The sequence below is a fragment of the Melitaea cinxia genome, chromosome 16, assembly GCF_905220565.1.
Source record: "Melitaea cinxia chromosome 16, ilMelCinx1.1, whole genome shotgun sequence".
NCBI classification, from domain to species: Eukaryota; Metazoa; Arthropoda; class Insecta; order Lepidoptera; family Nymphalidae; genus Melitaea; species Melitaea cinxia.
The window spans coordinates 6,331,410-6,475,588 of record NC_059409.1 but is presented as its reverse complement, the minus strand read 5'-3'; the positions used below and the strand labels follow the sequence as shown (position 1 = coordinate 6,475,588).

The 144,179-nt window shown below is 33.4% G+C and overlaps 2 protein-coding genes and 1 long non-coding RNA gene across 3 annotated transcripts; 1 reads left to right on the top strand and 2 right to left on the bottom strand.

Moving 5' to 3' along the window:
* Positions 1-50,694: 50,694 nt before the first annotated feature.
* LOC123661236 lies at positions 50,695-52,171 on the bottom strand. Its single transcript, XM_045596223.1, has 2 exons — positions 50,972-52,171; positions 50,695-50,754 (listed from the first exon to the last, which is right to left on the bottom strand). Exons 1-2 carry the CDS (start codon positions 52,169-52,171, stop codon positions 50,695-50,697), a joined length of 1,260 nt encoding a protein of 419 aa, XP_045452179.1.
* A 1,821-nt stretch (positions 52,172-53,992) lies between these two features.
* Positions 53,993-55,026, top strand: LOC123661041. The gene is made up of 2 exons (XR_006744277.1): positions 53,993-54,504; positions 54,575-55,026. It is a non-coding gene; the product is annotated as an uncharacterized LOC123661041 (long non-coding RNA).
* A 24,763-nt stretch (positions 55,027-79,789) lies between these two features.
* LOC123661235 (fasciclin-2) lies at positions 79,790-114,854 on the bottom strand. Its single transcript, XM_045596222.1, has 18 exons — positions 114,770-114,854; positions 114,255-114,491; positions 91,066-91,234; positions 89,023-89,183; positions 88,780-88,904; positions 88,556-88,696; positions 88,333-88,467; positions 87,943-88,250; positions 87,729-87,850; positions 87,203-87,353; positions 86,740-86,932; positions 86,336-86,610; positions 86,118-86,265; positions 85,496-85,688; positions 82,032-82,227; positions 81,398-81,463; positions 80,245-80,265; positions 79,790-79,962 (listed from the first exon to the last, which is right to left on the bottom strand). The coding sequence occupies exons 1-18, from the start codon at positions 114,852-114,854 to the stop codon at positions 79,833-79,835; spliced, it is 2,856 nt and encodes a 951-aa protein (XP_045452178.1). The 3' UTR covers positions 79,790-79,832.
* Positions 114,855-144,179: the final 29,325 nt, after the last annotated feature.

Genomic DNA, 144,179 nt, shown 5'->3' with positions numbered 1-144,179 from the left:
GGTGAGAAGGTGTCTAAATAATGTATCTTTAGAAATCAATTCCCTTTTGGAGTTAAAACGGGGGATGGTAGGTTGACTCACTCATCACGAAATCTCCGAAACTATAACAGCTTCAAACTTAAAATTTGACAGGTAGGTTTCTTATAAGGCGAAAACATCTGCTAAGAATGGATTTTATGAAACTCGACCCCTAAGGGGGTAATGTATGCTCAATAGATGATAAAAAGGTGTCCAAATAATGTATCTTTAGAAATCAACTACCTTTTGGGGTTTAAACGGGGGATGGTAGGTTGACTCACTCATCACAAAATCTCCGAAACTATAACAGCTATAAACTTGAAATGTGGCAGGTAGGTTCCTTATAAGACGTAGACATCCGCTACGAACGGATTTTACGGATTTGAAGGGATAAAACGGGGGTTGGAAGTTTGTATGAAAGTCCTATGTTTTTAAAGTAAGAGACTTGAAATTTAAAATGTATGCTCTATAGATGGTGAGGAGGTGTCCAAATAATGCATCGTAATCTTTATATATAAAAGAGAAAGATCACTGACTCACTCATCACGAGAACTCAAAAATCGCTGGATGGTCCATCCATCCAGGATGGAAAAAGATGAAATTTGGCAGCGAGGTAGATTATAGTTAGTAGACGTCCGCTAAGAATGGATTTTGCGATATTCCATCGCTAAGGGGGTTTAATTGGGGTTGATAGTTTGTATGAAACATATACAGCAGGGTCGGTTTAAAGTAAAATAACCGCGTTTGCAACCCTATGTGTTCAATAAACATTTATATTGATCGCTTATAAGTAGTACAAAAAATTTTTTTTACAATATTTAACCTTTACGTTACTAAAATGCTTTTTTATTTACCCCTGTCGCCACGGAGTCACGGAGAAACGTACGTTACGCTATTCCGTGCCATATATTTACTTAGAACCATATTAAAAACTAAATTGCATGCAGTATATTTTAAACATATTTACACTACAATACTATATCATAACTCCATTATGTACGACGCGACGCGCGCTTCACGGGGACGTAGTCGCGGGCAACAGTTAGAGTATTATAAAAGAAAGTCCCCAAAAATGTATGTGATCGATTCCCTCAAAATCTACTGAACGGATTTTCATGCGGTTTCACCAATGGGGAGAGGGCTTCAAGAAGAAGGTTTACGGAACGGATAAGCCGATTTTGACGAGATTTTCACTGGAAGTTTACCGGGAAAACGTTTTGACACACTGATTTCAACGCGGGCGAAGCCGCGGGCTCAGCTAGTATATATATATACGTAATTCAATAATTGATGTCCATATAATACCTTATTCTCATATAAACTTCAATAGAATACGAACTTCAATAGTATGTCATAAGATAAACGTTGCTTTGCCATATATATCATTAACCCCCGTAATACCGCCCCCCTTATAAGTTAGGGGTATGAAAAATAATGTTGGCCGATTCTCAGACCTAACCGATATACACACAAAATTTCATAAAAATCTGTCCAGCCGTTTCGGAGAGGTATTGTTACTAACATTGTAACATAAGAATTTTTATATATAAGAATAACATTTTAGGATAAACGTAATTCAAACTTCAGCCAGCATCACGATCAATCAGAATAAGAAAAAGTCTAACTTATATCAGATGAAATAGGAAACCAGTCGACGCGTCGCAAACTTTCCCCTAATAAAATTAGTTATGTAGAAACTTCTAGAAGAAAGTAGGGAACCGCTATCCAAATTAACGACGAAAGTTATGTGCGAATAAATGCTTTCCTGTAGGAAATGTGTGTCTTATAAAAAAAACTTTTTCAGAATAGAATAATATGTTAAAATTTACACGTGACACGTGAGGGTAGCACAGCATATAATTGAGTGAATTATTGAATTAACATAATGAGTTAAACTTTGAATAAGTTTCGGTAATTACAGCTTTGTTACTTTATGCTTTCAATTTATTTGACTCATAATTAAAGTATTCATGCTACTTTTAGTATTGTTTTTTTTTATATTTAGAAAGAAAACCGCTACTTGTATTAAAATACGTATGTTAGTTTTCAACAGTACCAATAAGGCGTGTCATAGGTTCATATATTTTTTACTCCCTAACAGGTAAGCTTTGTTTGTTTTTAGTTAATCAGAAAAACAAATAGTTACCATCAACCTTTTGTATCTGTTACGCTCAAAGATCGAAAACGCTCATTGAGCGGAAAAATAGCTCACAACGCGATGTGGTCACAGTAAAACATCCACATAGCGAAATTCGTGTTATGGCTCTAATGAAAACGCGCACGATGCGTTGTGGCAATCAAAGAAAGACCAAATAGCGAATTTCGTGTCGTGGCTTACATGCTATTCGATCTCAACGCGTTGTGGCAATGAAGAAAAGCCATGACGCGTTCTGAGCATTCATTGTGTTAACCATATCACGATACAGGAGCTCACAAGTGCTTAGACTGTCATGAATATGTACACGTTATCTGCGGAGAAAGCAATGAGAACGAAGGATTTGGAGCAAATGTAACTTGTAAGCTCTGTTTCAGAAAAAATAGCATAAACGTTGAAAGAGAATGTGCTAAATTAGGTCTGCAGGAACAGGCAAACAAAATGGTTTCATTGTCTAATTTGAAATTTCCCTGTGTTGAAATTGGTACTAACGTTTTAGTTAGAGTTCCTGAAGTTGATAGAGGACGTGCAGCACCCAGGAATGTTATGTGTGTTGTTATGAGCATTAATCCATCAGGTCCTCTACCAGTTAGGAAACAAGGAAGGTACACTCGATAGACTTTATGCACGTAATGAATTTACACTTTCTGAAAACAACTTTATTAACATTTGTGATTTGCCCTCAACTTCATCGTTAACACTTCGCTCAGCATCTATGTTAGCGTCTGGAAGTAAGCAAGGGTTTATAATGTGCCACTACAAAAGATACTGTATTGATAAAAAGTGCAAGTGTCGCTCCAAGAATATAAAATGCAACTCAAAATGCCACAGTAATAGTTCATGTAAAAATAAATAGTAATCAAATACTTATTTTTAACCGACTTCCAAAAAAGGAGGAGGTTCTCAATTCGACTGTATTTTTTTTTTTTTATGTATGTTACATCAAACTTTTGACTGGGTGGAGCGATTTCGACAAATTTTCTTTTAATCGAAAGGTGGTGTGTGCCAATTGGTCCCATTTAAATTTATTTGAGATCTAACAACTACTTTTCGAGCTATATCTAATAATGCGTTTTTACTTGACGCTTTTTTCGTCGACCTACGTTGTATTATACCACATAACTTTCTACTGGATGTACCGACTTTGATAATTCTTTTTTTTTTGTTGGAAAGGAAATATCCCAAGTTTAGTACCATGATAAGGAAACCAGGATCTGATGATGGGATCCCAGATAAATTGATGGAAATTCTTGAAAATCCGCAATAACTTTTTACTGGGTGTACCGATTTTAATAATTCTTTTTTTGTTGGAAAGAAGATATCCCTAGTTTAGTACCATGATAAGGAAATCAGGATCTGATGACGGGATCTCAGAGAAATCGAGGGAACGTCTTGAAAATCAGCAATAACTTTTTACTGGGTGTACCGATTTTAATAATTTTTAATTTAATCGAAAGCTGATGTTTGTCATGTGGTCACATATAAATCTTATTGAGATCTGATAACTACTTTTTGAGTAATCTTTGATAACGCGCAGCTACTTGACTATTTTTAGTCGATCTACGTTGTATTACTCGTCGATGTAATTGAAGTCGGTTTTTTTTTCGTTTGCGAGCAAACACAATTATTCACAATTATAGTTATTTCTAATATAGGTACATTGTTGTTGATTATTGGTGATCAATAAGCATTTGTGTTAAATATTTTTATTTCTTGAAAGAATTTTAATTGTCATGAAAAAATTAAAACCCTTATCATTTTATGTGAATTATGAGTAATTTACAAATGATATGAAAATTTTTTGTTCAGTGATTTATTACTTAATACATTGATTTTTTTAAATATAAAGTAATCTCAATAAATAATAAATATCGTTTCATTTTAATTTATATAATTATATATTTAATATATTTGTTAATGAGAAACACGTTATGCCGTGATTTTATAAAATGAAAAATATTTCTTAAGGACATCTACCAAAACGTTTCTAGCCTAGGCCTAGTAGGATCTATATTGGAAAGTAGTGTGCGTTGTAATCAAATAGTATTCCATACGCGTCATGGCTTTTCTTCATTGCCACAACGCGCTGAGATCGAATAGCATGTAAGCCACGACACGAATTTCGCTATTTGGTCTTTCTTTGATTGCCACAACGCGTCGTGCGCGTTTTCATTAGAGCCATAACACGAATTTCGCTGTGTTGATGTTTTACTGTGACCACATCGCGTTGTGAGCTATTTTTCCGCTCAATGAGCGTTTTCGATCTTTGAGCGTAACATATCCACAAAATCTACTTTTGACAAATTCATGTCATTTTCACTCTGAAAATTATACTTGCATTAAAGTTGTCTTAACAACATATAAACTCTATACTACAGATTCTAATATTTCTATAAATATTAATTATTGTTTACTTATATTTGCATTTTTCTTTGTCAAAAAACGATTTTGTTTTGTTGTACGTTTAATATTAATTTGTAACAGTGATAGCTACTACTACGAGTATCTACAAAATATTTTTAGCTTTTCCTATCATCTGAATAGTGATTTTGAAAAAGATTCATGACATATGTTGTTATATATATTTAAATAATACCTTAACAAAGCACTCGATTTTAAAAGCTTTTATTTAACCTGCAATGTATGTAAGAATGTGTGTATGTATGTTTATTTGTTAAGGTAGAATCTTGCAACTCAATTTTGAAGCATATATCTTTAACCGATTGATCTGAATTTTTGTATACTCATTTAGTTTAAATGACAATGCATGTTTAATTATGTGACGTCATTCTAAATTTAGTATGGCATCCACACGCAAGATAATGGAATAGCTCTTTTAATGCACTCTTACAATATGGGTATCTAAGAAAAGAACTTGCTAAAAATAACTCACAATATGAAGTAACGTCACTCTAAATCAAATATGGCAGACTTGTAAAGATGATGAATTAAGTTTTTTATGCTCTCCTACAATATGAAAATCAAAGAAAACGATTTGCTGAAAATACCAAATAGAAACTGTGCGAAACTGTAACTAAAAAGTAAAAAATAAATAAACAATAAAAATAAAAAACTTAAAAAAAAAACACTCTTGTACGTAGCAACAAAGTTTTTTGATATCTTTATCGATTTAATTATTTTGATTTACTATTAATTTACTAGCTCTCTAAGAGCATGATTCATTAGTGGTTGATAATATTTATCTCGCACATAAGATATTGATATATTTTATCGGCATGAGAACATTTTGTCCGATTAGGTTCTAGTTTAATTGATTTTTTGATGTATAAATAATAACTGTTTGTTTCTAACATTAATTTTTTTATCAGTGGGATACGATTATCCATCAGATATATTTACCAGCATCCAGTGAAACAAGTTTTAAGAGTGTGTGCTATTTTTCTAATAATGCTATTCATTCAAGCGTTAAAATATACGAAGCAAATCTTGGAATCATATTCGAGCCAAAGCCGTAGAAATATTTTTAGAATGATTTCCCGTGTATAAATTCTATTTGTCAATATTTTATTTCCGCTTACCTATTTCCTAACATTTCTAAATCGGAGATGTTTTAAATCGGTTTTCTCGAATATTTGAAACGTTGAAGTGTTTTTAATATCAATTATGATTAAAATTTTCTAAACACGCAGAGCTATTTCTTATAACACGTGGTTCAATAAGTCCCGAGACTAAGTACTAAAAAAAGGTCTTTTTTATAAAATTAATTTTTATTCATCAACATAGTCTCCTCCAAGAGCCATACAGTCCCTCCAACGCTTTTCTAACTTTTCTATCCCATGTGTGTAGAACGATTTGTCTTTGGCTTCAAAATAAGCCTCCGTTGCTGCGATAACTTCACTATTTGAGTCAAATTTCTTACCCTGAAGCATTTTTTTGAGGTCTGCAAACAGCCAGTAATCGCTGGGGGCCAAGTCTGGCGAATAAGGGGGATGAGGAAGCAATTCGAAGCCCAATTCGTTAATTTTGGCCATCGTTTTCACGGACTTGTGACAAGGCGCGTTGTCCTGGTGAAACACCACTTTCTTTTTGTTCATGTGAGGCCGTTTATCCGCAATTTCGTACTTCAATCGCTCCAATAAGCACATGTCATAGTCACTATTTATATTTTGCCCCTTTTCAAGGTAGTCGATGAAAAGTATTCCATGCGCATCCCAAAATATAGACGCCATAACCTTACCGGTCGATTTCTGAGTCTTTGGACGCTTCGGGCGGCTTTCACCAGCCGCTCTCCACTCCGCTGCCTGCCGATTGGATTCCGGGGTGAAATGGTATATCCAGGTTTCATCCATTGTAACATACCGACGTAAAAATCCTTTTTATTATGATTCATCAGCGCCAAATATCGCTCTGAATCATTGATACGTTGTTCCTTTTGATTAGTTGTAAGCAAACGCGGCACCCACTTAGAAAAAAGCTTTTTCATGGCCAAATTTTTATGTGAAATAGTGAAAACACTACCAGCTGAAATCTTCACTATTTCGGCTATCTCTCGCACTTTTACCTTCCGATCTTCCAATACGATTTTGAGGACTTGGTTAATATTTTGTTGAGTCACTGCTTCATTTGGACGACCTGAGCGTTCCCCATCATTGGTGTCCATGCGACCGCGTTTGAAGTCGGCATACCACCGACAAATGGTTGCTTTAGAGGGAGCTGATCCTACATAACATTTTATAAGCCATTGCTGTGCTTCAATGGTATTTTTTCCCATTAAAAAACAATGTTTTATCAACACGCGAAACTCGTTTTTTTCCATTGTATCGAAATTACAACCGTAGCGTCACTTAAATGTTTCAAAATCAATAATTTTATTGTTCCATTTTTAAAAATTTGACACATATTCTTGTATTGATAGCCAGTACTTTTTAAAAATCAAAAGAGTTTTTAATATATGCGCCATTTCCAGGTTAGTCTCGGGACTTATTGAACGATCTAGTAATCCGTGCATAACGGACAATAATAAATCAGAATAAATAAATAAAAAAACTTTAAAGAAAACAAGTATTTATTTAAAAGCGCTAAAAAGAACAAAATAAACCTTTTAAACTTTTAATATCAACATATGAAGTCAATACACAATTTATATGATATAAAAGCTTGTCGAGAGATTTAAGTACTTAATTAGTTTGAAAATTTTAAAAATTAAAATCAATCAGACTAACGTATTTAATTTCCTTCTTTATCTACATAGGTAAATCTAAAACGAATATGATATGACTTCTTAATGGAAAAGAAAAAAAATCTTAATTGATATAAATGTTTTCTGCGTAAATAACTTTTTTATCTTAAAACCGACTACCGAACGGATGAAAGCATAAGTTGCAATACGATTTTACCACAGTTACGTATGTATGTCTCCGGTTTTTTTACATCACTTATTCCAAAACTATTTTAAATTTAAAAAATTAGAACAGGATCAGTCCGAATTTGAACCAAAAACTTGATACAGATGCAAAATTTATTCGTTAATAATAAATAATGGTGTTTGCAGGCAAACGAAGAAAAATCGACTTCAATTATATCGACAAGTAATAGAACGTAAGTAGACGAAAAAATAGTCAAGTAATACGCATTATCAAAGATTACTCCAAAAGTTGTAATAAGGTCTCGATAAAATTTAAAATTTACATTACATGATAAACAACGGCTTTCGATTAAATTAAAAATCATCAAAATCGGTACACCCAGTTTAAAGTTATGCGGATTTTCGAGAGTTTCCCTAGATTTCTCTGGGATCCCATCATCAGATCCTGGTTTCCTTATCATGGTACCAAACTAGAGATATCTTCTTTCCAACAAAAAAAGAATAATCAAAATCGGTTCATAAAAGACGGAGTTATCCCCGAACATACATAAAAATATATATATATGTACGGTCGAATTGAGTAACCTCCTCCTTTTTTTGAAGTCGGTTAAAAAACAAATGAATAAGATATAATCATCATTTCAGCCTATTGCAGTCCACTGCTGGACATAGGCCTCCACAAGTTCGCGCCAAAAGGCAAATCGCCGCGATAGATATAAGATATAATAAATATGTACTTAAAAGATCTAGCTATATTTTAAAGCTATTTAGATAATGTTTTGAATGCGTAACCCGTTTGTTCGATTCCCGAAGGAAATTACTGCTCTAAAAGTAATCTAGTGCATCTGCAACGTAATAGTTGCGCATGGACCGTTACGTATTTCGCTTCGCGAATTTCTATGCAAATTTAATTCACTAGTTTTTACTTACCTCCGCGTTTTTATTTTCAAAGTTTAATACTTTATATTTTAACGCTTGCCTTCTTACAGTATTAACCATGTTGCAACTGCATTCCCTTCCTATTGTTTACGTATTCAATTTACTTAAAATAAATCAAAGACTAAATGAGTCTAACGCTTTAGATTAACCTGAGCTAAGTAAAATCAGCTTGTAATCTCCTACAGTTGGGCAAAGGCTTCTTCTTCCATGTAGATATATAAAGGTCAAGGGTCGGAGTTTATTCAACCACATTTTTACTGCGGCTAAGCGGATAATTTTCTTTCAACATGCAACGATCGTTTTCAGAAATGTGTACTCCTAGACGTGGTGGGAAGACCCATAAGGGCATACAAATAGGCCAGACACAAATATTTACATTAATACAAATATATGCACTGATCGGTAATGGAAACCACGAACGTCAGTGTTTTGATGACTACGCGCGTTACTGCGCCAGAACGAGTGTCAACGATTGGTTCACTTAATGAAAGTGTAACTCTTAACGATGATTGATTGAATAAAAATGAGAATATTTCCCTATAGCGGAGGTGCGCTGTGGCAACACAAAATTGCTTTTAGATTAAAAGCAACGAATGATCGCACTGAATGACGCCTGACAGTTCTCTCAAGGGATCTACCGTCACAAACTCATTTTTCTGCTATATCAATATTGACTCATGGGATTTTAACGAGTTCTTGCATAATAATAAATCGATATTTACTCTAGTACATATACTTATTACTGCAAAAGAATGTGTTCATTCAAGGTGGTTTAATGTACAGTTTTAATTGACAATTTTGCTACTAAAAGATAACAAAATATAATTGACATTCCACACATTTTCACCTGCATTTATGTTTATTGTTTAGCTCTAATATATCTTGATATAATGTTTATAACCTTTTTAGTTTTTCTAAATAAACAATTTTAAAATGAAAAAAAAGTTACATAGGCACATCCATATGATATTTACGCACTGAAACGATCAACAATTTTATTACTTTGTGATTAATTACATTTATTTACTTAAATATAAAAGTGTCCTTAGAGTAGTACTTTAACAAGGATTGTTTGTAAACAAATTGGATTTGAAGAAAAATCGTAAACAAAAATATTTTAATACTCGTCCATCGATGTCCCCTCTAGATATACTTGATTGTAAGCCATTATAAGTCCACGCATGCACAAAATCCTCTCTTAATCCACAATTGATTGAGAAAATCACCAGCAATAAATAACTATTATATTAAAAACGAATACTTTAAAATTTTATGAAAAGTCATTTTTCATTAATTCCAACTAAAGTTACTATATCTTTTAATTGTCAAAGTTTAGAAGACAGAAAATTTAATTCGTAACCTTTGTCCGAAACGGTCTATCTTTCGTATAACTAATATTAATCGCTTTATTACTGGTTGGTTGAGCTCAACTGTTGCCACTTATCTCAGAGGGGAGATGCCACAGATGCTCTCGTATTATTACCACCTTCACCAGCAATAGGAGCGCGCAAATTGATAATCAATTCTTCTACAAAACCAACATCTGCTGCTAAATCACGTGTCTCTTGATTTTTTCATGTGTGCGTTACGATTTTGCGTATCACTTCATATTTTGAAAATTTATTTATTTAATATTAAACTTCATTTTCCATCATAATGAGAATGAACCATAAAATTACGAAATATTTTTAGAACTTAAACTCTAATGTTTATGTATGAAATAAAACACATACATAATGTAAATATTAAATCATTAAAATCGATAAAAAAAGTTAATGTTTAATACGATCAACTGAACGTTTTTCGACATTTATTTATTTTATTTATTCATTTATTTATTTATTTATTTATTTATTTATTTACAGAAGAAAAAAAAGATACAATTTATGTGATAAACAGTGCAGCAAAAACAATGAATAGTTTAACAGTGCACTGTGTTTCTAAAGTAATAATACTAAAGTACATACGATATTATATACTAACATAAAAATATGATATAAAGCTATACAAATATAGATTATTATAAATGTGAATATAATTGGAGAGAAACAAAAAATAACATTAAGTGGTTAAAAAAAAGTAATAATCATAATAAAAATAATAAATGCGGTCATGTTAATCTCCTTCTTTAAGTTGGTCTAAAAAGAATTTTTTAAATATGTTTTTATAGTTATATTTTTGAATTTTTTTTTTTTTAAATTCGATGGCAGATTATTTATTAAGAAAGGAATAATATATTCAAGCGTACGCTTTCCATAAAAATTACTATGCCTAGGTATTTTTAATGTGTGATTTGTAATATTTCTTGTTAGTTTATAGTGACTCATTTTTATTTGAATGTTTGAATTAAAATATTGTTCTATTAATAATGTATATTTTATTTTAGTGTGTATTGGCATTACTTTGCAGCAGTTAAATAATTTCAAGGCGTTGTTTTTGTATTTATTTCTTATGTATATTGGTACAATTGTTTTTAAGATTCGTAATTGGAGATGATAGATTCTATCGAGATGTGATTTAAATGTAAGACCGTAGGTGCTTAGTCCATAAGATATAATAGATTCACCTAAAGATTTATAAAACATTAATGAATGTGAATGTGAATGGAATTTTGGGTTTAATTATGGTTAATTTGGCTAAAAGGGCACGTAATTTGTTACAAACATTGTTTATATGTTCCTTCCAATTGAGGTTAGTATCTATAGTAATACCAAGGTAACGCTGAGTTTTAACAAAGTCAATGTGGTTACAGTTGCAGGTACCAGTATATGAATTATGAAAACATTGATGGCTATGTGCAGTGATTTGTATATACCCAGAGAATCTATTTTGCGTTGAGCTTATATAGATGGCTTTTGTTTTTTCTCTATTTATTACTAGGCCAACATCATGGGACCATTTTGAAAGTTGGTCAAAATCATATTGAATTTTTTTAATTGCTTGTTTTATATCATGATGGGCCGACAGAAGACATGTATCATCCGCATATTGATACATTTCACAGGTTTTTACAACGTTTTTAAGATCGTTAACATATGTTAAGTAATGAAGGGGTCCTAAAACTGAACCTCTTAATTTCGAACGCCTGAAGTCAGTTTTTTTAACAGAAAATGTCATTACGTCCTTGCCCCGATGAAAATATATGTGCCCATATACCGAGTGCGAACAGAAATTTCGAATCACCGTGCCTCGGAGAGCACGTTAAGCTGTAGGTCCCGGTTATTATCATGTACACCTGATAGCGATCGTTACTCATAGTAGGGAATATATCCGCCAACCCGCATTGGAGCAGCGTGGTGGATTAAGCTCTGATCCTTCTCCTACATGGGGACAGAGGCATATGCCCAGTAGTGGGATATTACAGGCTGAAGCGTGATATACCTTTATAATGATATATAACACTTACACGTAAATATAAAAATTATAAGGAAAAAATAATTTTAATAAAAGTAAAAACTAAATGCGTGTAATGCAAAATTAGCTATTTTTGATTAATGTCACTTTTCTATTTAACCGCCGAGTTTCATTTTAACGTTATAAATCGTCACAGTGTTAACCATTTATTTTATTGACAGAAAAATCTCGTTTTCCGATCAATGTAGTTTTTGTAATTCAAACTTAATTAATCACTTCATTGTGTTGCTTTCGTTCTAGAGTAGTCGATTAGAACTATCGTCTACGTAAAATATTGGAATCTTGCCAATCGGTTCTTTGTCGGGGAAAAGAAATGTCTGGTTTTGGAACTACGATGTCTAATCTTGCCTTTACATTTCTATACGGGTTTAAAGAAAGTATTCTTAAAAAGAACTGTGAATCAAATGTATTCCAGAACTTTTTAATAATAGTTTAACAATATAATATTGGTATTAAAACACTTTATTAAAAAAACTCAATATTTTATGCTCTAGTATCAGTTATGTATAAACATTATACACAGCTTGTGTGTCTGAAATAAAGTTGATTTCATTTAATTTCACTCAAGTCGAATTACACTTTGACGACGTGTTGCGCAGTGGAAAATTTGGGTCCATATCGGATCAAAAATCTTTAACTCCTTTAATTTTAAAGATAGAGCGTTTAAATTTATCACTACTATAAAACATTATGTAAAGATTCATAATCTACTTATGCTCTTTATGTACCAGCTATATAATATATATCTAATCTATATGTGTAGCTAATAATATATCGAGGACATATCCGAGTATGAGACAAGTGAAATTTTTTGTAACTTATTACGGGATTTTTGGCCGTTTTCGAAAAGTTATAGTATCGAATTGGTAGCACTGCGACGTGGCTTAATACTAAATATCTGTAAATTAAAAGATGATGGTATAAAGTAAAATATATTAACACAAATTTCTTATTTTCAATTATTTTATTAGATGACAAAGATTGTTGAACTGTGCTTAATTGATTCGATATTCCTTCCTGTGAAAACGGCAGAACTGAACGCAAAAATTCATGATTAACTTCAACTCACAAGCCATCTTTATTTTTGTGTTTTGTTTAAAGGGATGCGTGCAAAATATGGTCTAGGCCATATTCATTTGCTAAAACAGTATTATTATTTCTTTATTTTCTCGATTTAGAAGAGTTTCAATATGACGAGAATCATCATTATGAGAAACGCTTTTTAAACGGTACAGGGAATTTGACACGTTTTCGTATCTCGGAATGTTCACGGAATATTTGAAATTCCATCAGCTGGTGGTAGGTATTTGTTAAAAATAAGCCTTTGTTGCTTCTTTATAGTGTTTATAAAACGAGGGGATGAGAAGAATGCCTTTAAATATTAGTAATAATAAAGCATGTTATCTTTTGTTTTTCTTTGAAGTACGTTGACAGTACCGCAGTCGTTGTTTCGCCTTCTTTACCAGACATTATTGACCCACGTGCAGAAAGAACAGCTTAAAGTAGACATTTTAAATAATAAAATATTCGTGTTCTACGATTCTATCATTGAATTAGGTAGTGATGAAACACTATTTTCCAACAATTCCGTTTTTGAACAATTTCAGAAAATGTGTATTATTTTACAGAATATGATACGAAAATGATAAAAACGTAACAATAGTAGATATTTAACTGACAAATAAATAATTGATGTAGGAATACCACGAAAACGTAATTGATAGCGATTTTCGCTCTAAGAGTAGGTAATATTAGACTAGTTTTTTAAGAAGAAGAAGAAGAATAACGTTTTGTGAATAACAATCCCTACTAATATTATAAATGTGAATGTAAGTTTGATTCTTACGCTTTTACTCAAAAACTGCTTAACCGATTAGCATGAAACTTTGTACATATGTTTTTAGAGGTATTAGAAGTAACATAGATACTTTTTATTAAAAAAAATCAATGCGAGCGAAGCCGCGGGTAGAAGTTAGTTTAAAATAATGTATGTCAAGTTAATGTAAAAATTATATTGTAAAATCAAAGTATCAAAAAATATATAAAGCATAAAATTTCACACATTACTTATTTTGGAAAAATATTTAACCAAGCTTGTCGTATCAGTTACTCTCCTTGGGATCGATAATGGCATCTCGGGTAGGATATATCTCGTCGAGTCATAGCGAAAGATGATAATAAATCTCCTGCTCGATCGTAACTATTTATCTTACAAATATCAATTTAAGTTTAATGAATATCATGTCACGGTGACTATCATGGATATTGGAATCTCATGAGTGTAATTAAAGCAACAATAGATACTGCATCAGAGATCCCTTATCTATTAGAGTATTTGTCAGGTGTGACTAATGCTACTTTGAATATTTATGTACAATGACTCTCGACATATATCAATATTATTTTTGGTTACATGTTTGTCAGTTTTCATTTTAGGAATTTAATTAAATATTTGAAAAAAGTTCTTTTATTTTAAGTGTTAATCCTAGGATTATCTTTTTCTTTGTTTTCTCTTTTTTCATATGTAATTGTATCGTAATTTATTTTAATAATGTGTGGTGGGGTAGTATTTTGGCTGTTTTAATTTGTCTGACTTTGGTTTAATATACTAAGTAAATTATTTTGTTTTAACTCTCAGATCGAGGTTTATTCTTTCCCATATTGTTTCACCTGTTACAAATTGTAGTTGAATTTGATTTTTTAGTTTTTTATGCTTTGATAGGATAGTTAATGATCTTATATGGGTTAGTGACTAAATGACTAAGGTAAGGGGATGCATTTTCTCGGTTTAAGTGAACGTCCTTAAGACAAATTAAGAAAAAAAAAATGTCCTTATGTATTTCTTTTTAGTGGCATTTATTTAGATTTCATATTATTTATTATTTCTCCTTTTCTTGTAAACGTTTTAGTCTTATTTACGACTACAAATATTTTTAGACGGGCATAAAAGCTTGATGTAAATGGTATGTTATTTATCAAAGTATATTCTTTAGTCCCAAACTTCAGGATAACGTAAATAAGATCCAAAAGATGATAAAGGTAATAAGATAAATCTTTTATGTTATAATATTTTATCTCCTTTTTATCCAATATTATTTTATATATTTTTATTCAATGTTATTGTATATATTTCTTATACAAAGTTAATAAGTGTCTGTATATATATAATATAAAATTGAGTCGCTGAATGTGTTGCTAAGCGTAAAACTCGAGAACGGTTGGACCGATTTCGCTAATTCTTTTTTTAAAATATTCCTTAAAGTACGAGGATGGTTCTTACGGAGAGAAATATTCTAAAAAAAAATAATAATAAAATTAAAGAATCGACTGTTAGGCGATACGAAATTCGCCGGGTGAACTAGTTTGTCAATAAAAAAATCTAAGAAAAATCAGGACATAAAAGTGTTTCCAAAGAAAGATAGATACCTAGTCGCTAGAAAATTAATTACTTAATTGATTTATTAAGATTACAATTGCTTATTACGTAATAACTTACTTTAATTAAAAAATATACATAACATAATCAAATTTTATTTTGATTATCCTAAAAACACAAGCCTTTGTTTTTGAAGGTTCACTAAAGAGATTTTAGTTTGATTTAAATAAATCCTTTCAGATTACAAACTTCTTATTAATGAAGATTACACTAAAGAGCATGTGCGTCATTTAGTGGGATTAAGATTTAGAAATAGTCGATATTGGGTGATAGGATATTATTAAAACGTGATTTTATTTTTTTCTATTTTACAAGCTTCTACTGTCCCAAGTATTTTATTCCCGTATAATAATAAAATAAAAGGTCGTTTTTGTAGTACAAAATTTACATAAAACAAAGAATAATTGAAAGTTTTGTTCATTTCTATAGACAGCTCACGCTTGACTGAAATATATCATGTGCCAAAATTGTTTTTAAAACTTATTAAAGTTCTGGCTCTGTTTTGACAGTACATCCTGTGACTTTGGCTAACCTAGAGAGAAAAATTAAAAACTTTATATAAATCCTTATATTGCTTACAAGCCTTGTCTACAGCTTCAGCTTAAACGCCCACTTGCAAGTGCACTAAAACTGATTTTTAAATTATGTATCAATTTAATTGCATTAAAATCAAATAGTAATAAAGAAATAACGAACATTTAGTATAATAAATGGCATTTTAGTAAGATCGTTTTCTTTTCTTTTATAAAACAAATTTACTTATAGGAAAATAACAGCATTATTATTTAATTACTTTTCATTAAAATATATAACATCCACGAGCTCAAAATTGATCGTGCCTTTTGCTGAAACAATATTGTGCTTATCTTACAGGTGAATAATCAATCGAAATTATTTGTGTATACCATATAATTAAAAAACTGTAATTAAACATCAATTGCGATTAGCACTAGGAGGTCAGCAAACCCATGGAAGTTATTAATTCAGGGTGGTTGTCTCGCGACGGGAGAGGCGACGCGACGGCGCGCCTCTATGGCGAGACGAATGATGCATCCAACACCTTTTGGATACTTTCTGCCTTTCTCTGTTACAGGGTTTTTTTTAAAGAAGATGTCAACGTCAAAAGGCTTTGTGATATTCTGCCTTATCATTTTAAGGAGTTTTGTTTACACAGCACTGTACACAGTATTTTCAATAAATAAACCTCAATTCGTACTTTTAATTACGCTTAAAAGTTCTGCTGACATTTATTATTCATCACCAAAATCTATATCTTAATCTTAAAAAATGTCTTAATAATAAATACATAACGCAGCTTTAGCTATTTACATATTACTTAGTTTATTATGTGTAATGCACCTAATACGCATTTCCACATTATACGGAAATGAGTTCTAAATGGAGCATCCTACATTATGCACGGCATTCAAATTCCATTATCATATTCAATTTTCTCGTATTGCAGTCCGTCATGCGACATGAGAACTAAAAATATTTTAATCTTTTAAAATCTTACGTATATAATTAAAATATATATTTGCATTTAGAATAGTATTTCATGACATAAAAAAATCATATTAAATAGATTATCTAGTGCACAATAAAGAAAATTCTAATATCTTATATATAAAATTCTCGTGTCACAATGTTACTTACCATACTCCTCTGAAACGGCTGGACCGATTTTAAGGAAATTTTGTGTACATATCGGATAGGCCTGAAAATCGGCCAACATCTATGGATTAAAGGGATTATTATCAGGGATTAAAAGGGTTAATGAAATATATGGCAAAACAACGTTTGCGTGATCAGTTAGTAGACGTATAAATATCATTTTTAAAAGCATCATCCGATTTTCTCGTCTATTACTTAAATGAAGACATTTAGTAAAAAACAACGAAAAATGAAAAATTCGCTTACTCTTATTTACTCTAATGACTGACGAAACTTTTCAGAGGTAAAAAATAATTTCGCCGACGCCTCTTCCTATTATTATGCATACAACAAAAACGAGATACAAAGTTTTGGATGATTGGAATTGTTTAAAAATATTTCCCTTGCATTTTATTCTTATAAAACAACTTTAGATTTTCAAGCTACAAATTCTATAAAAAATAAAGGATCAATGAAACTTCGAAGCTATTAAACCTAAACAATATGACAATAATTATAACCAATTAATATAACAAATCATCTCAAAATGTGCGGGCATAAAATTCCAATTAATTAGATGATATGGTATTCAAGTACAGTTATATTTGTTTTAGGGTTTTAACTTTATATATAATACCATCATCATCTTCCTGCCCTTATCCCACTTATGTAGGGTCGGCACAATATGTTTTCCTCTTCCATTCCTCTCTATTATTCGTCACTTCTCTTATATAATACCAACTATTAGTATGTTCGATTGAATATAACACACATCTTATTTTTTTTTCTGTGGTTATCGGTATAAGTACAGTCCTCACTTTTAATATAAATTTAATTTCAAGCAGTAGATTGCAAGCCTAAATCATAATCTGTTTTTGAAAGCACATCCGTCGTTCAAATAGTAATTAATGAAAGGGGTAATTTTCAACTTCTACGTTTGATAATAAATCTTACATCAAGACATTCTCGCATGATAAAGATATTAGCAAAAATAATATTTTACAATATTTAACCAGGCTTAGGAGGTTCTCGCATCTAAAGCGCTGAGTACTTTATATTTAAGTTTAAAGCACTTAACATTTCTAATTGTAATTATAAGTGACAAATAAAACCGAGATGTCGCACACGTACTGACACGGTACGTTTCATCGGCGAGTACAGAATACTTTCTATCAATTTAATAAAAAGATTTACATTGATTTACATGACAAGATTACACTGAATAAATAAATAGTTATTACAGTTTTATGATCAGGGGAATAAAATACATATTACTTTAATATATATATATATATATATATATATATATATGCCTTTGAATTTATTTAGTTCATTCAGACACATGAAAAACAAAAGTGTTGCCAACCAATTGAATTAAAGAATTTTGTAACAAGCTTTAACGCATAATCGTTAAAGAGGTCTAAATAAATTAAACCAAATGTGAGCTTTCATCGAAAACTCTGATAAAACTTCTTTAGATATAGCAAAATAATGTATGGTATTATTTATATATTTTATTCCATTTTAATATACTATGCAAAACCGGAGCAGAGTACTATTTAACTGTAATAACGAGTTATTAATATTAACAAGTAAATAATTTCAAATCTAATTTATTATAAACAATCTTTTTTCTCTGTATTTTTAATCTGTATAGTACGGATTTCTCTTTTACTGTTAATATATAGTGAAATGTTTAGAAAGAATTTCCCATTTCTCCAGAATTATGTGACTCATTGCGGAAATTTTCTGATGTCATTCAGTCCGCCTTTTGTCTCTCTTCTTAAGCGTAAAGCATGAATCACCTATTATCTCCTATTTCGTACAAAAATATAAAATACGTTATTGTAGGTCTTCATACACATTACTGTAAATAACATATAAAAATGTAAATAAAAATTCATTATTTTTTTTTCCATCAAAACCAAATTTTAATTCTTTATTACCTAAATATGGAATATAAACTATTTTTAATTAAGTAATTGAATAAATGAAAAGTTAAGATAACTGTGCAGAAAAAAAAACTGAAAATGTAACAATGTATATGTTCATCTTTACGCCTTTGATAGTACACGAGACAAGACAATGTCTATCGAGTCAGTTAGTATCTACTCGTATATACATACAAAAAAAATTGACTGGAAGGTCTATTTGTAATATTAAAATAACCGCTTTTTACGAAGTGCATATGGATGTTATGATTATACCAAAATAACATTTTTTACAATTTTTGTCTGTCTGTGTCTGTTTGTTCCGGCTAATCTCTGGAACGGCTGGATGGATTTTGACGGGATTTTCACGGGATTTTCACTGACCAATAGCTGATATAATAAGGCGTGGCGTAGCTTAGGCTACTTTCATTTTAGAAATTTATTTATTTCATAACTCTGCGAACTGAACAATAACTGTTTTTTTAAGTTCCACGTGAAAGAAGTCGCTGCCACAGCTAGTTATAAATAAAAAAAGAAAAATTAATGTTCTATATTCCTAACGATGAAACGTTTTGATCCTAATTAGATTAGAAAATCAGACGGTGCAGAGAACGTCTCTGTTCAACTAACCGCTACGTCGCTACGTTACCTGAAAATCTATTTGCATCGCTTGGAGGATAATTTAGTTAGCAAATCTTGGTAAATTCATTGCGAATTTGATTTAGACTTTCTTGACATAATTTGTGACGATTTTAAGATTAAATGAACATTAGAATTAAATTTAAATGTGATTAAAAGTCTATCATAAATCAATCAAATTAGGTAAATGCAAAGGTAAAAATTGTATCGTTTACGTATGAAAAAAATAAAAAAAAGTACATCTATTGTCTATGTGGCTACGGCACTAAAGAATTTAGCCACCCCCTCTCTTCCCGTGGGTGTCGTAAGAGGCGACTAAGGGATAAAAGATTCCACAACCACCTTGGAACTTAAGAAGCCGACCGATGGCGGGATAACCATCCAACTGCTGGCTTTGAAATACACAGACCGAAGACGGGCAGCAGCGTCTTCGGTACGACAAAGCCAATACTGCGGTCACCAACCCGCCTGCCCAGCGTGGTGACTATGGGCAAAACACATGAGTTCACGTTATTTTTGGCGTAAACTTGTGGAGGCCTATGTCCAGCAGTGGACTGTATAGGCTGTAATGATTGTCTATGTATGAAGTGAATTTGAAATTAGGTACAATTAACTTTTGTTATTTTATCAACCTATAATATCTGAAATAGCTATATCTTTATTAAAATATTATAGTAGGTATCATGTCATTGAAGTGTTTTTAATGTTCCATATGTTTTTTTTTTAATAAATAAATAAATAATTTATAAATAAATGAATGTGCAATCTCCTCAATTTAAAAAGAGCTATAAGTTAGCTTTTTCAAATGTCTCCAACGAAGAAGAAAACATTTAATTAAACAGTCCTCCTAGCAATTATTTATACTATACCCTATATATTCCGAAAACAATGATTCATAAAAAAAATATCTCTTAGTAAGTTGCGATATGTAGGTTTAACTAACCGTATCGTTTCTAAATTACGAATTTGCAAATATACGTATCTTAATTTCTCTAGAGATATTTAAGCTTTCTTACGACATTCTTCGGCAGCGCTGGACACAAAATTGAGCATCGGGCAGAAGTTTTTCTGGGATTAAAAAACGTAACATTTTTGTTAAGATTTACTTATTTTAGTCTGTCTGTGTGTCTGTGTAATTTTTAAACTGTCAATTTAAACTAATTATTTTTATTAGTCAATGTTATATAATTCAATATAGTAGTCAAAGCTTCAAACTAAATATTCATCAATTTTAATCATGATTTGCTGATTAATGAATAAACTTCATTACTGGTATAAATTACATTTAAATTATATTGCAATATGCAAATAGTACCTAATATTAGCTTGTTTAGCGTGTAATTAGCAACCAGCGCTTGAGGTTGTCATCTGTTATAATTATCGCGACCATTTACACTCAGAGCGATGCTCGAAATAGCATATTATATGATGTACGGATACAATAAATGAACTTATTGTATCTATTGTTTCACAAGAAACCTAATAATATGTTCTTTAAAGTAAATTATTATAATAGTTATTATTATTTTCGGATACATTTGTGATAAAAAATGAATTATTAGTTAATTATAATTATTAGTACAGTATTACTAACGAAAACTGTATAATATACATTTATGCAAATTGCACTGTATAGCTTTTTTATTCTCTTTTTTTAACGAATTGAAAAAGTCCTTTAACAATCATACACCATAATTTTGTTCGGATAAGAATATTATAATTAATTTAGTTAAATACCCCTTTCTCACACCTTTCGGTGCAGTTAATTCGACTATTAAATAATTGTTCATATTTATAGTAAAACTAACGTTAGGTATAAAGCTACTCATAAAAAACACCAGTTACTTAAAAACAGAACTAACTATACATATGGCATAGCTACGTACGTGCGTAAATTGCAGTTTCCCGAGCCATAACCACCACTGATGAGGCAATAAACGTGGAGCACTGAAAAAATAAAAGCATTTCGTGATTGTAGTACCGAGGGACAGGGAAGTGCACGCGTCCCCTTCATTTTGAACCAACATCTGACCAGTGTACTTCCAACGTGGGAGTGATGGATTGAGCTAAAATGTTTTTTTCTCAATATTAAAAACTAGAAATCTAAACAAAATAAAGTAACAATGAAAAAGATAATAAATTACACAATGCGAGTATGGAGTTGTCTATGCAAAATTAGTAGCAAAATTATAAGTATTTTTTTTTTCTGTTCTTTAGACGATCTAGTTGTAAAATACTAAGTTGAATAGTCACTAGTTACAAATTTGTTTCTTGTACCTGAAAAGAAATCATACTACAAATATTTTGTATATACCTCTATAGTACTAAAAATATGTAGCTAATATTTTTATCACGTCAAGTTTTTTTTTTTTTTTTTTTTTAATATCCTTCATTATTTTTTTCCATTAAAAACGATCTTGGAAGATTGTATCGCTATTATTTCACAGTTATCGTGATAAGATGTTTTTAAATACTATAATTTGTTTAAAAGGCCCTCTAGATAGTGTAAATTAAGTTCTGATAAGGCTGAATGCATGCATGCATGCTTGCAAGTTCTGATAACTTTGCTATATTTGTGGTCAAAACATCTTGTAAAATAAGAAGCCGTTATCTCTGAAGCCGTAAAACGAAATTATTTCCAATATTTCTAATTCAAATAAATCCAATTAATGACTTGATTAATTCAACTTGTAATTTCCCACTGCCTGCACGTAGGCCTCTTTCTCAATGTAGAGAAGGATCTTAATCCACCAGGCTGCTCTACTGCGGGTTGGCGTTCCTTATTAAGAGTAATGATCGCTATCAAGTGTTTATGATAACAATCGGGACCGTCCGAGGCACGGCGGGAAAACTCCCGGGGACAGACACCCAGACCAGAAACAAATATTCGTACAAATACAAATATCCATCACGATGGAGAATCGAACCCGGAACATGCCGCTACATGATTTTCACTTGATAGAAATAAAATCTCATAGTATAATAAAATATCCAATTTATACAATCAATGGAGACAACACAACTTGAGTTCAGCTTTTACTTATTTGCGATCTTTCGTTAGGCTTAGGTTCAAGTGGTAGTAGGTAGTCAAGTGGCTCCAGGCTTCGAGCAAGATAAATATTCCTGCTGTGCTGTGCTGCTGTGTGGTTACGGCAGTAAAGAATGAAAAAATGAAAGCCACCCCCTCTCTTCCCGTGGGTGTCGTAAGACTAAAGGATAACACAGTTCCACTACTACCTTGGAACTTAAAAAGCTGGCGATGGTGGTATATCCATCCAACTGCTGGCTTTGAAATACACAGGCTAAAGGTCAGCAGCGACGGCTTCGGTGCGACAAAGCCAGCCCTGTGGTCACCAATTCGCCTGCCCAGCGTGGTGACTATGGACAAAACACATGAGTTCGTGCCATAGTGTTAAGCAGTGTATCTACAGCGGTAGTCTGCGATAGGTTAAAGTGAAGCGTGAGGTGATTTTTATTCAAACAAAAAAGAATTTGCAGTGTTTTTAAAGCATAAAATAAAAGTATATTTGTTTTGTTGTCGTTATATCCAATTTAAATGAACATACAACATTTTAGTAGCCCCAGGTGAATTTTAGACGGGCTTCATAAAAATATCTTTATATTTCATCAATATCGCACAATAACTACTGTTCTGACGTAGAAATGCGATTTCTGATATGGGCAGATATTCATATACGTATTAAGACAAATATAATAAGTTACTTTTAATTTGGTTGTATATTATCTTTTTGTTGGTTTCCACATCATACCTCGGAAAGCACGTAAAGCCGTCGGTCTTGGTTGTTATCATAGACACGTGACAGCGATTTTTGATCACTAATGTTTTGAAACTTATCAGTCAATTCGCAATAGGGCAGCAATGTACGCTAGATTAAGCTTTAACTCTTCTCTTATCCTTCGTGTCTGTAAAAAATCCATTTGCCCAGCCAGAGAGATAGATATCCCTTTTTTTACGTGGGGAAAATCCATCATCGATACCCATCGGCGCGGGGGCGCTGGAGGGTTATGTCAGATTCCTACTGACTAAAAACCACCACGTATGAGCAGTCGTCCGACTGGGTGGGGCGAGATGGGGTCACGCTTGCATTCGCCACCTCACCCCGGCTGTGAGATAGATATCCCTAAATCAAAGCCACTTCATGTCATAGGTTCAAACATATTCTATTTAAATATCCGTGGGATAGTTTTCTTTAGTTTTGTTTCGTTTGCTGTTCCTCGCACTTTTGTTATGCATGGATTTAGGGAGCAGAGATATAGCTTTTTTGAATGTATACACAACGCTTTTATGTTTTGAGATTAAAATAGTTGACCTAAAGCTAATACGGTATGAAATTGATTGAAAAATACTAACTGGCTTATTATACGTATATTATCAAAGTTGTAAACATGTCTATTTATTTCTGTATAGAAGGCTAGAATGTGTTCCTCTTTTTCTAACTCGAATCCAATATCATGATTGTATTTTCAAATGAGAGGGTAAGGGTGAAATAAATATATATCCCTTTTTTTCAATTCTTAAACAGATTAATGTCCGTTTCTGTTCAGAGAATCGACATTGTTCCTATCATACTAGTTAAAAATGAAAAATAAAGAAAAAAATACTCTTACTCTCTCCAACTCTTAAAATCATGTTTAAGTCAGGGAATATTTTACGCTGTATTGACAATGGGAGTAAAGTCAGCAACGCACTTGCGATTAACGACTAGCCAACTAACCTTTAGCCAGAACCTGCGTCTGTTTACCACTATTGTGCCTTAAAAAACCATATAACTCTCTTTTCTTTGGAAACAGTCTCACAAGAAACTATCAAGAAGCATGTCCGTTCCATATCAACAAAGGCTATTGGTAGCGATAGCCTCAGCCTCGACATGATTTTTCCTGTGTTGGAGGACATTGCACCTGTAATAACACACATTATTAACTTTTCACTTACATGCAATGTCTTTCCATCACTATGGAAGAAAGCCCTAGTCATACCCCTTCCTAAAACCGTCAATCCTACTAATCCTTCTCAATTTCGTCCTATTTCTATTCTTCCTCTACTCTCCAAAGTCCTAGAATCCGTCGTGCATAGTCAAATTTACAGCCATCTTTCCTCTCACAACCTCATATGTCCTTTTCAATCCGGTTTCCGTCCATCCCACAGCACTGTGGGAGCGCTGCTGAATGTTTCGGAGGATGTGCGGTGTGCGATGGATCAAACCAAGCTCACTGCCATGATTCTGCTGGACTTCAGCAGTGCCTTTAACTCTGTTGACTACGACATTCTTCTTGGTACCTTGCGAGCTGTTAATATTTCACCCACAGCTATTGATTGGTTTCACTCTTATCTTTCTGGACGCCAGCAGTGTGTGACTCTCGATGATAGCTCGTCGTATTGGATGGACCTCACTGCTGGCGTTCCACAAGGTGGCGTATTATCTCCTTTACTGTTTTCTGTCTTTATTAAGAATGTTTCCCGTGTTATCACTTCTCCCTTCCATCTGTATGCAGATGATCTACAAATATACCGACACTTCAGCTTGACGGAGTTGGATGAGGCTGTTGGAATTTTAAATAATGATCTTGCTGCTGTTCAGGTCTGGGCTGAGTCTTTTGGTCTGCTAGTAAATCCTGCAAAATCACAAGCCATCATTATTGGTAGCAGTCGGTTAAGAGGCAGACTTGACTGGGAGTTGGTACCTAAAATCTGTTACTCTGGGGTCCCAATCCCTTACTCTGATAAGGTTAGAAATTTGGGCCTTATTATGGACTGCAACCTGTCTTGGAAAGCTCACATTAACGAAATCAGCAAGAGAATACATTACTCGATTCACTCTCTCAAGCGTCTCCAGTATTTTTTTCCCTTCAAAACCAAATATATGCTCGCGCAATCCCTTCTACTACCTATCCTTGACTATGCCGATGTATGCTATCTGGATGTGACAGAGGAGCTGCTTAGAAAGTTGGAGCGACTTCAGAATCTCGCAGTACGCTTCATTTTTGGCTTGCGAAAGTTTGATCGTATTTCTCACATCCGTGCTCAGATCAAATGGCTCCCTATTCGCCTTCGCCGTGATATGCATATCCTATCTACTCTCTTTAATATCCTACGTGATCCAAACTCTCCTTCTTATCTTCGATCCCGTTTTCACTTCCTACCCTCTCCTAATCGTTCCAGGCGCCCTGGCATTACAACAAAGCTGGATGTACCAAAGTGCAATACAAAATTCAAACTTAATTCATTTACGGTACGCGCCTCTATACTGTGGAACAAACTCCCAGAAAGTATCCAAAAAAGTCCTTCCCTTGTCTCCTTCAAACGAAAATTAAAGGAGCACTTTATTTCTCAAGTCAATTTACAATCATAAGTATATAATTACCTTTCTATTATGTTATGTATTTGTATGTATTTATGTGTGTATGTATATATATATATGTATATGTATGTATGTATAAATGTAAGGTATGTATATATATGTATGATATGTCCGTGTGTATGTATTTATACTTATAAGTTTGTAATACATTACAGTTATTCAACTATTTTCTCAATATTGTTATTTCTTGCACTGTGTCCCCCGCTATATGACACTCTCTCTCATGACCATTGGTTGACTGGAAGAGATCTCTTCTAGGGATAAGTCCACCTTTGCCATCAACTATATATGTAATTTTCTGTATATTCTATTCTTAAGTGCAATAAAGTATATAAAGTATACATAAATACAAATATTTTTGGCATATATCGAAACTCGTGTAGGAAGAACTAGGTACTATAACGGAATGTAGTTGATATATAAAGTAAATATGTAAATCAATATAACTACATAGATAAAAGTAAAAAAAGAAATGAAATAAAAACAATGACTTTGTACTACAGCTCTTTATTAAATCAATTACGAGGAATCCGAATCAATCAATGAAAGGGTCTTCAATTAATTCAAAAATGTAAGTCGATTAAATTGAATCGACTGTCGCCTCTATCAGTATGCACGCTTTGTCGTAACAAATCAACGTTTCGACCGATATGTATTCTGTCCGCGTTCGAATCCCCACTATCAACCCTTTCTTCTAACAGTTCATTTCTTTCGAGGCCCTGATTTTATTTTACTCCCTGTAAACGCAATAAAAGATCAATAGGATGTCGTTAAATAAATGGTACCTACACATTTCATGATTGCAATATTGAAAATTTTATTGTACGTTTCTCATGCTATTCGTTTATTGTTACGAGTTAAATAAGTAAGGTATTTAATTACCCACTTCCATGTGCTATTACAAAAATTGGAAATTTCCTTGACTAAAGCATAAGTTAAAGCTAAAACGAAATTAAAAATAAATCAACCGTCATCTAAACTTTTAAATTATTAAATTTTATTTTGTTTTAGAAATTAATACCGTATACTAGTGAATCGCTACATAAAACATCGAAACAATAATCAGATCTCGAATATACTTACATAAATACATTCAGACAAAATTCATTAATGAAAACATTTGCAGTAAGCATAATAAGAGTCATATTGTTATGACAGACGGCGAAATGTGGTCGGTTCCTATTTCCCATTGTGACTGGTTGTCCGATTAATTATGAAGGTCCCATAGACACGGGGTCGATACGACCCTCCGTCAGATGCATTCATATGAATCCTCTAGCGAAACAAATAGGGTATACATTTTGGTTCCTGGATTTCGTACAGTAAATAGTTAATCGAAACCAATCAAATCTGATATTGTACTGTAAATTGAGCCAGACGTCAAGCGCGTTCAAAGCTGAATTATTAATATTAAAATGAAAGACGATGAATGCTGTTTATCATTATATTCAATAAATCTTAAAAATCTGTTGGCACATTATTTACTGTAAGTATTTTCATTTACCTACTTTGAATAGTAAAAATCATTTTAATAATTTACTTTTAAGAGGTCTCCTTAATTTCAGAAAAAAATTTAACTAATTTTACGACAGAAAGAGATTCGTATTTATAAATACAACAATAACAAAATAACATTAATTGAGTTTCAAATTTGATTAAAAATAAAGTGATTTACTTATTAGTAAAATCTTCTCACATTCAAAGTAGGCAGTAAATAATATTTCAACAATCTTTATAAAGACATTTTTACACCAACTTCAAGTAACTCTCTTCAAATTCGTAGTTCTTACTGTTAAACTGTTCTTGATAATATCCAAGGAATGAATACCCTCTGTTACAAGCGGGTCTTTATATAAGTTGAGTCAAATCAACAGCAAATTATCAAGATCAGTTTTTACAAAAATTAAAAAGCTAACGTTATTGACTATCTCAAGAAGCACTTTGGTTTGAAACGGAAGAAAGAAAATAAAAAATTAAAAAAATATTATCTAATTTATTTCTAAGAACTTCCATATACATAATTATCATATACCTCTCTACTGAACCTGTCCAAAAGATTTGGAATAAAGCTGCGATAGACAGTAGAAACAGGGATCAACATATGAATGATTCATTTCTCCGTTCAGTCATATTAATACCCGAAAAAGAAAGTTTTATTTTGTATAAATTTGTATGTGTTACATCTTTACATTTAAGAATTTCATTCATTTTTACAAATGCTAATGGCTCATTTTGAACCGTTATAAGCTGTTCCCATTTCGCTTCGAATTCCCATGGATAGATAGTAAGTACCATTGGTGTTCGTACGTAACTCACATCATATGCAAATTAAAATAAATATTTTTTGTGTGATACGGATTTTGAGACATAAATATTTAAAAAAAAATTGCACCACTAGACATCGTTATTTCAAATTTCAAATTAATAATTACTTTCAGATAAATATTTAAAATAATTATTCATTTTAAAATATTTAGTCATTTCAAAGCTTGAAAAAAAAAAATAAAGTATAATAAATCGTCTAACATTTTTCTTAAAACACATTAACATTCATAAAATTGTACAATATTTGAAATTTCTATATCTGCTTTTTTATAAATATATATATATATATATATGTTTATTTATTTATTTATGTATACATATATATATATATATATATATGTAAGTTGAGGGACAACTTCATCGTTTATGACGCGATTTTGATAATTCTTTTTTTGTTGGATAGGAGATATCCAAGAGTGGTACCGTGATAAGATAGCCTGATGATGAAATCCCAGAGAAATCGAGGGGAACCATCGAAAGTCGTAGTTTTTTGCGTTTGTTAATTTTTTCCTCTACTTACGTTGTATTACTTGTCTGTTATGAAATAACAAAATCCAGTTGTTACAAATAACTTTATTCACACTTGATATCTTCCACTTCACACAACTTACTTCAACTTTGCTATTACAACTTCTTTTTCGACTTCTAGTCTGTACCGTTGATATCAGAAGACTGCCCTTTTTAATAAGCCAACAACTATTTATAACCAACGACCGGAAACAAATGCTTTTGACAATCCGTATTTAAGAAATAAAAAGGCAGTCTTCTCAAATAATTATTTGCTTACAATAAGTATGAAAATATAAAATAAAATGTATAATACAAAATAAACTTGATTTTACAAACAATTCATTAAAAAGTAAACACAGATCCATAGCACCAAAAATAGTCAAAATCACTACTCATTGTAAAGATTTCTTTATAAAAAGTGTATAAAATATTTGAAATATTACAAAATCATTACATTTCGATGTAATTGAAGTCGTTTTTTTTTTCGTTTGCTAGCATACACAATTATAGAACAATTAGCAGCGTGGTGGATTGAGCTCTGATCATTCTCTACGTGGAAAATGAGGCCTATACCCAGGAGTGGGATGTTACATGCTGAATTCGTTATAGAACAAAAATTCGTAACGAGCATGTAGTTAAGTAGTTTACGTTTCGACGAATTCAATTTTCTTTCTTTTATCTCTTTGAGCCTATTTTTGTTTAATACCGGCTTTTGTTCTGTTAACTGGGGCTTATGAAATCGGTCATGACAGCGTTGCCAACGAAACAAATTGCAAAAGTTTCTGAACAGCCTTGTGAATCTTTTTATTTACAAGGTTTTAAAATATTTGCAATTTCTTCACAGACTTAGTTTAATTGTAATAACCTAAATAATCATTTTTTTAAATTTATTCGTAGAATAGTTTTTATCCTATAAACTTGCGGCGTGGTTAACATTTTGTTAAAACAAAGAAATATATTTATGTATATCATAAACATGATGGTCAAACTTTGAAAAATAGTCTGATACGAGTATTTTGCATGCCTTTTTTATCACTTTTACAATTTCATGAAAACAATTTACAACAGAAAAAGTGACAAAAGCTGTTATGAAATTAAATTGACACGCGCGATTTCAAGTGATCTCAAAATATTGGAGAGATCTCATAAGAGGAGATACGTGCTGCTAGCTTTATCTCTAACCCTTGCTGTATCACGCTGTATCAGCTTCCTGCTCCTGACGTAATGAATGTAACACGATGTACTTAAACGTTTTGTTAGTTGCCCTTTTACATTATTTTATAAGAGTCTCACAAACTGCTTTGCAAGTATTAAATGGCAAACACAAGCTTTGATAAATGACATTGTTGACAACTTCGAAACTATCTTTATAACAACAACTACGTAAAAAAGTAAAATTAAAAAACAAGTAACATTACTAACAACAAAAGAGACGTTTGGGAAATACGAATAATAAATGAAGTACGTTTCAACATTAATCTCCTGCCCGATTTGTTTATTACTCGCTTTTAATGGTAGAATAAAACGATTCGAATTAAAATAAACTGCCGATTCCTTAAAATACCTTCTTAAATTACAGCTAGAAAACGGAAAATTCTTGGACATTTCTCCGAGTCGGTCACGTCGAGAGAAATTGAATAAATCAACATTGAAGCAAGAAACGGCGTTTCGTTATAATTGTCACTCAATAAGGGTCAGACAGAGAGCGAAGCTAAATAATATGAACGATTCAACCGTAAATCCCGTGAAATATCGTTATGAGATAGTAGATTCAGCATGGGGGGGGGACAAACAGAAACACACAAAATATGTACAATAATAAGTTAACAAATAAAAGACACCACTAATAACGTTGTTGTTGTGATCGATAGTGATTACAGTTAAAAAACTATTTTTAAAACAAAAAAAAAATGTAATGTTATTTCACTATAAAATCCATTTTCAAATAAATGAATAACGGTTTCAAATGTTTGCCAGGCCTTTTCACTATGAATCACACTATACATAACTTCTTCAGAAACACATACATTTCTTCATGATTTATATACCAATATATACTCGTATATAAGGTACATGAGGTCATTACTTCCAGAGACATAAAGGCATCTCAGCACATATAAAAAAGACAAATTTAGCGTTTAAATTAATAATACATATATCTTAATTATAGTGTAATTTGTTGTCACATTACGTTTGTATGTAAAAATAATAATAAGGTGTAGGGTAAATTTAATAAAGACACCTCACAGTGATTCACGGTTAGTGCCTTCAAATTTCGATAGCTTATAGGGGCTAGCCCCTCGTAAACGTAGATTGGAAGAGATGACCAAATTTACTTAGACGCGACTACTCAGATGGCGTGGTTTCGGACACCAAGTAATGTTCCGCACATAACTGTCCTTTAAAGGATTTTTGTAGTATTGACCTGCAACAAATGTGCTTAGAAAGCGAATTCGTCACAATTACACGACGATTGTTTATTAATTCAATTTCGAGAAAAAAAATTAAAACTGGTCATATACCTATTTATTATAATTTCCGACTGGTTCAAAAATGAAATTAATGTTGCTCAATCCATTCTACACGATATTTTTATTTTTCAAAATATTGTAATGTTTTATGCAAAGAAGGGTTTATAACCGTTGTTTGCGTGACATTATAAAGTTAATATGTGGTAATATATTTAATGGGTGTTACAACGAAGTGAACTGATTTAAAAAAAAAAAAAAAAAAAAAAACTAGGATCGTAAGTATAATTTTCAAAATGTTAATAATTTCAGTAAGGATTAATTATAAGTTCACATCAGACATCGGTATAAAATATCAAAGAGATTTTCTTTGTTACTGTACTTTTTTCTAAGTTCGAGGGTATACACAAACACGGGAGATGAATCATAAGGCCCCCAATAGTTTACGATTGCTATGAATTTTATGGGCACTTCGCATTTCGTCCATTGCTTTTATCTTTTGTTTTATCTAAAACAATGGAATAAACATATTTATAAGCACACCTAATTTGGTAATATACATTTGTATTATAGATATGAAGTATAGTTTTTATGCACATTTACGATCAGAGATCTATTTAATTATATAAATAAAATAAAAATATTTTCATTTTTTACACTTTCAATTGATATAAATAATCATTTTTAAATTATATTACTTTGTAAATTAATACTTGATAAAATTTGTATAATTTTTTTGTATGATTAAATAACCATATTATTGACGACACATTAGCGCAGTATTCAAAGCATCTGACAGATGAAAAACATGTACAGGTTATATAGATGTTTACAATGATCTAGTCACTTGTGCTTGTGTACCTTCGATACTTGTTTTATATTTGTAATACATAATTGTGTTTGCTTGCAAACAACTAAAAACCGACTTCAATTACATCAACAAGTAACACAACGTAGGTAGACTTAAAAATAGTCAAGTAAATATGCGTTATCAAAGATTACACAAAAAGTAGACATCAGATATCGATCAAATTTAAATGGGACCACAAAATAAGCATCAGCTTTTGACTAAAATAAGAATCATTAAAATCGGTACACCCAGTGAAAATTTACGCGGTATAATACAATGTAAGTTGACGAAAAAATAGTCAATTAAATACGCTTTATTACATACAACTTAAAAATTACTTGTTAGATCGCAATTAAATTACACTACATTTTAATTAAAATAAAAATTACCGAAATCGGTCGACACAGTCAAAAGCTCTAAGGTAACATACATAAAAAAACAATCGAATCTCCTCCTTTTTTGAAAGTCGGTTAAAAATAGAAGGATTTGGGTTTTCTGAATGAGTTAGCGATAAGTACACAATCTGTAACTACTTTAATATATACATTACAATATATTTATTGTGTACAATAAGTAATAAATAAATAAAGTAATTAAATAACAACTGAAACGTAAAACGTGACAACGCCTCGTTTGTAACATGTAATCGCACACCGTAAAGTTTAGCGGTTTCAAACCCTTCGGAAGACGATAATCCCGGTAACGCTGGCTAAACGTAGACACAAAGGGTTCAGAAGGCTTAATTCCAATAAAACACAAAACGTGAACAGAATTACGATTTTCAGTATTTGTGTACGAGTGTGTGAGCTCATCTGTCATAAGCTGGAGGGAACGATTTACCATCATACTGTTTTGTTTATATCGTTTTAATGCAACGCCGAATAAATTATTTTTACTTAATATTCAATAATAACTCTTATTTTTTGAATAAAATTAAATTTAAACTAAATCGAAAAAAAAAATCTTCAACTAAAGTCAACACACTGAATTCACTAAAACATGATGTGTTCGTATCAAAAATAAATAAAAACACCTTGTTGTTGAACAGTTTGTATAAAATATAAAAAGTAAATATAGGTACTACTGCTCGAAACAAACTTGGTAAGCTTGTCTGAAAAGTTAAATGTGATTTAAAAATATACATGAAACAAATTTTGAATAAAAATGCAAAAAAAAGATTGTTAACTTGATTTCAACGATTAGATGCTGCATCGCGTTACAACGATATATTTAAAACAGTAATCTCGTTAGTACTAAAATATAGCACCTTAACAACGTTACGGATTTTACGGATAAAGTTTTATTTTTGTTTTCTCGAAAACCAAATCGAATTTGATTCTTAACTCAAAAAACATAAAGACCATAAAAGGTATTTTTAAAACTAAAATGTATATAAATGTAGCGATAATGAAATGCTGGCAACGCATACCCCCGTCGCTACGACCACGGAATATTGATATCCTGCAAATTTGAAAAGCCTCCACGACGACACGGCGGGGGAGAAGTTGGGTGTCAACGAAAATCGTGTACATTGTAAATAAGTGTTGTGACAATAACGTGTCTGTGGCGACTTTTTATTGAGTTACGTCGAATTTTTATTTTATTTTGCACTTTTGTAAATTTTCCTAACATCTTCGTAAAAAGTTACTATCTTTATTTATCTTTTTTCTCTTTCCTTGTATTCATAAAAGATTTATCATAGTGTAATAGCCTCAGTTTTTCATATTTAATGTTGTGATAATAAAACGATTTTTAATCTTTTTTTTATACATATAGGTACGTATGTACGTATAATCGGTATTTATTTATTTATTTTATTTAGGATAACTTACAAAACATACACTGATAAATATGATTTACAAACGTATTTTACAATATTTTGATGAGTGCTTTATTTACAAGTTGTCACAGCATGGTATATGTAAATTTTAAAAATTAAATTTAAAGCAAAGAAAAAAAGAAAAAATATATTTTATACACTTAAAAAAAAGGAAAACAATAACAAAATGATTATGCTTCAGCCTGTAATATCCCACTACTGGGATAAGCCTCTTTCCCCATGTAGGAGAAGGATCAGAGCTTAATCCACCACGCTGCTCCAATGCGGGTTGGCGGATATATTCCCTACTATGAGTAACGATCGCTATCAGGTGTACATGATAACAACCGGGATCGACAGCTTAACGTGCTCTCCGAGGCACGATGGGAAGACCCACACAAGGACTGCACAAACACCCAGACCACGGCAAACACCTGTATGGCCAATACAAATATCTGTCATGTGCGGGGATCGAACCCGCAACCGCCAGCGCAACAGGTACAATCCATGGCTGTGACTGTTGTGCCAACGCGGCGCCACAAAATAAAATGATTTGACGTAAAGAAAAAAAAAGAAGATTCAGAATATTCTGTAAATCAAGGGAGACTACAATCGGCTACCTACAAATAAATCCATATCAAATTTACAATATCAGTCAGAATTTATTCAAATTAATGTTTCGAAAATAATGTTTCTAAAATAATACGTTTAAAATTGCTGAGACCGGTATGCAAGATATCCAAGTCCTTATGGGTTTGAGACAAGAGGTTATAAGTACGTGTTATTCTGTTTACTGAAGAATGCTTTCCCAACTGGGTCTTAGTTTTGGGAATAAAAAATAATCTAATATGTTTTCTAGGCATTCTAACAGGAATATTAAAGAAAATTAAAGCAAGAAGCTGGGGACAATCGATTGCGTTGTTCAGGATTTTGTGTAGAAAAGTCACTTCCATTAATTGTCTCCGACCGGTAGTATCGCTCTCAACCTATTCGAGTAATCTTTCTTGTCAGAGATATTGCCAAAATTGAAAGAAAGGAATTTTCGTAATTTTCTTTGGATCCTTTCAACCCCATCAACGTGTACTTTGTAATGTGGTGACCAAACAATTGAATAGTATTCAAGTTTACTTCGGACGTAACTGTTGTAAAGAGTGATAACTACTGAGGTCTTACGAAATTCTTTTCCTCTTCTCCTTACAAAGCCGAGAGACTTTAAAGCTGCTTTAACGATATGGTCTAGGTGTTCCGTAAATTGCATTTTTGAATCTAAAATTACGCGGAGATCACGAATAGTGTCAACCTTTTCAATTGCAACATTAAATATTTTTAATCATTCTCTATAAAGTGCTTCTTCCTTATGAATTTTATGTGGAGGCATTTATTTATATTTAATTTCATGCTGTTATTTTCACGCCAGTTAACGAGAGAATCAATATCTTTTTGAAGAAGTAATACGTCAGATTGAGAACTAATCGTGCGAATTAGCTTCAGAGATCAGTATTATTATTTATTCACAAACATTTTGTATTCAGACTATGTCTGTTTATGTTTACAACTTACTAAAGATGTTGCTTCCTTTTTGTATAATTTCCGTTCGTGAATAAATGAAATTTAATCAAAAACGTAACAGATGTAACGATATTAAGCCGTACGTCGAATAATTAGCAAAATTCCCTCGATTAGGGTTTTGTACAAAAGTTAAAATTAATTAATAAACGGAGCAGCGCCAAATTTCATAATATGTTTTGAATTCAAATAACTTTAATATTTCTCTAATACTTTATCGCTATTTATTTTCATAATTAGCAAAATATAGGTAAAAAATACGTTTGATAGTTCACATAATAATTATTAAAGAGTTCAATTATGAATCAGTACAAATAAACAAATATAAATAAATGTATTTAACTAAATGGCTTAATTCACGACGAAATCCTAAGTTGGAGTCTAAAATATTTGCATAGTACATACAAACATTTGTCATGCCAAGTGATCAAATGAACAATCATTGGCGCAACCTTAATTGTGACTACCGTGCCTAGCCTTCTTCAAATAATTTATTTAGTTATATATATTATAAACGAAAAATGTATAAAAAAGAACTTCACTACACGTACAATTGTAAACTAGATAATCCTCTGTAACACGCCATTGACGTTTATAGTTACAACTCAGTTCCCATGAGTCGCGGGTTAACATTTTATAGCATAGCCTTCCTCTATAAATAGAATTTCTTGCGCAAATAGAATTTATAACAAACTCATCCTACCCGAAGATAGCATACAAACAAACAAAATCTTTAACTGACACCCTAACAATTTCAAAGCTTACCATTTTCCATCGTATTAAACTTTGTATGTAAGCCACACGATAAAATTAATGTTAGATTTTATCTGATAACTTTGCCAAACTCCCTAAAGTTTGTCTAATAACCTTTTAAATGATATTAAAAAGAGTATTGCCTCTCTATATCTTTGATATATGACAACATTCAAAATATATTTACAACAATAGTAACAGCATTATACATTGAACATAATATAAAATTCATCGACAAAAGCGGGGTAACGCAGAACCACGTCTAAGTTTCCACCAGGACGCAATAAAATGCATAAGGAATATTTATTGTTTTATCGCAATAAGATTTTTATAGTGTGCCTGATTTAGTGGCAAACGATTCAGGGCGGTTGCGGGATGTCCGCCATTTCCGATTTAACGCAACACTGAACACTACTGAATTTATACTTTAACTTTTAAGAATTACGACGGCTTTTTTATTTGTTAAAAATTTGCTAACTTTTTATAGTTAAGAGCCGTGTAAAAGTTTTGTCATTAAAAAGATAAATAGAATTTTAATTTCTTTCTATCGTTAAGCTCTGAACTTTCTACTGTAGAGAAGTACTTGAGCCTTGTTTATTATAGTTATATAATACTATGTTAATAATATAATTTTTCTTAAATAGTAAGACTTAGTAGTAGTTTGATACTACAGACAATTATTACTGGTCATTTATCACACAAATACTTATTTATACAAATAAATAAAATTGGAGTGTCTGTTTGTAATATTAAAATAACCACTTTTTACTAAATATATATAGCCATATGGATGAATACACGGTACATATACCAAAATAACAGTTTTTACATTTTTTGTCTATCTGTCTAATCTCTGAAACGGCTGGACCAATTTAGACGGGACTTTCACTGGCAGATAGCTGATGTAATAAGGAGCAACTTAGGCTGCTTTTTTGTTGAATTGCAAGCGGAGAAGTCACAGCTATTATATAATATAAAGAGATACCATAAACTGAATCAGCTTTAGATATGAGTTTCTATTGAAATATATGACAATATTTTGAAGATATATATGACTATCTATTTCCATATAATGCAAGGGAAAACATGTTGTATGAATTTTATAGAAAATATTAAAGTTATACGTTTGAAAAGTAATATTTATCGTTTATTTTAACAATCACTAAGCTATACGTCTACAATTACTTAACAGAAATTTTGTAATAAATATATCCAAAAGATTTTTTTGTTGGTAATTCTCAGAAGTGTTACTAATAATAGAAAATCTGGAAGATCTTTGTCGTTTGAAGAGGATCAGCTTCTGTTTGACAAAACAAAGTGATCAACAAAAGTCTCAGACACTGTGGTTCGCGCGTTGCCTGCGCTTTGTTGCGGTATCCGCGACTTCGAACTTGCAAACAATAAAATATATTACTGCTACATACGATACTAGATACTAGATCAAGTCTACGATTTGATTTAAAATACTTTTATAGTTATTTCAAAAACGGGCTTACCAAGTCATTGTGTATTTATTGCGTATCACGTGCGTCGTATATATCTACGGAATTTCTTTTATACCGGTTGGTAACCAAGATAGTACTTTTAGGCTCACCAAAAAAATGTTTGTCAGGTATTTTGATAACCAACAACAGATAACGATTTTATGAAAATTAGTCGTTTTACATATTTTATTCATTCATTACAGCCTATACAGTCCACTGCTGGACATAGGCCTCCACAAGTTTACGCCAAAAATAACGTGAACTCATGTGTTTTGTCCATAGTCACCACGCTGGGCAGGCGGGTTGGTGACCGCAGTACTGGCTTTGTCGCACCAAAGACGCTGCTGCCCGTCTTCGGCCTGTGTATTTCAAAGCCAGCAGTTGGATGGTTATCCCGCCATCGGTCGGCTTCTTAAGTTCCAAGGTGGTTGTGGAACCTTGTTATCCCTTAGTCGCCTCTTACGACACCCACGGGAAGAGAGGGGGTGGCTAAATTCTTTAGTGCCGTAGCCACACAGCACAGTTTTACATATAGAAATAATATAATAAGAATAATAGAAACAAAGTTATCGAACCGTTTCTTCTGTTTGAATAATAAAATAAATTTTAAGTAAAAAAATATAGACATAAACAAACGATAAAATTGAGATAGAGCATAGCAGGACAAAATCTGGAATAGTCCTTCTAAGGAGGTGCCTTAACCTTACAGATGGTCACAACTAAATAGTACCTCCCTCAAGTAGTGTTGGTTTCCTGTGGTGAGTAAAGCAGCCTGTGGTGCGCTTCTTGAGAGGGTCAGAGGTAGGGTCGGCAACGCTTTTGTGATGCTTCTGGTGTTGCAGACGTCTATAGTACCTACTCTATAGGCTACGTTAACCCTTATTATTATGTGGGCCGTAAGCTTGTTTGACAACCTAGTCATATGGAAAATAAAATACAATCGAACACAATATTACGACGTTAATATTCCAATCATAAAATTGTAACCTACTATGTGTATCTGTATTTGTAATGAAAATAGTAATTAATAAAATCGGCATTGCCTGTCGCTTATTCCTTAACTGGGTTTTTTTAAGGTTATTTATAAACAGTTTTTCGTTGTTTTTCTACTTTCTCGTGTTTATTTCAAATGTGTCGTGACAATATCATTCGAAATGTATTACATAGTCATTAACATTGAAAAGGTAGAAAGAATGGTTTAGCGATATTTATATTATTATCTGAAACGTATTTACATTTTTATTTATTGTAAAAGTAAAATTTTATAATCATAAATTAATAATAGTTTCTGAGATGTCATGGTCAAATGAAGGCTTTTTTTATTTTAAATTTAAATGTATTATTATAAAGGTCACACTAAGTGTTAATGATAAATAATTAAAAAATATTTTAGATTTTTTTAAAATAAATAATTGGATTTTATTTCATCATAACACATTTAGAGGGAATCTAGAAAAGCATGTCATTACTTTCAACATCAGTAAAACACTAAAAACCTGTACTTCAAAAATCCATTGTGAATACTTTATGAGAAAAAGTCGGGCTTGTAAACAAGGTTTGCGGTGTAAGCCTGAACTTTATTATTCCCTTAGCAATCGTTGCAAGGACCCTTGATGGACGTAAAATAAAATTGAAATATAAAACAAAATAATTCTGTAAGTAATACGCTTTCAACTATTGTATGCTTACTCGTCATTTATTGTTTTTTGTATTTATTTTTTAAAAAGGCTACCAAGACTTAATGAGTATTTATTTACGAAATTGTTTTTGATGTATAAAATTTTCTTTAGGTTATAGATGATTGATATAAGCCACGCGAAGTCCGATCTTAAGACAAAATTTCCAGAATTAGTTTTTTTTAAATGTATCTATTAAACAGGAATATACAAGCAGTTAGTATTTAAAAATTGTGATAAAGCTTGCATACTTACTAAATAAAATGCTTCATAGAACTCTATTATATCACAGAGATTATCAACATTAACTGTAAAGACTATTATTCATTTTTTAATATCATATCAAAAATCCGTTCCAACGGAGATCGAATCTGCATCTCATAATAAATGTAAGGGTAACAAAAAAATAAATAATAACTATTATTAATTGTTTAAATAATTATTAATTACTAATCTTGTAATTGTACATAGGTAAATATATAGAGTTCTAGACATAAGAAAATATATTATATTTCCCTGGTGGAATACACAAATAACCATGACAATAACAGTAGGTACAGATGTAAACTTACCGGTGTAATCTTGTCCCCTACAGAGTATAAAGGTATAAAAGTGCCCTGTGTTGTCACTAACATCAGCTGTTTGGGACGCGGTCGTTCACCTCTATAACAAAATTTATTCGGGAAACTTTCTGAGTTCGAATGTGTAAATAAAGTATGAATATGTTCTTTGAAAGATTTAACCCATTTTTACTTTATTTTAATAGTAAATATTTCTTTTTCTGTTCAATAGAAAAGTTAGTCTGCTATATTTTTAAGAAACATTTTTTTTTGTACTAAAAAGAATGATATATAGGTAAAATAAAATGTAACCTGAACTTCACGAAATAAAATTTGTATAGCGAGATTCTATTATCAGCAGTAAAACCATATAACAGGATGTTTAATTACATAAGTACATTCAAGCAGATGTTTCATAGCTTATAATTAAAATTTGATTAATTTGTAAAGAAACTTTTTCCTGAAAGTTGAAAAGCGTACTTAGCTTTTATTCGCTGTTTAAATTAATAAGAGCTTTAATAATAAAAAATTTATAACATTTTCGACTGCTGGATTTAAAAAACATATTACATTAAAAATTCACTTCGTGTATCATTTTTCGTCTTCTGTACCATATTTTAAAAATTTGTTGATGCCTCACTGTTGGTCAGAGTAGCTTTCTGCTAATCATGATAAGCCTAATTCCTACACCACTTTAGTATAGCACCAGAGTGGTTCAGAAACCGACTTGCGATCGTCTGCTGTCAATTAATGTATTCTTAATAATAATAATTAGCTTCTTAATAAATTAATTAAATAATAATAGGTAATTAGCTATTACCACACTAAAATGTACAACGTCAACCGTAAAATCCGAAAAAATAAATAAAAATTGCATTAGAAGTATTTTCTTGAAGCGTTTTACGTTTTAATAAAATAAATTACATATAAAATGAACTAATAATTAACAAAAGTCATTACCATTACGACAACCTTTGTTCCCGACAAACACCTGCCGGCCACATACGTAAGAAGATATTTATAAAAACAAAGGGCCCTAGGGTTCCTCTTGGGACAGAGGGTGTCGGCCCTCGCATCCCTAAATAAATACTCTATTACCGATAGATACCTCACTTTGACCTTTTAGATATACAGAGAGTTTTTTGAAGTCGTCGACGACCCCACTCGTGTCACCCGGATATGTATTTTATTCACAAGGAATAGCTAATTTAATGCAATTACAAAAAAAAAAAAATAACACAAAAGTCACTATATTTTTCGGCATAAAATGAGTTTTAATTTCGCTATCAGGTCTCTGTCATAAAAATCGGGACCGTCGTCGCTCCGAGGCATGATAGAGAGAATCTGTACACCGATACTAGAAAGTGCATAAGCTTATAGTTATTAGTGCTTGTAGTTTATTTTTTACAAACATCTGTCTCGATCGGAAATCGAACCTGCAACCGCCGAAAGAAAGGCTCAAATTGTTATGGAAGAACGATTTTTGTAAAATATTTATCAATTTAAAAATTGTATACTATTACATTGGTAACGAAATTATAACGATATATTGCAAATAAGTAGACACATTTAAATAATAAAGTAACTTTGTTTACCACTTCAAGTTTGTTTTAATTAATAATTCTCAGTTAAATACAGGTAATGTTTAATTAGAAATGCCAAATACCTCTTCTGTGTCGAACTAAAGTTGAAAAGTACTGCTGTTTCAAGAATCAATAGAACATACATTTAAATACAAGTATTTATTTAAAATTAAACATTATATATATTTACAATTCACAACTTAAGAACTAAATATTTACAGATAGTTTTGGTATAAATCATGTATATACTTATACATTTAAAATGTATATATAAAGCTTGTATACATCAAAAAAAAAACTTTAGATTGTTTTTAATAACATCTATTTGATTTACAATTATGGTATTATGACTATCGACTCGTCGTTCCTGTGGGCCTAGCCAGTGAGGTCGAGAGGGTGGCGCAGAGCTTAGGCAACTCTGCGTTTTCCTGAAGAGTATCCTAGGCGACACCAGAGTCTGTCTGACACTGTTTAAATCGTCTGCAATAGACGGACTAAAGCCAATGATGATGGTTTATGATTACTTTAAATAAAATTCTACAACTACCCCAATGCAAAATCTACAAAAAAAATTTTAAACCTCAATAATATTAAATAATATTTAATCGATTCCTGTATAAGTTGTAATTAGTATCTAGTTATTGTAGTCAAATGATTTGTATACAGTTCACAAATATCGACTATTCAAGATACACGTTTTTCAAGTTTATATCAGATCACTTTAATTTGGTGTTTGTTTATAAAGTCAACAATATCAAAAACGTTCAGCTATTAGGAGATAATTATGTAACTGAATAGTCAACACTACCTGAAGAAATCTTAAATGATAATCCAAAAAGTGCAATTTGTTCAATAAATGGTTTTCAGTATAGTAGTTATAGTAACACTGCGCAGCTGTTTAAAATTATATTTTGTTAAACAAAAAGGCAGAATCTTGTAGACATTATGCAAAGTAGATAATCTTCCCCAAAAGCTATAAATAAGGTTAATAAAAGCGCCGTTATATGAAATGAAATGAAGAACCTACAAAGAAAAGTAAAATATTTTTTTTTTACGTTTCATAGATGGAAATTTACTACGGAGATGATAACAGTCTCCATAACAAATCATGTCATTGTCCTACGCGGGTCCCCTCGAATTTTTCCACTTCATAAAATTAAATATGCGTTCGAAGAAAGATAGATAGAATGATTTTATTACGTTTATGAATTAAACTACGCATATCTTACTTTGAATTATGAAACATACATTTATATGGTATATTTTAGCTATATAATATTGAATTATTTTGTTTTACATTTTAAATATATTTGTGAATGAAATCCTAAGTAATTATCTGTTCTAAGGATAGTAACTTAGTGTCTGTTTTTTTATGTAACAGTCGGCAGATATAGATATTACATGATATGACATAGGTATAAAATTAATACAAATATGAATGTATATTATACCTATCTATACTCGGAGCAGGAATCGAACCTCCTAAACACTAAGCAGAATTACTGCAAACTGCACTAAAGGGCTAGTTAATCTTTTTATATTACGCAATATCTATTAAAAAACAATATAACTAAACATTTTAATGACGACGAAATTATAACATTTTGAAACTGCTACGAAGCGCCTGAACTCACTTTAAAGGCAACATCTTAACTATTAAACGCAAGTCGGAGTTTTCCATTAGGCGCTTTGTGTGTAGTCGACCACACTAATGATATCATCTTCTAATGCACAATGTCCCAACTTCCAGTGGCTTCCTGTTTAACGTAGTGGGGAATGTTGCTTTGTAAATTTAGTTTGCGATAATGCATATGTAGTCAAGACGCGCTAAAACTGTGTATAATAAAGTACTAACTCCCCTCCGGACTCAGCTGTTTGGTCGAGTCGAGAGTAAATGTCGCCATTTAGGTAGTGCTATAAACAATCACCAATGGTCGCTTACGAAACTTGGGAAGCTGATAAATATTGTTTTTTGAGTTATTCGTTAGGTGATTTGCGTATAATTACGTTTAAAAATCAATATTAAGATTTTAACAGCGGGAAGACCCAAATAGGACCAAACATGAAATTTTATTACTCAAAACACAGGAAAAAGGGTTTCTTGTTTTGATCTTTTGATTTTAACATATTCAGTGTTCACTTAAAATTACATATAAACTATAATTGTTTCATACTACATTACATATTTATTTATATCTAGTAAAAATTGTTCACACATGGTAGGCAAATAATAGAAATGGTAGTACTAGAATACTAGTTACTATACAATATGAGTGCCGGAGCAGCAAAGTGGCAACTTAGGAGTGCAATGACGGCCTGCGGTTTGACCCCATTTTCAAATACGCTCAAGTTCCGTCATTAGGGCTTTGAATGCTATAAGATCGTATGCTATAACGCCCTTTTACATCAATGTTACTTACTCTGATGTCACAATTATATTGATTTAAATGATTTTAGATCTTTTGTTTAAAATGTAGTATGACAGAAATCACTTGATTTCTCTTCATCTTCATCAATTCATCATCATCATCACTTCTTCTAGCTTTTGAGATAATACACTTTCAGCAGAATAAAATGTTTGATTTAATTACCTTACGACTAAAATATTACTGACACGAAAGTAACTGTTAGTCTGTCTATCTAACTGTCTGCTACCTTTTGAAAACAGTTTGAGACTTTGGAAAAGGCGTAAGATAATAATTTATTTCTACGAAATCGTTTCACAAAGAGCAAAAGAATAAGAACAAGAAAAAAAATTATGAGAAATTTATCATATAAGGGATGTAAATAGTAAATAAAATTTCCCGATTTAATATATATTTTTTTTTGTAAAAATTTTACTAACCATAAAATTTTGCTAATTTTCAGAGAAACTTAAAACTCTTACTAATTGTTATCAGTTATAGTAAAATGTAAACAATTTCCATTTATTTCATTTACGAACCGCATAACCTATATAGCTTAAACTTTTATCAATACAACGCTGCGTACCGCTGCGAGCTAATGAAACGTAATTGAATAATATACATGAAAATGTGATTCCATTTGAAACTATTGATATGTTAATTGAGTGGATAGGCTTATATATGCAAAAAATGGTAATTTTACTATCAATAAATTTGATACTTTATTTAAAAATAAGTTCATAATTTAAATAATTTCGAAAATACAGATTTCGAGATAAAAAAAAACGATATAATTATAAATCTCATTTTATTTTATTGTGATATAAATAAAAACGCTCAGGATTCTCTAGTTTCCTAGTACAAAGATAATGACTCCTCAGGGTGTTATAATTAAATTATAAACTTTTGTGACCGGGGTCGTAGCAGAAGGGTCAACTTACGCTTTAAGTAAATGCCGTATCGTAAAACTTTATTACGTGCCAAATAAAGGGGTTGTTGTTAACTTTTACATTTGTTTTGCCAGCGATAAGATCATAAATGTATTGTAACGAATTAATTAGCAGTAAGATTGTTTCTTTGGAAACCGTGGTAGGTACACTGTAATGTTGCAGTAAATATGCAAGTGCGAGTTTATTTGATTTTATTTTACCCTGTTTTAATATATTTTGTTTTTAAATGTTTTACCCTGTTTTAAATGTTTTTTATATTTACGAATATTGGTTTCATCAAAGTTTCTTTGCCGATCAGCATTTTTTTTTCAAAGTGTACCTACACTAAATTAACGTAGACTTTATTTGATAAATAAGAATGGAACAAAAAACCCGTCTTCAATACGTGCTTTTACGCACTATTTACTACAAAGTACTGTAATAACTTGTTATAATTGTAATAATAAAATTGATGTATTTTGGATTCAGGTCTCAGATGATAAAATATTTTTAATTCCACATTAAGAGCAATTTTATTATATCAGTAATTTTTAATTTTCTTTAACAACATCAATAAAAACAGAGGTAATAGAAATCGAAGGAATTCTAAAATCGCTATCTTCTACTAAATACCGAAAAACTTTTCGTACGTGACTCCGACAAATTTCTACCCGACTTTTGCAAGTTGTTTCATCTTAAATTCCTTTACATTCGCCTCGGGTTTTATGGCTGGTGAATATTATATATATATATATAAATCAGAATAATATATTTGAACTATGTAATAAAGAGTTATGAGAAAACCTTTCTAAAGAAAATCGTTTGATCTCCAATCTTGTAAATATTTTTTTACCACTATTTAAGAGGCATTTGATATAAATGATATTTTTACCTTTGACATTTCGCATGTCAAAATGCAATAAAGTTTTGACCATTTTAATTTTGATCCAATTTATTCTGAATATATTTCTTTAGCAATATTAGGTTCTCAACAACTACGCGTTGGCGCAACGGTCACAGCACTGGTATTTTGCTGTGGCACTGGCGGTTGCGGGCTCGATCCCCGCACATGGCAAATGTTTGTACTGGCCATACAGATGTTTGCTGTGGTCTGGGCATTTATGCTTGTATATTGTGTGGGTTTCCCGACACAGGAGATAATCCTAGTGAGGGCCGTTAAGTGTGAGGCATTTATTTATACCTCTTTATTAAGTTCATTTCACTATTGGTTGTCTTGTTGACTTTATTTACTTGACTTAATACTAAATATATTATACAGCATATTTATCTAACAATGTTAATTTCCAATGTTCACAGATGAGAAGGAAAGCAATATCTTAAATTGTAGTTCAAATTTGCTTTATGTATAAAACGAAATATTGTGAGGAAAATTGAACAGCTAATCGTGTAATCAATAATAATCGATTATTAATTAGTTAGACTGCATATAAATAAGTTTGGCTTAATCGAAGTTGAAAAAGCTACTATAGTCGACTTAATGACTTCTAACGGTAAGTAAAAGAAGAAAGAAAAGTCTTTATATATATTTCTATTTCAAGTTTCCTTTGATATATTTCGCTCATTTCATACTACAAATGTTTTTGGAAGGCAGTTTACTGTTAGCGTTGTGGCTTTTCATATGGTGTGTTCGAATACCATTTCACTTATAGACTAAATTCTTCATTACTTTTAAATGTTTGTAATTATTTTACTTAATCTATTTAAATTAGGGAATCGCCGAAAAACGCGCGTAACCGAGCAGCACTATATTGAATAATTCTTTTTTTTTGGGTTCGTTATGGTCAGGACAAGATTTTTGTAACAGGAAAATAAAAAGTAATCGGTATATTCGCGAAAAAAAACCGGTTTAGCTACTTTTAATATCAGATTACACACATATGACTCTAGAAAGTATGTATACATACATGCTATAATAACAATCTACTATATCGATGATATTATCCGTATACATGGAGCGTGGAATGATATTGTTAGGGGATTAGAGAGCGTGCCAGAGACCATTCGCACTATTGTGTAACGGTTAAACGCAGATTTTCCGCAAATTCGCAAGTCACTCCAGTCCACGCACATGTATTTAATTTTACGTTTCATCTTTGCTTTTAATTGTTTTTTTACTCTAATTTTTGTTATTAATTTAAATTTTGAAGTTGGAAACTAACTGGTTCGAAAGCAAAATACCTACGTTGAACTATTAAACTGGTAGCCTTTTCTTCTTTAAAGTTAAACTTAAAATAAACTATTGTGATACCAAAAACTTATATAATTTATAAATATTGTTCCGTTAAGTTGTATGTGGCTCATTAGTTCCCATTAAAAATTAAAAATTTTCGATGGGGCTATTTCTTTATTGCAACTGCTTGCATGATAATCAATGCTATACATAAAAATGAACTCGAAGAAATTAAGGAGTAGGTACGTTAAAAATGCTCTTACTGGGATTTTTGAAAAAAAAATCCAATGTATTAGTAAAGATTATGGGGTATAATAATTTAGATTACCATAACTGTCTACCAAATAATTTTTAATACAGTACAAAATTTAATAAAACTTTGGCAAGAGAAAATCGACATGTTATAAAATTGTAATACAATTTGTAAAGAAATATCAAGTAACATATAGTGCTTCAAATAAATAAAAATGTGAAGATTGCGTGTAAAATGCAACGAACACAGGAAATCCGATTGTAAAACATTGCAGCTTCTTAAAGATGCAGCACAGCGCACTGCACTGGTGTCGTAAGCCAAATAACACAAAACGACAACTTTGTTGGTACACTTGCCTTTATTATGTTGGCTCACGGTTGGCACCCTGCCTTTATCTACACGCGATCATGAAGTGCAGTATGAACATTTTGGTTGTTTTTTTATTTATACATAGATCTCAGTGACCTCATTTTTCTACTTGGAATAATTTATTTGATATAACATTACTTTACTGTACACACTATTTATTGCAAACATAAAAGATACAACAAAATACTATTCAAAGATATATTTAATTTATTTAGACGCGATAGCACAACGGTTACAGCATTAGATTGTGGCTGTTTTGCGCTAGCGGTCGCAGCCGAGTAGAATTTTCCGTCTTCCCTAGAAGGACCGGACCAGGCATGCCTGATCAGGACTAGATAAGGCATGTAACGCAGATGATTGGTTTGGACCTGATCAGGGTGATATGAGATTTCCTGATCGGGTCCAGATCAGGAAATCTCATCTCATCCTGATCAGCCGGTTCGGTCCGGTCCTTTTAATAATTGTGTTTGCTCGCAAACGAAAAAAAAAACCGACTTCAATTACATCGACAAGTAATACAACGTAGATCGACGAAAACTTAGTCAAGCAACTACGCGTTATCAAAGATTACTCAAAAAGTAGTTATCAGATCTCGATAAAATTTATATGTGACCACATGATAAACATCAGCTTTCGATTAAATTAAAAATTATCAAAATCGGTACACCCAGTAAAAAGTTATTACGGATTTTCAAGAGTTTCCCCCGATTTCTCTGGGATCCCATCATCAGATCCTGGTTTCCTTATCACGGTACCAAACTAGAGATATCCCCTTTCCAACAAAAAAAGAATTATCAAAATCGGTACATCCAGTAGAAAGTTATGCGGTATAATACAAAGTAGGTCGACGAAAAAAGCGTCAAGTAAAAACGCATTATTAGATATAACTCGAAAAGTAGTTGTTAGATCTCAAATAAATTTAAATGGGACCAATTGGCACACACCACCTTTCGATTAAAACAAAATTTGTCGAAATCGGTCTACCCGGTCAAAAGTTCTGATGTAACATACATAAAAAAAAAAAAAAAAAAAGAAAAAAAAATACAGTCGAATTGAGAACCTCCTCCTTTTTTGGAAGTCGGTTAAAAAACACGTATTCTTGAAAAAATTGTTTAACAAAAAAAGCGAATTGATATTATAAATATGTTACTTAACATAATTATTATTATTTATTTATTTATTTATTTATTCTTAATGTACACCAAAATACAGACACATATAAAGAAAGATACAATACAAGATGTACAAAGGCGATCTTATCGCTAAATAGCGATTTCTTCCAGATAACCTTTGGGAACTGGACACGATACAGTAGCAGCGGTTAGAAGTGTGCACAAATTAAGGAGGAAAAATCAATAATAAATAGATAAAAACTACGATATGATACTTACATAATTATTAAAGAAAAAAAAAAAAAAAAAAAAAACATATAAATAAGTAAATATTTTAGTGTATACTATATAAAATACATATACACGCACATAGACATACATACACACATACATACATACACATATAAAAATATATACATATATACACACACACACATAAATATATATATATATGTACACTTAAAGTAAACTACAAATCGCGACAGTTATGACTTAATGAGCGACATATAATGCTTTTTAAGGCGTTGCTTGAAGCAAGCTTGTGTTGGAGCTTGTTTTATTGAGAGCGGAAGAGAGTTCCACAGACGGGCAGCATTAACAGTAAATGAATTGGAGTAGAATGGGGAGGAATTTTCAGAAGCAAATTGGATTCAGATCTAAGGGACCGCTCATGGGAATCGCAAAGAAACGTAAACCGTTCTTTAAGGTAATGAGGGGCATTAGGATTAAAAAGAACACAGTAGAGTAGAGTAAGTACATGGGTATTCCTGCGAAGGCGAATTGGGAGCCACTTGAGTTTACTGCGAAAATCGGAGACGTGGTCATATTTGCGAAGACCAAATATGAACCTTATACAGAGATTTTGAAGGCGCTCAAGCTTATTTAGTTGCTCCTCTTTAAGATCCAGAAAACACGTATCTGCATAGTCAAGGATTGGTAAAAGTAGTGATTGTGCCAGCGCAATTTTGGTAGGCAAGGGAAGAAAGTACTGGAGTCGACGGAGTGAACCAACGGCTGCAAACAATTTCCGGCTTAGCTCAGTTAATTGAGGTGACCAAGAGAGATGACGATCGAAAGTTATTCCTAGATTTTTCACTTTATCACTGACGTTCAAAACAACTTTGTTGAAGAGTACAGGAGGTAAAAGTAACCAATCAATGCTACTGACTAGTTTTGGACTACCCACGATAATCACTTGAGACTTAGCAGGATTAACTTTTAACCCGTACGCGTTACTCCATGTAAAAATAAGGTCCAAGTCATTATTTAGTTGCTGGATACTCGTGGGTAGATCAGCCAGCTTAGAGTGAGTGTATATTTGAAGATCGTCTGCATACAGGTGATAGAGAGAAGATGAGTTGGTAGTTACTGAATTTATAAATAAAGAAAAAAGAAGAGGAGACAACACGCCACCTTGCGGTACGCCAGCAAATACGTTAGCCCAGTCAGAGAAAGTATCATGAACTTGCAAACGCTGCCGACGCCCATACAAGTAACTTTGAAACCAGTCAATTACTGGTGGAGATATGTTAAAGGAACCTAACACAGACAACAGTATATCGAAGTCCACAGTATTAAAGGCATTACTAAAATCAAGTAAAGCCAGAACCGTAAGTTTTCGATCGTCCATTGCGTGTCTGATGTCGTCAGAGATTTTGACAAGTGCTGTTACCGTGCTATGACCCCTCCGAAACCCGGATTGAAATGGATTTAGAAGATTGTTTAAGGAAAGAAATGATGTTAACTGTTGGTGAACAAGACGCTCTAGAACCTCGGACAAGAAAGGTAGGATAGATATTGGGCGGAAATCGGAGAAGTCAGATGGATTGGATTTCTTAGGTAAAGGAATAATATGGGCGTTTTTCCAACAGGAGGGAAAAGTACTAGATGCGAAGGAATAGTTGAAGATATGAGTTAAGGCAGGAACGATATAGTCAATGATAGGAAGGATCATTTTTCGGCTAATGGAGTCACAGCCCACAGCATTGGAGCTGACAGCAAGTACATGCTCTTTAACACCACACTCAGATAATTGACTAAAGTTAAAAGATGAAAACACAAAAGGAGTACGTAAGGCTGAAAGTTTGGTAATAGTATTAGATTTAGTGGTACTATCGATAGTACATGAGTTAGTAAAGTAACTGTTAAGGCCATTAATGTCAATAGAATTTGTAGGAATGGATTGCTTGAATTTGCCAACTCCGAGTGACTTGAGGAATTTCCATACCTTGGCACAGTCTGCTTCCTCGAGGACAGATTTATGGATATGGCGTCGTTGTGCGTCTCTACAAGCCATGTTGCAGCGATTTCGAACCTTCTTATACCTCTCCAAATTTTGTGAGTTCGGATCGGACTTGTACCTCGCTTTAGCCCTGTTTCTCTGCTCCTGCAAAGCTTTGATCTCGTCGGTCAGCCAAGGAGCAGGAAGATGCTTGATACGAACAGGGCGTATAGGGGCGTGAATATCGAATAATTTGATGAGAAGGGAATTGAAATTTGATATTTTTTCATCAACCCCAGACGCGTTAAATACCGTCGACCAATCAATCCCGGCAGCATCCTCACGAAGTCTGTCCAAATCCATGCCACCAAAATTACGCTGCAGAAGGATCCTTGACTTTGCTCTAGGGGGTTTTAATTTATATGAAAGAAATATGAGATCATGGTAGGAGAATGCGTTGGCTGAGGATTGACCATGCTTTTCCACATGGTCAGGTGAAGAAACAAGAATAAGGTCTAGGAGGGATGGAGCACAATTAGGAAGGTAGTGGGTAGCTTGCAAGGGTAGGATATGCATATTGACGGAATTAACAAGGGAGTAAAGACGTGAAGATCTCCCGTCGCGTTTAAGGAGGCAGGTATTAAAATCCCCCATCACCACCGTATGGCTATAAAGAGGCGTATACATTTCCAGAAGGTTTTCAAATGAAGCAAAATAATCGACAGTGAGTGATGGGTTATAATATACGCCCAAAAGCAACTTGGTATGTGAAAGAGTGATTTCGACAAAGAGATGATCAGGTCCATGTCCGTCACAGGATATTGAATTACTAATGATTGTATAAGGAATATAAGGACGAAGGTAAATGGCAACGCCTCCCCCTGGCCGACCCATACGATCACTTCGTATGAGATGAAATCCAGGGAGGGAGTAGGAAGTAGAATGCAAGCAAGGTTTGAGCCAAGATTCAGATACCAAGATCGCATGAACATTTGAACTTTGAAATGTAGATAATAAGTCAGGATAGTGAGCAGGAATACTTTGCGCATTAATATGTACTATGTTTAGGTTTTTAGATACGTCGCGAAAGTGTGATTCGAGATTATCACTAAGAGATGGTAAGCTGTGGAAACTAGAGTCATTACTGTGTACTTCGGTAGAGGAAGAAAAGGAGTGAAAAGAGTTGTCGCTGTCATTAATTGCCATTGACGATAAATAAAATAAATTAAAATATGTACAATTATAAAAATAAAATAAATTTTAAAATTAATAAATGATTAAATATATAATAAATTAATATAAGCATGTAAATAAAAGATTATAAGCATCTAAGGTACCGTGCAAACGCCCGCCAGCTATTGGAGAAAAAAATATATACACTTAGTACATAACAAGTGAAAGACGATGACAGATTTAATAAAGCAAAACCACATAATTAATAAAGATCGAGAGAAAAATCATAATAAAAATTGATAAATAAAATTATAATAATAAAAAAAAAAAAGAAAAAAGAAAAAGAAACAATAATTAAATAATGTAGTAAGTATTTAGTAGTATATGCACTGCCGAAGCGTAGCGTAGTGGAAAGGAACACATGATATGATTTCCGAATCACTGACACATCTGTCATTGTCAGTGTCGAACAACAACAGTAGTAAAATTAAGAAGCCTAAGAATATGAAACAAAACAAACACGAATTATAAATATACCGTAAAGTAAGGATGTAAATAGAATGAAGTTAAACAAATTTTGGTAAATCTTTAGTTAAGTGGGCTCCAATTTATGGGGTCCTGGGGGAAGAGGGGGTGAAGGGAGGGGGGAGGGTGGGTTTTTTACCCCCCTCGTAGTGTGCTTTTCGCGTAAACCCCGTGGTTTCGAAGATATCGTGTTTGAAGTTTTGAGGTTAACTTTACGTGATTCAGAGATATTACAATACCTTAGAGCTCCGCGTCTGACTCCACCTTAACTCCGGTGCTGCGGGAAGTGCACTCATATGCTCTGTTCACCAACTTTCACACTTTATTTTCGAACAAATTTACGTAAAAACGATCTCGATTGCAAGATCAACAAACGATACGAACTGACGTTTAACGACTAACAAATAGACACCGTTGACCAAAATAAGGCGTCACTTAGCATTTCCTTTAAAACACAAAGCTTTAGATTAGGAAAAACCGAATTTCGGGACCGTGGGGGGAAGGGGGGGGGGCGCTACCCTTGGTACCACTGTCACACCTCAGAACCCCATGGTTATGGAGATATCCATGGTTAAAGTTTTGAGGTTAGAAGAAGAATTTCGAAAGTTAGAGGAACGCTTGGCTCCGGCGCTGCGGGAAGTGCAGCCCTTCCGCCCTTGCGTGCGAAAGCACGCTCACTCATGCTCCGTTCCGCAGCGGAGGCTGGTCGCCTTCGGCGACCAGCCTCAGCCGCTCCTCTACGCATTCGTTCGCGCGCTTTCGCACGGCGGGCGAGGGCTGCCCTCCCTCCGCGCCTCCGCGGCACAAAAAAAACACTCTAGGGGTAGGACAGACCAAGACCACGTGGACAGTGGGGTGCTCCGATTCGGTTTTGGGTATTTTTCGAATTTCTAAACCTATATTCTAGCACGCAATGTTACTAATTTTATTAGAATATTATGTCTGACGCGTTATTTTGTTTAAAAGTGTCGATTTGTCAGTCGTTAAGCGTCAGTTCGTATCGTTTGTTGATCTTGCAATCGAGATCGTTTTTACGTAAATTTGTTCGAAAATAAAGTGTGAAAGTTGGTGAATGGAGCATATGAGTGCACTTCCCGCTGCACCGGAGTTAAGGTGGAGTCAGACACGGAGCTCTAAGGTATTGTAATATCTCTGAATCACGTAAAGTTAACCCCAAAACTTCAAACACGAAATCTTCGAAACCACGGGGTTTACGTGAAATGCACACTACGGGGGGCTAAAAACCCCACCCTCCCCACCTCCCTTTACCCCCCCACCCCCATTTCACCCCATAAATCGGAGCCCACTTAACTAACGAATGACCCAAATTTTTGTATACCGCCACAAGAAAATAAAGAACAATGCTGAAAGGTATACAATTAATAATAACAATAAAATATAACAAGGGGAAAATAGAAAAAAAAGTCTTAAGGTATTACTTTTGTTTTGCGATTCTTCTCGTGCGCGAGGCCGGTCTCTTTAGGTCGACAGTCTTGGTCGATGCGGTCTTCTCAAGCAACGGAGATTTCTGAGGTGTTGAGCAGGAGATGCCTTCAAGGTCTGAGAGGCACTCGGCTTTGTGACGTACACCATTCGCCGCAATAATATGTATGATGCCATCTCGAGTCCAGCAGTTGACTACTCCAAAGCGTTGTCTTGCCTCTAAGAAGACCTCATGACGAGACCTGGTCAAAAACTCGGACAGAGTAATCCCGGTACCCTTAAGCTTAGTCTTGGCAAACCATACCATATCGTGAACTGCGACATCCGTAAATTTGACAACAACCGGTCTGGGCTTTTTGTCTAAGGGACGACCTAGGCGGTAACATGTCTTAATGCTGGTACTTGCAAAATTTGTGAGATTGAGATGGTCCGCAGCAATGATAGTAATTTTAGTTGTTAAATTTTCAGATTTCTCTTCTGGGATGCCATGTATTAGGAGCATTTTGCGCCTGTTCCTCATTTCAAGGCGATCCAAGTCCTTAGCCAAAACCTCGACCTGCCGCTGTAAAGCATTCAATGCCGAAATAACAAATTCCTTGAATGAAGCGAACTGTGAAGCCAACGAAGATGTAGACTGTGGCGAGTGATTCTGCGTTCCCTTCTGCATATCCTTCTCAAATTCGTTCATTCTATTGTTGAACGACACAGCCAATGATGAAATTGAATCCTTGATGGAGTCCATTGTTAGTGGTATAGTGAAAATTCAATGTGGACAATATTAGCTGGCAGGTAGCACGGTATGATATTACATAAAATGCATTCAAAGTCCGACTAAATAAAGTTTATTAAATTATTTTCGATTTAAAATTAAGAGCACTATAAAAGTATGTGTTGACACTTTAACTTCTACCCGCCGAAAAGTTATTATGATATTTATTTCCGTTTATTTTTTTCAATGTATTATTTATGTATGTTTTTACTTTAGATATTAATTATTTTTATTTATTTTTATGTTATTAATTAATTATTACTATTTATTAAATTTTATTTATTAACTTCTAATAATTAACTACTATTTAACTATTTACTATTACTTACGACTACTCAACTGTGTAAAAATGGACTCCCTGCTAGACTGTCCTTATAACTGTATGTATACCAAAGGCGGTTAAAAACATTAATAGCGCGATTCAGGCTCAGTTCGCGTAATTTCTTTCAGGCTCTCCTGATCTGGACCGGACCGGGTCCTGATCCAGTATGCCTTACCATACTTGATTATATTTTACATCAGGCTATCCTAATCTGGACCGGACTGGGTCCTGATCCAGTATGCCTTACCATACTTGATTATATTTTACATCAGGCTATCCTGATCTGGACCGGACCGGGTCCTGATCCAGTATGCCTTACCATGCTTGATTATATTTTACATCAGGCTATCCTAATCTGGACCGGACCGGGTCCTGATCCAGTATGCCTTACTATACTTGATTATATTTTACATCAGGCTATCCTGATCTGGACCGGACCGGGTCCTGATCCAGTATGCCTTACCGTACTAGATTATATTTTACATCAGGCTATCCTTGTCTGGATCAGACCTGGTCCTGACAGAGCTTGCCTGATCTGGCATGCCTCATTCTATCCTAATCCGGTCCAGATACATGATCTGGTTAAGCCTGACCTTTTTTCTAGTCGGGAGGTTCGATCCCCGCACATGTCGTACAATTGTATTGGCCATACAGATGTTTGTCATGGTCTGAGTGTTTGTGCTTCTGTATTATGTGAGTTTCCGGATCCCCGACACAGGAGTAAATCCTAGCGAGGGCCATTGAGTGTGAAGTGCTTATTTATTTTTTAATTATTAATGTGTATAAATCTGCAAATGTGACCTTATCGCTTGTAAAAATCCATTCAAGACAACATTTATTGGATAAGTAATTTAAGAATTCCTGGGAGAAAGCGCAAACAAAAAGCGCAAAACAAATAGATACACTTCTGTACATATAATATTATACATAAATTAAATATGCATACACACATACAGTATTAAAATGTACATATTTAATACAAATATAAAATGCATACATTCTTTTTAATTAAAATTTAAAAAAATAAGTTTCATACTTTAATTGTATGTTTTCAAGTACCTATATAAAATATTATTAGATATTTTTTTAATATCATATCAAAAATCGACCGTTCCAGCGGGGATCGAACCTGCATCTCCGACTGACCATGTCGGTGCTCTAGCCAATTAAGCTATGGAACGACATACTCGCTAGAACTTACTATAGATGGCGCCACGGTCGCTTAGACCGAATATAAAATCATCATATCAAAAAAATTTCGATCTATTAAGTACATCTTACTGGAACCGTCGATTTTTGATATGATATTAAAAAATGTTTAGAATTTCCTAATGTGTGGGTAACACAAAAATAAAATTGTACAAATTATTAGACATATTATAAAAGTTTAGTAATAAAAGTTTTTTACATAAAATAAATAAATCGTTGTTATGAAGAATTTATCTTTTACCTATAATCCAACGTCTACGTAATAGTTTAACCGAATCCTTTATTTACTTCAGTAGTAAAATCATAACCGCATTATTTTGACATTGACAAACAAAAGCGACTCTTACAACTGAGGCTCTGACTTTGTTACTTTGAAGGGCTTATCAAAATCCAGATTTAACTAATCCTTTTGTTTGAAATTAATTAAATTTAATAGGAATTTATAGGTATAGTATTTATTATAATGTCTCAACTTTACAAAAGGATAAAATGAACTACATGTAGGGACAAATGTATTTATAAACCATTTAAATTTCTTGTTTGAAATAATAGTGTGCTTTAGATTCAAATATAATATGATATCAAGACAATCGATTGCAATTAGCAGTTCCGTAATTAATTTATTTAACTTTAAATTACGCAAAAATACAAATGTATACATATGCCCAGATTGTAATGTGGTCAAGTAAATCACAATAAAAAATATCCTTATAGTATTTATTATTGCGCGATAAACATAATAATCTACTCGTAATAGAGAAATAATTTGGTATCCACAGAGGTGCAGCGTACAGATTAACCTGCAACCCCTCTCTTACACGAAGAAAGATACCCATGCCATAGGACGTTACAAGTTATTATAACCAATCGAGACATTTTTCATTATTAATTAAATTTTAATAGTACGCCTATTGATAGTGACAAAAAGCACAAATGATTTTGTCAATTGCACGTGGGATGGAGAATATACGAAGGAGATTAGCGGTGAGTGAAACCAATACTGGAAATTAGTCGAGTTTCATGTCGGGAACGAATGCGATTCGAAAGTACTTTCGAATCAAACCCAATCTTTCATACCAGAACCATGCAATATTGTATTTCATAGATTAACGATGAATGGACGGTACCAACGAAAGTAGCCAATACGAAATATTTCAAGCGATAACAGCTAATACATCGTACAAACCAAACATTTTACTTCAATTCACAATAGTCACGCAAACAACATCTGTTCCGGCAAATATTCGAGTATTAGGTGAGATTTCGTCCATTACAGTCGGTAAAATCGGCTGACCATCTGCGCCTAAATGAGGGTTAACACGCCGGAAACGGTCACGCTTATTTTATAAACCTCAATTGAATGTTTGCCATCTTTGTATGATTAGATTGATTCAAATACATTCATCTAATAAGCCATTGCAAATAAATATTTAAATAAATTAAAAATATCTGATAGTTAAAAAATCACAAAAATAGGCCAAAAATCATAAATATTATAAACAGTTATTTTAAATTAATATAAATCATGCTATAAAACGATAAGTTCGTCATTTGTAATAATGATGGTAATTTGATATATTTTATTTTTGCATTTGATGTACAGTATAGGTACAATATACGGTGTGTGGTTACGGCAATAAAGAATATAGCCACCCCCTCTCTTTCCGTGGGTGGCGTAAGTGGCGACTAAGGAATAACAAAGTTCCACTACCACCTTGGAACTTATAAAGCCAACCGATGGCGGGATAACCATCCGTCAAACGGTGGCTTTGAAATACACAAGCCGAAGACGGACAGTCTTCGGTGCGGCAAAGCCAATCTTGCGGTCACCAACCCGCCTGCCCAGTATGGTGACTATGGGCAAAACACATGAGTTCACGCCATAATGTCTTGCGCGAACTTGGGGAGGCCTATTTCCAGCAGTGAGAAAAATTTAAGCATTTCTTTTATCATAATTATATTGAGTCTTCTTTTTCTCATGGACTGTCACACGTTAGCTAGATTTAAAATATAACATTTTTTCACAGTAAATATGCTACAAATATAATGCAGAGGGTATTTTGATTTTATAATTTGTGTAATTAAATGTTTTAATGTATTACAAATCCTACAAAAAAGGAAATTAAATATGCCATTGTACAAGTACATTTGTAATTTGCTAAGCCTCAGATTATAATGTTGTTCTCTCTTTTTCTTTTGTTTTTTATTTTAATATTAGAGAGTGAAATAAAAATTAACAACGAAAAGTAAATTAGTTCCAAAAGAAAAATAAATAATTTGTGAACAATTATTTTAGTCTTCAAAAGTTTTGACCTTAATTATGACTTTTAATTAGAAATCAACAGGGAGAAAGTGAGCTAATGTAAACTGTAACTTCAATAACAATGGCCGCTATCTATACCTTACCCTTGACTAGACTATCTGAAGCAATTATCTTTTTCTTCAACAACGATTCTTTGAATGACAATTAAAGATTAGTTATTTCAAAACTATCTACTACAAACAAAATTACTAGTCGGGCTTTATGTTCGATAATACGCGTAGTTTTCTACTGCGATTTTCTTAACTATAAGCACGAAATGTATTTTAATGTTAATGCAATGCTAACAGTTACAGGTTTTATCAGAGCTCATGACGAGCGGCTTGTGTAGAAGCAGCGTAGGTACTTGTGGTTATATGTCATTTGTTCTAATACATTTTCATACACTGGACTATTTTACTTCTAACTTGGCATATTGCAATAAAACTAGGAGTTCTGTTTACACAACATGTGTTCCACATCAAACGTCATTTTATATATCTATCTCGCGCTATCTATAACGCGAAGATAAGCTTAAAATGGATTAATGAAAACCCTTAATCAAAATGCATCAGCATGAAACAAGGGGTGGCCGGTTTTTGCTAAATATCCGTGACAATTACAGTAACGATATAATCCCGAGCCCCGTGTTTGTCTAACCCGATGCTTCGGGGTTCATGATAAACAAACATGTTCATATAATTAATTTAATAAGTTCCTTTTTTTGTACGTTCGTTGCCAGTAACAATCAACGTTTGTTTTAATTAATTGAGCTTAAATAAACTTGCTTTTAAATCGTCGTGTTGTTGTTTTCTGTATTAAATATTATGTTATTATTTTGTTACAATGCTAATTATTTTCAGCTAGAATAAATTACTGCACGTTTTTTAACACCGCATAAAAATATTCTATCCAAAGAAAAATCTGTAAAACGGGACTATAATAAGAGATAAGCAAATAGAATTTGTTACATAAAAATTACGCTTAATATTCGTTGGGTTCGCATGGTTAGGTTTCAATAATTCTCCTTTTTACAATATAAAAATGATTTATATACAAATACAGTTCAAAGAGCACCTAAGCGTGGCCATAATTTACAATAAATAATATTCTACGTGGAAAAGAATTATTTCCAATACGCAGTTATTTAATTGTATTCATCAGTTAGTAATACTTTTCCTTGACGTTGTTTAAGTGCTCACGAAAGGTAGCATGCAAGACGAGTCTATCAAAGTAGCTCTTTTATTTGAACGAAGTCAAATTTAAAAATGGGCTGGGAATATCTTTTCATGTGAAATGTGATCTATTAGACCTACAGAATAAGATATACAGACCATTTGAAGGAACATAACGTAGTTAAGAGTCAAACGCTCTGTATATAACTGTAGCATTTCAATTTTCTTAACCGGTACTCGTATTTTATCAATCATGGCGGTTCGGTTGGTACAAGATGGCGCCAAATCCCTCACATTCAATAAAGAGCAGAGCTCAGCTGTACAGAAAAAGTTTAATCTTTCTTGAGTGATGAGTGAAACACTCTCGTGTGACGGGTGATTTTGTCTAGATAATTATGAAGATTTTTTAATCTCGATCAATACAATAGTTGTAATTGTACTACAATGTACTTTACTTCAGAAAAAGCATTAATATTCTGCATATTACAATTTATTCAATAAGCAATTGTCGTAGAAAACGTTTGTCGTGACAAAATGTATTCTTATTAAATAATATTGGCATGTAAGTACATGTATACTGTTCTCTTACATGACTATGTATACAGTTATCATAACAAAGTAAAAGTAATGAGAACAATACAGTTTCACGCTTATTATTTAACATAGATATTATCAAAAAAAAAAAAAAAAAAAAACGACTTGCTAGACGAACTACCTAGACTACGTTTATTTACAACCAGGTGTGCCCGCGACTTCGTCCGCGTGGAATTAAACAAAAAAGTTTTTGTTCAGTTCTCAGAGTTATAAAATAAATAAATTTCTAAAATAAAGTAGCCTAAGTTACTCCTTACTACATCATCCACCAGTAAAAGTCCTGTTGAAATCGTTTATTTTAATATTACAAACAGACACTTCAATTTTATTTATTTGTATAGATAACGATTATAGATATATAACATAACGATTTAACGTTTATTATTTTTATTCTTTTACTTTGCAGTGTATTAAAGAATGCCTTGAAAATCCGTACATATTAGGAAAACTCCAATTGATCCGTCCAACTGATGTCATTAGCAGAAAAAGTGCTTTGGAGAAGAGATTCTGTTGTTATTTACAACTGCTACAAAATAATTTTTATAATACAATAAGTAAAATTCAGGTGTTTATAAAACTGTTCGGTTTCCTAGCCATAAATTAATTATAGTTTTCATCATTCCTGTAAGATTTCCCAACGGACTTTGCCTTTTATAACTTGCCATCAATTTGTCATAGACGAAGCGATAAATTTTTGATATCGGTTTCGCTACTGACCGCTATTTTATTATTGGAAATCTTTTATGCATTGATATGAATCGATATTCTTGGCAACGGGCTTTAGATTCTTTACATATTTATTTAATACAAGATGTCTCTTGCGTTTGTGCTCGTGATGATGTTGATATTAACTGTATAAAATTTAAGTTTTATAATAAAATGTTCGTTTCTTGCAAATAATGATTGAGTAGTTGCATAGTAATTTATTTACAGAGTTACTATAAAATTAAAATAATATTAAGTTTATATTTATTTAGTTTATATTTTGTCATATATTTTTTTCTTAGTGTAGCATATATTTTTAACCGACTTCCAAAAAAGGAGGAGGTTCTCAATTCGACTGTATTTTTTTTTTATGAATATATGTTACATCAGAACTTTTTCCCGGGTGGACCGATTTCGACAATTTTTTTTAATCGGAAGGTGGTGTGTGTCAATTGGTCCCATTTAAATTTATTTGAGATCTAACAACTACTTTTCGAGTTATATTTAATAATGCGTTTTTACTTTTTTTTTTTTTTTTTTTTTTTTATAACGATATATATCCACGGGCTTATAATGCCCGTGCTCTTGTTATTCCAATTATTTGTTTGTTACTCTCGATAACTTGGCACCTACATATGCAACTTAGAGACTAATTAAACTAAGCTTAGTATCACTAATCCTACGTGAGTCCACCGACCAAAATTTAAAGTTATGCTATCTTAATTTACTTATATATATAATTACTACTATTTATTATTACTTTTTCCTTTTCTTCACTTTTATCTTACAATTGTCCAGGGGTAGAAGCTGTGTACATTTCTTGAAATTTTTGTATTTATACTGTTATTTTTATTATCTAAGTTTATATTTACACTTATATGCTAGTTATCATATATGTACACTTATTTCCTAGTTACCTTATATATACACTTATGGCCTACTGGCCTACTTACAATATACACTTAGCCTAGGTTACTGTTAGTAAGTTTTTTTTTTTTTTTCATTTTTTGTTTCTTTTTTATATATATTCTTATATATTTATCACCATATATGTATTTTTTTTTAAATTAATATTATATAATTAATCTTAATTAATTTGTTACACATGTTAAGTATAAATAATTTGTACACGTTATGTTATATGTAATTAATCCTATTTAATTTAGTAATTATTATTTATATTTATATAATTAATCGTATTTAATTTAGCACTTAGTACTTATGTTTATATACACACTATTTATTTATTCAACAAGTGTCTTCACACGTCAATAGTTTTCAACATGTCGAGCACACTCTCAGTGACGGCGGCATCTCTGTGATGAATCGCCATCTTGAGACTGTGCTCGAGTATTTTCTTATCCGCGGTCTCCGCTGCCCTCGCCACAAAGCGACCAATTGCGTCGTCACGGTCGTCGGTGTAATAGACACAGGTGTTGGTGTGTCTAGTCACCGCGACTACAGCGTGCGAAACGCTGTCGTGGATCCTGAGCCTCCTCGCCTTCGTCTGGAGGACAATGACGTCCTCGTAGGTCTGGCCCTGCGCCTCGTGGATGGTTAAGACGCGCGATCCCTCCCCGGATCCGTATCCCTGGTCAGTCAGCAACCTCTTCTCCTCTTGCGTAAAGACCAGGTATAAGGTTCGGTCTCTTCTTGCAGGAATACGCGCGCCCGTGAGGCTCTCCACTCGCAAAGATCGGATCTTTGGGCTTGAGCTGTATACGTCTTTATAAACTTCGCTGATGGCAAGGGCTACGTCTTTGGGATTTCGATGCGTGCATGACAACTCGCACGAGATGGTTGTTATCCGGGTTGGTCTACAGTACCGCATTTCGAACAGGTTGTCCCTGTCGATGTACGGCAGCTGGTTTATGTCTCCGATAAGGACTACCTTCTGAGCTCCCGATAGTCGGGCGGCCATTACTATGGCTCCGAAGTGGTTCATGAGGGCCTCGTCCACCGTTAGGCGGTTGATTTTTGAGCCCTCGTTGAACCCATTAACTAGAACGGAGGCCATAGTGCGCACCTTTTGCTTGGCTTTGTTGCCGTAGCGGTGCGCCAGTTTTTCTTTTAAGTCTTTGGCCGCCTCGACTGTGGTCGTAATCACGACCTCCGTGTCCTCATCGAAGTCCCCGACTATGCGAGTTGTCTTGCCGCATCCCGGTACCCCGTTTATCCACTCCAGTGATGGTAGTCCCCAGGGCACGGTCGGTAAGCCGTCCCGGTCGCCCGAGATGGTTTTCGCCATCCGTAGCATCCGGTCCCCCAGCATTACTTTCGTGCATCTGGCCACTACCACCACTGGGTCCCCTTCAGGTGTTTCGAAGGCTTGTGGCTCCTCGTCATTCCCCTCCGACTCGACTGCGCTCACGAAGCTTGCTGTGCTGTTATATGCTGCCATATACCTACCCGACATCTTGCCCTTGAGTATTTGTCGGGTTTCACTGTTGTATATGGCCGCTTCGGCTTCCTCGAGTTCCACCTCCAGTAATCTTTGGTGATCGTACTGGTAGGCCTGCATGATCTTTTTGCAGGTGGCCAGGCTTACCTCGCGGTTTGCCTTTATTATCGCCAGGAACTCGATTAGGGCGTTCTCCGCATGTTGTAGCGGTGTGGAGGCAGGTCGAAGTCTCGGCGGTGTTACATGTCCCATGTCGGCCTTAGTACGAGCGGCCGGTGACGCCTCCGGGTGCCTCGGACTATTGTCTCTGGTGAACCTGCTCAGCGCCGCCGATTGCCGCTCACCCTGTCCAGCCTTTTTGGGAGAGAGGTGATGCGGGAGCTTGCCTGGTTTTGGGGAGATGGTTGCGTGGATAAAGGTCGCCAATGGCATCGAGCTCGGCTTAGGTTCAGGTGTGGCCTTTGCCTTAATTCGCTCTACCTTCTGGGTCTCGATCCGTTGTTGTAGGCGCTCCGAGCCGCAGAGCGTGGACTCGTCGTCGGCCGGAGATGCAGGAGGTGTTGGTGTTATGGATTTCGGTCTTAGATATCCGAGATCCTCCCCCCTGTCTTCGTAGACTATGACCTCACTGTACTTGGAGGCCATTAGGCAACCGTACCTATCAGATACGTCACCTCTATCATATCCGACCCTCATCGAATCCACGCTAATTCTTTTGGGGATTCCACCGGGGGTCTCGCTCAACCGGCGTAGCCACACACTAGACTGCGTAAAGGGGGACGTCTCTCCCCACTCGAACAGCACGATGGATTTGTTATTCAAACGCACCAGACGGTAGGTCGAGTCGCCCTTCTGTTCTTGCGATAGCGCTGTGATTTTAGTGCGCTTTATACTTGTCTTTTGCGTGCTACCCTTTAACAGTAAAGCGAGCCCCGGCGAAATCGCCAGCCGATCGCGTCCTTCGGAACGACAGAAACTTATTCCCATCCTTTCTACTTCGCTGTCCATGAACAGAGCCACGCATCTGGTTTTAATTCCCACTACTTCGCTTCCGTTCCCTTCGCTAAGCGAGGATTGTGTCATCCCGCTGTGGGTCGGTTGCGGAGGTGCGTTTTGGTCGGCTCTATTCCTGAACAGTTTCTGCAGCGAGGAGGGCATGATCTTTGTTATTTGACCCAGAAGGGTGCGGCCAGGAGAAATCCGCGGAGCCGTTGAGCTGTTTCTCTGAGTGGCTTGTTGGACACAGTTTTGTTGTGTTTGTAGTTGTGCGTTGTGTGTTTGGGTGTGTGTTGCGTGGACGACGGTGTTAGCGCTCTGCGTGGGTATTACAGCAGGTGGTGGAGCGGTCGTGCTGTTCCTTTTTGCGGCTATATTGACGGCCTTTCTCGCGAATGTGAGGAAGGCAGTTCTGTTTTTTTCACTCTCCAGGATGGTATGGAGCGATGTCTGCTCAAGTTTGATCTGGAGTTTGAGTTCTAGATCTAACCTATCCTTACTGAATCTCGGGCAGTCCAGTATAACATGCAGAACTGTCTCCTCACAATTCGGATCGCAGATACATGAAGGACTGTCAGTGAGGTGGAATCTGTGGAGATACGCCGCAAATCCTCCGTGGCCGGTCAGAATTTTTGTGTCGACAGCTGTTGGTGCCGATTTCCTTACCAGCCTGCAAGCGGTCTTTACATCCGGTAGGAATATTTTCGTGACCGAGCCCGTCTCCGAAGAATTATATCTTTCCTGCCACATCCTGACAGTCTCTTCCCTGATCTGCCTTCTGACATACGAGATGGGTACTCTGTCGTAGTCAGGTGCCGTCTTTTTTGTTAAGGCCGCCTTTTTGGCCAACCCGTCCGCTCTCTCATTGCCCGGTGTTCCAACATGGGCCCTCAACCAAAAGAACCGCACTGTCTTATTCTCCTCCCGGAGCTGTCTGATTCGACTCTTCATTTCCAGGGCCAGAGGGTGAGTCACTGAGGGGCTCCTCAGCAGATCTAAAGATGACCTCGAGTCGCTCAAGATGTTAATGGAGCATGACTTTGAGGTTTTTGCCATGTCCACGGCTCTGAAGAGTGCGTACATCTCCGATTGAAAGACAGTGTTGTGCGGCTCTAACCGGAAAGTAGAGTATCTTACTTCCCTGCCTTGGTCCCAGCATGTGAGGGCGGCTCCTACTTTACCCTCTATTTTGCTTCCGTCGGTAAAGATGAAAGGCCCGACGATGTTGTGTTCTTCAAGGACTTCGGGGTTCAGATTCTCTAAGCGCTCGTACTCTGTTGTCATGAGTAGGGAAGGGTGGGGATTTTGCATTGGTCCCACCCTGCGCTCTAGCTCTCTTCCCGGTGGAAGAAGATCCGTGCTGTGACCTTTTTTGGTTTTGAATAGTATGGCCGCCTCTCGGACGCGAAGGTCTAACGGGAGCAAGCCAGTGAGGACTAGTGCCGATGTCAGAGACACCGTTCTGTACGCCCTGCACATTTTTTGTGCAAATCCTCTCTGCAGTGAGTCTAGCTGCTTTCTTATCGACAGTTTTTCTGCTGCAGGGGACCATACGCTCGCTGCGTACAGAACGATGGGCTCTATCACCGCCACATATATGATCCGTACGATCTCCCCATTCAGACCCCAACTCACTCTCGCCGCGCGCGCGAGCTGTTTATAGATGTCCGCCGCTTTTTTACACACGGCGGATACGTGCGCGTTGAAAGTGAGCTTCGAGTCCAAAATGAGCCCCAGCAGTTTTATTTCATCTACAAGCCTCAGTCGAGTGCCGGACATATGGATTATGGGGGTGTCGTATTTGAGTTTTTTAGTGAGCACCATCGCGTTGGTTTTGTGCGCGGCGAAGCTCAGCTTGTTACGTATACCCCACTCTTGTACGGCCGCTAAGGTGGTTTCGGCTGAGGTCTGTAGGTTGCTGGTTTTTTGGCTGGAGAAAACGAGGACAACGTCGTCCGCAAAGGCCTGGCAGTATACCCCCATCGCGCTGATCTCTCTCAGAAGCGAATCCAGTATGAGGTTCCAGAAGGTCGGCCCGCCAATGGATCCTTGGACACAACCCTTCGTGGTCTCCTTTTCACTGGTCGCTCTGGCGTAATTTACGATGACCTTTCGGTCCTGGAGGTATGAGGCGACCATAGCGTATAGGTTTCTCGGGCAATGCTTGTCCACTAGCTGTTTTTTGAGAGCCGGCCACCATGCATTGTCGAAAGCGCCCTCTATGTCAAGCGATACCAGAAGTACTATCTTCTTGGACTTAATTTCCTGCCTGATATGCTCGACGAGATCGTAGAGGGCGTCTTCCGTTCCCCTCTGTGGCATGAATCCGTACTGGCTTCGGTGCAGCGTGGGGAAGAGTCTCCACTGAAGTCTACCTATAAGCATTTTCTCAACTGTCTTTCCTAGGATTGACAGGAGTCCTATAGGTCTATAGGACTTCGGGTGGGTGTAGTCCTCTTTGGCTGGTTTGCGGAGGATGCGTACGTGGGCGACTTTCCACAGCTTGGGGAAGTGGGACAGCGATAGGCATTTGTTCGCCAACGCTAGGAATAATTCCCTGTTGCAGTTTATTGCCGCCGCGCATATATCCGACGTTAACCCGTCTGGGCCTGGAGCTTTTTTGGGATTTTGGCTTAAAAGAACCTGTTCCAGCTCCGCGGCCGTAAACGGCGGGTCGTCATCGGACAGATCTTCTAACTCCGCGGGAGTTCTGCCTTCTACGGCCTCTCGGATCTGTTTGTGATGGGCGGTTTCGGTCTCTACAGAGTCATCAGGGTAGAACGTTTTTGCTAGGAGTTTTGCCGACTGTTCTGGTGACAGTGTTTCGCCTGATTCGTTCCTTAGCAATGCGTCCTCGTGTCTACGAGAGGTCTTCCTGATGACTCTGTAGATACCGTCCCACACGCTTTCGCGGTCCTGTGCCGTGCAGAACTCTTTCCAGCTCTGAGTGGCTGCTTTGTCTGCCGCTTGTTTATATTTTTCCTTGGCCCGTACGTATTCTTCGATGACGCCAGCCCTTCTGCAGGGTGCAGCATTTCTGATGCGACGTTTGGCTCTTAGTTGTTCCCTTTTCAGGGAATCTAGCTCTTCCGACCACCAGGGCGGTCGGGGGTCGCCTTTCCATGGTTTTATCTTCGGGATGGTACTCTCGCATGTGCGGTGAATAATCGCGACGTATTTTGCGATTATGCCATCGAGATCGTCCTTGTTCGAGACATTTCGGACGGCTTCCAGAGTGATGCTTTCTTCCGCGAGGCCGGTTGTTAGGGTAGCGGAGAAATCTGTCCATCGCGCCTTTTTGGTGTTGTATCTACGCGTCGAGATTGGGTCCAATGGTTTCAAGGGCCCCTCAGTGCGCAGACTAAAAGTAATGGCGTTGTGATCAGATGTGATCAGATTTCGTTCCACTCGCCAGGTTTCCAGTCTCGCGAGAAGAGATTGACTGGTTAGAGTCAGGTCTACGCAACTCGAGTATAGCCTGTCTCCTCTGTAAGTCTCGAATGTAGGAACTTCCCCGTTGTTATGAATGTGGAGGTCCATTTCGGTGATAAAACCATGGAGTTGTGCTCCGCGATGGTCTTCTGAGCTGCTGCCCCACCAGTGACTCCAGGCATTGACGTCACCGGCCACTATGTGATGGTGTGTGGGAAACTTCGTGGTAGCCGTTCTCACCTGTTTGAGATATGGTTCTATATCTTGGTCCCTTGGTTCGAAGTAGACGGACAGTATGCCAAGCTCGAGTCGGCCGGCCTTTACGAAGACGGCGGCCACGTTCTCGGTGACAATTTGGGGGTCATGAATGACTTCCACGTTGTCACCGAACACGATAATCGCCGCCTTTACTGGTTTCTGGCGGCCCAGGGTGCACTGGATGATCTTCGTGCCAGGGTATTGCCTCATTTCGCCCGTTCTTCCGGTATACGGTTCTTGTACTAGGGCGAAAGAGATCCCCTTTTTCTGGGCCACCTGAAGCAGTTCGCTCGTTGCCAACCTTGAGCGCTGCAGGTTTGCTTGTATAAAGCGCAAAGCGCATCCTGCACCGTCCGCCTTTCTGTTAGGGACCACGACTTTGGTTTCCGGGTCGCCCTTAGCAATATTGCACCCGTGATCTCGCTATGTTGTCCCATTTTATTCTCTCTGGGCACTCAGCGCTGTACGCGGTGTGTTCCAGGTCAGGACCGGATCTTTTAGCTCTGAGACAGTTTATACACTTGGGCAAGTCACTTTTCGCTTTCGAGGGACAGGTCGCCCCCGTGTGTTCTCCGGCGCAGTAGTTGCATGTGTTTTTGTCCTGTTTGCAAAGTGCCCTGGTATGTCCGAAGCCAAGGCACCTCATGCACTGGACGAGGGGGGACTGATCCTCGACCGTGCATCTACTGAATCCTACATAGATCTTGCCCTTGTCTATAAACTTTCCCCAGAGCGACGGGGAAAGCTCGATCACAGGGTGACATTCGTGGGGGTTTCGGGCGCGCTTCCTAAACCGCACCTTCATTTTAAGTGCCGCCTTGTCTACTCCTTCGAGGATATGACTATTTTGGGCCTTGATAAGGTCTACAATCTCCTCGTTGGTGTAATTTGACAGCACTCCCCGCACGCAGACCAGGGGGTCCTGGTTTGTGGGCTCCCGCACCGTCAGCTCTGTATTTTTCTGGACCTGGCCCCTGATTTTAGCCATGTCCTCTTTTGAGGCGCACCTCACCACGACTTTCTGGTCGCGAGCCTTACGGACCCTTTCCATCCTCGCCCCAGACTTCTTTAAGTCCAGCGAGTCTTTGACCTTGGTAAGCACTTGCTCGCTAGTCTCCTGCGGGTTTCGGGACGAAATGATGAGAGTGTGGTTGGGTCTTTGTTCCACACTCTCTGTTTTTAGTCGGGCTGCGGCATGGGCGTAGGTTGTCGGCGCCAAAGGAGCTAATTTTGTGACTCCTTCTTTAATAGTATTGAGGGTCTGCTTGACCTCCTGAACCGCCATCTCTGTCTCCAGTGTTGGTTTTTTTGGGGATGCGGTGGTCTTGCTAGAATCCCTCAGGGTGCGCAGCTCCGAGGACATGATCTCGACCTTTTCATTTAAAACTTCGAATAGGGGGGCCAGATCTTGTTGTGGGTTTGGCTGTGTACTAGATGGTTGTGTATTTATTGACTTTATGTGCTGCTTGATCTCATCCAGATGGGTTCTCCATGCCGTGTCCTTGTTTACCTGTGGGCGGCTTTCGTCGTCCAAGATCAGTGGGATGTCGTCAATTTTCGCAGTGAGGAGGGTCTTGGTATGAGTTAGTTCGTCTTTCAGCTTCTCTAGGCCACTTGAAAGCGATCCTATTTTATTCTCCACTGCCTTAAGTAACTCCTGGACTTTACTGTCCGTCTGCGAAGTCACTTCACTGCCGTTCCTGGTTGACGAGACCACCCTATGGAGCTCGCTCAGCTTTTCTTCTAATTTGACTTGCGTTTCCCAGATGTCGCGGATCCGCCGGAAAGGCTCCACCGTCTCGTACTCCAGCCAAGAGCGGACGGCTCGAGTCTCCCTCAACGTCTCCACCAAGTCTGTCTGAGTTTTTTGCATCCCTGAGAGGAGCGTCTTTTTGAGTTCAGTGAGCTCTTTAGCATGAGCTCTTTCGACCCGCACCAATTCTTGGGCATGACGGGCGCGCTCCTTCTCGAGGCTGCACTTGTGTCGGCTGCGCGAGTCCGAGAGCGACAGAACCGTCTCGTAGAGGCCCTGCAGACTCTCATAGGCGATCATTTTCACCCCACGCTTCATATTGCCGCTACTTTCTAAAGCTTCCTTGCCGCGTTGTAGGAGGTCGTTGGCCACACCCGTGACCATGTCCATTTCTACTCCTGTTCCTCTCTTTGGGGTGGTGTAGAGGAGGGAGGTCCTCCTGCTGTTTTCGGAGGCTACAGAGCCCGCCGAGGACGTCTCACCGTCCTCCAGATCTGACAATGGGGGCTCCGAGGCTGTGTCGGTGTGGACGACAGTGAATTCCGCTACATTTTTGGGTTTTTCGCTTGATGTCGACGGCAGCGGTGCGGCAGGTGTACTAGTTCCGGTTACGTTTGCAAGCTTTTTCAGTACTTTTTTACGAAGCGAGACCGATGATTTTGAAATCACCGATGACGCTTCGGTTGTCTTTTTGTTGATGTGTGAAGACATCTTTGCTTGCACTTATGTACTAAAGATATCTATACAACTAATAACTACTTTCAAAATATACAGCGATGATTACTTTTAAAACTAGATTTGATCAGTTGGACTCACGTGGCGAAAGGATGTGATGTGCCGATGATTCCGCAAGTGTCCCGTAGCTTTGTCGTTGCAGCTGTCTTATGCGTTTTTACTTGACGCTTTTTTCGTCGACCTACGTTGTATTATACCGCATAACTTTCTACTGGATATACCGATTTAGATTTTTTTTTGGTAGGAAGGGGATATTTTTATAGTTTAGTACCATGATAAGGAAACCAGGATCTGATGATGGATCCCAGAGAAATCGAGGGAAACTCTCGAAATTCCGCAATAACTGTTTACTGGGAGTATCGATTTTGATAATTTTTAATTTAATCGAAAGCTGATGTTTATCATGTGGTCACATTTAAATTTTATCGAGATCTGATAACTACTTTTTGAGTAATCTTTGATAACGCGTAGTTACTTGACTATTTTTTCGTCGATCTACGTTGTATTACTCGTCGATGTAATTGAAGTCGGTTTCATTTTTTTCGTTTGCGAGCAAACACAATTATTTAATAGTAGTCTTTCCTATATCCTTGACATCTGGAAGTAGGTTTGCAGATTTTGGACTAGTTTTAACAAACAGAGAAAATTATCTTGTTACAGCTATTTTTATATAAATATATTTCATAAATACGTATTACATTTTGTAAGAAACTATTATTTTTGGATTATTTTACCCACTTCAAAAAATAAAGAAGCTCTCGATTCAACGGTTTGTTTTTGTGTTATCTTCATCCTCATTCTTTATTCAATCGAATTCTGGTGCTTGTCATGTGATGTGACTCTATTTAAATTTGATCGAAATTTGACCATTACTTTTTAGGCTAATTCTGTTATAGCGTATTTACTTAACTATTTTTTCATCTACCTACGTTGTATTACTTGTCGATGTTCTAGTAAACACAATTATTACAGTATTTATGTTAATAGCACCTATGATGTAACTTAATTTTATATACAAATCTTGTACGACAATAATTGTTTGCTCGCAAACGAATAAAAAAAACGACTTCAGTTACAAGTAACACAACGTAAATATACATTATGATCGCAATTAAATTTAAATGGGACCACTTAACCATACACCACCTTTCGATTAAAACAAAAATCATCGAAATCGGTCCACCCAGTCAAAATTCTGAGGTAACATACATTAAAATACTTAATAATATTGAGAGCCTCTCCCTTTTTTGGAAGTTGGTAAAAATTGATTTATAGTACAGAATGTCACTAGATTAATGGAGAAGTCATACTTCAATTATCATTTCTTGCATCACTTGATTTCTTAAGTTAACGCAATGCCATAAATCTTACTTTCTACAAATCTTTTCTTTATAATTCCGTTAATTATTGTCACGCTTCACTGACAATGTTAATGAATATTTTTGTCTTACATAAAATTTATCATCATTTTAGTTATATCTACGTAAACTTTCACTTGTATTATATTTTTCTCATTTTTCTTTATTATAATGTTAGTTATATTAGTGCTTTTACCAAAAAATACTCTATTAAAGCCTTCTTTGTTTACATAAACGACGTCCAACGAATTAAAGCTGATCACATATTAAATTTTTAAAGTGAAAAATGTATTCATCACATATATTACCCAGATAAGAGTATATTTTATTACCCTTTGCTAGGGGTGTTTGATGGATAGCCTATTGCAACGTCAATAACTAAATTGATAGAGCACGTCTAGAAGCTCTGGTGTAAAGTAATTACGGATATCGTGTAGGTACATGAAATATTTTTAGTGATATATTATCGTTATAGCATTTTATATATTTATAGTTTTCTTTTAATTCTGTACATTTTCATTATAGTTTCTGTCCTTTTCTACATAAAGCTGTGTCCATTTTACGCACGTCATTTGCCTCAACGATTTGTATACGCTTCAGCCTGTAATATCCTACTGCTATATAGGCCTCTTTTCCCATGTAGGAGAAGGATTAGAATTTAATCCACCACGCTTCTCCAATACGAGTTGACAGATATATTATCCTACTATAAGTAACGATCGCTATCAGGTACAGTACATGATAACAACCAGGGCCGACAACTTAACGCGCTCTATATCAGCTTGCTATTAACTAAACAAAAAGTAACAAAAATAAACTATACTTCTCAATATTATCAAATGGTGTTGATTAAAATGTCACACACCTATGATACTAAGTTTTTTTTTTTTGCTCAAAGCATATTTAAGCTACGGTTAATTTAGCCGTGTGGTTACGGCAGTAAAGAATATAGCCACCCCCTCTCTTCCCGTGGGTGTCGTAAGAGGCGACTAAGGGATAACACAGTGTCACTACCACCTTGGAACTTCAAAAGCCGACCGATGGCGGGATGACCATTCAACTGCTGGCTTTGAAATACACAGGCTGAAGACGTACTACACTGGGCGGTAGCGTTTTCGGTGCGACAAAGCCAGCTCTGCGGTCATCAATCTGCCTGCCCAGCGTGGTGACTATTGGCAAAACACATGAGTTCGCGCCATAATGTCTGGCGCAAACTTGTGGAGGCCTACGTCTAGCAGTGGACTGTGATAGGCTGAAGTGTAATATTTCATAATTTTGCAAATATTAATATCAACCACTTTGTCTGTACCACTAAAAAGAAATTTCTAAAACGGTTGCAAATATTTGTACTGATGACAGACACGCGTTAAACGAACGTTGCAAACTAAAGCTGTATTTTTTGTCTCTGGTCTGTAAGGTTGAGGTACTTACCCACGGCTGACGCAGAATGGGGGAACAATATTTTTTGCTGTGCTTTTTCTGGTCTTTGAATGTCTGAATTTTAATCTTGGCTCATCATATCTAAGTCACCACTAGATATATAAAATTTCTCATACATAATATGTTCTCGTATAAACATATGTCGTTCACATTAAAATAAAACTTTATCAGAAAAAAAGTGAAATTAATCACCACTATTAATACCCAAAAATGTAATTTCATGTTTAAAATCAGAATTCCAAATGAATTGAGATCAGAAAGAGATAGATTAATTGCGACTTATTGGAATATTTTTTTACCCCCAACTCTCAAACTATCCTCTATCAATAGCGACCCACATTTTATTTCATAGGTTATTAAAGGGCTCACAGTATTCAGACATAATCCTTGTCATCTGCTACCGAGGTAATTATTTAAAAGGGAGCAAACGTAAGCTCCAGCGCGTGTCAAACCCTAATTGTTGCGTCCGATAACCAATAAGGGCCCGTAGGGTCGGCGTAGTGCGAAATTAGTTTTGACGTGAGTGTTTTAAAATGTATTACTCTAGTTATTGTTTTAATTTTCGGATATATTTACGGTTTTAGATATAAAATTACATCCGTAATTTCAGGGCGATTATTCTTTTTATTTGTGATAAAACATACAAGGAAATGAGTGTGATTTTTAATGCAGAAGTTCGTATTATCTCATTAACATAATTATAATAACTTATTATTAATATTTTTTTTTTGCCTCGTTGCCTGCACCGTGCCTCGGAGAGCACGTTAAGCCATCGGTACCGGTTGTTATCATGTACACCTGATAGCGATCGTTACTCGTAGCAGGGAATATATCCGCCAACCCGCATTGGAGCAGCGTGGTGGATTAAGCTCTGATCCTTCTCCTACAAGAGTGGGTTATTACAGGCTGAAGCGAATATTTTTTTTACATATTTCAGTTGGAGAGCCAAATAAATAATTAAGCTCGTTGTAATCTTGCCATCTCTTGAACTTTCGCGCTTAATCAAATTGTTTTTATACTTGTATTTCTAGTCATGGTGCTATAAGAACTTATTTTTAAATAATTCTGTCTCGTTTTATAGGTCATATATTTTTGTTACTTTATTAATAAAAACATATTACTTAATTATTAATTTATCACTGGAAACAAAGTTAATTTATATGTTGTTTAAGTTTAGTTTGAAACATTAAATGCTCAAAAAAAACACGCTGCTTTTCATATGCGTAGTGAGATATGACACGTATAGTTTCCCCATACTATACGAAGCCATAAATAACGTGATACAGGGTGTGTCATTGTTGTCCGTTCCTCAAAATGTATTAAACCACAGCGATTGACTGCACCCTATTGAGAAAAGCGTGACGCATAGCTTTTATACATATGTGAAATAGTGTTGTTTTGTCGATATTTCTAAAGTCAATGAATATTTATTTTTATTGCATTTTAAGCCTTTTAATTTTCATTTAATTATTTTAAATAAACCAAAATTTATACTTAAATATACTTACATGAAATCTATAAATACTAACCACCCAAATAAAAATCGATCAATATGAATAAAATCCAATACTTTATTGTCATCCGAAATAAAATAGTTGAGAAAAAGAGTTGAACTGTCACAATTTTTGTGTACTACACAAACAATTAATAAAAATACAGTAAATTTTCAATTAATGGACTATAGCTTAATAATATATGATATAGTTATCGACAAAATTCTATCGACTCCTCACTATGGTTAATAAGTTCGTAAGTGTTGTTGCCCAACATTTGCGCTATTGTTACTAATACGGGCTTCGTGCTCAGGCGCAACCCTCATACAAGATTACAATGTAATAGGAGCCGCGATTAAAAAGCGTATTTTTTGTTGTATACAACGCTTATTGTTCCACTAACAAGGATAAATCGACGTTTTATCCATATTGAAATACATCCTACTAACTTTATTTGGCGTAAAATTGTTCATGGTATTCGAATCGATCATAAAATTATATCATAATTACGCAATTGCATATTTGATAAAAATAAATAAAATAGTGATGTTTTCATTATTACTTTTAAAGTTTGAATCTTTATTCGCTGTTTAGTTTAAATAGGACTTAATAAAAATCTTAATATATTTAATATACGCACACAGTCGTCTGATCCTAAGATAGAACACTCAATGCCTATGCATTAGTTAGCAGCCGGCCGATATACCAATTTTTTTTATAATAATTATACATGTGGGTGTAAGTAAATGTACATTACACCCAAGTCCCAAATTCGTGCCGGGAATCTAGCTTATAAACCTCGGAGCAAAAAGCAGAGTCGCTGTGAGTTGCGTCAACGACTAATCTATTATTATTTTTTTCTTGTAGAATGGAACCATGTTTACGGTTATTGTTGACAATTAAAATTGTTCCATATCCGCTATTTTCCACCATGATAAAACTGCTTACCTACTCTTTGTTCATCTTACAATACTTATTATGTGTTCCTCCAGATGTCATTCGCTTTTGTCTACCATTGAAAATGCTCCAGTAACAAAACAAGATTTTTATCAACAACTTTACCACTCGTGCCTTCAAGACTAGCTGGTGTTATTCTATTCATGACTCTAGGGCTTTGTCTCGAGTTGTTCACTTTTATTCTTGTAGCGTATATTCTTTAAATAGTTTATTTATCAGTAGGGCAAAAGTGGTTTAAATGTAAATGTAAGTTTATATTGTATAATAAAGTATCTACTTTTATTTATTTATTTGTTTATATATACATATTACTGAATGGAACTCATTTTAACATCTTTTTATGTGATTATAACTAAGTTTTCTACCTGTTTTGACGCTTAAGTTAAAATTATAATTTTAAATAGTAAAATAGTCGATTAGAGTAAAGTAGATTTTTGATGTAATGGATCGTATATTTTAAACATTTTAAACATCGTTGTTGTTCTTGATCACAGTAGGTATATACATATACAGTATATATTGGAAATAGTTGTTACCTAATATTTTATATTTATATATATAAACTTTTACTAAATTTTACAGATTTATCTCTTTTTTAGATGTAAATAAAAGACTTTTTTTGTATAAAAGACATTTATTTTATAAAAAATGCGCATTTCAGTTGTTATAATATTTCATGATAACATTTCATTCAAAGCATACATTCACGAGACTTAGATGCGAACTGTATACCTAAAGCTTTGATATTTAGCTTATATTTATTTCTGTTATATAAATATTTCATCAAAAAGCCTTTTGCGCGTGGAAAACTATCTAGACAAGATATAAATTTGAAGCATGGAATCAAATACTATTTTTCTAGCTACAAATATTTAAAACAATTTAAAATAACCTTCCTTTACCAATATTTAAAAATATAATAGTCAAAAAATGCTACGAGGTGCTACGTGTATGACGAAATGCGACGAAATGCATCATGACAACATAGACATACGTAATAAATTCATTTCGTCGAGTCGCAAAGGTTTGTCGGGTTTGTCGCTTATGTAGAACGACATGTTAGCAATGCGATACGACATGTGGACCATAACGCGATTATACTTGTGATGTGAATTAATGCGACAATGTAGTTTGTCGTCGCATCAGGACATCCCGTCGCGTAGACTTACCACATTTGTCACTCACGTAAGACAACCAATAAATTATTAATGGTTATTAATTTGAATGGAATGAATAAAAATTCTATACATTTTGTAATATCAAAAAAAATAATATATACTAACGGTAAGTTTCAATATTCACCTTTAGTTTTCCATATGAAATAAAAAACCTTCGGTGCAATTTTGAGAGTTTAAATCAAGATGTAATCTCTAGCTGAAATTACAGATATGTATAAATAGTAATTTTGACAGAAAATGATACTTTTTAATAGGAATTTTTAAGGTAAGGAAGAGATACTATAATATTCATGTCTGAATAGTAATTTTGCTGTGATGGAAATATATATAAAGTAAGGTATTAAGGTTAAAGTATTATTAAAAAACAATTAGGGGATTTTGAAATAATATATGAATAAGTAGGTTTTTAACCGATTTCAAAAAGGGAGGACGTTCTCAATTCGACTGTATTTAGTTTTTTACCTCAGAACTTCTTACTGGGTGGACCGATTTCGATTATTCTTTTTTTAATCGATAGGTGATGTTTGTCTAGCCCCATTTAAATTGGTTCGAGATATACGCGTATTTACTTGACTATATTTTCGTTTACCTACGTTGTATTACTTTTCGATGTAATTGAAGTCGGTTTTTTCGTATGCGAGCAAACAGAATTATATCTTAGTAATATGAGAAAAAATTTTGCTTTATTTTTGCTTTTTAATACACTTTGAAAATGATCTTTTAATTACATGAAATCGTAACGCGTACAATAACAAAAATAAATATGTAAAATTACAAATAGTAGGAAACTATATTTCTAAAATTAATGAAAAATAAAATGTTAAAAATTAAAATTAAATTAATTACCCGATTTAGAAAGATTATACAGTTAAAATAAGCATTATCTAAATCTAGTTGTGTAGAAATTATCGATATTATTATACATGACAATAATGATGATTTTGTTATCAAAGTGACAAGATACAGCTTAATCTAATATTAGTCACTAGTATTTCAATTGGCAAATAATAACATATATCCAGTTTTAGTGTTGGAAAGGGATTAAGTTTTGATTTTAAAAACCATAATAACTATTATTACCTATATCAAAAATGCTTTATCACTCGCGACTGGTTTTAATACTATAGGGACACAAAAAAGTTATTGAAAAATTACCCACGATTTCACGTTAATGTCGATAACCTAAAGTTTATATTTTAACATTTAGAAAAGATGAATAGTAAATAGAGATCTTGTTATATAAAATACCAATTTAATTAGTGAAAGCATGTATTCCTAACAAATGCAAACATTTGCGCTTAACATCTAGAGTACATAAACGTAAAAAATATATTTACAACTTTATAAATTACTTATTTACATCATATTAAAATACATCAACGTCGGTGCGTCTCATACTCAGTGCTATAAATTAAAAAAAAAAGGATTTTTATAAAAAATCACGATCTTACTTCCTCAGGTATTTAATAATTAAAAATAACTAAAAATATAAAAACTACTTTAAATGCCTAATAATATTGATATCATAAACTATTTCGAATATCAAATATGAAACAACATACTGGCCAGTAGATAACTAATGACAGTTTGATAAAAAAAGGTTATAAGCAACAGGTGTGTATGAGATTATTTTGGGGCCTCAACTATTTACTGACCTATGGTTAAACCCAGAGAGTTGCGTAATTTACTAATAAAAACTCTTATATGTACTAATAGAAGTTCGCGTATTTGTTTTCAATAGCATTTAGTAATTATTTCAAAAGCTAGCTTAGGATTTTGGTATAAATACGGTAGATATAGCAGTAACTATACCCTTGATTAGAATGACATAATTATTCTGTCGGTCTGGTTTCTTTAAATCAAATAACGATTCGTATTACAAACTTTTAAATTTAGAAAACGTCTTGTTCATAACAGTTTGTTAATAAAACAAATCATTATTCGAATATAGGAGCTAGGCTTTAGTTAAGATCGTGTCGCTACTACTGGTCAGTATGCTCACCCCAGAAAACATACACAATATTGTAAGTTATATCAATTAGGAAAATTGTGACATCTCAATAATATAAAGTACAAAATATTTATGTACAATCTAAACTATTCTATAAATACCCTCATGACAGGAATCTCTAGAAGGCACGAGTTGTACCTTACGAAGCAGACATATGTATGTGCTTATATTTTTTATTGTTTACATAATAGAGACAGTATCAGTGTGAAATTTCTAAAGAAGTGATACTTATAAAGTTACATTAGCGCGGATTTATTACAATTTCTATTAAAAATCTCATGTAATCTTATATATAATAGAAAATTATATTAATTTAAGCCTCGCTTCTATATTTAATAAACGAATCGTTTTATAATGAATGACAAACGAACCAACCTACTGTAATCGAGCGGTTCGTAAAACGAATGATTTTTAATATGGGAACCGGATTTCAATCTCTAATATTGAGGCAGTAAAGCTGATTATGCTCTTAATTAGTAAACGATATAATTCGTCTTTTGGCAATTACGAATACTGATCGCGCGTATCACAAATACACAAGCTTTTATACTCGTAATATTATTTCAATCGTAAAAAATATTCATTCGAATTATATTTGATCGTTCCACGAATTCGAATAAATCGATCGTTTTGTTAAAGTTTTAAACGGCAGAGTTTTTACCAATAATGGTTCCTCCGCTAGTCGCGTATACCCTACGTCCGTCGAACTCGACTGAAGAATTTCTCTTTAGAGCATCATCTCCAGTCTCTTTAAGAGGTTCCTTTTCATCCCTGCGAAAAATAATAATTTTTATTTTTGTAATAAAAAAAATAGATATATACATATTTACATATGCACATCAATCACCTGTGATAAAAAACCGATTAAAACTATATTATTATTAAAATATAACTAAAATAGCAACACTTCAATCTAGATGCAAAGTGCAACAGAATATCAAAAACAAGCTTCATAAATATAGCATAGTTTGAACAAGCCATTACAATGTTGGAATAAAAATATAGAGCGTCATTTCCGCTTAAATAGTGCATATAATGATATGTATGTCTTACACTGGCGTAGTTGGGATATAACTACAAGTGGCCGGGATGAGGCAGCGTGAAGGAGACAATAAATATAATTTGTTAGTAAACGTGCATTTTATCTAGATTAGTATAAAACATGAAAACAATATACATCAATTAAACGGGATAAAATAAAAATGTAATTATGGGATAATAAGAAAATTCGGTAAAGAATGTTTGAACTAAATGACGTCGAAAAGAAACTGGCGACATAAAAACAAATAAGAGATGTTCCAGATTCAAATTCTAAATTTTCAATATGGCACCGAATGATTAAAATCCCGGCATTTTATATTTTTAAGATAACTAAAGATTGAATAATTTGCAACTTCAAGTTAGATAATATATTTTACGAAATTTACAATATAAAAGACTAATGCTCTATTTTAAAACGATCACTGGCATATTTACAAAGGCTTAACGCTAAGCTTAACTGTGACCAATCTCAATATTTACAAACGGTCGGCCCCAGCGAAAAGCATACATTGATTGCTCCTACGGAAGCTTTATTCAAACCCGTTACTTTCTTCGAAGAATTTGTCATATTCTCCTCACAAGAGCCAGACCTTAGCGTCCGCACACACAAAGCATGCAGGATTATCGAATGCTGACTTTCGAAAAGTCTTTCCAAGTTTTTATTGGTTTTAAAGATATTCGTACGTATTAACTTATCTCGTGTTATTTTAAGTCAGTTCATTTTCATAAAACCCATTTTGTATCATTACTTCTAAAAAACGATTACTGTAATTCTATCTAAAATTTTAAAATATTAATACACTAGTAGTTAAACAAAAACACAGTACAATACGCCGTCAAACTTTGTAAACAAACGCTACTTACTTAATTGAGAAGTGTAAAACAAAAATATCTGATCATTCAAAATTATTAACCTCTCGATATAGTGCATCAAATTCCTATAAAATCGTTATAATGAAACAACCGTTTCGGATTTTATCGCGGTTTTATTAAGATTTTTAGATGCTCGACGTTTCAGACTTTACAGCAATCATGGACATGGTCCCGTGACCATAACGAGTGCAATTCGCGTAAAGTTTAGAAAACAACATCTAAAAAACCGATAAAAACATTGTATAACATTTCGAAAGTAAGCGATCGAAATCGTGTTCGTGTGTTGCCTTACGTCGGAGTCGGCGCGAGCTTGACGGGCGGCGGCAGCGGCGCGGGAGAGGGCGGCGCGCGCCGCGTGCTGCAATAAGGGAGCGGGAAGCGCCAACCGTACAGACTACGTACAACATTGTAAACATTGGTATGCGACGACGACTTCATTAGCTTTCTTGTATGACATGTGTGGTGTTCCGATACAGTGGCGTAGTCCTTATGTCCGATCCACATTAGTGTCGATCTCAGCTCGTTCTCGGTCCGATCTCGATCCGGTAAAACAAAAAACAATAGACGGATCGCTGCTGGGTGTGATTTGATCGAAACTTGACTGTTAGGGATAGTATGAAATACACTCATTGTTTCTCGTTTAAAAATAATTTACCGGATCGAGATCGGACCGAGAGATCGGCGCTGTAATGTGGATCGGGACTAAAAGGCCTTAAATAAAGAAAAAAAGAAGACTATCGGGCAGAAACATCTCTCATCGATACTACACTGGCAATGACCGAGAGGACAGGATCGGACGGTGTAGGAACAATATATGTCGATGAAGTGCAAAATGATAACAATTCAAAATTTATATGTGTAACATTGATTGATTTTAGATACTAAGAAATAATTAAAGAATATTATATACTAGAGATTTATATTACCTTCCCAGTTTAGCTTCGTCGTCGCTGTGCTTCTTGACCCGTTTGCCGCAAATCATCGCTATGACGCCTTGCCGTCTGAAGCACAGAAGAAGTAGGTCCACAACTATGAGACATATCAACACTCCAGCCAACGCTAATCCAATGATGGCGCCGCTTGATAATAGTTGTGGTGGAGCAAAGCCAGACCGTTCCACTCCTGTCGAAATAAATATAATTTTGGAATTTGTACAATAAATAAAAGTAGAAATAAGAGCAGTAAATTAAGATACATTTCTGTAAGGTCTAGACAAATATTAAAATCTGATATTTTTAACTTATTTACTGCTCTTAGTAAGTTAGTTTTATGCATCATAAAGAAGCTTAATATAATGTGAAATGAAACAGATTGTAACAAATGCGTAGCTGCAAGTGCTTGTGCAGTTAGAATTAACAGGAACAATGTAGAAGAAGGTAGACATTTATTACAATCAATTTTGGTGAGACAGGAGTGCTTTCAAATCAAGAAATCGTGCACCCAATCACCAAAATATATTTTTCGAAACATAAGAACAACTGCATAATACTCATATACTTTTAACCATGAAAGCCCTCCATCTGAATGAAATGGGGTTTGAATGAAAAATGAAACGACAAAAAATATTTGTAGCGACAGTAATGATGCATAAACGCAAATCTTAAAGTTATGAATAAGAGAAAGAAAGAAAAGTTGTCAAGATGCAAACATTCCAAATAACTCGAATTGACGAAACATAAATTTTCAAACCCCATGACAAAACTTCTGAATCTATAACAATAAGCGGATATTGATATCTAGTAAGGTATAGTAAAATAACCAAAAACATACTTTAAAGTAAAAATCGATGGACATCTAAGAACCATCACCGTATACATAATTCGAGATCCTTTACTATAAGGCGTAATGTTGGGTTTGTACTTGTAGTTTGAAAAATAGGATCAACCTTCTAAAGTAAAGAGAAATAAAACATTCAAACTACAAATATTATTAATTAGCGCTACTTAAAAGTAATTTAAGACTTTCCGTAAACCTGCTATAAAAATAAAAATACTTTTATAAAAGTAACATTCGTCACCATATTTGACTTTTACCACGTTATGTTTCATGCTTTGAATAAATTATGTAATCACATACCATCACTACCGTATACTAAACATTTTAACTACTATGATAAAATAAGGGGACATCTAATGGAATGGATTATTATAATAATTCGCAGCTCGCTCGTACATTTTTATTTTTGTTTATAAAAAGTGACCATGCCAATGGTTTTTAGTTTGATTAATATTGAAAGGGTGTACACAAATCTAGCATCGAGAAGATCATGCAGTACAATAATTAGTACATTCCAGAGGAAATAGCAGGATTAACTATGTAAGATTATTATTATAAAAAATATTTACCCATAATTGGATCAGGGCGACACAAACACACTTCAAATCAACATTCAAAAGGGGTTATATGGATTTCTTGATAAGCATCTTGACAGCTTTCTTTTAAGGAAATTTATTTACAGAGTTAAACAAATGTATCCAATAAAAATTGTATTATGCTACAGGCTATCGTAATTTTTAGAAAAAAAGGTTAAGGCAATTGAAACTGATCGATATTTTGATACAATTTTTTTTTTTGTTTAAAACGAGTCTAAATATTTATTTTGTCAAATTTATCAACCAGCTTCAATAAATTCATCATTGAAATCACAAGTTCTTCTAATATTTTTTTAAATATTTATTTTGTTCACATTGGTCAATATCCATCCGACACGTCACAATTCCAATTTGACACATAAAACTTTCCTCCTAACTACACTTAATTCTAATTTTTTAACAGCTCAGCGCTATAACACTATCGGCCATCCTCTTCCCGCTTAACTTCACTGGACGATATCTCTTGCTTCACATCAATGCATTTAGAAAGATTTTACTAAACGAATAAAATAGCCATCAAAAATTCTTACACAAATTTCTTATTTCTATATTGAGAAATTTCATTATTTTTATATTGAAACGAATTTCTCTTCCTTACAGTCTGGCAGTGTAATTCATTCGCCAATTAGCTATCTACTATCTATATTTTAAATGTAACATCCTCATTGTCTTCAACACTACACTAATTAATAAATTTTAGTAATTTTATAAATTAATTAGGATTTCATTGTTTATATCATTTTATGATGACTTTTTTTATTTAGATGTGATGTTAAAACTATTTACACAACAACAAATTGTATCACATAAAATTCCTAAATAACAGTCGTCTTTGGACTTATTAATATTTTAATTGATTAATATTACAAGTATGATATTTTATATAAAGATATATATTAAAAGTAGCGTAATAAAGATGTCCGTTTTAGTGTGAGCCCATTGGAAAGTACTTCCACTTGGATTACCTAAAAAATATTTACTTACATAAATATTTATAATAGAATGCAAAATAATAAATTTAAAAACTCGTATCTACTGCGGTATAAAAGCCCAAAGGTATTTTAATACCAATTTAGTAAAACTTACCATTAAAACTAAATAATCTTAACGAAATTATACGATCCTTTAAAACTACAGAAGTGCGATTAGGGTATTGGTAGGTAAATTCAAGTTACAAAAAAAAAACACATGCAGTAAAGCTTTTTAAAAAACCTACTCATTATATTTTACATTATTCTGCTTTAAAACTGTAACGCCATTACGTCAATTTATTATAGTGAATCAAATAAAAGAATCGCAAGTAAAAGACGGAGCAGATAATGTATATAAATGACGTAGTAGCATTATTAACAAAAAACTCGTAAATTATATTTAGGGCAAGATTCCATAACTTTGAGGTTTTATAGCAAAATCTATATGTGTCGATCAAAACTAAATAAAAATCATACAAAAACAAAAAAAAAACACAATACAATAGCATATACAAATATGCTTAAAATCGAAAAACAAAAAATGTCCTTTTATTTATAAAATAACATTATTTTAATTAATAGATGTTATTAAACATATTAAGTAAAGTAATATCTGCAAAGCGATTTACATGAAACAAGCTCAAATGATAAACGAACAGAACGAGTTATGAAAATAAATGTTACAAGAATAAAACAATAGTGCAAATAATTAATAATTACATTGTGAAAATATGATGATCTACAGTACGGTTTAGATCACAATAATTGGTTAGCCTAAAACTAAAGATGATAAAACATAATTACGAAATAATGATGTTTAAATCGTAGCCAGGAAAATGTTTAAAGTAGATTAGGTATAAAATGTAGCAACTAAAACGTTAAATGACACTGTAATGACACTTCACAAAATGGAACGCACGAGAATGGACGAAAGCAGAACCAAAATAGAAGAAACTGTGTGGTACGCTGTGGAAGTATGAGGGTCGGCCGTGTAAACGTCGTAGAAGCCAGCGCGGAGTGGGATCTCGTTATTGTCTTGGTACTCACCGAGAGCGGTTTGGACGTAGAGTTGGGCGGGCAACGAGTATCCGAGGACGTTGTGAGCGCGGACGTGCATTCGGTATCTGGTGTCCGGGTGTAAGCCGCGAACTTCGTAATTAATAGCTTCGTAGGATTTCAACTCTTCAGTTACACAATCTGATTCGGCAGATACGCGCCATTCTCCGCTAACTTTCAATACCTGTGAATAGTGTGTGATTATTAGATAATTTATTATTGATAAAAATAAATTACAGAAAATATATTTTTCTATTATCTTACAATTATGTTTAGATGGTACTCTAAATTTATGATCATAATGTAAAATTTTCATTAAGGTACAGCACAGCAGGGTGTATACTGCCAAAAATCTGGAGCAGTCCGACTGGGAAGGACCTCAACCATACAGAAGATCACTGCTAAATAATTACTGCTTTCAAGTAGTGTTATGTTCCTGTGGTGGGTAAGTTGGTCAGAACTCTTGGGAAGGGTCGGGGGTAGGGACGGCAACGTACTTTCAACCTTTCTGGTATTACAAGCGTCTATAGGCTACTGTAACCGTTTACTATCAGGTGTGCCGTACACTTGTTTGCTGACATAGTCGTACAAAAAATTAAGAAAAAAGACTTACTGGGCAATAGCTAACTTCGTACATATCGATAGGCTCCCCGTTATGTGCCGGCACTCTCCATTGTAATTCGTACTTGTCTGCATACCTTCCATGAATAAGAGACTCGGAGCTTATATTTAACCGCCACTTAGGTTGTTCCGGTGGTGATCTACAAAGCAAAACGATTAAAAAAGAGTTCCTTATACAGAAATTTTTTAACTAATCCGTCACTGCTTTACCTTCTTGGCATGACTACAGTTACAGGTGCTCCCCAGCTTCCGACTCCGACTTGGTTGACAGCCGCAAATCTAAAGTCGTATGTGAACATCGGCCTCAAATTTTCAACAATATACGGTGAGTTGACAGACCAAGTTCTGTTCATCGCTAGATTCCAATCAAAGTTTCCATTTTCCTTGTATTGTGCCGTGAAAGCCAATATCGGGGGACCCAATTCTTCAGCTGGGCCAATAATATTGAATGATACCGATGTCGCCGTTATTGTTTCTTGTCTCGCCTAAAAATATCGTTAGTTGGAAGATAAGTAACCTAATGTTAGTACTACTATTTTAAAGGAAATCAAACGATTTCTATATATTTACGTATGTTTTACTTCTAAAAATTAAAATTATCAAGAATATATTACCTGAACAACAGGTCCTGGTGGAAACGCCTCTCTTAACTGAATATTATGTTCAGCTTCACCTAAAGTATTTGTGGCAATACATTTGTAAACACCGTACAGGCTCCTATCAACAGGCGTCACTGTTACATAACTAATAGGTCCTGATCCATATATCCTGACATGTGGAGACTCAACCAAGTCATATTCGTGGAACCTGCGATAGAACAGTCCGTTGTACATCATACGTGTAACATACTAAGCAATATTTAACTCTGCTGGTTTGCGACTTAAAACTAAAAAGATTGATTTTAATCACAAATGGCTGATTAAAAAAGTTTATTAGATCACGTATCAATTTTTAATAACTTCGAGAGAGTTTTTAAATTGCAAAATATTGCAAAAATACAAGATATGTTTATTTTAACTCGATCGAACACTTCTTACATAGTAGTTTAACCAAGCCGTACTTGGTGTAAGTACTCACTTCCATTTTATGGTAGCATTAGGTATACTTTCTGCAACGCAGCTTATATTGACAGGTTGAGAATTCCAGCTCCAAATAGGAATATTGGTCATATGTTCGAAAGACGGTCTGAATTGAACTGTGAGATGGCCATTTTTACGTGCTTCTCCACCTAAAATACAAAATTGTATTACTAACTAGCTGACCCGGCGAACGTCGTATCGCCTAACACAAACTTTATCGTATGGTATTAAAGTTCAAATTGACTTTTAAGTATTATCACAAATCTTTTGTATGGGAGTATAGAAAAGTGTTGTTTTTAGACTTTTTCAGGAAATTTAATTTTTTTTTTTTAGAATTTTTCTCTCCGTAAGAACCATCCTCGCACTTCAAGGAATATTTAAAAAAAAGAATTAGCGAAATCGGTCCAACCGTTCTCGAGTTTTGCGCTTAGCAACACATTCAGCGACTCATTTTTATATTATAGATGAAAAACTAAGTACAAAAACTAAGTATATATCATTTCTGTTTTAGTTTTCAGTCATACCTTCGTTTTCTGCTACACATTCGTATAATCCATCATCTGTTCTGTTTAATTTTGATATAGTTATAACTACACTAGATTGCATTTGGTCTCCAGTCTGGTGACTGCTAGTTTCAATTGTAATTCTGTAAATAGAATAATGAATCTTATTGTTTGTATGTAATTTAAAACAGATATCATATACTAAGATTATTTAAGTTTTGTATGTCATAAATACCTTCCGTCGTTGTTAGGGCCGTTCAAGAATCGTTCGCTGTTGCTAAGTTTTCTAAAACTCATTTGAGGAGCTGGGCGCCCCGTAGCTTTACATTCCAATCTTCCCTCGGTATTTTCAGCGGATGTAGTATTAAAAAGTTCAAATATTTTCGGTGGAACTAAAACTTCTACTTCTAATTCAGTTTCATTGTGTCCTGCTTGATTTACAGCACTGCAGATATATTTACCATAATCGCCTGCTTCCACTCTATCGAAGGTCAAGAGTCCTGTATTTTCATTTACACTAAACCGAGATGTAGTTCCCAAGTTCTAAAAGATTTTTACAACAGTTAATATTTAAACATAAATTTACTAATACATAAAAATAAAATATTTTTAAATAATGCTTTACCTCTCGAGTAGAAGCTTTTATCCAAGAATATTTAGGGGGCGGTTTTCCTCTAGCTTTACAAGTAATGGCCGCAGATACGCCTTCTCTTATTTCAACTTTTTGTTCACGTTCTTCCATTTCAGGTGCAGTATAAACCTTTAATTATAATAAAATAAAGCAAATTTCAAAAACCGAAACAGTTAAATATATTAAAATATGTGTTTAAACGAAGTCAAATACGCACCTCGAGTTTAATATTTCTCTCAGCCAATTCTCCAGTTTGGATAACTACCGCTCGACATGTGTAAGTTCCATCGTCACTTTCTTGAACGTTATTAATAAGCAACCCATTTGCGTGAATAACATATCTGTCACCTGTCTGAATCTACAAAAAAAAAATTAAAAGTGTTTTTTACCTGTTTATAAACAACAAATAAAATTTCAGTAAGGGATGTTTTTTTCACTTACAGGTGTTCCTTCCTTAAACCAATCAACAGATGGCGCAGGTTCTGCTGTTACTTCACACATTACTTTGAAATCTTTTCCTTTTGTAGCATATTGGTTTTCATTTGCATTTGTCCAAGTTATAGCAACTGAAAATACAAAAGTAAATTTTAGTGAAACTATTTCAATGATGAGACTATAGAATAAAGCGTTGCGTATATATCATTTCATTAGCGTATAGTTAGCAAAGATAATGTGCGTAAATACCAAAAGTGTCCAGGATAACGCTCGCGCTGAGAGGCATGTTTGTGTAGGTCGCTTCGCACGTGTAATTGCCAGCCATTGCGGTTGTGATGGACGATATGTAGAGCAATTGCAGTTGTTTAGCGGGCATCGGTTCGGTGTAGATCTCTGGTCTAGTTCCGGCTCTAAATAAACAAATCAAAAACACTTAATGAAAGAACATTGAAATATGATTTCAAGTTTGACAAATCACGAAGACTGTTCTTCTTAATTATCAATTAGGGGTGTTAAATAAATAATGTAACTGAGTTTTTACTAATTAACTAGCTTTTGACCGTGACTTCACTTGCGTATACATGGACTATAAGTACTAAGAGGTACTAAAGTAGTATCTAATTATTATATAACAATAATTTATAACCTCTTTATATACCAGTTTATGGTTCGACTTTCGTGCGCTAGAACTACCAGACTGCTCGCAGAGCTCAATTTCGATCAGGCATCATAAAACACTTCAGCTATTTTTAAGGTATTTCAGTGACATAAAACCAATCCCCTGTTTTATAATTAAGAATTTTCGCAAAAGCTGGAATACTAATTCATTTGATATGCTATATATGAAAGACCGGTTAAATTCGATTAAGACTGGAAAACTTATATCGGGTCTAATAATAAAAGTGGGTACAATCATGGGTGGTCATCTCAAGCAATCCAAAAATAAAGGTTTATAAAACTTTAAAGAAAAAATGTACTTTCATACATAACGTCAAGCCATCTTTTACCCCATTAGCCTAAGCGCGCACTGGCGGCCTGGCCGCAGCGGCCGGGCCGCGGTGGCCAGCGAAATGTATGTACATCGTATCATAGAGCGCGCACTTGGCCGCGAGCGGCCAGCGGCCGCCGCGGCTAACGAGATCATTGCGGCGTACCTGCGGCCAGCCGGCCGCCGCGGCCATCGAGATTCGAAGAATTGTACGATCGTGCGCTAGTGTGCGCGCACTGGTCGCCGCGGATAGATGTTTTACTCTTTACGGAGAGTTCAAATTATATCGTTATGTCTTTTGATACGGAGAGGTTTATTTGGGCTTGGGAGCGACGCTTGCGGCTGGTCGCGACACTCGCGGCCTGGTCGCAATACTGGCCGCTGTGGCCTGGCCGCCAGTGCGCGCTTAGCCTAAGTGTTAATTTATTTGTCATTAAAAGCCTAAGGATAAAGTTTCATACTTTTAGCTCCCAAACGGTTGCACTTTCAAATTAACCTCTATAGTAGTCATCAGCTTATATTATTCATAATTATATCAACATTTGTTATACTCCCCCTTAGGGTTCAGAATTTCTACAAAGCTTGAAACACATTTTTATTAATTTTGAATCAGTAGCTAGAAAAAAATCAAGATTCATATCTTTAATATTAAAACAATCAAACGGACTTTTATAAAATCTTCAATTCACACCCTTTAAGGGTTGAATTCTCGAAAACGCAGATACATGTATTTATTTATTTTTATTAACAGATCCCTAAAATAAAGTTTTATGCCTGTAACAACAAAAGTGGCAAATTCCTTCACAAATTTTCATCCCTTATTTCACCCCTGTAAGGGTAGAAATTCACAAACGCACGAAATACGTATGTAATCAGTAGACCAAACATACATTGTATACATTAATAAATTTAATTATTTCTCACTACAAAAATAATAGACTTTCCATAGAAAACGTTAACACCTATTTATACACCTATTTATTTACCCTTTTAAGGGTTAGAACCTCCACAAATACTGAATTAAATATTTACTCATTTTTAATTACTTAAATCAAGTTCAAGAAGTTCCATAAAAATCAGCTCAGCCTTTTCGGAAATCAGCCCGAATAAATAGAAAGAGAGACAGACAGATAAAAAATTTAAAACTGTTGTTTGTGTTTTAGTATCATGCAACTAACTATAATATGCAGTTGAAAATAGACAGTTTTTTTGAAATCACAGGCAATTCAATTTGATTTATATATATAGAGAAACATTATCATAAGAACTCTACTCAAATATTTACATCAGAACAAAATACTCACGCTGCCTCCCTTATAATAAGTCCCTTAGGGTCACGCCACTGAGGCTGCGTAACAAGTGCCGGGTCTGGTGCGTCCGCTTGACAAGTTAGCACCACAGATTTGCCAACAGCCACTGTTTGTTGCTTTTGGTTAGGAAATATTATCAGCGACTGTGACGAACATCCTGTAAGGAAATTAAAATATTAACATACACCTATCAACAGTATCTGTAGAAAACCAGACAAAGCTTATTTTAAGTTCTTAATAAACGGTGAAATAAATGAGCCATAATGTTAAGAAAGTTCTCGTAAAATGTTTGATTCCATTGGAACAAAGTAAAGCAGCTGGAGAAGCCCGAAATGTTTAATTAACTTTACCGCAATTTATTCTAAGGCACGTGACGAAGATTTGTATTTTGTAAGTCTATATTTATTATTCTTACACATTACTCAGGGCTAAGACTAAATTTAAACTTATAAAAACCATTTAAGTCTAACGATAAAGTAACTTTATTCCGTTTTATTTATATGAGAGAAAAAACTGTTAAAATAATCATACAGAAAGAATTTAAAGAAAAAAACATGTTTTCAATGAAACATCTAATTTCTCTCTATCCTCAATATCCTTATTGGCTCTTGTGGTGTCAACGTAAGATTTATTACTTATATATGACAGTAAAATAGCGCATATACTTTGCTGACTTTCTATGAGTGGGAGCTATGTCATGATTTGCGTGTTAAGATAACATTATGGCATTGAAAACACTCATTGTGTTATTCCCACAATCCTTACTTTTATATTTTAATTGGAATAAAAATAAGTTGTTGCTTGAATGGCAAGTCTAAGTCATATTATACAAACTTTAAAAACTTATATAAATTTAACACAATTTTGGACAGAATTAAATGAATAAATACATGTTCAAACGGTATATATATTTTTTTTATTCTCAAACAAATAAACGACCTAGAAGTCAAAAACCTTTCTATTGTACTTAAAAACTTCGTTTTGTTTAAAAATAAATAACATAGTTGATAAATTTATTAGCGCGATTTCCAATCGAAACTTGTTCCACTCCAGTATTCATTTCTTAAAATAAAACTGTGCATTAAAATGTTCAGAAAACAAGCATTCGTAGTGTTGTAGTTTCACAATATTGCTTATAAATTTTCTTTCCTCCCGCAAAACTTCTTATACGATGCCTACCAGATCAATAGAGTTCGGAACATAAGTTGAGCCTCCTCGAGTTCGCGGCGAGAGCTCGACGAGTTTCTGCTTATTAGTGAAATTTTCAAGTCACATAAGCTTAACAACACTAACAAGCATTATATTCTGTTAATGAATATACACATGTGTAGCTAATACAATAAAAATCTGTTTCATTGGGAAAGGTTAGGTTACTATAATCGAACTCAGTTAAATAAACCGTATATTTTTTGTTTAGATTTGTGTCTCATTGATGTAGATAAAAGTTATAGAAGTTCAAGTTCTACTTTTCAAAACAAACAAAGAGATTTTGCAACGAAAATCATGTTCGTCACATTTATACGCACGAGTTATGATACAATATATTAGTATGGAGGATGGTTTTTGTTCTGATATAACACACGCACGTCATACAACTCAAATATAAGCCGATACACCTCCCTACCTTATTCATCGAAATAAGCCTTATTGCTACATACATAAGTGCCAAGGTGTGAAACGTAGTGGTCTGCGATATCGTTTCATTCTATGAAAACACGTGGAATTTTTTACAGCTTTTTAGGTATGCAGTGTGCGTACCGCGACCCTCCCTTATTCCTGAGTTTTCCCAACAAACTGCGCTCGTTGCATTTTATACGAAACGTACGTTTTATAGAGAAAAGTACTGTCTACAAACGTCTACAACTCTTGATTTCTCTTAAAGTACATAATTTCAGTAAAATAACGATATTGTTTGAGTAAAATTCTAAATTTTTTGTATATATTCTTCTAAGTAACCTTGAGCTATCTTTTTCTCATAAAACCTTACTGGAATTTAGATACATTTACATACACTGCTCTGTTTTTAATATGTATACAAAAGTTGTAAGATATATGTAATTTTCTCTGCTTTTTTCTAAAGATCTAATCACAATAAAATAATCTACCTTCATAAACAGTTTACAACGAAGTCTATTCATGCACACAACCAAAATTACATTCTTTGAGGGGAGATTGGGGAGACTGTGGACAATTTTATGAATGGGGGTAGGACCACATTCATTGTTAAGTAACGATCGCATTTTAGTTCCTATTCTTAAAGTAATAAAATTTATGTTAGATTGAAGTCACCCAGTGTACAATTGAAATAAGTAAGCAGAGGATTAAAGGGTTTGTTGAAAATTTGTGTGCTTCATAACGAAACCATCATTGGGTGAACCCCGCTCGGTTTTGAATTACCAATTACGTTTATTCTGGATCCTAACAAGGCCTTTTAGTCCATTAATAATAGTGACAGTCTGGCAAATAGACGATTTTGTTTGCGGTTTTAATTAGTTAAGGGTATAAAGAATAAGGTACGCGATTTTTGTATCCACATTTTACCGTTGATTTTATGATAACGGTAACACGTCATAATTACATCAAATAACCACTATATCCCATTATATTTGACACAAGGTATAAGGTTGCTATTTTTCAGTATTCATTTGTAATTTAAAAAAGTTTTCAGGATATTTAATAGCAGATACGAAATAAACGCAATTGTTATCTTTTGAATAAACCTACATTTGTATCTATTTCTCCATTAAGCAAACGTAACAAACTAAATAGATTGGAGAACGATTTGCAATTACAATGGTTTACCAATGACCTGACTGATCTCAGATGCGGTTCGATCATTGACGTCATAATGTTTAGATATAAGACTTTAGAAGACTCAATGGTGGCAGTACGATGCCACGGTAAAAAAGTAGAATTAATTTAAAAAAATGTCACGCAAAAAGTATACTCACTCCTAAAAATGATTTGACTAAACAACACTACAAATTGTAGTAAGGGTATTTGAAATGAAAGCTAGCTTGTAAGTAATCCCTCTATTTTCAAGAAAAAGTTTTCTCAATCCACCTTTAACCTTACAATAAGCCAATCGTACGCCGGTGAAATGAACCGAAACAGTTTCAGGTCTGCCGGAGACCTTTGTGACTTACACCCCTGTGGAAATTACATACGGTCCTAGGCACTAGGGAATTGAAATTGTGGTATGTGTAGAAAGTAGTATGTGAAAATTGTGCACGTCACTTATCTATATGATTGTGTTTTGTGAGAATAAACATATCTTACAGAACGCAAAAATCTTTAAAAATCCTTATTTGTTTCATCTCTCACACAAACAAAACCAAAAAAATAAGCGTGTTTTTACTTGTGCACATTTAATATAAATAAAACAACATGTATAACAAACGAGCTATATTCGCTGATTGTATGTGTGCTTAGTTCTTCCGAAAACGCGTCGATTTTTAATGTGTTTTTAGATACCTATCTAATACAGATTAAATGTAATGAGGTTTACCAAAGATAATGTGCCCATTATGAAATCGTATAGTCAAATTAGTTATCGCTCGGTCTTTTACGATTTAATTGCGTACCATATTGCACCAGTATTAAGACAGACTGAGATAATTGTTAGTGTTTCACAAGCATAAAAGAATTTAAAACTTGTGAATTCAAAAGTTTAAATCTGTGATTGCACAAGAATCAACTCAACTATTTTTCATTGTTCATTGTTAATTATTTATTTTTCGATAATAACACTCAGATAACGTTACTTTATGTTTTATTTAAATGTGTTTTTAATGCTATGGATTTTTTAATATTCCTTTAAATATATCTATCTATCTTCGATTATTATTATTTTTTACTTATCTCTAGCACATTCTCGACGTTATCCGTAGGGCGTTGTGATTAATTACTCCGGTATTATTTCCCAATTAAGCCTACCTTCCCCTAACTTTCTGTCGCCCGGGGGACCGCCTACAACAGAGGCTCGTCTTTTCAGATGAAAACAAGAATTCTGTTGTATTATCGCTTAAACTTGGATTAGAGCACAAAGGTGGAAAGCACGTAATCCAGAGAGAATGAATACGCTCTTATTTTACAAATCTTATTCTGTTTGTAAGGCTTTAGAAGTTAACGCTGTGATATTAACTTGCTACGTTATAGACTCCATATACATATACTTTCTAAATGTGAGTATTTTGAAATATATCTCCATACCACTACAAATTGTTATTTAATTAATAATAAAAAGGTAAAACATGTTTAAAACAAGCACTTTATAAAATAAATTAAATTATTGATAAACAAGTTAAAACGCATCATAAATACTGCAATACCCTATTTTTATTCAGTTTACTGAGTCACAAAATATAATATCCTAAATCTAAGTTCATTCTCTTTGACTTCAATATCAACCGTAGTAAATGGGCAAAGGTTGAGGGAAATGAGATAAATTATTGTTGCGGACTGTTTGCGGGGGAGTTAGAAATTCCTTCTAGCAATGACTCATGGCCCCAGACGTTTAATTTAATAGCGAGATCTTTGTGCAGTGTTTTCGAATAACTTGCTTGATAAGAACCTATGTTGTTACTATAAAATGTTACCTTATACTTAGTGTTACCTAAATTTATGGGAAGGCGATTTTATTTGTTTTACTTTCATGCTTTACTAATGCTGTGGAATTTAACAAGTGAATGGTGAATGTTGAGACGTGTAGATGAGAAGCATGGGAATGTTTACTATTCATATAATCATAAATATGTATACAGCAAATAGTAGTACTAATCGTTGCCAGTACTACTACTAATCGTTTCTTTGTTTGTCGATAATAATTTTGTGTAAGTACTTATTTAAGTTTGTTCAGAACAGTCTGCCTCTTGTATGTTGCAAAAAACTTTATAACAATAGATAGAATTGACAATTTTCATAATACATTATGTATATTTCTTAAAATTTAACTTCGGTCGACTTCATTAATACTTTTTCAGTGTTTTATTTTCGACATATCATTAAGTCTCTTACTTTCTTATGTTTTGTGTAGTCGAAAATAGTTACTTAACATCTTTAATCTTTTGTAAACTTAGCTATCAACATAATTTACTGTGGTCAGTGTGTTAGCAATTCTTTAAACCAAGTGTTTAAGTATTTAGGATCACCATTAACGACGCTATTACGTGAAATGAGAACCGCTTCAGCAGTAACAATAAATTTTCTCTTTTACAGTTTCACTACGTACGGGTATCACGGGTATCCGAAACTCCCTCGCCTTCATTATCAGTTAAGCGCAAGGGTCCTCCGTAAAAAATACATTAAAAGCCCTATCTAAAAACTCGCTGAGTACAGGGGCGTAACGAAGTGGAATCTTAAAACAATAGCTAAATACGAGGGTCAGCCTTTTCATCGCGTCTTCTTAAACTGGAGATCACTCAATATGTGCTGTACTCGGAGAATTTTTACGACGAACATTTTAGACCGCTTTATTGCGTTTGAAATTTATACTGTCCCAGGGGTGCTATAAATTTTTGTTGAATTTCGCAAAAAACAATTCACCTTGCGCGCCTGCTATTGAACCCACGCGTATATGTCTGTACAGGGGTGGGAAGAAGAAAATTTTCTGCCGATTACCTGAATCTAATCTACGTTTGGCATTAATTAGTTTTGTTTGTCGATCGACCTCCAGCACCCTTAAAATTTGAGAATAGGTAGCAAATTGATCCAATTTCACCCTTGTCTACTCCGCAGACCATTAATTACTGGCTAATACCGAGCGAGCTTTGCTATTGGAAGCCTATTTCTTTGTTTTTGGCCGCAAATAGACGAAAACGATTGCAACCTTTTTATCGTTTCTCGCTTTTATATAAAGCCTTTTTCCAAATAAATAATTACGCATGTTATAAGTATTTCAGTATCAATTTAAATTCATACATAAAATAATGTATGTGGCATTACAACCAAACCAGGAAAAATATTATTTTAATCATTTTTTTTTCTTTATTTAATTTTTTCTTTAGTCCATAAGGACTACACCACTCCATAGGAACATCGCAAATGTTACATACAAGGAAATAAATAAGGTCGTCGTTGCATGCCAATGTTTATAATCATGTATAATAGTTAAGCCGGTTCTAAGAGAAGATACGCCAAAATTAAATAACAACCTCCAAGTTCTTTAAAATTTTGAGTTATTTGCAGCATATCATTTCTGATATCTTTATTTCGGATACATGCCACTATAATATGCATAACTGCATTTTCAATGATGCCGCATTAGGTACACAACGGAGATGGTAACTTCTTTAATCATTCTAATAAACTATTGATCGCATATTTGTTCGTAATTACACTTTATCCTGTACTAAAATGTGCTGTATTATGTCTTTTCTTGTCGTCACCAGAAAGTATGTAAATGTTAATTTAACGTATTACATCACTGACGGAATCAACTCTTCGAGATGATTCGTCTTTTATCAAGTAATCTAATCTACGAGTCATCACCTACGCGCTTATTACATTCAATTTTAAACCTATTTTATTGATATACTTACAACATCTCAATTTGTTAAACTTACTACATACTTATATATATACTAGCTGTGCCCGCAACTTCGTCTAATTGAAGTTATCAAAAAAGTTATTATTCAGTTCGCAGAGTTATAAAATAAATAAATTGATATATAAAATAATTTACTCCTTATTACATCAGCTATCTGCCAGTGAAAGTCTCGTCAAAATCGGTCGAGCCGTTTCAGTGATTAGCCGGATCGAACAGACAGGCAGACAGAGAGACAAAAATTGTAAAAAATGTTATTTTGGTATATGTACCGTGTATACATCCATATAAATTTAGTAATAAGGGGTTATTTTAATATTACAAACATACACTCCAATTTTATTTATTTGTATAGATACATATACTCATGTGTGTTGCCCATAGTCACTACGTTACGCAGGTGGGTTGGTGACCGCAGGGGTGGCTTTGTCGCACCGAAGACGATACGCTATATAAACTATTAGTGTACGAAAATTCATACTCCGTCTGGGCAATTGTCGCACAATTGGCGCAATTGGGTACACAGTTTTTACTTCACATATTAATACGAGTATATAGAAGAAGATTAAAGCAAATGAAAACATTGATAATTGTTATATACTCCATAAAAGATACATTGACTGCATAGATCACAAATCCCAGTAGTAAGCGATAAAATTAACATAAAACCAAGTTCAGGTGTGAAGGCAAAAATGTCTATTATTTGACTAATATAAGAAACTCGATGTCCAGATTTAACCATCATAATTTTTAAAGCAAATATGAATTTTATAAATTGTATGTACCTGCAATGAATAAATGTTTATGTATTTTTTTCTACTTTCGTATTCAATTCGTATCAATATTACATTTATATTTCAAAAGCTTCAAAGTTTGTAAATATTTTCTTCGTAAACATATCCGACCAGGGCTCTGTGATGCAAACGTGGAAAATTTCATTTTGCTTGAAAATTTAACTCGTCTGAGCGACATCCTGTTCACTAACAATTTATAAAGATGAGTCCTTTATTCATATTTTCATTTTCTGTCATAGACATGCATTATAAAAAAATAATGTGTATTTCATTTGGCTATAACTATTAATTCATTTCCATTACTATTATAAAATAACTGACCTAATAAATTTTGCCCTGTCTTTAGAACTCACAAACACATAAACCTAATTTATTTATAATTATTATTTTTTAATTTTCCCTTCCATAAGAATCTCGTAAAACGTAATAGAAAACTTCAAAAGTTTCAAAAGTTTTCGCTAAGCCCATTTTGCAATTCATTTTTATTTATATATTAGTAGATTTAATACGCCCAAAAGTAAGTCTACTTGTAGGCATTATTTTTAGATTATCATTATTTAGATGTACATAAATCAACATGAATGTATTATTATTCATGACTAGTGGTTTTTTTACTAAAGCTCTTGATCGCTTTCTTAAGCAATCTATCGGACTGACATTTCTTATATTACTTTTCAAACTTTGCTATGTAGGTTTTTACACTAGTCCTACTGTTTCTTTACATAACTTTCTAGTTCAGTCTTATAGGCATAGATAGATATAAATAGGAATGCGCAATAATCACGTTGGCGTCAGCCATGATTTGTATTCCGCACCTCCGTCGATCCGTCTGGCCAGATTAATTATCGGTGGCACCCCCTCATGTTTATAAATAAGTCCAGCTGACTTTTCAGTGTAAATCTAAAACACAAATATATCTCGAGATATAGTCGTATTGATACAACATTTTCAATATTTATAAAAGATAGTTTTGATATCTTATGTAGCTTGCCAGCTGCTTGACACGTTATATATTCTTGTATACATACTTTATTGCACTTTAAAAAGAATTATTTATCAATTTAAAGGTACCTCGCTTCAGCCTGTAGTATCCCACTATTGGGCATAGGCCTCTTTCCCCATGTAGGAGAAGGATCAGAGCTTAATCCACCACGTTGCTCCAATGCGGGTTGGCGGATATATTCCCTAGTATCAGTAACGATCGCTATCAGGTGTACATGATAACAACCGGGACCGACGCCTTAACGTGCTCTCCAAGGCACGGTAGGAAGACCAACTAGGACTGCACAAACACCCAGACCACGGCAAACACCTGTATGGCCAATACAAATGTTTGTCATGTGAGGGGATCGAACCCGCAACCGCCAGCGCAACAGGTACAATCCATGGCTGTGACCGCTGAGCCAGACTTAAACAGTGTATATTTTTTTTAATTTCATTGTCAAAATATTTTGCCAAGTACACTTATTTTTAAATTATATACAAAAAATGTTTCGTTTCCTTTTCAGAAGTTGCTAGTAGAAAAATAATAGAAACACAAACAACGAGATCAAATACAAACATCGGTACTGAGATTCTCCAAAAGCCGATCGCTACGACTTCAATCACGCACTGTTTGCGAAAATGGTTCAACAGAGGGTTGCTTACGTGACACGCGGAACAGCTAAAATATTAAACATAATTCTTTAACATTAAATAGATAAACAAGTTTGTATGCTTTGAATTAACTAGAAATATACCAATAGACGAAAATTTCATACTAACAAAACACGTCATACCATTGTGGAGTAGGTATCCCAGAGGACTCTTATGGACCTTGAAGCAATATTTTTAAAGAAATACATAGAACTTTTATGAGACAAAGACATAACAGCGAACTCTTATAACACCATGTAAACATCTCTACTTGTTATTTATATGTTTAACATATTGCGACGAAAAGTAAACAGCTCTAAATTTGAAATACCTACGAAAACTCAAGGGTTAAATGTAGAGGAAAGGTCATATGAAAGGTAGACATTTTCGTTCTACATGCATACGGAAAATATATATACATATATTTAAATTGGTAGGCCCTAAATAATAAAACCTTCGTTATATAGCTAACAAAAAACAATATTGACATATATCTTTATTAATTATTTCATACTTATTTAAAGCATTTAAAAAAAAATGTGGATTTGTCCCTTTCATAAATATATTGTATTGAAAGGTACGCATGAATTTTTGAAAAGGACAACATATAATATCACACAAAAGTTACACTTTATAAGCAAAATTACATCTTAATACTTAGTATATTTGTTTGTTGTGGGTGTCGTAAGAGGCAACTACGGGATAACAGTTTCACTACCACCTTGGAACTTAAAAAGCCGACCGATGGCGGGATAGCGATCCAACTGCTGGTTTTGAAATACATAGGCCGAAGACGGGCAGCAGCGTCTTCGGTGCGACAAAGCCAGCCCTGCGGTCACCAAACCGCCTGCCCAGCGTGGTGATTATGAGGAAAACACATGAGTTCACGCCGGCGTGAACTTTTGTAGGCCTATGTCCAGCAGTGGACTGTGATAGGCTGAAATGATGAATGATGATGATTATAGTATATTTGTAAGTTTTTGTTCTAAAATCACTTGTCCCTTTCCTGTAGATAGTTATTTTCAGTCTTGTTGTTGTTTATTTTTTCCATTTTAGGCCTTCTTATTTTTATGTGTATCGATAGATTTTTTCAACTAATTTTTTTATTTAGTATATTCCATTCATAGCTATTCATTGTGTCCCTTTCATATTTATTGTAGCTAATTTCAAAACACGGCTATAAAATCTAAAAGCTTAATCGAAATCTTATTGACCTTTGTTCCAGTATTTGTATGAATGTAGTCGATCACAATAAATTCTAATTAAAAAAAGCAATATACAGCATATATATATTAAAGAACACTTAACAGTGGGAAAAAGACTTACTTTGAATTGCAAAAACAATTGTGAGCTCAGCACAGCTATCTTGGAATTGATTAAAGCGTGAAGTTAGGAGTGAAAGAATGTGCATCGGTGCAGCTACACAATTACAATTTGCGGGTAATTAAAATTATTCCATTCAATGCGTGTTTCTTTCACATAAACTATCATTTAAATTATACATTATCATCACATAATGTAAATAATACAAATTACAATATATTTAGTTGTGAAAAAAAAATGTTTTGAGCTTTCTAACAGGGTGGTATATTCATTCTATTACTCATTAATTAATATTAATTATTTAATACTAACTAAGGATTCACTCGGTTGTACGTTAAACTAATTTTAAGTTAATTGGAACAGTAAATATATGTCTAAATAATTTGGAATGAAACTAAAAAAGAAACATGAATTTAAAAGCAGCGTAACATGACCTAAAGAAAAAAAATAAAAAAAAATAAAACATATTAAATATATTTTAAAGAAAATAATTTAAACATTATTACTCTCTTGCTTTATTTCCTACATACAATTTTGATATTCATGTAGAACGTATTACGTAATTTGCCTCAACGCGACGGTAGTAAAAACAGCAAGGATATATTGTTAAGCTTCACCTCCGCTGTATTCAACTCTTCCTCAAAAAGGCTCGCTAGCTAAAAGCTTATTTATATAATAACTCTTATGACTCATGCCACAGAGACAAACATCAACGCGAAATAATAAACGTATAAATCTGAATAATATTCACTATTATGTTGAAATTGTTTTTAGACAAAATATACATCATATTTCGTTCAAAAAATACGGCCGTTATTTTAACAAAAAAAAATCCTTATTTACCTAAAAGGCTTCGAATTCGAATCAGCTACGCTACTCCACTGCAGGTTGTCGTATGATTTATTTTCCAAAGTTATATGAAATGAAATGTAACCGACAGTTTTATGTTCATTTCGAGGAACAGTGTGTAGGGTACAGGTACCTTACGCATGAGCTAACACTCAGACCAAAAATAAATAATTATACAAATACTAAGTTCATAGTGGTAATCGAATCATTGACCGTCAGTATTTATGCAATTTTCGTCATGAATGCACCAAAAGTGTTCCCATTAATTCACCTCATATTGCAACTGATGTTAAACATATGAGCACACATTCAGCTTTTACAGACAATAAAAGAAATATTAATAAGGAATTTTCATTTTATGCAAGTCGACAAGTCACTAGCACATTTCGAATATATATATAATTTTATATATGGTCAAAATTAACATACAGCTTGTGATCTGCTATTTCAATGCCAGTTAAGGAAAGACTTCGCTCGAGGCTCTAAAGCTAATGCTCTAATGCGCTCCGTAACAGGAAAGTGGCGAACCCGAATAATTTTCCAATTATATTTCCCTTCCAATTTTCCAAGGTGTCGCTCGCGGCACTCGTCAAATGCAGCCCTGAACTTATTATATTTCAACACTTTTGATAACAACCTTAGTAGTTCAGTAATAAAACTTATATTCGTTTAATAACTTTTAACCCTCTGAGAATTCACTGGGCACTACGTATTACATAAGTGTGCGTGAAAATCAAGTGTGCAACAAGTGTTAATTTATTCTGACAATTGAACTTGGTTTTAATTTATAAAATCTTTAAAAATAATCAAAGTTCTACTTTGTATCAAAAACTTTGTCTGTATTTACTATTTACTATAGTAAGATTACTGGAGATTTTTTTCTTTTATTATTAATACAGAAACCTTAAAAAAATTGAATGTATTATTTATATTATTATTTATTATTTAGTGATTATATACAATTGTATAGTTTTTAAAGTAAATTAAATTACATTAATATATGTAGCCACTTATAGCGTTGTACAACTAATGTATCGTTAGTTTACATATAAAAATATTCTTTGCGTTAAGTTTTTATGTACATTATTTTCTACTTAGATTTAAATAAAAATACAAGAAAAGCAAAACCACCTTATTAAGCTTGTACGTTACAATAAATACTGAATTTTAATGAAGATCGGTATTATAATAATATGTAACTATTTATAAGGATAGAAATAAATAATTCTTTATTCCAAACGGAATTAATGCCAACATACATTTCAAAAGAAAACGTATTCACTTCATGGGGCATACCATCAAAATTAATTAACATGAACGAACATAATGACTAGAAATAAAAATAAAATTAAGGAAGCGATGGATGGATAATAACAGTAATTTCGAATCTGAAGGAAATTCACCTTTTCGAAAATTATAGACATTACACAAGTATTACATATGTATACAATTAGGTATTCGTAATTACACTTTCTTAATATTTAAGTTTTAAGTAAAGCTTTTTACATGTTTTAAATCTGAGGCTGATATTGTAAGCTATTAAATTGTTTATAAATAAAATCACACGATACTTGAAAGTCTAATCTTCAAGAGTTTGAGAATTTTATGAAACAAAATAAACTCGAGTTGTTGGCAAAATATATGAAAGAAAGAAAAATCGAGCTAAAGAATTGATAGGATACGTGAAATTTTAGCTTCCCGATTCAAAGAAGGAAACTAGATTAAATAGAGTATAATAATACCCTCGAGTCAAGATAGACAAATAGCAATATAGTGCAAATATACGTATATCGTATGTATATCTATATCGTATGTATATATATATATATACTTATGTTTCTACTTTTCAAAATATGAACGGTTAATAAACGAATCTACGATCACTATTCATTTCTTTTAACCGTCCGGATTATCGTAAGTAAAGTATGTGCTATGTGACCGGATATGTACATTTTTTTTCGAAGTATTTGTAACAGAAATATAGTTTTACACAAACGTATAATTTTAAAAGCCCCACAATTTTTTGCGTAGAAAGTACCAGAAACAATCAGTTTTTCACTTTCTAAAGAAAGTAATGTACCTACCTAATATTGATGGTCATACTTCCCACGATTAAATTTTAAAATAATAAGCTATATTTAATACTTACATAAAATCATTTTACGAGGTACACTTAATTGGTTATCATTTTTAATAAAATGACAGCAATTAATTCACGAAAGCTTTACTATAGGAATGAAAAAAATCATAACTTAAAAAATTGCTTGAACGTCGTAAAATTCAATCGGTGTTCGATCGCAAAATAAAAAGCCTCATTATTAAGCTCCGAATGTTCTATCAAATGAATTCTAATGAAGTTAATCTCGAATGAGGGTAGCGTAACCCCCGTTTTAATTTATTTCTAGGAGTACCTCAAGCTTCTCATTGATAGCTTACATTTCTTTTTGAAATGGGTCACCTGCCTTTTTAATGAATCCCTTTTATTGATATTCCTTGATTAGTATCTTAATTAGATTGTAAACGACGAATATTTAATTTAGTTAATTAACAAACCACATAGGAAACTATAAAGAAGAACATTAATGATTCAATTCCTGTTTTAACCGACTTCCGAAAAAGGAGGAGGTAAGTATATACATTTTACCTAAGCCAGCAAAGCTGCATAGGACCCAAGTTAAAGGTCACGTACCCGGTAATGAACTGACACAGCCAGCACGTGACAACGGCAAGAGGCTTCGAACAATTGTTTCGAATGTTCACGAGAGCTAGGGGACGAAGAATAAATTTCTTAGAATTCACTGCAATCAGCGGACGTTTCAATCTCGTAAAAATAAAACAATATAACAAGAACGAAATAAGTTGTCTTTACAGTTTGCACGCTGTGTGCGTGGCTACTATTGGCACACTTTTAAAAAATTCAATAAAATAAATTATAGTTTAAAAAAACTAAAAAACCACGCTTTTATAGCTAATTGAACTGAAAAGTAAAAAATATTTTTAAATTACAAAGAGTTTATATTACAGTAATAGAAGATCAATCAATCATAATTAATTACTTCAAAATAAAATTATAATAAAATTTAAGTTATTAAGATAATAATTCAATTCAGAGTAAAAAAACGTGGGATGCATTTTACTATATTTTCATAACTTTTTACAACGTTTTTATAACTCTCCGCACATAGATAGCTGATAGTAGAATAATTGTTACTTTTAATATATCAAGCACCCCCCGCTAGCAAAATAGACTACCTATACACTCAAATATTTACCAGCTGGCACAGTGTGCGTATTGTCATGCCGATCTCAAGTAAATACGTAAATAAAATATTTGAAATAAAGAGAAATCTAAAGTAATTTACTTCTAAATAGTGTATAGAAATCGCAAGGAAAGCTTTTCGTGTTCGACATGTTTATTTTTCAATCAAACAAGAGCGAAGTATGATAATTATGTATATTTCCACAATACCACGATTACGATGTAACTTTTCAATATAATATTAATACCAGTTTAAAATTATTAGTACCTGGGGAAAGCGGATCCTAGAAATCGGGTTAGGAATTTTAAACTACGAAATAGCTTTATAATGGTATAAAAAATAAATTATATACTGAATGATTCACGTCATTGAAATTAATGTTTTTGCTAAACCTCTACGGCCTTTGTTCGATATTTAAATAAATTATATGATGTAAGAATTCAAATTGTTTTATTTTTTTTAGGTTACTCTTACATTTTACATATATAAGAGAAATTTATTGCATTCGTGTTTAGTAAAAATGAAATTTGAGTGTAATCCAAATCATAATTGTAACGGAAGACGATATAATATAGTTATGCAACTGACACCTGGCGCAATGGAGGGCACGTAATATAAAAATGTTTATATCGAAATTGTGGGCTATCAATTTGCAGTGCCGTAGAAAAGTTAAACTTTGTTGTGATGAGCTAGTTATTTATATAAAATTGCTATTTGATTTTTAGAAAAAGTATTTTTACTTTACATAGTCTAATAATACACATACTTCAGTAACGATAAAGAAAACAACACCTTAAACCGAAAATAAATACATACTTATATTACAAAAAAAAATCTATTCTGCTATGCAAATCAAGGGCTAATATTAAAAATCGATTTACATCTTAAAGTTTCTATTTCACGTTCTAGTGTGACTACGGAGAGGAAATGCAAAACTACAGGTAGCCGAGACACAATGCTTGCGCTAGACACGCTACATTATTTTCTAGTTCTGCGCTTGTCATGTCCACACATATATTACAGTTGTTTTCTAAGTATTATCGGACTAAAACTGCTTTTCATTATATATATATATATATATATATAAATAATTATTACCTTTGATTTTTAATTATTAAAGAACGAGTAATAATATATAATAGTGGCACTTATATTTATTTTTGGTATTTTTAATAACATACATATAATAATACGTATAAGCGTATTTCTTCTTTAAAATTTTTGTGTGTGGTGTAATTTTTATAGCAGTGACATTGGGTGTAGTTAGTGATACCTAAATGTTGTTAACAATGATGGTGGTTAGTATTTCCAGATTTTATAAATTATTATACCATTTTACTATTTGACCTCATTTTTTTTTTCCATTAATATAAATATTTTTTAACTTTTTGTTCAGTTTTTTTTTCTTCACTTTATCACAAATGCACTTATGAGTCCCGCGATAACATGTTCTCTCACCACCATGGGTAGACTGGTAGAGATTTCTTACAGAGATAAGTTCGCCTTTGCCAACATTCTTTGTAAAAATGGCTTGTAATTATGATTTTTCTTTAAAAGTGCAATAAAGAATATATACAATATACTGTCTATTGATAATTGTCCATAGTTTGATCTGGATGTTTTTGTTATACACCTTTTATCCTTCCCGCTATGTTTTGGAGGTTTCTACATCGTGCGTCGGAGAACACGTTAGCCTAGTAAACGTAGCCGTGGTTTTTGTAGTAAATCTATCGTAATAGTAAATCACAATAGTGTAGCTTTGGGTATTAAAATCCAACCCGTTTCCCATACGGAAGGTCCTTTCCTAGCAAATTTTTGCTTCAGCTACTACAGCAAGAAATAAATATGGTAAAAATACACCAATATCAAATAAAATTATACAAACTAATAATCTATACAAATAATTAAAATTGTAGTGTCTGTTTTTAATATTAAAATAATCGCTTTTTTTAATGCATATGGATGTATACACGGTGCATATACCAAAATAACATTTTTTACAATGTTTGTCTGTCTGTCTGTTTGTTCCGGCTAATCTCTGAAAAGACTGGATTTGGATGGGACTGTCACTGCCAGATAGCTGATGGAATAAGACATAGCTTAGGCTACTTTTATTTTAGAAATATATTTATTTTGTAACGCTGCGAACTGAACAATTTTTTTTTTCTCAATTCCACGCAGGCGAAGCCGCGGGCACAGCTAGTATAAAAAAAAAGCACATACTACGAACAGCTTAATAAAATATCCTATATCCATAGCTTAATTGGCTAGAGCGCCGACACGGTCAGTCGGAGACGCGGGTTCGAATCCCGCTGGAGCGGTCAATTTTTGATATGATATTCAAAAATGTTTAGAATATCCTATAGCGGTTTAAAATAAGAAAACAAAAATTAAATAGATTAGTTTAATGCGACATAGGAACAGACAATCAACGTCTCTTGACACTAATCCTTTCCACCATTTACACAAACAGGAACGTCATGCAATAAGACATATTCTAGACTCTCCAGAGCCCAACGGTCTCAGGTGTCTGCTCTCTCACCTAATTTGTCACTTGAGACCGCTCTACTTCCCCCAAGATTAAGTTCACTATAAAATTTATAAAATATTGTTCGTATGATGTAGATTGATCGTCTAAAACCGAGAAGACGAAGTTGCTCTCCGTTTTATCTTTGTTATAAAATTATGTACTACAGTCTATTTTTTATTAAATGTAATAAAATATAGACTGTGATTTTAATATTATTAACCTATTACTTATTTCATTATTTAGTATTTCGATTTAAGTTTTAATTTCCTTCTAACTTTTTTAATAACCGGAATAATCTTAGCAATCTTTTTTATGGCATAATAATGCCAATAAAAATAATAATTATTATATTTATATTTGTAAAAAGTGTATTCATATTTTGATTGTAATAATTTATGAACACAATTACACTGAAACATGATACAGTATACATTAATAATATATAATCCATTTTAATTATTTTAATTATAAGCTTATTTAAATATAAAAATTAATAAAGCACTAAACTTGAGCAGTAATTATAAGAGTACATAAAATAACCCGTCGTAAAGAGTTAAATAAACTGCAAAATAACCATGTAAACATAAATAATAAATTTTAACAAAGTTTAAGCCGTACAAAAGTTGGTAGACGAATTCTAAATGTTGCGAGTATATTTGTTGTATTCTGAACTTATTCGACACCGTAGAGTAAACAACAAGTCCCCAACAGAATTGGATTTAAAGGTACAACTCGTAGTAAGCGCGTTCCCGTCGTTTTTTGCTTGGTCGGAAATCCTAGGTGCTCTCAAGTCACACGGGTAACGCCTGTTTCTCATATTTTTTGTGCGAGCTTCCGTTCAAACCGCACCGTGTGCATTGACTCGTGTAGCACGTCATTTTAACATCAAATGTTGGCTAATTGATGCATAGATAAACAAGTGTGATAAACGTAAAACATGATGTTTTTTTTTTTAATAATAGTTAATCTAATAAGATGTGCAATGATTCTTATAAATCAGGTCATGTGTACTATGATACCTGTATTTATAATTGTAAATACGAGTGAACTTCTAATTTGATTACTTTTTTATTACTTAAATGTAATAAATATAAACGCTAAGTTTTACTGCGCCAAGTGGTATGTCGATAATAAAAATATATAAAAACAAATAAAAGAAACATGTAATACGAAATTCTAATACTCGATCTCAAGATACGTAAGTTTATTATTTTTTTCATCTTTTGTGATCAGGCAATCCATGAGTAGTACTTTCGAATGTTCAAATTTCACAATAACATACTAAAGTTACTGTTTCCAATATTTCACTTTCTAATTTCGTGTACAATTTCGAAGATATTTTAGATAACATTTGATTGAGTGGAAGCGCGGTTATGAGAGTGTTTTACGATGCTATCGCAATATTACTGATGATCGTCGTGAGTTTCATTAATACCGTTATTTTTTAATGTAACAAAGAGATTAGACATAGCTGATTGATTGTTTCCATTCAGTTCTTGTTTTCTTGCATAATCGATCTATTTTATTTCAAAATATAATTAATGGAGTAAAACAGAAACTACATAATAACTTTTCGATTTCTTAATTAGATTATTTCTTGACTAGGGCCAGTATACATTAGCTACTTCGTGTGTCTTTAAGGAAACTTTACTACAAATTAACTACATGTAGTTAAGCAGGAATATAAAACCATTTATGAGATATTTTATTTCAAAATTAAATTTGAATTTAACGTAAGTGAATGGACATTTTATGCTAAGTCTGTAATGTAAATAGACAACGAAATAATTCGTAGATTCGTTTTTGTGTTTTACTGTTCTGTCCATTGTCGTTAGCGTTGCGTGAAATTAAATCAAGGGATGTGAACAGCTTGACGCGCGTAACGATAAACCGAGAGAAGCCTTGATTCGGGAAGTGATTTTGTAGATAAAAAAAGCTTTTTTGTATGCTTAACGTGATCGTAAAGTTAAAAGTGCAAAGTTATTTATAGGACCATTTCTTTCTTTAAATTATAAACCGTTGATGCGTATTGTATTCAGGTTGATTTGAAGTTATTTTAATTAAGTTTTGATTACTTATGATGTAGTAAAACATGTTAAATGTTTAAATATACAGACAAACAAAGACTGTCTTCTTTTGTAGAGTGGATCAAAAATATAATTCTTTTTGTAATTAACTACCATCTTAAAACTTTACGCAATTAACTACAATGCTATATTTTCTTACAAGTACTAAGCACTTGATAATGCTTAAACCTAGCATATACATAACTATGTGTGTAAAATACATCAGATGCAAGCAAAAATCTTAAAACTCAATTTGCTAAAATATTGTAAGGATAGATATAAAGAAGAATTTCAAAGGTATACAACATAATAATTAAAATTTGAAATTCTCTTTGCTTTCACGTGGGAGGTAATCTTAAGCTGAACCAACAAAGGGGTAAGCTTCCCTTATTCTACACTCACACTGAGAAGCACTACACTTTACTTAAGGATTTATTTGCGCTCCGAATTTATGTGAAATCGAGAAGTTCTTTGATATCGTATAACTTATTTTAAATGCTAACCTTACCAGATTAATATAATTAGAATTGTATTTTGGACGAGATGGATATACTGTGTTTACCTGGAAAAAAAACTATAATTAATAATAAATCAAGTATTGCAGGAATATGTTATATACAAAATATGTATAATAAGTCAAATAAAAAAACCTTCGTTTTCGTTTATAATGTAAGCTGTATTCTTTAAAATTACTGCATTCTATTACTTCTACACTTATTTTAAGCATTAAGGGTTCAGACAACCGTTACAGATTTAGTAGTAACCTTTATAGGCATATTTTCATAAGCATTCGCTGTGTGGCTACGGTAGTAAAGAATATAGACACCCCCTCTCTTCCCGTGGGTATCGTAAGAGGCGACTAAGAGATAACACAATTCCACTACCACCTTGAAACTTAAAAAGCCGATTGATGGCGGGATAACCATCCAACTACTGGCTTTTGAAATACACAGGCCGAAGAAGGGCAGCAGCGTCTTCGGTGCGACAAAGCCAGCCCTGCCGTCACCAACCCGCCTGCCCAGCGTGGTGACTATGGGCAAAACACACACCATTTTTGGCGTGAACTTCTGGAGGCCTATGTCCAGCAGTGGACTGTGATAGGCTGAAATGATGATAATGATGATGATAAGTATATTTTCTTAGAAAGACGCTACTTTATACGATTTCCAAACATTTTTGAATATCATATCAAAAATTGACCGCTCCAGCGGGGTTCGAACCCGCGTCTCCGACTGACCGTGTCGGCGCTCTAACCAATGGCTAGAATTCCTAATGTGTGGGTAACACAAAAATAAAATCGTACATAATCGTATACGATTTATTAAAAAAATCAATTACTATTTACTTTTTCAATAAAACGATGACTAATAGAGTATATAATACAATGATATTTAATTTTTAATTGGATGTTATTTAAAAATAAAAACTCTAGTTATATTATAATAATATATAACTTATGAGATACTTCGAAGGTAGGATTACAAAAAAAAAAATCATAATAAATTTAAACGTAATAAACAGTAACAGTTAAATTTTACGATCGAAAATGACAGATTATGTTGCTTAATCCCGTAACCGTAACTGAAGGATTATGATTAGTTAGTCTCGTTAAATTTATATTGCTAAATGACTGATGATATAACGTTAATTATTCTGTTTAAAACTGTAGCTTTCGCTATAGATATGTAAAAACTATACCTATTAGAGTATTCAATAAATAATAAAATTTCAACAAAGTATAATAAATGTAGTATAGCAATCCGTAACATACGTCATTTAAGTACTATTTTCCACTTTTATATCCATTTAATAATAAATGTACAAGGTAAATAACTAAGCCAAATAATGTTATTTATTTAAATTTTAAAAGAAAAAATGATAGAATATATTGTAAAGATACATATAAAATATCTTAGTATACTATTTCTTATAACATGTATTACATATTTACCGTATAGCAAATCAATAGAAGTTTAAAATAGAGGATGGACGCAATTCTACTAGAATAAAATCTCCCACACATAACTGACACGAAAACCGGAAATAGAACATTTTGACTAGCCCCATTAACTGCTGTTATTTTCAAATTAATTAAAATTTGCTTCTTTGAATACTGGCAAACTGGCTTCTTTTAAACTGGCTTTGGTTTCAACTTTATTCCAAACTCTTATACTTGTGACACACAGTGTAAAGACAGACTACCAGTAGAGCTTTTTACTAATGTCTAAAAGCAAAGCCAAGACAGTGTAAAGACAGACTACCAGTAGAGCTTTTTACTAATGTCTAAAAGCAAAGCCAAGATGGTTTCACATTTTACGCTCAGTTAGCAGTTAAACGGTAAGGTGAGTCTTAGAAGATGTTACTTAATCACTATTTTGTTTGTACTTACTATAATATATGATAGTGTGAAGTATCGTTTTAGTTCGCAATAGGAGTAGAAAGAAGTTATGAAGAAATTGAAAAAAAAAACGAAATAGCATCTTACACAATATTTTTAATAATTTTATAATTTTTAAATCAATTTTAAACGGAATATCATAGTGTTATTTTATAACTATAACGGTAATATTGATTATAATTCCTTACATTTTTACATCTATAATAATACCTGGTATTTTATTTCTATTTTTGAAAATAACTCGTTTAATGTCCTAGAAAATGTTTATTAACTTATTTATCCATTCCTTTTGAAAAGCAAATATATACACTCAGTATTTTAGCAAAGATTACCCAAAACGGTCAAACAGCATGTCGGGAGTGACAAACGAGGGGTCTAGTTTGGCGAGCGTGAGTAATGCGATGCCAGGCAAACGTCTAACAAGGCCATATTAAATCACCGGCTTTGACTACGGAATCTCGTCAGGTGCATCTAATGACTGTTTACTCGAGATATAAGTGTCATTTGACCAATTTTATTTTTCCAACTATTGACTCGTCTCTAACTACGCACCGGCTTATTTTCTGTTGTTTTAAGAAACTTTTTATTATTTTTGTTTTTATTTTAGATATAAGTATTTTAAACTACACACTAACGAACTCAAAATATTAATCATTTAATATGTTATAGAATATAATAAATTTTAATTAAATAGATTAAAAAACATATTATATTTAACTGTATTAAAGTTAATATAATATTCATTGAGTGCTATGAACTGTAACACACCATTAAAGTAATAAAATTATAACAATGAGTTTCATAATACTTGAATTGTAATTTATTACAGCGTGAATACACGCTTTCTATATTTTTTATTTCGAACTGGCGCTTCAGTTGAAATAACGTTTCAGAAATTTCAATGCGAATGCATGCACGAAACGAACGAATTTTTATTCGGACGAATGTTGGAGTATTAAAATTTACCTAAGGGTAGAAACAAATTATCTGTTAAGCCCACCATTCGAATATAAGCTGAAAGGGAACATTTAAGCTGCCAAACAAAATACTCTATTTACAACACACACAAACACGAGCAATTGAACAACCCTTGTTCATGATGTACAAGTTTGATGTACACTTGTGTGATGTATGATGTACTCGGTACAGTCATGTCAAACTTGTTAGTCTTTACATGTAAATTTAAAACAACAAACAAATAGCTACACATTGAAGTAATTAAACAAAAATAAGCTATAAAAGAAAAGGTATATTTAGCGATTCAACCGAATAATGAAAAAAAATATAAAAAACGATAAGTAACTGATTTTTATACAGAACGCCAAAGCTCCGCAATCTGCAAGGATAAATAGTAAATAACCTTATACTGATTCGTATTCCGCAAATTCATAGAGGTAATGCTTACACCGGCACACAAAAAAAATGAAGTGGAATGTGCATTTGACCGGACCTACTTACGGGTACGTATTTTGGTCCGCTGAATCCGAATTTGAGGTCAGTTTGACCTGTACACCCTCAGATTTTCGAGAAAACTTAAAAAAACCGTAAAAATTTCAAGTTTTCCTGTTTCTTGTTTTTTTCCCACCGGGTTAACATCATGTTACATCGACTACAAATCGTATGTGGAACCCACGTTGAATCCAAATTAGTAATTTGGAGACCAAAACATTCTTCATAAATTTGTTTGATCTTATCAGATAACGATCTTCGATTCCTTTCCAAATTGAATTCGCCACAAATGTAACAAAATGAATCAGGATTTTTATTACACAGATGAGAATTACTTCTTGTAATAGTATACTCTCCAGTAGCCAAGTTGCCCACTTCTAAAGAGCTGCAGTCGCTCGATGACGACGCCTGCGAGCCTGCTTTCTCACTCTGACCAGACGCCGATACTGGGGTTCCGACTCCCTGCATCGTAAAGTACTTATCACTTGTACCTGCTATGACGGCACACACGCCGTTTACCCAGGGACTCTGCCAGATGGTTCTGTTGCCCACCGTCACCACGTGGAGGTGCCCTGGTTACAGGCACAAGCAATTAAGCCTTCAAAAGTCAAAAACAAAAGTGAAAAAGCAAAAACAAATACTTTTTTTGGAATTTTCGAGGGTTTTCTGCGATTTTTTTGCATTTAAAGCGGCCCATGGTCTTAATAAAGTTTCGACACATATTCAGCGGATCGAAATACACAAAAATCACTCTTAGTTTAGTTCTAAAAAAATTTTTACATCATTAAAACTGTCGATTTTCATCATTTTTACGTTTTTTTAAAGTTTTCTCGAAATTCTGAGGGTGTACAGGTCAAACTGACCTCAAATTCGGATTCAGCGGACCAAAATACGTACCCGTAAGTAGGTCCGGTCAAATGCACATTCCACTTCATTTTTTTTGTGTGCCGGTGTTATCAAAGGAAGCTTAATTGGTTTTTATTAATGGTTTGTTTCTCGTTGTATATAAGTTTATATACCGTTTATTTACTTTTGTTTCAATTCATTGCTGTGTATTACATATACACATATATGTTAATAAGTATGTAACTATTTACATTACATAAACAAAAACTGGAGCAAGTAGAGCATAAATAATAATAAAAAGACCAGACCTATTTGTTAATCTACAGAAATCTGAAAAATATTTTTATTTTTAAATTCTACAGGTTTACATTTATCATTACCTGCAACAGATGTACTAAACTGATAAGACTAAAATTTATAATAATTGTGTTGAACACGCTAAGTTTTGAAATAATTTATACAAAAAATGAAGGAAAACGACTAATATGTTGTTTATATATGAAACATTGTAAACGAACTTCTGTTTCAGATTGTATCTATACCCCCTGTTCAATCAACAACTTGAACATCAACATTAAGCTTGTTTAAGATAAAATCAATACAGATTTCAACAAACTATTACAGCCAATCGAACAATTAATACGATCCACATAAACAGATTATTAAACCATTAATTTGTAAATGATTAGACAAACATCACAAAAGTGATGATGATGATGTCTTCATCATTAGTAGTATACAAATCCAATTGGTTTTTATACTTCGTAAAAAGTTCTTAGTTTATTTATAAAAATCAATTTTATTGGCAATATTGGTTTCAAAGTAATAACTAGGTAAATACGTCTAAACTTAACAAAACGTAACTTTGAAATTTTAATTTGTTTTCACATTGTCTGTTTACTTAGAAAAAAGTTGGACCTTTACAGTTATAAAATATCGCACTACATTTTATAATATCTTAATAGTAAACCATAAAATCGAGTAAAACCTGCGATTCGTCTAATATTTTATGATATAAAAAACGAACTCTTAGTCTTTAAAATTCCTCAGTTATTACAGTACTGAAACATCATTCATCACGACCTTATTAAGTAACATTAATTTTTAAACGTCGCTTTAAAACGTTCGGAACTGCGTCGTCAGTAAAAATGATAAATTTATGTTGAGATAGCAATATTTTTTCGTTAATGCGACAAAAACCCGGCTGATACCGGTAAAGGGATAAAAAGCTCTATTAACTGAGCACGTTTAGCGAAATAAATTGTAATGAAGTTAATTAAACAGTCAGAAGACATTATCTCTTTAAAAATGTACCTTTTAAACAAAATGATATTCCTGCATCTCATCGACAAAGGGGTTTAATTTGGTACGTGACTTCGACGTGTTATAATTTAATTAGTTTAATAAACAAATGTAGGAGAGTGTGTGTATGTTTTAATTAAATTACTTTTTGTTTAATTTTGTTAAACCACATATGTTCAAGAGTTGTTCCTATGTTCCTAGAAATATGTATAGATAATTAAAACAAATATAATTTAAATTTGTTAAATGACAATTCATAATTGTGTTTGCCAATAAACCAAAAAAACCGATGTCAATTACATCGACAAGTAATACAACGTAGGTAGACGAAAAAAAAGTCAAGAAAATACGCATTATCAAAGATTACTCCAAAAGTTGTAATATCCTTTTTTTGAAGTCGGTTAATAAAATAGGATTTGGCATTATGTTCAGTTGCATGATTTTGTTAGCTTTTTATATTGTATTTCATGTATTCTGGACAAAGACTAATTATTAAATATTAAGTATTGACGCTCAATATGTCCTGTGATGGAGCATATTGACAGGTACGTCAACAAGCGTTTGACGTGTGTGCATATCTAAGAACTTCTAACGCAATACTTAGTGCGTGATGTTTTCTTTTTTTAACCGACTTCCAAAAAAGGAGGAGGTTCTCAATTCGACTGTATTTTTTTTTTTTTTTTTTTTTTTATTTATGTATGTTACATCAGAACTTTTGACCGGGTGGACCGATTTCGACAAATTTTATTTTAATCGAAAGGTGGTGTGTGCCAATTGGTCCCATTTAAATTTATTTGAGATCTAACAACTACTTTTCGAGTTATATCTAATAATGTGTTTTTACTTGACGCTTTTTTCGTCGACCTACGTTGTATTATACCGCATAACTTTCTACTGGATATACCGATTTTGATAATTCTTTTTTTGTTGGAAAGTGGATATCCCTAGTTTGGTACCGTGATAAGGAAACTAGGATCTGATCATGGGATCCCAGAGGAATCGAGGGAAACTCTCGAAAATCCCTAATAACTCTTTACTGGGTGTACCGATTTTGATAATTTTTAATTTAATCGAAAGCTGATGTTTATCATGTGGTCCCATATAAATTTCATCGAGATCTGATAACTACTTTTTGAGTAATCTTTAATAACGCGTAGTTGCTTGACTATTTTTTCCTCGATCTACGTTGTATTACTTGTCGATGTAATTGAAGTCGGTTTTTTTTTCGTTTGCGAGCAAACACAATTATTCATTTTTAGACAAAATTAACATAAAAAATCGTAATGTCGATTTTTACATGGATCATACTTTCACTGAAAATTTGTTTCGGTAAAATAGAGTTAATCTGTTGTAGCTCTTACTATCATAACTTGATCTTTTATAAAACAATATGTTTATCTTTAAATAAAGCAAAATTATTGTATAAAGCCAGAACAGTATTATAAGAACAATAAATACAAAGGGTACCAAAATAAAAAAGCAAATATCTTTAAAAAAATTATAAGACATCTGTTTCGGAGAAAAAGAGATGATTATTTTAATCTAGTATGGTGTAGGATAGAAAGAGATAGATATTGGGGGTAAGTTAATCCACCATTAATGATAACCTTGGCACCTGCGTGTAATGCCACGCAGAAAATATGAGCCGTAAAGATGAAACAAGGTAGAGGAAGAAGGGGGCGGGCGGACTAATATTAGATATTTGTTAACGGATGAACATTTTTATATGGTTATAAATTTGGGTAAAAGATAAATTGTATACGAGTTTTAAAGGCAATATTTGGTACGGAATAACGTAATAACAACGTTAAACAAATTTATAACATCACGTAGAAAATCATGTTTCGTTACGGTTTCTGTGAAAAGGTTAACTGTTCTATTACGTACTTACGTACTAAATTCTTTTTTTATTTCGATATTTCTTTTCGCAAAGTTATTGAGTAACGTTTTCTTTAAGTGATCGCTACTCTTTATCTAAAATTTATACCGAATTCTAAAGAGGTAAATACTGGTGATTATTCATATGCTTTACTTTTTTGTTTTAATATACAAATGTAACTAAACGATTGAAAATAATTATTTTCGTCGAGAACATTTCTTATTTCAGTCAAATTAAAAACAGAACGACTCACCAGGTTACTGCGATAAATAAAAGTTAGTTCGAAAACAATAATTAAACGTGTAACACTTAAAATATTTACTTTTAAGTCTTCTACGGCGCCATCTTGTCCGCCCGCAAACATTGTTCCTCTTCCGCGCCGTCTCTTGAGTCTCAAGTGTTGCTCCGTTCTTTTTTCAAATAAGAAATCAGCGGTCGGAATTATTTTATACAGCCACTATTAATAAATAATTTTAAGCAAATATTAACTTATTTATTTTAATAAAATGACGCTATAATTATTATTTAAATTTTTTAATGAACTTTGTAATTGTTTTACGAAATAACAAGTACTAATCCTGCAATAATTAAGCTATTTTTATCTGTTAGCAAATGAACCTTTAATGCATTTGTACGTACTATCACGACAAGACTTTATAAAAATAATTTGAGCTGAGGAATATAGGAATATATATACAAATAGCAAATTTCGTTTTATATAAAAAATCATTGGAATAAATAAACACTACGTGAGGACTTTACATGCATCATTACTTTAAATATAATTATGTACATGCGTGAAAACATAATGTATATACGTGTATAATTACAAGGAATAAATTTTTATTTTTATTTTATAAAACTTATGTTGTACTTTGTACTATTGAAAGAATTTTAATGAATATTTCTCTACTAAATTTATTAACAATACACTTCATGTGACTCATAGTTTTAACATTATGTTGTCACATATACTGACAATAATATTACATGATCAAACCACAGCGACGTCTCAGATTCCTAGCAGTTATAAATAGTGCTTGACCTTAATACTCTAACAACTGTCGTATTGATAAATAAAGGGAATCAATGATGGCATCTCATTCAATATCCGATAGTCGTATGCTCATTTCAATTCTTCATATGACTGACATCTCTTGTCATTCATTTATTATGATCCATAGCTTCTATATAATAGCAACAAAATAGCACGGATGATTTCTTGACTCGCACGTGGAATCGAAAATACGACAAGGAAATTGTTCAGTACAAAATTACAATATTAGTAGACTTTCAAAGACCTTAGAAATATTTTTCTTGCCCTTGTTGTTGTGTTTTGGTAACATTTGACTATTTGTCATTTAAACGGACGATTTTATACTTATCGGATGATGTTACGGTAATCACTAATTGCAAACATGTCTCTTGTCTTATTAATGGTACGAAAGATTTTTTTTTTTTTTTTTTTGTTAAGTGCGCATTCCACCAAGCAACCACAAACACTTCTCTTTGATTATACATATTATTTATCAAACAATTAATATTTTTACATTTGTATGTTAATATATCACACATTAACATAAAGATGAAAAAATATCAAAATTTCATACGTAAATTAAAAGTAGAGATGCCACGAATAGTAATTTGGCCGAATACCGAATACCGAATGTTCGGCGAGGCTTTTGGCCGAAGCGCCGAACATTCGGCAGCCGAATATTCGGCCACACTTGTACTTATCGCGGGCGACAAGTTGTCACCGTACGAGTTTAAACTTGCATCACTGAAATAATACGTACTTCACGGTCGTGTTACAACCTGCTTTATTTGTTGGTCGTTGGTGCATCGTACGTACTGTATACTAAAATATAACATTTAATGTGATTGATTACCATAAGAAATATCACCGTTGATTCGAGTAAAGTTAAATGAATCCATTTATATAAGAAATCGCCTATTTGAAACTTTATTGAAATTTATAGTGAAGACAATAAACAGTTTGTTTGTTTGTTAACAGGCAGTTTGTTTGTTGTGTTTGTTTCTTACCACTGGTAGATTTTAAATATTAATTTGTTAGTTCTTTTTTGGTTAAATAAATATCTTTGTGAGTATAATATTTTGAATTTTTTCATAATTTATTTGGTAATTCTTACTGTATTTTATCATAAATAAGGAAGTAAATCTGTTTATCACGATTTCACGCCCAAACCGCTGAACCGATTTAAATGAAATTTGGTACACAGATACTCTAGAGCCTTAGAAAGGACATGGGCTATAATTTACGCGAAGTCGCGGAAAAACAGTTAGTAGGAAATAAAAAAAATTGATATTCGGTATTCGGCCGAATGGTTAACCATATTCGGTCGAATACCGAATAGGGAAAACAAGAGGCCGAATAGCCGAATACCGAATAATTGCCGAATATTCGTGGCATCTCTAATTAAAAGTATAAACATAAGAAAATATTCATATCACTAACATTTAAATTTTTTATGAGTTGTTAAGTGTTTATATTTGACTACCTCATTGGCGCAGTTTGTAATAGCCCTGCTTTTTGCTCCGCGCGTTACGGGTTCGATTCCCGCCTGAGTCTGGGTGTAATATTTGTATTTATATATTTGTATATGTATGTAATATTTCTATGTATATTTATCAAAAAAAGTATTTAGCTACATCAGCCAGTCGTTACAAGCATTAAGTCGCTTACCATAAGAACAGACGACCGTGTGTGTATGTTATAAGATATTTAAAAATATATACATAATTTTATATATTTTATTTATTTATTTTATTTTACAATTTATGTACACTAGGTAAGCAAAAGGAAATAGCTCTTATAAACAATGCTGGTACAAAGGCACTACTTATCCCATGATGGAATCTCTTCCAGTAGTCCTGCTACAGGAAACTTATAAAACAGTCGCAAAATTAGCGTGTACAATCTAAACATATAGACAATAAAAATATAATATAAATACATAATTATACAATATATAAATAAATACATAATAATTTATACACACGTAGATACAAATAATACGATACTTATACATACACGCATACACATATACGATACATAATATAATACATACAATAATAAATTCCAATACGCATAAGGACACTTAATTAAACTGATTTTAGACTAGGATTGATTAAGGTAGAATTTTCTCACTCTTTTCTTAAATAGCGATAGTGTTTTGCAATCGCGAATTTCATATGGTAGGGAATTCCAAAGTCTAACGGAATGTACAGTAAAGGAGTAAGAATAAAAATCGGTACGGTGGGTGGGCATCTGAAGAAGAGAACGTTTAAGTGATCTGCACGGAGAATCATCGTCGTGAGAGAAAGAAAAGCGGTCCCGTAGATACGAAGGAGAATGAGGATTAAAAAGAGTCTTAAAAAGGAAACAAAGTATTCTAAAATTTCTACGATGGCGGATAGGTAGCCATTGAAGCTGTTTACGAAAGTGACTTACATGATCATATTTTTTTAAGCCGAAAATGAAACGCAAGCATAAATTTTGTAGTCGCTCAAGTCTGTTAAGCAATTCTTCGGTGGTATCTAAGCAAGTGACATCGGCGTAATCAATGATCGGATGTATGAGAGTTTGCACAAGAGAAACTTTAGTCTTGAAGGGTAAAAAATTTTGTAGTGCTTTTAGAGAATGGAGCGAAAAGTATACCTTACGACTGATCTCATTGATATAAGCATCCCAGTTAAGATTGGAGTCAAAAACAACACCTAAGTTATATTATTTTGGAAACAAACGGTCAATTAATTGTGTTATTAATTTAAAAGAAAACTTTATTACAATTCACACATAAATGAGTCATTAGCATTTATACTATATATAGCAAGACATGCTAAAAAAATAATATATGATTATTATTTTATTCTTTTCGTAGTAAAATTTGTTTATTTCATCGTAAATACTAATGAAACACATTTAAACTTTACTTTTAACGACAAACAACTAGAAAGAAACAATGAAACGTAACTTTATAGATCAGTAAGAATAAAATCCTTTTTAATTAACTGTGCTCCACTTTCACCGTTGGAAGTTTCGCGTTTAATACACAAACATTTTTTTTTGTGCGCCCGAAAGTTAAGAGATAAACAGTTTTTAATGAAACAAAGGCTACAATGTTGATAATTTAACAACAAGATTTAAAGTAGAATTTATTTAAATAAAGCGAGATAAAACTGAAACTAAAAGAGTTAAACTCTTATTATACGTACCTTTTATTTTATTATATAGGAAGCCAAAACGTGTGTAACATTACTTTTTTTTATAAAAAAATTTACAGTAAGTATATGTACAGTATTTTTTTAATAGAATTTAAATGATTACATCCAACGGCTCCCACTTTCATAAAAACCTTTTTGAGAGGTTAAATCCAGGAAACAAAACAAAATTTGTTTAGTAAAAACAAAAATTTATCACGTACGGATATCAAAGGAGCAGATATTTTCATCAAATTAGTATTTGTTAGTTTTATAAAGACACAAACAATATTTTTATCCAATTATCGTCACAAAATAAACTAGACACAAGTCGTTAAAAATAATGTTATGTGCTTAGCTTAAAAATGCTTCTGTTTTCAGACGGTTATGCAACGTATGCAGTGCAGGTAGCTCGGCCAGCATTGTTATTATTGTTTGCACTAGACTTTCTTTGCTAACTCGTCTAGTATCTACTCCGGTAACAGTTTAAATACATTAACACTATAACACTTACTTGTACTTTTGAGCGAAAAAACTTACTACAATTTTATAGAAACATTTTTATTTAAAAGTCGAATGGGGTAAACGTTTTAAAATACAACGTGTACATATATAATTTAGACTAGCTTTTTTAATTTTATATTTTAGAACCTTAATAAACTAAAGTGTGTAAAAATAAATACTACAAACAACACAAAAAAAATGTAATGTTTTTCTATAATAAAATTATCTTTTTTTATAAATAAAAAAATGGTAAAGCTTTAGATTAGGTAAAACCGAATTTCGGGACCGTGGGGGGATGGGGGGGAGAGGGTGGGGAACGCTACCCCTGGTACCACTGTCACACCTCGGAACCCCATGGTTATGGAGATATCCATGGTTAAAGTTTTGGGGTTAGAAGAAGAATTTCGAAAGTTAGAGGAACGCTTGGCTCCGGCGCTGCGGGAAGTGCAGCCCTTCCGCCCTTGTGTGCGAAAGCACGCTCACTCATGCTCCGTTCCGCAGCGGAGGCTGGGCTGCCCTCCCTCCGCGCCTCCGCGGCACAAAAAAAACACTCTAGGGGTAGGACAGACCAAGACCACGTGGACAGTGGGGTGCTCCGATTCGGTTTTGGGTATTTTTCGAATTTCTAAACCTATATTCTAGCACGCAATGTTACTAATTTTATTAGAACATTATGTCTGACGCGTTATTTTGTTTAAAAATGTCGATTTGTCAGTCGTTAAGCGTCAGTTCGTATCGTTTGTTGATCTTGCAATCGAGATCATTTTTACGTAAATTTGTTCGAAAATAAAATGTGAAAGTTGGTGAATGGAGCATATGAGTGCACTTCCCGCTGCACCGGAGTTAAGGTGGAGTCAGACACGGAGCTCTAAGGTATTGTAATATCTCTGAATCACGTAAAGTTAACCCCAAAACTTCAAACACGATATCTTCGAAACCACGGGGCTTACGCGAAACGCACACTACGGGGGGCTAAAAAACCCACCCTCCCCACCACCCTTTACCCTCCCACCCCCATTTCACCCCATAAATTGGAGGCCACTTAACTAACGAATGACAAATTCTTCTTCTAACCTCAAAACTTTAACCATCGATATCTCCATAACCATGGGGTTCCGAGGTGTGATAGTGGTACCAGGGGTAGTGTTCCCCACCCTCCCCTCCCCCATCCCCCCACGGTCCCGAAATTCGGTTTTACCTAATCTAGATCTTAGCCAAAAAAATTAACGACTTATACTCAACACCCACCACTAGGCTTTAATTCCTATTTCAGTGGTCCGGAAACACCCACAATACCTACACTAGCACAAACACCCAGACCATAGCAAACATTTGTATGACCAATACAAATATTTGCCATGTGTGGGGATTGAACCAGCAACCGCCAGCGAAACAGCCACAAATCAGTGCTGTGACAGTTGTGACAACGCGTGTTTTATACGCAGTTAACTGAAAAGCGAGCGATACACACTTAATTAACACTCGGTAATTATACAACAAGCGACAATTTTGGCGTAGCTGATGGTAAGCGATTACCGTAGCTTATAGACACTTGCAACACCAGAAGCATCGCAAGCGCGTTGCCGACCCAATCCCCAATCCCCCAGGAGCTCTGGTCACCTTACTCACCAACAGGAACACAATACTGCTTGAAAACAGTATTATTTTGCTGTGATCTTCTGTAAGGTCGAGGTACTACCCCAGTCGGGCTGCTCCATATTTTGAGCAGGAAATTCCTGCTGTGCCCTACCTCAGATTTACAGTAAAATTATAAATTACGAAATAAGTTTACAGTCCATCACACAGCTGAGTTTCATTAGACGATACGTACCATCTAATCAAACGTAATCTAGTTAAAACTTTTCCAATAAGCCACCCCAAACATTCCTCCGTGCTGGCAATAAAACGAACGCCGAATGTCATAAGCACGGACCGTGATTATAACGTGGGGAGATGAGAGGTTTATGCCTACTTTTATCTGGCTTCGAAGTAATAAGACGTTTTGTGAATAAAAAATTTAACTTTAATGAATTTGTATTCTAAAATAGCTAATTTAATAACGATTATGTTTAAATACGAACGAATGGTACAATTCAGAAGACAACAATTCCTAACTGTTCAGCAGTATTTTATAATATTTATATAATATTGCTCACAATAAAAATAATATAATACTCAATTTAGAACATAAGAACATATTAAAACAAGAATGCTAAATCATATTACTAGTATTTCTTTTCACACATATGTATTCGAAATATGTATTCGATTTTAAATTTGAAAGTAAAAGAAGAAAGGAATTTAAATTAGGTTTACTGTTTCCCGTCACAGTAAACATTCCGAATTGACAAGAGGTTGTAACCCTTCCCTTGGACGCACCATTAAACTGACGAGATAAATCTTCCATACTTCAATTATAACACAACTAACTTGAAACAATCAGCAATATCATTCAGTAGAAATTAAATTATAGGAAACATAAATTAAAGCAAAAAAAAAATTAAAATAATAAATTTGTTTATCCAATCAATCTGTATTTTGCCTATTAGAGGAAACGTTACGACAATAATCGATTTCAATTTATTTAAAATATTAGTATTTGAAGCTTTCCATAAGGCTTTCTACGTACAATATATATTTAAATGACAACTAATTAAGCTTTACATAACAGCGTTACGATCGTATTTGACAAATTTTAATCCATAATTATTAAATTATAAGTAAGAAGGTATTCATAAATAAGTGTTTTGTTTAACAATAAAAACAAAAATATATAATAATTAAAAATAATTCAAAATATAACGGGGACCGACTGTGCCACACGTTATTTATTATCCTTTTATTCTCGATTCTGTAGAAATTTATAAATAATTCTGATCTTCAACTATTTAAACGCCACGTGTTAATGTAAAAGATTCCATAGTTTTAACATGACAACAGACAAAAAAAAAACATTAAGTCATAGATGCATACTATTATTGTTATTTGTGAAGAGATTGTAATGACTGGCGATAGGCTATGGCTCTACCCCAAGTGATCCCATAATCTTTCGATCTTTTAATGACGTTCGGAAAAGCCCTCGCAATTATCATAGCAATTGCCAAAACATTTACAGGATTAGGAATAATATCTAGATGTGAAATGACTTGTCACAAATGTTTTAACAACAAAACAAATTAAAGTCTATGGCAAATTAGCAGTTATATCTTTTTAATATAATATACTACTAAATATAATATTATCTATATGTATGTAAGTATTTAACCGGAGTTAATCTTTAAAACTATACTTTAAAAAAAATTGCTTTCCAGCGGTCAAAAAAAAATATTGTAATTGGTTATATTGTTTAGGTATTAGCAAAAATCTGTCCTTTTTATCTTCTCAGTCATTTATTGACGATGATATTGAAATGTTAAATTTAGAATAATAGTTAATGTTATATTACCACATACTTCAACTAGTATATATCCTCATAGCATCCTCAAAACAAACGAAATCCCATTTACGTAAAGCTAATGGGTAACGTAAATATGCTTATTGATACTCGCTAACGAGACCGAATTGGAGCTTGGGAGAATCGTTCAGTGTAATCCGAACTTTCGGCTATGTTCACAGATTATTATCCATACTAATATTATCAAGCTTACTTTGTTTTATTATACTTATACGGGTAGATCAGGAGAGGTATACTATTATTTTAATGTTAGTACATTGTTTGTAATAACTACTGTATACTGAGATAGCTCAGAATACAGAAAAAACGTTTGTTCTGTATTCTGAGTGAGATAGATAGAATTTCTAAAGCTCATTTAGGGCATTTTGTAGAAACACAGTACCTTATAGAATGTATATATTTAATGCAATGTACAATTCGAAAGCTTTTTACATTAAAATTATGTTACACAGATAGCATCATTCAACTTCCTCCTCGCAGTGGAAGGTAATGGAATGAAAACTTTAAACATTGCCATTATCTCTACTGTCGATAAAGCATTATAAAATAAATGCTGAAATATTCTCTCGGGGCTAATTTCACTAATTTTTTTTTTATTCGATTTCTTTCCTCAATGTCAAACATTAAGCTTGTTATTCACTAATAATTCGTCTGAAGCCAATTATTTTTCGTGCAAAAATAGAAAAAAGAATATTTTTTACTATGAAACAATACGAATAACTAAATCATAATGGTATTTGTTGATTCTTTTACATCTTTAAATGGAAGTATGTCCTTTATAAGTAAAATTATTCGTAAAAAATCACATTTAGAGCTTTGACCAGTTTGATCTTTCATTTTGTTTAATTCATGTAATGTATATTTAGAGTACATTTTTGCTTGCGTCGTAAGGGCCATTATGTCGGTCGTTTGACAAGAAGCTGCTAACAAAATCGTTTCGTTACGCCACAACAATTTGTGTAAGTCACTTCGCTGGGGAGAGTAAGAGATTAGTCGTATTGTTGCTCGGCACTCTACAAGTCATCTTAAATGACGCGCATCACATAAAATTATTATTTTACTCGAATTCTAAAAGTCGTTTCATAGGTAATTAAAACCCACGTTTTCAAAGTGCTGATATCTCATAATTTATTTTATACACGAATTATAAACACATATTTACAGTTAAATAAAGTATAAATAAATAAAATGTATCAAATACTATTTTTCGGTACCTAGTTAAAGTTCTTAAACTTTCACGGTCACAATAAACACTTCTGATTCTACGGAACCCGCGAATTGTCACCCGCGACCATAGCGCCTGCCACAGCGACAATGACGCCGAAATATCCGGAGTTCCAAAGTAATAATCGCGATAAGTCCATTTAAATCAAAAATGTGTAGTTTTTTAGTTTCTAAGGTTTAACAACATGCTGGCTAAATTAAATTTATTGGTGTACTAAGGTATTTCAAATTTATCTGATGAGTTGTCGTTTACGCTTGGCAGACATTTTGTTTAAGGCAAGCGGTAATGGTTAATCGTCAGTACCTCTCTCAATAAGCAGATCATTAAACGGTATATGATTTTATTAAATCTTATAGGACACTAGTAAGATAATTTTGTTCAAAGAAATAATCTTTCACTTTTTGTTATATGCATTGTAGGTTCTCGCTCCATTTTAAAGTTAAATACTTATTTAAAATAAATTATAACAATGTTCGCACTTAAATCGCTAAATGTAATTAAATGTACGAAAAGCAAAATAAAGTGTTAATTTTTATCAATACGAATTCATTATAAATGTGAAATGTTATTAAAAAGTCAACGAACGCAAACATGGCATGTCGAACAAAGAGAGAAATTTAAATTAATAAGAGCGGTGTAAAAAGCTTCAATAAAGAAATTGAAACTTCCGAGAGGCATGCATCATACTGTTGCGGAGATGACGTGTAGTGGACCCGCACGTGGCTCAAGAGCCTAAAGCTAGCTACACATTAAATATATAGTACAACGCTATACTATTGATGCTACTAATCTCTAATTAAAATTCATTTTAATGTTTACGCAAATGTCAAAAAAACTTTTTCGGATTTTATCGCGGTTTGTTAGGTTTTCACATGCCCGACGTTTCGGATACTTTATAGTAACTATGGTCATGGGGGATCACGGAGGAGTCCTACGTTGTTTCATTATAATTACAATGCATTTTTTTAAGAATATGGATATTTAAAGATGTTGTAGTCATGTAGCCATATAGCCATAACTTAACAATAAATGTTAACATTTTTGTTTGATAAATAAAAATTTAATTATGGTATGAAAATATATGCGCCTCTTTAGTAATAAAAAAATTGTGTTAATACCCAAAAACTACTATAAGTATTTACTTTCTTTAAAAATAAAACATCGAATTATTACAAAAAATATAAATTGATTTAAGGTAATTTTTGTTATATAGGTACCTACTTAAATCGTAACGCTTGAAAGTATAAAAACGACATTTTCTTTCCATATCAACTTTCCAAATTTTATTATTATTTAAAACGAGAAGCTTAAAATTCTTAAAGCCGGAAACTCTACCAATTTATATAAAAAGCAAATTTGTCTCGACGTATTACCGAATACTACTTACATATTATTATAACACTAGTTGTACTCGCGTCGCTAATGATTAATTGTAGGAAATAGCATGTATGATAATGGAGATAAACATCGGAGAAAGCAAAAAAAACCCGAATATAATCGTATATTAATAAAATTAACCTGTTCAATGTGTTGCTAAACACTAAAGCAATCACCAACCAGAACGCGTGGACCAATTCGACTTTTTTTAAGTTTTCTAATATAAATACGATATATTAAGAAAATTACTCAAAAATTTTGTTTAAAAGATCTGTGTATCGATAAAATAATAATTTTTGCTTCACGTAATTATTAAATAGATTATTTCAGAAAACGTCAAGATTATTTGAACCTCATACGTGTATTGTAAGATCACAGTCAGACACAGTCGGACCAAATAGGTAGGCATACTCGTAAATTATAATGATTGATTGAAGATTGATTCTTAATTTTATACACAAAATTCACGTGTCACAATGTTAGTTACAATACTCCTTCAAAACGGGTGGACCTATTTTTATAAAATTTTGTGTGCATATCGGGTAGGTCTAAGAATCAGTCAACATCTATTTTTCACACCCCTAAGTTATAAAGAGGGGACTAAGAGGGTTAATAACATATATGGCAAAACAACGTTTGCGAGGTCAGCTAGTTAAGCTATATAGTGCTATATTCTGTGAGCAGAAAACTTCGCCGTTATTAGGGGATAATCTGTATCAGTAGTTGCATCACTTATGCAATTTGTTACAAGTACATTCTAGTATGTTTTTAAATTATAATGTAACTTGATACTATTTAAAAATAAAAATAAAATATAAAGATCTAATTCACTTACGGTAATTAAATAATTGTAGAACAAACTTTCACTTTTTTTTTAAATTTTTTTCCATTACATTCATACACCAATTCAAATATTTACACCAAAAAAGGAAACACATTTTTGTCCAAATTTTTAAAAAGGGCGAAAAGTAATTAAAAATTTAGCGATACGATGGGAAATTAGCAGGATAATTTTTAATTTTAATGTGTTACTTAGCTAAAAAATCACAAAATACTTAAAATGAAAATCTTTTAAGATTTTGCACAAGCGACATACCGGTGAAGTACTTCCTAAAACTAATTGGCTGTGTGGTTGAGTATAACTGACTTTAACGGAACTCCTATTAGTATTTAATTTTATTCAGTGTAATAAAAATAATTTATCGCATACATATTATTGATAGTTTTTATAAAAACGATAAATTAACTTAATCTTACCTATTACTCTAGATTTTTTTTAAAAAGTTATTAACCTTTCGTTGTGGGTATAAATCATTTCCCTTGACTCAGACAGAAAGCGAGATAATATAGGAAGTCTCTATAAATCCTCTTTGCCGCGTAATACGACCTTTAGACAAAATTTTCATATAAAAAATATTAAATAAAAAAATATATTTAATAAAATAATCCAAGTACTAAACAAACTAATAAAACAATATTGCAAAGTTAAAAGCGTAAAATAAGTTTAATATTTTTTTAATAAAAATAACTATTTGCCATTTTCCTCAAAATGTTAAAATGCAAACAGAATCCATGGAAAAGTGCCGGTATTACTTGTTTCCATTTTTATTACTCTTATCTGCTTGCTTTTGCTTTTAAGTTAATATGTTGAGGCAAACAGCTAAAATCCAGTTATCCTTTTGTAAAGTTAGTTTTCATTCATAAAATCCTTTAACAAATATACCTATCTACGAAAATACTTTTATAATTACTTTATAAAACTAGAAACATTAAGATTTAAAAATTAACTTAAAATTACAAAAAGTAATCAAGTTGATGTGTCAAATATTAGAAATACATAATATGTATCTAGCAGTTGTAAACAAAACATAACATGGTTATGGAATTCGTATAAGGTAAACTCAAAAAACCGATAAAGATTAGTATCACTGGAAACTGTAAGAATTTAATATCACGAACACAGTACTACGAGATCAAAGGGGTAATTGAATATTTTGTGGAAATTCCCATTTCAAAGAAATATTATAACCTTTAGAGTATTGAAATATTTTTCTCTTGCGATTAGATTCAAGAAACATTTTCTTTGTTTTGTTTTGAAAAAAAAACTAATAGTTTAAATATGTGGTAATTCTTTAGTGATGTCGACATTTTTTCTCACAAATGTTGTTATGCATTCACTGGTAGGTAGGTACTGTTTACATTGTATATATTTTTAGTTGCTTACAAAGAGTTTTACATAAGTTACAATAGACTAATATTATATTATTCCAGTTAAAACATGCCTATTATGTTTCGCTCCGAGTCACTTTAAAAGGAAGAAAAATAGGTAATTTATTAAACAGACATCTAATACTTATTTTTTAAAGTAGCTACTCAGATTAAATTCAAATAACAATCATTATGCCAACCGTACAAACATTTTTATACTGTCTGCACTTATGAGGCCGATGCACTGTTCACCTGTTCGTAAAGAGCTACTGTTAATGCAATTCTAAGTATGGGAACAGCAGCCCATTAGAAGAGTGAATGTATTATCTACACTTTGATTCGACTATCTAAGAATTCTGGATTTTACGCAATCTTCAAGATTATAATACAAAAGCAAAGCATGGATAAAACCAATCGAATCTTTGCGTTCCATTTGCATATATTAACATAAATTAATGACCACTAGATCATTGCTGCGTTATTGATTCCTGTGTCAGTTCTCTGTGACTTTTCATTAGAATAAATATACTGATGTAGGAGTAGACTGAACAATCTGTATTATAGAGTTGAACTTAGTAACCCATTATATCAGAATTTTTGTACCATTTTGGCAGAAATGGTAAGTTTTACACTTTTACCAATATTGACCGTTGTAGATGCCTACTTATTGGTTAGTAGTTGGTAATCTTCTTTAAGTGGGCTGTGTCATCTCCAATCGGTCTGCTCTAAATTTTAAACAAGATATTACCTGGTGTACCACAATAAATTGAACATATTATGGACAAAAACTTATTGTATAATATTATTACATGAACTACCACATTAGACTGAGTCCATTAACGGGAAATCTAGGATTAGCGAGATTAATCGATGAACGACAGGTAACTGACAAGAGTGATGCTGCGGTCATCGGACTTGTGAATAACGTTAGCGATTAATGTTGTCCGTACGGTGAATGTCAGCCGAGACTGGAGTAATGTTTTATAATGTGCTGTGAATTTGTCATCCGTCACGCATCGATCATTCGAACGTAGCGAATTTGATGGACGTTTTCAATAAAATATGCATCTACAAATTTTTTTATTATTAAATACTAGCTAACCCAGCAAACGCTGTTTTGCTATATATGTTATTAACCTCCTTAATCATCCCCCTTTATAACTTTATAAAGCAATAATAATTAAGAATAATGTTGGTACAACAGGAACGGTAAAATAAAATATGAAAATAAACAAGATATTATACCCGTGGGAAGAACAGGCGACATTACTTTACAATATTTTGACATCGTTTACTTAAGCGTCGTTCTAATTAATAACACAATGTACATAATGAAATAAATGGCAGGTCATACATATCAAGTTAAATTATTTGCCTTAGTTAGGTAATTAAATTTGATTAAATTCATACCCTATTACAAATAAATAAAGTATATTTTAGTTAAATGTAAATGTTCATGGCTCAAGAACTCAATTTTTTGTTTGGTCGAATTTTTCTCCATTATCTTGTGAATATTGTGTAAACATTTTAATAATTTCTTTGAAAAGAATTTTTTGACAAAAAAATAAAAAAATAATTTAATAATTACAAATAAACAGCTCTTGTTGTTTTTTTTTTACAATAATTCGTATTATTTAGAAATTCAATTCTTCTTAATTAATTTTTATTACTATAAATAATAAATATTAAATATATATCTTATAACATTCACACAGTCGTCTGTTCATAAGATAAGCAACTTAATGCTTGTATTATAGATAAAAGCCGGCTGATATAACTAAATGTTTTATATATATATATATATATACAAAAAATAATACAAATATTACACTCAGACTCATGCGAAAATCGAACCCATAACGAAACAGAAAGCACTACAAACTGCGCCAACGGGCTAGTCCAAACTACTATGACAGTTTAAAATACATGATTTTACGAAGTAAACACGCTTAAAAATTAATACAAAATTAATACAAAATAAATTATTTTCGATTTCGAAATAAATAATACTGAACATTTCGTATAGATTTACTGCTTTCATTATACGGAAAGGGCTTTTATATTAGACATTTTATTTTTATCAGACAATGATACTTCCAGTTTCGGAGTCGGAATTACTGTCAAATTCCATTTTTTGCTTAATGCTTTCACATTATCTTTCTATGAACAAAATTCTCGGGAAACGAAATAGAAACGTAACTAAATATATCTTCGTTGTTTTTTCGTTTATTTCCTTTGCCCGGATGAACGCGGACGGTAAATAAATTACTTAAAAATTTATGTTACGTAAAGAATGTGAAATAATAATCTAATGTTTCTTTCATCTTTATTTTAGTATTAAATTCGGCCAAAGATTTATGTTTGTCTCGTGAAATTTTTAAGGTGCAGACACGTGGAGTATAACTTAACAATTTCTTAACACGGCGTGATTATAATATTATAACAATTATAAATGCTTAATTATTTTTGTAGCAAATACTCATATACTGTGGCCATGTGATATAATTAAAAAAAATTAAATACAAATGTTAATAAATAGCTGTGTGGTTACGGCACTAAAGAATTTAGCCACCCCATCTTTTCCCGTGGGTGTCGTAAGAGGCGACTAAGGGATAGCACAGTTCCACTACCACCTTGGAACTTAAAAGGCCGACCGATGGCGGGATAGCCATCCAACTGCTGGCTTTTTAAATGCACAGACCGAGGACGGGCAGCAGCGTCTTCGGTGCGACAAAGTCAGCCCTGCGGTCACCAACCCGCCTGCCCAGCGTGGTGACTATGGGCAAAAACCCCCATGAGTTCGAACCTAAAAATAAGGCCCTCAGTTCCCGGCAGCCCCACTATTCCCGGCTACGGCAGCGGCCGTGGTAACGGTGGGGTAGAGGGTGCTAAGAATCACTGGGGTACGGGAGGCTGCCAAAGAAAAATATTCCTGGCTACGTATAATGGACGCACGCTACGGTTGGACCATCACCTCACCGAGGTAGAACTTAGTCACATTAAGTGGAGCATACTGGGGTTGTCTGAAGTCCGAAGAGAGGGAGAGGACACGATGATCCTGGACTCCGGGCACTTGTTCTACTTCCGTGAAGGTGATGGGCTTTCCCAAGGTGGCGTCGGTTTTCTGGTTCACAAAACTCTCACTGACAACGTTGTGGAAGTCAGTAGTGTGTCGACCCGGGTAGCGTACCTTGTACTTAAGCTCACCGACAGGTACTCCCTGAAAGTGATACAGGTATATGCGCCGACCTCGGCACACTCTGACGATGAAGTCGTACCCCGGTCGACAGCTGTACTCGTCGAGCGCACGCAAGCCTGCGACTTGGGACACCGAAGATCCACGGGCACCATTGTTGCGCCATTATTCGGAGTGTATCCCGGACTTCGAAAAGGATGAGATTGGTGCAGCGCTCGGGCAGCTTAAAAACGGAAGGGCCCCGGGGGATGACGGAGTTACCACTGAACTCCTTAAAGCCGCAGGGCGACCTGTCCTGAAAGCCTTGGCAAGACTATTTAACGCCGTCATCCACCGAGGTACCACGCCGGAGGCGTGGTCCAGGAGTGTGGTGGTGCTGTTCTTTAAGAGAGGCGATAAGTCTCTGTTAAAGAATTACAGACCGATCTCACTTCTGAGCCACGTCTATAAGCTGTTTTCGAGGGTTGTTACGAATCGTCTCGCCAGAAGACTCGACGAATTCCAACCACCAGAGCAGGCTGGGTTTCGAAATGGCTACAGCACCGTGGACCACATCCATACTGTTCGGCAGATTATCCAAAAGACGGAAGAATATAATCAACCGCTGTGTATGGCATTTGTGGACTACGAGAAAGCCTTCGACTCCGTCGAGACCTGGGCTGTCCTGGACTCTCTGCAGAGATGTCATATCGACTGGCGATATATCGAGGTACTAAAATCTATGTACGACGCGGCGACGATGACCGTTCATGTCAATGACCAAAGAACAAGACCTATTTCCCTCCGGCGCGGGGTAAGACAGGGGGATGTAATATCACCGAAACTGTTTACCACTGCGCTAGAGGATGTTTTTAAGACCTTGGATTGGGGGGAACGGGGCATCAACGTCAACGGTGAATTCATCTCTCACCTTCGTTTCGCCGACGATATTGTCATCTTTGCGGAGACGCTGGATGAGTTAGGCCAAATGCTGGCCGGCCTAAACGAGTCCTCCCGACGTGTCGGTCTCTGTATGAACTTGGATAAGACGAAAGTTATGTTTAACAACCAAGTCATACCGATACCGGTATCGGTCGATGGTACCCTTCTCGAAGTTGTTCAGGATTATATTTACCTAGGCCATACTATCCAACTAGGCCGCAACAACTTCGAGAAGGAGGCCGATAGGAGGATTCGGTTGGGCTGGGCGGCGTTTGGCAGACTCCGTCGAGTCTTCACTTCGAAGATTCCGCAATGCTTGAAGACAAAAGTTTTCGAGCAATGCGTACTGCCTGTGTTAACATACGGAGCCGAGACGTGGACACTGACCAAGGGACTGGTCCACAAGTTTAAAGTCGCTCAACGTGCAATGGAACGGGCTATGCTTGGGGTCTCTCTCAAAGACAGGATTAGAAATGAGACTATCCGCGAGAGAACGAAGGTAACCGACATAGCCCACAGAATTAGCAAGTTGAAGTGGCAGTGGGCTGGCCATCTGTGTCGCAGGACCGATGGCCGTTGGAGTAGACGGGTCCTAGAGTGGAGACCGCGTCTTGGCAAACGCAGTGTGGGACGTCCTCCGGCCCGTTGGACCGACGATCTACGTAAGAGTGCCGGTGTAGGCTGGATGAGGATTGCGGAAGACCGGGATGTGTGGCGCGAACTTGGGGAGGCCTATGTCCAGCAGTGGACTGCGATAGGCTGAAGTGTGTTAATAAATAAATCAAATTGCTAAATTTAAAAAAATATCATTTCTTGCAGTTCACTATAATAAATAATAAATATAACATACACACGGTCGTCTGTTCCTATGGTAAGCAACTTAATGCTTGTGTTACAGGTAACAGGCGACTGTTATAACTATATACATACATATATATATATTTGTAAGTATACATAGAAATAATACATATATAAATATATAAATACAAACATTACACTCAGACTCAGGCGGGAATCGAACCCGCAACCCGCGGCACAGAAAGCAGGGCAACTACAAACTGCGCTAACGGGCTAGTCATATATCATTATATCTTGACTTTTCTTGTGATTTAATCAGTTAAATACTGCAGATACAAACAAATTATTTCGATCATACACATAATAATTGGTAAATAATATATTACTTGGTTAAAGACATTGAAAGATACATGAGTTAGAATCAATTAACGAACGCAGCGTGCTTTTAACTCAGTCTATAAACATACGTTTACTTGGTTAAGAAAAGAAAATAGTAAGTTTAGTTAAAGCAAATACGAGCGTTTGTTTACCCGACTGTGCGAATGTAAACAAATGAGTCTTCTGTAAGCTTGTATTCGCATGATTTTTAATGAACTGCTTGTTAATTAAATACATGTCTTGTTTAACTAGCCCGTTGGCGCAGTTTGTAGTGACCCTGCTTCCTCTTCCGAGGGTTGTGGGTTCGATTCCCACCCCGAGTCTGGGTGTAATATAAATATTTATTTATATATTTGTATATTTATTATTTATAAGTATGTTTATCGAAAACAAAAATATATGTAGCTATATACCAGTCGGCTGTTACCTATAACACAAGAATTAAGTTGCTTACTTTAGGAACAGACGACCGTGTGTGTATTATGTAAATATTTATTTATTTATAAAAAAAAGATTGTTGATATTGTTTTCTTAACCTACGATTCCTTCAACTACGATTTCATTACAAGCACTGATATAATCTACAAGGAAAAAAAATAATGAATTTCTACCAATTATATCATATCAATAATCTTGTCTTGATTTATAAAATTCTTACTAAAAAAACTCACACTCAAATTAAATTTATCAGAAACAACGAAATGCCAAGATGCTCTAACATATATAACTAGAACCAAGTATGGGAAAAGAGCAATAACATTTGAAGGAGCACAGCTATTCAATAACTTGCCAGATCATGTAAAGGTCGCAGACTTGATCATTGTTTTCAAACGGAGACTTAAACATCACACAAAACAATATGGTTTGACTACGGATTTCTTTTATCGTCGTTTTATTTTTAATTTTTTATCTTTTCGCCCTTCAAAATTTTAACACGCGTTGGTTGTACGATTCACAAAAATCACAGACCAGGTCTGCCACCTTCATACTGAACTGTAACTAAATCTCTCATATAGTGTTGTTATTTCTCATGCAAATGACTGTATGGTTGTAAATGAGAAAAATAAAGATCTTTAACCTTAACCTAATATTTTTACAATTGGCGAGCTCAGTAAAGATTATCTAAATAATTATTTTTAAAATGAAATCGTTTTTAATAATTAAACAGACAATTTAAACAGAACAAAACAACTTTAACAAATTTAACAAAAAAAAAAAAAAACAAATTTAAACAGAACGTCACATAGTCGGTTACTAGATATTAACTTTTTTTTTACTCATAAAAGGAACGTTAACATGAAAGACAATGTTTATATTTTCACTTTAAATCTGTACTGACGTAAATTTTATGATATCAATAGCATTAAATATTTTCTGTGTCCCGAATTCTGGAAAGTATTCATGCACACAGTCACGAATAATCTAATTAAGCCGATCCTAACGTAACGAATCATTTCAAGTGGAGTTTTCATTTTAATTCTAATAACAATGTTTAACATTTAATCGCGTTAGACGTTTCCACTTGATTTATATTCCATTTTATTTATACAAAATATAGAATTGTAAAAACTTAGCTTTTATATTAAAGATTTTATTTAAAAAAAATAGTATCTTTTTTTTACAAGTACTTATTTAATACAATTTTATACAATATTATATTAGCATTGAAAAATACAAATTTTCGGATAAGTTTTAATATTTTTTTTTTAACTATTTGCAAATACGTGAAATTAAATTAGAATATCAGTCAATCATTTACTAAAAAAACAACATTATTACTACTTACGTTACAACGCTATTATTTACGTAATTTATAACGTACCATTACTATTATTACATCACCCCTTAACTATGAGAACAAAAACTGAGCCGCCATATTTTAAATAGGCTCTCTTAAAACTTCAAATAGCGGACGTTGGTTGGCTCACACAAAAGGATTTGGTTGAAATCCGAAAACACAATAGCTCTCCGAAACCACTCAATACCCGGTTCTAATAAAAACCGGATATGCTCGACTACAGCGGATCTCGACAAAATCGAAATCCTTGACAAAATCTCGATATAAAGCACGTATAAATTTCACGAATGCAATAAAGATCGATCTATGGTAGGTTCTATCTAAACTATTCAGAAAAATGTAAATAAAGTACATAATACTTACTATAAATTCCATATTATTGCGAAGAATCATAATTAAATTAATCAGCAATATACTTAAATATATATTTTGTATTGAAACTGTCTAATTAAAAAACACGTATATCTTGAAATTTAATAAAAACTAGAATTCTGTAGTAAAAATAATAATATAATAAGATGTTGGTACAGTGCACACAATTCTTTGAAATGTCAATGTAAAGTAAACAATCTATATAACAACTGTAACAACCTTGGAGTCTATATTACGATTTTAGATAAAGATTTTTAAATAACTTTACTAAATAGAGCTCCTTCGTTATTTTACCTGTTTTTATATTTATGGCTATCATTGCATTACAATAAGTTTCCAGCATCATTAGACGAGTCTAGATCGCAACTGAATAGCTTTCTTATACTAAAATTAGAGAACTATGAGCTACTTCAAAGTTTATATTATATTATATATTAGGTTATTATTAAAAATCGTATTAAAACGTTGTGTTCTATGAACATAGATTCAAAAACATTGTTTTGAAACATTATGTTAAAATAGTAACTACGAAGTTTCTTGCTAGCTCTTCGCCAGAAAATGTACAAAGCATGTTTGGGATAGCTATTTGTAAAACTTACATGCCAGACTTGTAAATTTGTTATTCAGAATTGCTTTGAAAAGTCTGATTGAATAAAATACTTTGAAATTGCAATTGAAGCAAAAAATAACGAATTAATAGCTATTTAAAATTCATACTGATTATCTTCTTGAAATAGTTTAAATTCATACGATGTTAATTTATGTAACACTAAAATATCCGAACAAGATCCTCACAATAGTAGAACACCGTCGCGAAGTAAACAAGGAACTCCAATAGAAAACAAATTGACATTTCAATGGTATCTGCCCAAGGCTCAGCCATTTGCAATTCAAAGAACCATTTCAATATCATGCGAACGTATGGAAATAAGTGCGTTTTGAAAAGGATCCGATTTCCAAATAAATAAGCCTCGATGTCATGTACATATATACAATGCTACTATAAGCCACCAATTCCGATCGGTCTCAGTTATTTGCCATTGGATACTTTATAGAGCCTCTTTTTACGTAACAAATTGCTAAAACATTTATTTTTGTAAAGGCTATTAAAACGTAATAAAAGCATCTTTTGTGACTGATTTGTAATCGGATTAAATTAAAAATTGTTTGTAATACAAAATTGAAAGTAATGATTTACAAATTAAATGAATTACGCAATTAATTGTTTGAAACTAATATCAAAGCAGATCTATAAGTGTTCTTCATCTTTCTTCAATCAGTTACAACAACGGAGCTTCATTTTGTTCATTAAAAGTTTCAATTGAATCGCAAATCCAACGAATCTACAACGCTAAAAAGTCAGCCCTCAATCGGACAAAACGGTGGAAACAAATGACTTATTCATCTCTCACTGAATATAGCCTGCGATTTCGGATAGTTATTTCACGTAGATAAAGCTCCCAAAAAAAAAGTGAACTGCTATTCTAGAATGACGTGCGCTATACCGTATTTTTAGGTAACATTGATAGAACATTGACGAGCTTAAATCAGAAGTAGAGTTGAAATAGGAATTGAAAATGTTTAAATTAACTTTGTTATACCAAGCACAGTTCATATTTAAAACTTTATTAAACATATAGGTATGATCTCTTTTTTCAACTGCTTGCCATTTTTTAAAGTAGTAAATATTCAAAAGTTGATATACAGCGGGTATAAAGCTTACATTGAAGCGAAGAAATATTACCAGCCATCGTTGACGTAAACATATTTATATAACTTTGTGAAATATTTTCATTTTCGACACATTGTGTGTACACAACTCGAATGTAAAACTATTTTATATAAAAAGTAATTATCTCTTTTATTACCTTCATATTTACATAATTTAATTTTAAAAAAATGTTTACCCTAAAAATACGAAGGAAAATAAAGTAATGTATATTTTTAACAAAGAAAAAAGAAGTAGAAAAACTTTATTTTTATGTATTAAGAAATATTATATTTGGCATTTCGTTCGGCAACATTAATAGCCTGACCCTCTTAAAACAATATACATTTTACAACATGCTTATGTGTACATATATGTCGTTATTCCCGTAGGCGTTTGTGCGACTCGCAAAGTGCATTAACGAGAGAACTCTAGCCCTAATAAATGGAAAAACACCCCGTGGCGCTGAGTACCCTATGACAAACTTTGTGTCAAGGCATAAATTGTTGTTTATTTCATATATTATATTAATTTACTCGTAAGTATATTCATTTATGTTTGGTTACTTTATTTTCCTTATTTTATTTGTGAAACCGTTTTGTTATATATTAAAGTCGATACTTTTCTTGTCTTTCATATTTTATGTGTTTTTAAGTATATATTATAAAATAATTTTATATAACTCAAAATTATAATACAGTTCTATATTGTGGAGCGTTAAAAATATCATTTGAAACAATTCTACCGCGAATGTAATAATAGACCCTACACTATATATCTATAATATGGGTTTACCTATTACATATTTGAGTATTATATACAGTTTACTGTAGCTTATCAAAAAAAATTATAAGTAACCTATTTAATGATATGTATTTAAGTAGGTAAAACTAAGCTGAAAATCTAAAGCTATGCAGAAAACATATAGGATAGCATACTAAATTAATTCCAACATATCTTTTAATCCGCAGTGGAGCAGCGTAGTGGAGATGGCAGAAGAATAAGAGCTTACTCCTATCCTTCTGCTACATGGAGAAGGAAGCCTACGTCCCGCAGTAAGGTGTTACTGACTGAATTATAATGGTGATCGTGATCGCGATGATAAAAATATCATCAGCCCTTCGTCAGTATCCACGTCTCGGCTGCGTAATGTGGAGTACGGAAGTGTAAAACATATGTTTTTGAAACAACTTGAATCAAACAGCCACAAGATAATTTATCCTTGAATATAGTTCCTAGCACATTGAAATTTATTACAAAATGCTAGGAACTATATTCAAGACCATCCCATAGATATGGAACTCTTGTAAAAATGTGCAATGGAATTTAATTGACTCAAATTTACATCGGATGACTGATAAAAGAATTTTTTTCCGAGCCAATTTTTCTTTAATCCACAGAATTGTCTGGACTCTCTTGTTTTAAATTAGGCGGTTCATCCCTTTTAAATTTTTTTTATCATTTCCTTTGTTAAAAGTTATGTTATATTGTCCCACATAAATCTTATCAACCGGAATGGAATACACTCAAACCGATGACAGCTCAAACGATTCTCATGTGGTCTACATTCGTGATCTTTCTTTGAAAACTTAATGTGAAAGTGGCGTATTGTTGGAGCTATGACGTCATCCTTTGTTAATGTGCTCAAATGATAAATGCTCTATTTAATGGTATTAAAAATAGTAATTTAATCTCTTGAAGTTTTTGTAAGACGTCACTTCATAAAAAATTAAAGTAATGCATCAAATCTTTTGACGGCGAAATGGTTTTATCAAAAGCATATAAAAATAAATTTGTGTGGGTATATACATAGTATAGACAAACATTTCATGAAAGTTTATCTTTACACATTAAAGTTGAAAAGATTGCTCATTTTAAATGTTAAAAACTCAGTTTTATAAAATTAATATATTCATGCAGGCGCGTAACAAAAAAACTGGTATTTTTTAAACGGATTAAGAACGATTTTAATACATTTTCTATAAAAACACCTCAATATTAATAATAAGCAATATTTAAATTTCGAATAATGTGAGATGAAATCTTGAATAATGTTGTCGTTAATACGAACATTGTATTCTGAGAATATATTTAACGTTGTCTTTCATTATTAAGATTTTAACATATTTAAGAAAATTTACTTATTCATTTATTTAAAACATTGACTTTATGAGCGTTAGATTCTCTTGAATAAATAATTAATATTAAGAAAGCAGTAAAGTGAAAAGTATAAGTACAAATAAAAGTATATTGTGATCGATGTAATCAAAACAATGCAACACGTGCGGTTTCACTCGTTTATAACCTATAAATCGTAATGTACTATGTTATAGCCTAGGATCTTACTTGTTAGATAGACTTTATAGAGCAAAAATAATTTCAAAAATAATACTGTTACAAACAGTTTAATACCGATATAAGTGCAATTAAATGTAATAAAAACTCAGCTGCTGTGTGGCTACGGCACTAAAGAATTTAGCCACCCCCTCTCTTCCCGTGGGTATCGTAAGAGGCGACTAAGGGATAACAAGGTTCCACAACCACCTTGGAACTTAAGAAGCCGACCGATGGCGGGATAACCATCGAACTGCTGGCTTTGAAATACACAGGCCGAAGACGGGCAGCAGCGTCTTCGGTGCGACAAAGCCAGTACTGCGGTCACCAACCCGCCTGCCCAGCGTGGTGACTATGGGCAAAACACATGAGTTCACATTATTTTTGGCGTGAACTTGTGGAGGCCTGTGTCCAGCAGTGGACTGTATAGGCTGTAATGATGAAAAACTCATCTACTTTACTATTTTATCAACATAAATAAATTTTAAAAGATACTTGACCAAATTTTATAGTAAATCGTTACTGTGCTAGATGCTACAAGCAGTCCAGATCACAGCGGCATGGCGCCGTTGCCATAGTAACCGTGGGCCGTGGCACAGCGCGGCCGGCGCCATCCTTCCGTGACATGTCATGGATATCGTGGAAACATACGGCACTATGACTCTCTGGCTCTAAAATATACACTAAGATTAGTGTGTATTTTAGAGCTTTACTAATACAATTAAGTATTTATGTAATTCCACGCCTTAAAATCGAAGTTATTTTACTACGATCCATAACATAAATATATGGATTATCCCATCTCACTCTCATGAGGTTGGACGCTGTACCATGTCACGTTTTCAGGGTTCTGTACCTCTAAACGAAAAAACGAAACCCTTATAGGATCCTATCCTCGATGTTGTCCGTCTGTCTGTCAAGACCCCTTTTCTCACGAACGCGTGGAGGTATCAAGCTGAAATTCATATTAAATACTCAGGCCTAATTGTTTCTTAGAGCTGAGAAAAAAATTAAACTTCTAAGCCAACGCAATCAAAAGATACAACCGTTTATGCTGCAAATTTTCGACACTCGCGTGGGAATTAAAACCTACAGGGTACTTCCCGTGAACTCAGAATCTTGAAATTTGGTGCGAAGCAACGTCTTATAGCACAGATAAAGGAAAAATTGCGAAAAGCATAAATTTTTAGTTACATCATATAATAGAAATGTTTTTAATAATTTTGTTTGTACGGAACCCTCTGTGCGCGAGTCCGACTCGCATTTGGCCGGTTTTTTTGTACTATTTGATATGATGATGTAATCGAGCTCTTATTAAATTAAATTATCTAAAACATTACATCTTCATTCTAAATACATATGTCACATAATAAAACTTACATTAAAATTCATATGTGTCCTGTAATATCCGAGTGATGTCGGAGCTTGATCCACGATTGTAATAGGCGTAGTAAAACTAGAACTTAAGAAATAATAGTCGAGCATTTGTTCCGCATTACGTAAGAGAACACATGTATCTATACAACGGGGTCAACATATGCTGAGAAAAAAAAAATTATATACAAAATAAAGCTCGTCTTTTGTACTTTGTACTTTTTGTACAAAGACAATGTATCCGATGTAATGAGTTTTGTAAAAAATAACGAATATCTGTTTGAAATTTGATTAAAACTGTTATTTATTTTAAAATTATCTACCTACTTTTTGACGACACGTTGGTGCAGCAGTCACAGTACTAG

Bases quoted from the DNA above. Each gene is read 5' to 3' on its own strand.
- LOC123661236 (XM_045596223.1), bottom strand. From the start codon at position 52,171: ATGGCAATTAATGACAGCGACAACTCTTTTCACTCCTTTTCTTCCTCT. The intron at 50,755-50,971 runs GTATGGAAATTC...GTGGTGTTAAAG, and splicing joins AGGAAGCAGACTGTGCCAAG to AGCATGTACTTGCTGTCAGC.
- LOC123661235 (XM_045596222.1), bottom strand. From the start codon at position 114,854: ATGAAGTGGAATGTGCATTTGACCGGACCTACTTACGGGTACGTATTT. The intron at 88,251-88,332 runs GTAAAGCATTAT...AAAATCTTTTAG, and splicing joins TAAAAGCTTCTACTCGAGAG to AACTTGGGAACTACATCTCG. The intron at 86,266-86,335 runs GTAAAGCAGTGA...TTTGCTTTGTAG, and splicing joins ACTGTAGTCATGCCAAGAAG to ATCACCACCGGAACAACCTA.